Genomic DNA, 144,179 nt, shown 5'->3' with positions numbered 1-144,179 from the left:
TATTAAAAATTCTCTCTCTCACTCTCTCTTTAAAAAAAAAAGATGTTTGTGTAGCTCTTCCTTTTCTAATTTAACAAGCTGTTTTTAACCATTTAAGATAATTCAAAATCTGTTTTAACCCATTAGGTAGTATAGCATGATTTTTTTTATATTGCAGTAACATAAGTTACTGATATATATATAAAGGTATCAGTAACTTATGTTACTATTTTATATATATATATATATATATATATATATATATATATATATATATATATATATATATATATATATATATATCTCACAGATTTTATTTCTTAAGCTAGGGAGACTGGAAGACCAAGATCAGGGGCCAACTTCTGAGAACGTTCTTGTTGTGTCCTCCTGGGGAAGAAGGTAAACAGGGGAAAGGGCTGCTTTGAGAAGCCCCTTCCCAGGGAAGGAGAGTCCATGGCCTAAGCACATCTTCAAATTCCCACCTGGTAACACATCATATTGTAGAGACAAAATAGAATGATATCCCATGCTTCCCAGCACATCCAAACTTCTTGGGATAACTCAATTTCTGCAAGATTTCACAAGTCATGACTTTGGATAAGACAAGAGTTAAGCCTAAGACATGGAGAGAGGGCTCCCTTCTCTGCTCCTGCTTGCAGTGTTGGATGTGGCCTTACAAGCCATTATTGAGGTTCTGCACACCAGCTCCAACTGCCCACCTAACCACATCCCCAAGGGGCTAACTCACACTCAAGTCCTGAAGACTCTCAAGTCCAGAAATCAGAAATGTCACAGGAAATCCAAGGGAGATTAGTTCAAAGACCACCAAAAACATAACAGTCCACACATGCTAAAGTCTCTTACACAAAGGGCAGAGTATTTGCATCTAAACACTGCATATCTTCTTCCTATATTACTTCCATTATCTCTAGATGACTTCTGACTCATAATACAATGAAAGGGCAGTGTCATCCTCAGTAATGCTGTAAGATCTAGGAAACAATGATGAGAGAAGTATCTATCCATAGAGATATAACTTCTTTCCTTATGGTTTTGATTTCCAGCTGGTGGGGACCATGGATGAAGAAGAATGGGTGCAGGGCCAACTGCACTTTCTTGCTTATAGGAGCTGATATCCTCCAAGTCAACATCTGGACACGTCTGACCTTCAGACCAGAAGACTTTCTTGCAGGGGATCCAAGGACTTGCCTACTGTGGAAGGAATCCAAAATAATAACTTACTTCAAAGGGCGTCAAACAAGCACTGGTCTTTCAGGAGGGAAGGAGTCAATCCAATTGTCTAGACCACATTTAGAGGTCAGAGGATGGGTTCAAATGCAAAACACCGCAGTCCCATGGAGAATACTGCACAGTGTTGGTGATTCCAGAGAGTGTGTGAACCCAGGGGTCACTGGGTCCTCTCAGCCATCAGGAGGGAAACTGCCATGAAGGAATTAGGACAAGAGGTGCAAGGAAGCCTCAGTGGGGAGACAGCTCTATGTGGAACTTTTCAGGAAAAAAAAATGATCAAATCTCATGAAGCAACTCTTCTCTCTTCTAACCCATGGACAAAGCAAGGAATCTGCACAATACCAGAGGCTCAGTTCTTTCATGTCTTCTTGAAATGAATCATTAATGTTTTTTTCAAAGTGAAGCAGAGGCCTTCATTCCCAGCTGCACAGAAGTGTTTGACGGCACGGTCTCCCAAATGCAAAGATCTCTGAAGATTTGCAGTCTCCATACATGAATTCATCATCAAAAGCCTTGAGTCAACAGGTGCTTCACAAAATGGCTTCTTGGCAAACTTGATGACCTCCTCTTTGGGCAATGTTTCCACCTCAATGGGTCTTTCTTTTGAACCCACTTCCCTCTCCCCAGGTCACACTTTGCTCATCCATTGCCCTCCCACTCTCCAGGGGGCCTGTGGGTCAGGCCATCTCTTAGCTTCAGAAGTCCACGGCCGAGGTGACACTGATGAGGCCATCTCAACCGAAACAAGCTGTTTTTAACCATTTAAGATAATTCAAAATCTGTTTTAAACCATTAAGTAGTGTAACATGTTTTGTTTTATACTACAGTAACGTAAGTTACTGATACCTTTATATATATATATATATATATATATATATATATATATATATATATATATATATATATCACAGATGTTATTTCTCAAGCTAGGGAGATTGGAAGACCAAGATCAAGGCCAACTTCTGAGAACATTCTTGTTGTTTCTTCCTGGGGAAGAAGAAAAGGGCTGACTCATACTCAAGTCCTGAAGAACAGGACCCTTTTCCGCCACCTGGACCCTGCAAGACCAGACCGCCAGCTGGTACTTGCAGCTCTGCCACCAGGGCGCTACTTCCAGGCTCCTCTGCCTCAGACCTCCAAATGATACTTTATAATATTTGTGTATTCTTATCTTTTTGTTAATCATTAACAATGAAATTTTATATACTAATCTTTTCAATCAAGAAACTTTGAACTATCATTGAATCAATGATAATAAGAAATATAAGAAATGATAATAAAATAAAAATTTAATGTCAGAAAAGATATGGAGAAAGAATCAAGATTGTAGTCCTCACTATCCACAGTCCTGCTTTCTACAGTATTCGTTGCCCGTGGTCAACCATGGTCTGAAAATACAGGACAGTACAATAGGACATCTTGAGAGAAGAAGAGAGAGACCACATTCACATAACTTTTATGACAGTGTATCGTTGTAATTATTTTATTTTGTTATCATTTATTGTTACTCTCTTATTTTGCCTAATTTATATTTTATACTTCATCGTCAGTATGTATATAGAAAAAAGATTAGTATATCTAAGGTATGCTACTATCCTTGATTTCAGCATCCACTAGAAGACTTGGAACATATCGTCTGCAGATAGAGGGGCCTACTGTACTGGGCGTGTTGAGCTCTGCTTAGGATCTCAGAATGTTAGGATCTCAAATGTGGTCTAGGAAGCTCAAGGCAATGATTTGTACTTCTGCTTTCCTCCTCCTCAAATGCGCTATAACAATTATGGTTATCCCTCCCTTCCAATATAAACACTATGAATAATTGATATATCACAGACTTGGCTTTGTTCCAGTATATTTAGTAACTGGAAAAAACATATGTTGTGTCCAAGTCTCTGTAGAGAATGAGTGAATTTGAAGACTTATTACTTATTTGGATTAAGTGAAAACAGAAGGGATATGGATAAATACTAAAGGAATGAAGGTGCTCATGGGTAAATGGACATGTCAACTTCAAAGGAAGTGATAGAGAGATTTCTAGATTTGGAAGAAAGCTTCCAAAGCCTCATTCATTAAAGGAGGAAATGAAGAGACATAATCAAGGTCTCCCATGGCTTAGGAGAAGCCGTGTTGGACATAAATTAAAAATCTCTGATTTCCTGTTCATTAGATTTTCCTTCACAAAGGGAGAGATTTTGGCCTGTTGCCATAATGCTAGTGAAGTGAAACAGGATAGTGACAGTAATGGTCCCTTCTAAACCTAGACTCACCTGGATGCATTATTCTAGGTTGTACTATGTAGAGTTTTATGCAGAAGGGATCATGGCAGAATGTGAAACTAAACCTCAGTTATAAGTGAATTCTGAACTTGTTCTTACTCTCAGGCTTGTGGCAACTGTAGACTCGCGCATCTAGTCTGCACAAGAAACCACTGGAGCAGGCTCAGAATGAGACACTCTATGTACAGTCTTGGCAAATCTCAGTTCCAACAAAGTTGGTCTTCTCCATGACTATTATCTGTTTAAATCTCTCTCTATCATAAAAATGTCAATGGAAACTTAATTTATGTAAATATAAAATCATCACATCTGCATTTTTTCCTATGGAGCTAAGGAGAACTTCCCTCTTGTCATGGTATAAATAAAAATTCTCATTTGAATTCTCACCATTTTTATGCAACTATTGCATGTGCACTTGAAGGGTAAGTGAGGATAAAGTCCTGGTGTCATTTGGAACTCAACATGCTTCCCCAGCAGGTGGTATTCTCTGGGCCACATCACTCTGTTGAGCACAACAGAGGCAGACATGTTGGGACATTCTGCAACTGGGTGATGTGAAAGAAGGGTTTGCTGCAGGCTTAGGCATGATACGCTTTGAAACATTTCCCAGCTTTTTGGAAGCATGACTATATTTTCCATGTACAATGGAGCCATTATTTTTAAGCTGCTAAAACGTGATCTAAGGGAGAGACAATGTGAAAAGTTCCTATGCCTACAGGATTCTAGTTCTTATTTGTTTCTATGATTGATATGTATAAGTTAGGACCAGAGTTTGATTAGGAGAACAACTGACTTTAACATATTACATATCAATATTATGTATTACTGACATACTCGTCTTTATACAATATGGTGGGTCTACACATTTGGACAGCAAAAGCTGGACAGAGTACAAAACAGTCGCTAATAGTTTTGGTCTGAGTAATGTCACCTTAGTTGTTTAGTATGTCTAATGGGAATATCTATCCTTTAGGTTTGCTGCAGATATTAAATTACATAATACAAATGGATGACTACTCATTACTGACACAGATGAAGTCTTCTAAAAATGTTGCTGACAGCATTATATGATGTCAGTGCTTTGGATTTCTCCCTCACGTCCTGCATGGGTGAGGAAGTGGGTACCTGTTGGAAGGATGGGCTGGCTGCGAAATACAGGCTGTGAAAGTAACATATCAGAAAATAAAGACAAAAAGCAAGAATATTTTTAAAGCAGGGGCATGATCAGTTGAGCAGACCAGAAGAAGGGTCTGGCTTCTAACAACAACAACAACAAAACCCCTCCCCTTTATTTATAGAGGTACAGATCAAAGGGATCAGTAGGTACAGAGTTTGGGTGTGGGAGGAGTCTTGTCTCCATGCTTGCTTCTCATTGTGGCAAGTGTCTTGCAGTAAACAGATTAACTGGCCTTTGGCAGGCTATGCCCATCTCGGGGAGGCTGTTTCATCCTAAGGCTCAGAGCAAGATAGAGGCCAGCATGATCGGGGCATTCTCGAACAGGGGGATTCCACCCAGGAGTGCCTGAAAGAGTGGTTTCCCTGCCTTAATGGCTTGAATAAATCATTATATATATATATATATATATATATATATATATATATATGTATATATGTATATATATATATATCTGTATCATGTTTTGAAAGTGGAAACATGACAATAATCCAGATTTTATTTAAATGATTAAGGATAGAAAAATATTTTTTTAAATTTGACTGACTTTTAAAATTTGAGTTGCCTTCTCTAAACATTTTCTTTCACACATTGTGCTTTGCATATAACTTGGTACTGCAATATTTGTAAGATGATAAATGAACAATGCAATTCTCTTCATCATACATCATACATCTTTCAAATTTATGCAAACTGGGCATCTTGGAATCCCATAACTTAGAAGACTGAAGCTGAAGGATAACAAGTTAGAAGCCAGCCTAGGCAACTTAGTAAGACCTGCTCTCAAAAAGTAGAAAGGTCTGGGGATATAACTCAGAGCACTCCTGGCTTTAATCCCTAGTACTGTGAAAAAACAAAAAGGCTCAAAAATAAAAAAGACGTATATCTTTAGCTTCCGTTATCTCAAGCACATGTGAAATGTGAAAACTACAGTAATAAATATTCTTACTTTCTTGATCTTTATTTGTATGAATGGGGTCATTCTTAGTGACAGCTTTGTTAGTCCCAATGAGAATATCTTACTAATGTAGAGCACATCGCCATATTCAAAGCACTTTCACAGAAAATATTTTGTTTAGAAGAAGATGGGGATCATTGCCATTACTTAATTGAAAGAAAAGGAAAAATATTAAGTTGTTTTGTGATTTGTCTAAGGTCATAAAATTAGTAAATGAAAGAGAAAATGGATGGGTGGATGGATGGATTAATCAGCTGTACATACTCTAAATCTATTGCTTTTTCTACTGCATCAAGACAAAAAAAATTGCCAGGCATGGTGGAATATGCCTGGAATCCCAGCAGCTTGAAATGCTGAGGCAGGAGGATTGCAAGTTCAAAAACCAGCCTCAGCAACTTAGGGAGATCCTGTCTCAAAAAATTTTTTTTTAAAAAGGAGGGGGGCTGAGGGTATGGCTCAGTGGTTAAGCAATAGGGGTTAAATCCCTGGTACCCCTCCCCCCCTAAAAAATAGCTAAAGAGATTAAAGTATTGTTCCTTTCTTAGTGCTTACAACCATTTCTTATTTGTACACCTTTCCTGTATGTTTATGACAATATTTACCATGTTTGATTACAAAATTAAGCTATGTACAAATAATTATAGGTAACCTACAAGGTATTAGGCAGTGGTATAAAATGTAACTAAGAAAGAATTTCTTCAAACAGTTCTTATTATTCTCTTTGAAGATTGGCAGTATGGCCAAGAAAAACTATATCAGAAAAATTAGTATGATCTTTACAGTTATTGATAACTCATGGAGAAGATCAAATGCAATGTTATGATAAAAAATAGAATATAGGACCATAAAGGGAAGTTGATGATTTTGCAGGCATTACCAGGGAGAGTTTTCCAAGGAAACCACTGGAAAGAAAGCAATTGTGAAGATGTTAAGAGGGAGCCTTACTCGTTCTTTGTAAAAGCTTTAAGACATCTGTAAATGTCATCTAGTGGATTAGCCTGCCGTTAAACTTGGACCTTGGGAGGCAGAGTGTTATCAGTGTCACTTACCTTCAAAATGAAAGGCTATGAGTTTAGATGAAGGATTAAAAATATATATATCTCTGGGTTCATCATTAGAATAATGGCCACTCATGTTAACCAGGAGATGAATAAAAATGTGTTATTGTCATTAGTATCCAAAGAGTACTTTCCAAAGGAGCACCAGGCTGGAAATGGTGGTTCAGTAACACCTTCAGCTGGCTCTTCTACTTGCTCTTTGAAAGCTCCACTGCTCCACGTAGAAAATGACTGAAGGGAAATCTGGTATTCCTAAAAATCATGAAGATAGTGGTTCTATCCTTTATAGTAGGATGTTATGATTTTTACTTTATGATTACAAAACTGTTTAGCTATCTAATCAATTAATAGTTCAAACTCTAAGCCAATTGAATCCATTCTGAGTTATTTTAATCAATAAAACAAAATAATTTTTTAAGATAAGTAAATCTTGCCACCAAAAGACAACTGCTTTTCAAAAATGCACCAATTGTATTTTTAAATTTTGTTGTTTGTTCTTTTTAGTCATACATGACAGTAGAATGCATTTTGACATATCATACATACATGGAGTATAACTTTTCAATTCTTGTGGTTGGACATGATGTGGAGTTACACTGGTCATGTTTTTAATATAACCTATTAGGATTTTGTTTTCTTCCTCCCTGGAGGAAGATGTTTTTAGTCGAATGTAGTGACAGAATCTACAGCTTGGCTCTCCTGCCTCCAGGCATTCATATGTTCCACTGCCACTATTTTTAGCTTTATGCAGTTGTTTCAAGAACATACCTTTTCTCAGAAAGCAATATTTTCTCCACCTTCAAGGAGAAAGTTTGAGAAAAGCTCAGAAAATGCAGACTCCCTAAAAGTGGACTTGGCTTTCTTCTTCTAAGAACTAAAAACAAACAATAAACAACAACAACAACAACAACAACAACAACAACAACAAAAACTGACTTTCTTTAGTCTGGTCTAAATTTCAGACTCCTAAGAACAAAAGCAGCAGCAACACTCATGGCCGTAACCATTACAACTATCAAGCATAGACCATCAGCCACTTATATCCCTGTTAGGAAATAGCTGATCTCCATCTGTACTTGGTCCTCTGTTGTCAGCATCTCTTGCAGTCAGGATTTGGTTTGATAGTCTAGAAAACATTCACCCAAGAGGCTCAATTACACCTTTTGGGCTTTCTGTTTATGAAAACGGAGCTCACCAGTGGAACCCTAGCTGAGCAGTATCTCTACTAAGAGGGACCAGCATGCAATGAACTGGAGGGATTTGTGTAGTAGTAGTTGCATTTATGTCCTATTTATGAGGATGTGACATGAAGAGCTGTTGTGGTATAGATGTGAGGTCTCCTCCAAAAACTCATGTGTGAGACAATGCAAGAAAGTTCAGAGGTGAAATGCTGGTGTTAGGAAAACCTAATCCTAATCAGTGCCTGAATCCTCTGATAGGGATTAACTGGATGGTAGCTATAGGCAGGTAGGGTGTGACTGGAGGAGGGTGGTCCCTGGGGGGATGGCTTGGGGGGGGGTTGTGTTTTGTCTCTGGTGAATAGAATTGCTGTCTCTGCTTCCCATTGCCATGTCCTAAACTGCTTTCCTCCGTTGCATCCTTCCACCATGATGTTCTACTTCACTTTGGGCACAGAGCATGGAATTGACCATGTGTAGACTGAGACCTCTGAAACCATAAACACCAAATAAACTTTTCCTCTTTTGCTTTATTCTTGATGGGTCTTTTGGTTGCAGCAATTTAAGAAAGAAAGAAAAAAAAAAGCTGACTAAAATACCTCTGGAAGCTTCTGTGAATGCACGGATATTCTGAGGTGAAATGATTAGATGATAAGAGCTGTGACCTCATCTGTCCATCCTAGTTAGAATGACCTGACTGGTTGGTAACCAATTGTAGACAGGTGGAGTGTGATTGGAGGTAGATCACTACAGCGTGGGTGTGTGGGGTGCTCTGGGAGGGTTATTCTTCCTGTGGCCCCTTCTTCCTCGTTCTCTGTCTGTCTGTCTGTCTGTCTTTGTCTCCTCTCTCTTCTTCCTGACCCCACCATGAGCTGGGCCCTTTCCCCATGTTGTGCTGCCCGACCTCAGGCCCAGAGAAACAGAGTCAGCTGTCTGTGGACTGAGACTTCTGAAATTATGAGTCCTAAATTAACTTTTTCTCCTCCAAGTTGTTCTTTTAGGTGTTTTGGTAACAGGGATGAAAAAGCTGACTAAAACAGGAGCTTACAAAGGAATAAGGTCGAGTGATTCTAGTATTTTGGTACGCACGCTCAGCTGGGTGGTCTCCAACACACATGGTAAGGGTACAGAGAAAGTGGGAGAAAGGAATTGGAAACGGGAAGGGAAGAAAGGGAAGAGCTTACCAGAGTGAAAAAAAAATCAAAGGGTAAAAACTGTGGTATAGAAATATCACCAAAGAGTTGGGGGGTTTGTTTTGTTGTTTTGTTTTTATTTTTGGTGGGGTGTGTCCAGGCCAAATCAGGTACTCAGATGTGTAAGAGTCTCCAGTTTGACAGCAGTTGAATCAAGAGAATCTGATTCTTCCCCGTCTCCTCCTTGTTCCTCGGGTGCCACATACGCATCTGACTCACATCAAAACAGAGTACTGGTCTCCTCCTATAAAAATGTGCTGGCAGGCAATCCCCGTGACCTTTAAAAATCAATCTTGCAAATGGGCATTGGAGCAAGAGGAAATGATCTTCAGCTGGGCTGTTTCTCTCCTACAAATGCTGGCAAAGAGGCAGTTGTACAATTACAGGCAGCACAATTTTTGTTTTCAAACTGCCTGCCTGGACCTTCCAGTATTTTCCATAGCTCTACTGCAGAAAATAACACTAGCCTCAAGTTTAACAGGATGTGAAAACTCCCTCCATGTCTTGAGACGCTTCCTTTCCTGTGTGTCTGCTCAGCCCATTGGCCTCTTCTTATTCAACCCAGTGTGATTTACGTAAGTTGTCCTAACAGCCAGACGTTGAGAGCAAACATTGGCCTTTCTTCTTCCCATGTCCCTGAGTTATCTCTTTATCCAAGTGCACTTGGCAATGCACCAAAGTCCTGAATTACTGCCTGGATCGCATTTATTAGGTCAGTGTGGATAAACACAGCTGATCAGTAGTCACCAGCCTTCCATCCTTACTCAGCCCTTCCATTCCCATTCCAAGTTTGGAGCCCCACTGATTACCCTAATGGCTCATTTTGTAGAGTTGGGAGTCAGGCAGCAAATTCATCACCTGCTGAGATCTTTAAAATCAAATAGAAGATGTGTTTTGTAAAACAGTGTTACTCCTTTGGCACTTCTCAAAGTTCCTACATGAAAAATTTATCAATGTGTTTCTTCTGAATAATTAATGTAATTTGACAGCTCCTATTATTCTTCTAATGAACACAAACACCTACACATTCACACACACACACACACACACACACACACACACACACACACACCCCTTTCTACAGAAAACATGTTTTTTGTTTGTTTGTTTGTTTGTTTAGGGAATAGGAAGGAATAGGTGGGGAGAGGAAGTTGCTTTGTTTTATGGTATACATATATTGGTTTAAGGCCAAAAGAAATATGGTGTATTAACTTTCAAATATTATATTGTATAAAAATATTGGTTATAGTTTATTTTTTCCTGAAAGATTAAATGTCTAGTACAAATAAAAAAGGTCAGTCAGAAATGAAGTTAAGGTATTTTCTGCTGAATGTTACAACAGAATAATCAACTTTGGGTTGATGATAAGTAACTACTGATAATAAGTAACTATTTCCCTGAAGAAATTTAGACAATATTCAATAGTAAATATAAATTTGTAGATGAAATACCACTGATAAAAATATTTTTTCCATTTTGAATAAATCTGTAAACTACAATGCATATAATAGCCATTATATATCCCGCTCCCCCCAAAAAAAATTGTTTACGTAAATGCTTTTTTGAATAAAATTTGCAAAGTCTCACTTTCTAAACAATTGTATTGGTATTTTCTTTCTAAAACACCATACACAGGAAAAATTGTAAAATCTCCTACTCTCTGGCCTTTCTTGTTAATATTTGTTACGGTTTGTATGTAATTTAAATGGGTACCCCAAGGGCTCATCTGTTGGACGCTTGATCCTCAGTGCAGAGATGTCAGGAGGTGGTGGCTTCCTGCAAGGACAGTTATGCCATTGGTGTATGGAAGTGATTAATGCGGATCTCACAGTGTGAGTTGTTTGTCCTGAGAGTGGATTGTTATGAAAGAGCAAGACTGATGCCTCCCTGCTCTCTGGATTTCTGTCTCACCATATGATCTTTCCCTCTTGCCCACTTTCCCACTATGATTCTGTTCACCATGAGGTGACACAGTCCAGGAGCCTTTTTCCAGAGACCTAACCAAGGGGCCTCAAACTTGAACTTTCACCTCCAAAACCAGGAGCTAAATGCGTCTCTTTAGTTACTCTCAATGTCTTATACTTATGGCCTCTATCATGATCACTCCAGATAATGCAATGCCTAGTATAACAAACATGGCATTATGTGTGTGTTAGTCAGCTTTTTGTCACTGCTACAAAACCCTTGAGACAGTCAACTTATAAGGGGAAAGGTTCATTTTGGCTTACTATTTTAGAGCTAGTTCACAATAAGGAGTACCCATTGCTTTCAGTCCTATGACAAGCAGTACATGCTGCTGGCAAGAGCTGTGGTAGAGCAAAACCCCTCCCCTCATGACCAAGAAGGAAATAAAAAGAAGAAGAAGGAAGAGGTTAGGATCCCCCTATCCCCTTCAAGGACATGCCCCAATGACTTAAAGTCCTCCCAATAGGCCTCACCTCTTGAAGGTTGCACCACTTCCCAATAATTCCATTCCAAGAATCAAAACTTTAACATACCAGCTTTTGGAGAATTTCAAGACCTAATCCATATCATTCTGCCGCTGGCTCCAAAAGGGTCACACCCATCTAGCCATGCAAAATGCATTTAGCAAGTCCCCAAGAGTCTCTGAAGTCTAAACTGTTACAGCACTGCTTAAAAATCAAAGTCCAAAATCTCTCCCTAGACAAGGCAAACTCAACTGTGAATCCCTATAAAACACCAAAACAAGAGTTATATACTTCCAAGATACAATAGTGGGAAAGACAGGACAAACACTCTTATGCTAAAAGGTAGAAATAGGGAAATAGAAAAGAGGCATCAGTTCAAGGCAAGACTGAATCCTAGAAGGGCAAACATTAAATTCTAAATCTCCATGTCTGGTATCTGAGGCACACTGTGGAGGACTATGAACTCCTAAGGGCATGGACAGCCTGTCGTTACAGACATTGCATAACACGTGGTCTGTCTCAGGCAAGTTTTGCCCATTGCCTACAGGTTCCTTTGGAAGTCATTGCATATTGCTGGCATCTCTGCCTCTCTGGGGTCTCCATGGCAGCTTTGGCTTCACTCCTTCAGCTTCATACATCACTTGTATCAGGGACCACTTGCAGGTACCCTAATCCTACAACATACCAACTGGCCTTCCAGGCTTTCCTTTGAAATATTGGTGGGAGACTCTATAACACAATAATCATTGCATTTTGCATGCTTAAAAAAAAAAAAGCTTCTCATGAATGCTTATCTGTGTTAGAGTCTGTAAATAAGTCAAGATGGCGCCTGGCATTTTGCGAGAGGGAGTGGTTTGTGAAGTAACGTCAGCAAGCCATTAAGTGTGGAGATTCCTTATTGGTTGACTACTGTACCTAGTTTATGTTAATTAAGATAAGCTGTGTGGAATGTATATATACCCCTCCGGTCCTACATTAAACGGCTCCCACTCCTGCTGTATCAATGTACACAAGTTGCTCGTCACCCCCCCCCCCCCCCCCCGTTTATTTTGCTGCAGCCATACTCCGGCATATCTGGGCCATGTGAACCGTGGCTGCAGCATCTGTGGAGCCTTACCAGCTAGACACAAGAAAATTATTCTCTTTATGGTCTTGGCCAGCAGAGCACCTGGAAGCTCTTTTCCCAAATGATTAATCTCCAGAATATTTTAGAAACAAATTTTTGTTTCTACACCTTTAAAGTCTGTGATGAAATGTGGTGCCCCCGCAAATTCCTGACATGTGCTCCAGTTATCCTTCCTATTGTCCCAAAGGCACATAGCTTCTTTTTATGGCACTAGCAACTACACACTCCTTGACTACACCATTATAATCAAGTTTCCTCTCTTCCAGGTTACAAATTGTTCAAAATTTTCTACTCTGCTCTTCTTTGCTTCCTATTCTCATTTGTAAATTTGATTAAAAGCAAATGCTGCCACCTGGATGCTATGCTGCCTAGAAATTCCCTCCACTGAATAAACTGCTCTGTCACCTTTTAGTTAAGCCTCCTACAAAATCTCAGTGAATGAACAAAATCAGCCAAATTCTTTGCCATGGGGGCCTAACGTTCCCTTCCCAATAGAGTCTTCTTTCCATCTGAAGCTTCCTCAGCACAGTCTTTACTGTCCATATTCCTTTCAGCATTCTGATCTTCTGAGCCCCTTCAAGAATCACACATTAAGCTGCACAAACAAAATTATGGGTTTTTCTAGCCTGCTTCTCCAATCTTCCAATTTCTTCCATAAACTAATCCCAAAGTCTCCTTCACATTGTCAGATATATAGTTATAGTCAATAGCCACACTTTTTAATGCAAATTTCCTGTATTAGTCAGCTTTCCATCAGTATAAAAAAATGCCTGACACAATCAATTTATAAAGAGGAAAGGTGTATTTAGGCTCATGATTTTAGCAATTCCAGTGTTTTCTATGCTAGACTCATGACTTTTAGGATTGTGATGAGGCAACTGATCATGGCAGGGCTGTGCTGCAGAGAAAAACCACTCACCCGATGGCCAGGGAACAAAACGCAAAAGAAGAAAAGGCTGGATTCCCACTATGCCCTTCAAGAACACACGCCCAGTGGCCAAAATACTTCCTAAGTCTTGCCTCTTAAAGATTCCGCCACCTCTAAAATGGCACCTCCTTGGGGACCAAGATTTGGGGTTTGAGAGACATTAAACATCTGAACCACAGCAACATGATTATCTACTCTTCTTCTGAAGTTCTGAAAGTGAAGTTCTGGAGAGGAAAATGCTTTTGACCACAGCAGTTTTTGTCAGCCTCTTTCACATCCTTGCCCACAGGCTGTTTACTGGAAAGAAAGGGTGACCCTCTAAGACAAGTTTAGAGGTGCCCCAACCACTACACAGTCTCATTCAGTGGAGCCAAGCAGACAGGACACACCCCTCATATGGTGCCAGTCATGGCTGCTAGCTCCCCACAAACGTCCCCTGATCTGAGAGAGGTTCTAGGGCCACAGAAGACTGCAGATATATTCCTGTCAAGTACCCCAAGCTGCCTCCAAGCCCACAAAACCCATAAAATTTGGATCTAATCACCCACCATACCCCTCTAGTTCTCTATTTTTTCTGAAGTGACTTCCCACCTGCTCGAATCTGGTCCTGCTGCCCTCACCGCACCATTATTGGACTCTCTTCTATGACCCATGCAGACCTGAGGTCTTGCCTTCCCACTGATAACATGTGCCTGTGCCTTCTGATCTGCACTCTCCAGCCTTTAGGGTCTTCCTGAAACCCTTCAAAACAAGATTCTGTTTTCTAGAAAGCAGGAAGTTGGGTCAGCGCACCAAAGACGGGTGCCTAGTGGTGGACAATGTGGCAGGAAAGATAAGTGACACCCTGGGACCCCTATTCCTCAGTTGCTTCCTAGTATTACTCAAGTCCTTTGCCTATTTCAAGACCTTGTTGGTTCACCCTATAAAATATTGGACTGATTCCCAAGGAATAATTATATATTCTTTGCAAAACATTTAGTATTGAGCCATCAATATGCTTTTTTTCTATTTTACAGTGGCATTAATTAGAGTAAATTCTGAAGACACTAACCTCATGATTTGCTGTACAAACAGGGTCCCGCTTCAAGTATGCTTGGGAAATGCAATGAACTGAAGCTTACCTGGGTTGCATAGAGATTTATAATGTTCAGGGGCAGTTCTTCCTCCAGATAAGTTATTTAACTGCTCCATTTTCATCTTCTTATCCACAAAAATGGGACTAATGATAGTTTATCTCTCCAATTATTTTTGTGTGCACTAAATTTGGTGTCATATTTTAAACATTTAGCAAAATACCTGGTATATCATATGTACTAAATACTAAAAAGTAGTAGTATTGCAATTTCTACTAATACAAATATTTAACTGTGTTTAGAATTCCTGCAATTCAAAAACAAAACAAAACAAAAAAAGCCTTCCTAATGTTGCAGAATTTAATGTTGTTATATATTATTTGACCATGAAAATATAAAAAGCTGTAAATATTAGGGTTATCATGTGCTGATTCAATAAATGTGAAATGTTTAAATCAAGTTAAATGTTCTCTATTTCCATAAATACTTAGCATTTATTTATGGGTGAAACTACTTAAAATACTGTATTCTAGATGATATATTTTTTAAATGTACAGAACATTACTGTCATCTTTTTGCTCCTATTTAACTATAAATTACAATCTCAAAGTCTGGATTGCTTTCTTCGAGAAACGCACCACTCTTTGCAAAGTGAAAGATCTACCACAAGAGGGCACTGTGCTCCCAGTTCATTCAAAAAACCAAACATTTGCAGAAACAATAGCTCTGCCCGGGCTCATCCCGAAAAGTTTTGGTGTTGCAACCGGAACAATTGCACGTGTTCATTGATGTGGATAGAGATGGAACAGAGAAGCCATTGTGAGCTCAATAGTTCCAAAAGCAAGAGACCTAATGTGACAACTCTTGGTCAAATCTTAAAGTCATTTTCATTCATGCCGCACGACGGCGCGTCTTCCTCAGTTATAGTTGTTTTGCCAGCATGAGCCAATTGTCAATTTTTTTAGAACTTTGTGTTGCCAGAAAGTTTTCATTTTGAAAATGGGCTAAAAAATAGAGGCTTTATTAAGAAACATTGTAATTTTTAGTTTCCTTTTTCTCATCTACTTATAAACATTTGCTGCTAAATAAAGAGAGAGAGAGAGAGAGAGAGAGAGAGAGAGAGAGAGAGAGAGAGAGAGAGAGAGAGAGAGGGCTGTGAGGGGTATGTATGGATATTTTCCCGTTAGAGATAACCAAATGTTAGAACAAAGAAATAGAGAGCTATTTTCACTGTATTCTTGTCATTTCTCACCAGTCCCTGAGCAGAGGTTCTACTTAATGTACATGCTGCCCCAAACAAATATAAAAATAGACATTAGTTAAAAAATAAAAGGTTGAAAATTACCAACTTTTTATTTTTTTAACTAATACCACTAGCCAATATTAACTCAGTACATAAAAATATGTTTGCTACATAAAATGCCACCTGTACCTAATATGGCAGGATAGATGAGAGGAGAGCTTTATTATGTAAGTATGATCACCAATGTTCCAGATTTTAACTCCTACCTTGAATTTAAGCATCTTCCTAACACTATACTTTTTCACTGAGCACAGATCATGATTGAATTTTTTTTTTCCGCAGCAAATACATAGTGAATTGTTTTCATCACATCTTTTAGTACTTTTCACTCAGCTTGCCCCAATGATAACACCTTATATAATCATAGCACATTGTCAAAAAACCATGAATTGACATTAATGAAATACAATTAATAAACCACAGAAAATATTTTTGTTTCGTCAGAAGTCTCATGTATTTGGGGGAGTAATATGTAGTCCCATGCATTTTTTATTATATATGTGTATGTATGTGTATATATATATGTACATGTATGTACATATATAAGTATATACGCACATATATACACATAATATATATGCATGTGTGTATATATATATACATTCTCTTTATCACATACACACATGTACACACTTGCATACAAACAATTACACATGTATATATGTAGACATTCATGTAGTTAGCATCACAGTCAGCATACAGAAATCTTCTTCCACCACAAAGAAACTTCATCATTTTAAGTCTGACTTTAAAGTCAGACTTTAGCTCAACCCTACCTAATTCCTGGCAATCACTGATAATATTGTCCATCACTACATTCATGTAATTGTGATAATGTGGTAAAAATGGAATCATTTATGTAACTTTTTGAGACTGGAGTTGTGTTTCTGTCATTCATTCATTTCTATTGCTGAGTAATATTTTATTGGTTACACCTAATCCACTTTGTTCATCTGATGGAGGACATTTGAGCTATTGTAGTTTCTTAGCTTTTATTTAAGAAGCTATTGTGGGTATTAATGTAGGTTTTTTACATGAACATAAAGTTTCTTTTCTCCAGTACATATACCCAGATGTGTGATAACTGAGTTGTGTGCTAAATGTATGCTTAACTTTATAACTGGCTGGGCATGGTGGCACATACCTGTAATCCCAGTGGCTTCAAAGTCTGAGGCAGGAGGGTCACAAGTTTGAGACCAACCTCAGCAACTTAGCGATGCCCTAAGCATCCTAGAGAGGCCCTATCTCAAAATAAAAAGGGCTGGAGATGTGCTCAGTGGTAAAGTGCCCCTGGGCTCGACCCCCAGTAGAAAGAAACAAGGAAGGAAGGAAAGAAGGGAGGGAGGGAGGGAGAGAGAGATGAAGGAAGGAGATAGAAAGAAAAGGAAGGAAGGAAGGAAGGAAGGAAGGAAGGAAGGAAGGAAGGAAGGAAGGAAAGAAGGAAGGGGAGAGGGAGGGAGAAAGAAATTGCAAAACTTTTCTCAAAGTGATTACATTACTTTCTATTCTCACCAGCAATGTGTAAGAAATTTGTGCATCATTGCTTCACATTCTAATCACCAGGTGTTAAGTATTCTTTAAAAATGCCTAGCCATTTGAATATGTGTATAACGTTATTTGTGTGGTTATTGGTCAGCATATTTCTTTCCAGACCATCAGTTCCAGAAGTTCAGGCAGTGGGTCTTTTTTATGGCTTGGCAAAGTTAGGTGCCCAATCAATCTGTGTTATCTGCCTGAGAGTAGGCTAGAAAGAACCGATAAATTTAAAGGGAGAAATGGAGCACAGAGAGAGGGAGGGGAGAGGACAAAGAAGGGCGTCTGTGGGGCCACAGTTTGCTCAAGTCCAGGCCATAGTCCTGTTGGCAAGAGCAGACTGCTGGACTCTCCAGGAATGTGCCTGGCCCTCAGCTCTCACAGGGCCACTCATGTCGTGTTTTTTTTTGGTACTGAGGATTGAACTCAGGGGCACTTGACACTGAGCCAGATCCCTAGCCCTATTTTGTATTTTATTTAGAGACAGTTTTTCACTGAGTTGCTTATTGCTTCGCCATTGCTGAGGCTGGCTTTAAACTCACGATTCTTTTTTATTTAGAGACAGGATCTCACTGACTTGCTTAGGGCCTAACTAAGTTGCTGAGACTGGATTTGAAGGGCTCGTATGCCACCAAAGGGGAGGAAAAGCCCCTTGATCTCCTAGCCCATGATTTTGTTCTTGGTTAATTGAGTCCATTTCTAGTTGCAGAAGATTGAAAGAAAATTTCTGGTGTACACAGGGGCAAGGGCATTTTAAATTCTGAATTAGACTTTCCCTCTTGTTAAACCACAGGCTTCTGTTTTACCCTGGGGTGAATATTATGTTGCATTTGTGGGTGGCAACAGAGAATGCATGAAATAACAATTTTCTTGAAAAATATTGAGAGTGTAGTCCGTTCACATCTGTAGTGCTAACTAAGGAAACAGGAGGGAGGATCGTCTTAAGCTTCACTAGTGCCCATTACCTCCTCTGGGCACTCTTGTTCATTCTTCACCTGAATACACCATCTAGGGCTGGGGATGTGGCTCAGCGGTAGAGCGTTCACCTCGCAAGCGCAAAACCCTGGGTTCCATCCTCAGCACCACATAACAATAAATAAGTGAAATAAAGGTATTGTGCCCAACTAAAAAATAAATATATATTTTTAAAAAATACACCAACTAGTTCACCTCCTCCAGCCCTCTACCCTTACCACATTCCCATTCTATTTCTTCTTTCTCAGGAAGGAGTTACAATAAGATTTAAGGTATCACTTTTTTCCATTACCAAATAATGATATGCCACTTTTGTAATCAGGGGAGACAGCCACCAAGTGGTGTGTTTACCCTCCATCCCAGAGGCTTCTGAGTTCCTGAAAAATCATGGGAATGAGGGTCAGTTTTAACAAAGCAAGCCTTGCTTATAAGACATAGCCTTAAGCCAGGATTATAGTTCTATTTACTGAGCTTTTCTACCAACATTAAGATAGCCCATGAAAAAACTTTCCACAGACAATCTTGATCTATTTAGTCTGACAGTACATGCTCTATATCACATTGAGAGGAAACACTCTAAGTTCGAATTTTTAGGAGTTTTAAAAAGCATATTTATGCTGAGCCTGTTTATTCCATTGTGCTTTTGATGGCTTACTTTAGAAAACTTTAAAAGCATCATTGAAGATAATCTAAAATTCTAATTTCAGAGTGATACAACTAATATTTATTGCCAAATTACTATATAAATTCACTGTGCTAAACTTTATAGGGGTTTTGAAAAGCAGTGATTAAAAAAAAAACCTTTTCCTAAGTTACTCAAGACAGTCTAATAGACATGGATTTTTAAATAAATATTTAAATAAAATTTTAACGTTTTATTCTGGCTGGCTTCACTGTAGTCACAATGTACTGAAAGCTCGACCCTTGTCCCTTCTGAAGTCAGTCTAATTACAAGGTCAAAGTTTTGAGAAAAAGGAAAGAGAAGTTTTATTGCTTTGCTAGCAAAGAAGAATGTCCCAGAGGCTGTGGTACTAACTGCTGGGGGAGCAGAAGGCTTCAAAAAGGGGGATACAAGGCTGTTTGTCAAGTATCATCTAATTAGATCTAATTAGCATCATCTAGGTAGATCTAATTAATGTTTAGCCCATCCTTGAAAGAGCTGTGGATCCAGTTTCGGGTCTAGCATTTTCTTGCTCTTATGGACAGGGAGTGGAAGAGCAGATGACTTGGCAGAGGGCAGGAAGAATGTTCATCTGCTTCTGCACAGTTGGGAGGGGGACAGGGAGAAGATGAAAGAAAAAAATCATCAGCTTTAAAATAAGCTGCAAGCATCACAGAGTGTACCTACACAAACCAAGGTGGCTGGATATCACTAGGTGAGTTGCTTTTATAGGACCAACTTGGGGACCACTGTAGTTGGGCGATCACTGTTGTGCACTGTGGGACTAAACTTAGGTCAACTTTCAATCAATCTTCTGTTCTCTGTAATGAAGGCAGACAAAGATTCTATGCCAATTCTTTTCATCAAAATAGGTACTAAAATGTATCCTTCTTCAAAGAATAAGCATTTTGTGTGAGAGTTCCAAGTACATGTGTTTTCCTATAGATACACAAAATCAAAATCAGATCCAATACAGAACATGACTCATTTCTGCTGGGGTTCCACTCCCTCATCCTACCTCCCTGCCTCTTCACACCTGTTGGCAGGAGGCTCCAAAAAATAATTTATAAATTAGAGTCAAGTGGAACTAAGTCACATAAAATATTATTATTATTGGAGAGGCAGACATATCTAAAATGAAGATCTTTTACATTATTGAATTTAAATAAAGTCTCTCCTGTAGATAATATATAAAATATGATAGTTCCCAAAACACCAATGACATTGATGGTAAAAGCAACACTTAGTTGTACATATTTTTCATATGCCAAATATTATGACACAGAAAAATATATTCTATAGGTGGAAAGAAATTATGTACTATGGCCATCAGAATTAATGCTATATTTGCTAAGCAATGCAGACTCAAGAACAAGGTTCTTTTAAATAAAATACCTGCAATTTCATTTTCTCCAGTAGATTTTAGCTTCAGCTTTCATGTTCACCCATGTATTAAGTAAGCAGCAAAGTGGCTCAAAGGTGAATGACTGATGGACAGTTAAGGTTATATGAAGGCTGTTCTGGACTTCCCGCACTGGTTCAGAAGAGGACAGGCCACAGGAAAGCTCTGTTAGCATACAATGGAGGATTTTAAAAGATGGAAAAGGAAATTTTCTATAGCTAATTAGCAAAAATCACCCAAGTGATGGTTACTAAGCCATACTTGCTCTGTTCCTCATCTGCATTGATATAAAGGACTCCTGATTTGGAGAATGGAATTGTACTAGTTTACCCCAGGTCCTATGGCCTAATAATTTGTCAATTGTGGAGTTCTAAAGAACAAAGTCCTTCGAATAAGGACTAAATGATCTGTGGAAAGCATGGCTGTTCTTGAAAATCCTGTATGCCTTCTGACTGACTATGGTTATGAGCCCAGCAAGGACTAGCCAGGGACTTCAAGCAAGTTCACTGGAGAATTACAGTCTCCCATCTTGCTTGGGAATTCATTTACAGTCATAATTGACAAGAAAAAAAATGTGTCCACTTTTCCTTGTTTAAAAAGCATATTCTCACCAATGTTCAGAGTACTTCCTCCAACTTTCACTGAAGAAGCATATCTTCTTAAAATAGAGAACTAATGGATTAAATGATAAAGGGTCCGATTAAAAAGTGGTCAAGATGATTAGATCATAACTAGGACTGGAAATGAAAAAACAAAGCTGGGGGTGGTGGAATGTGTTTGTGATTCTAGCAACATGTGAGCTGAAGCAAAAGGATTGAAAGTTTGAGGCCAGCCTCAGCAACTTAGGGAGGCCTTAAGCAATTTAGTGAGACCCTGTCTCAAAAATTAAAAATAAATAAATAAAAAGGGCTGTTGATGCAGCTCAGTGGTAAAACCCCTGGGTTTAATCCCAAATACCTCCAAACAAAACAAAACAACAAAAAAATGAGACATAGGAAAACAAGAAGTTACAGATATAAATGTGCCCTCAATAGTACCAAGTAAAGTATAAAATGTAAGCTATGGTGAAAAAATTATTTGGAAATTTTAAAAAGAGGCTTAGAATCATTGCACAAGAAGTCTAAAAGACTTAAGGTTGGTCTTGGAACTAAACCTTCAAAAAGAAAGCTTAATCCTTAGGTAATTTAAATTAGAATTTAGCAAAAATAAAGGTAAGAGGTAAAAGGAGGTAGGCAGAGTCAGAACTGTAAATAGTCAGAGCAGGTCTCGAGCAGCCCCAAAACTCCAGGCACTGCTCCAGCATTGATTGGCAGGGTTTGTACCAGACACACAAGTGCCCTCTAGTGACCATAGGAGAGAAACGCCTTCCCTCCCCTCCTTTGTTTTCCAGGTCTTTCCTTATTTTAGTTGATAGAATATCATTTTGTTCAGAAGGATTATTTGGAAAAGTGTGTTTTTCTAAACATAGCCTATTAAGGCAGCTTACAGAGTAGTCAAGGTGAGGTGAAAAGACATTAATCAAAAAAAAAAGAAAGTCTCATGAAGCAATAAAAACTGCAGCAGAAATTTAAAGCTATCCTTAGAAAAAATTTATCGTATTAAAGACAAAAGGCACATTGATTCAATTTAACTCTGAAGTTTTATTAATTTTAACAAGAGCAGACTATTTCCAAGAGGAAAAAGAAGGGCAAAATGTATTTATTTTTCCAGAAACAAGAGACCTAAAAAGTACTCAGCGAGTCATCAATGAATTCTTTTTTATTTTTATTTTTTGAGAGTGATTGCCAAATTTGCTCAGACCTAGTATTCATTTGATTAGGTGTCATTCACGCAGCAATTTCAATCTGGTATATATATATATATATATATATATATATATATATATAGTTTGATTGGAACTTAGGTCTCCCATGATTATTACAGTACAATAAGCCACGTATTTAGCTTTTTAAATGTAATCATTCAGTTGCAAAAGAAGTGTTAAGCATTAAATGAGAAATATTGTGAACTCACTTTGCAAATTCCAAAGCACCATATATAACAATATTTTGTCTGACAATATTTAATAGGTTATTAGGGAAATTGGTTCAATCCAGGCTTCCATCCTACATTTGTAGATTATACTCCCCACTATTCAATATTTTTCCACATGGCATCAATTCTGTTTCAAGTATTAAAGAAACTGGGAAACAAATGTCTTCACTAAACAAACCTTAAATTGGGGCCTCAAAGTCCTCATGCTTTCATTAGTCAGAGGACAATGAATGGAACTCTAACAAAATGATGCTCAGGAATAAATGTCATTTAGTCTAAGGGCTCCTTTGTGGGAAATGATTGAGTCTCATAATGATGACAAAAATCATAGAAATATTTTCTTCTTAGTGGTAGAAAATGGAAGGTGAAAGTTGGACTGGTGAGTCACTTGGACATAGCTCAGGAATTTTATTTCTTATTCTTTTTTTTTCCCCTCCTATTGTTAGGAAATAAGGCATGATTTTAAAATTGTCTTTTCTTGTGGACTAAAATTATTGAATAAACATAAGCCATACTATAGGACAGAAACTTCCCAAAGATATTTAGTCTTATTGTTAACAGTTCTGAAATACCTTATTCATGTCATATAATTCATTTTCACACATCTTCTTAGGAAGGGTAAATTCTTTTTTCCCCCTCTCCCTATTTGTTGTATTATCTAGATTAATAAAATAGGCTGCTTATTTGTTGGCAAATTAGAATAGTAAGTAATGAACCAATGAGCCCAAGTGGAAGGCTTGTCTGTTGGGTTGTGATATGGTAGTTACCCGTGAACATGTTGTTTGGAAGCTTCAGAATACTTGTTACACAAATGTAGATATGTTCTGCTGAGTTGTGTGCCTGGAGTTATTTCCTGGTGCAGTGTTGATGAATCTGGGGAATATTTTACAGTATGCAATTTCTCTTGGACTTTCAAAAGCACACTCTCATGTTAGTGATTCTCAGAAATCCAACTGAAGTCAGCCTGCTTAACTTTGTAACAATTTTCTAGGACTCTTCATGTTTTCCATGGAACACAGCTCTCACCAGTGCACTGCTGCTACTATGAGTTTAGTTAATTGACCCTTTCTCATAAAATGCCAGTTTGATAGTTAGATTTGGAGACAATTGCCAATTGAGGTCTCATAGGGCTAATATTATAAAAAAATATTAAGTAGGTTTATGGTCCAATCATCTGGAAAAATGAGGGTCCTGGATGATGAGTAAGCATCTTGTATAAGTAACCTTTTCATAAAACTGTATTTATTCAATTGAAAGGGCTGACATTTGTTCTGAATCCTTCCATTTTAAAAAAAGATGTAATCTTAGAGATAGCTTTTGCTTTACTCAGTTGATCTTCATCATGAGACTCTGTAGTCTCCATCATGGCAGGAACAATCCAATTTGCTCACAATTGTAAGCCCAACATTGTAGTTTGGAGGCGGGATCTAAAATTCATTAACTAACTAAATAGTAATTATTTCATTTGTGTCTTACTTTGCAAAATACATAGTTGACATAGTGTCATAATTATTTCTAAAATTCAAATCCAGGAATCATTGAACTAAAAGAAAATCAAATTTTGCTAAAAGTATATATATGACCACGGACATGGCTTCCCTTCTGTGGTGCCCAGAGATAACATTTCCAGCCCCTCTTGTATTCTAGTTGGGCCATGTGACCAATTTTAACCCTCTTTCTTTTGTTTTTGTGGATTCTTCAAGCCCTTTGTTTCACACCTCAAAACTGGTAACACGTGTATCTTAGTGAAAGTGGAAGTGATATATTTATGTCACTTCTTAATCCAATCTTTCTTCATTAGCAGGAATGAATACAGAGTATCCTTAATTTCTGAGAATGATGGAACCACAGATGTCTTGGTCCTTGACTCACCAGAAAAAAGAAAGGCAATCGCAAATCACCAAATGAATCACACATATTGATCTATTTATCAAATACAAAATGAACTTTTTGCAATTCAACCACTGTTATATTGAAATTTGTTTCAGAAGGTGGTGTTACCCAACATCTCTATCCACCTCTCTATATAGATATACACAAAACTATACCTTCATAGACATATACTAGAAGCACTTGCACCAGAAAGTCAATAGTGGTATCTTCCAGGTAATAGGATTGCTAGATTTAATACTTTTCCAAATTACCATATTTTCTAACTTTTCTTAAGTGAACAGTGATTACTATACGTTATTACCATACATTAGGATTATAATCAAGAGGAAAACAAAATAAATATTATATATGTATATGTATTCACACACACATATATATTTAATGATTCACAGCTATAAGCCCTCTTTCTTTTGTTTTTTGGATTCTTCAAGCCCTTTGTTTCACACCTCAAAACTGGTAACACATGTATCTTAGTCACAACATGGAAACTGCCAGTCATCCCTCCCTACTCCCAAGGGCATCTAAGGAGTAATTACCCACAAATGGAGGGGTAATGTTTTTTTAAAAAGACTCACCTCTGTCACTTTACTGTAGCAGGATCCTTTCTTATGTGGTCTGCATGTGCAACTTTTAAATTTTGAAATAATTTCAAATTTAAAAAAAAATTGCAAGAATGGTACAATGAACTCCTATAGTCTTCTTCCAAAATTCCCAATTATCATTTTACTATATTTAAATAAAGTATCATTCTCTGTGTAGATAAAATATAGATTAATGGATGATAGATTTTTTCCCCCTACTTGAACCACTTGAGGGCAAAATGAGGACAACTAGCAATATACATCCGAATTCTTGAAAATATGAATGATTATTTCTGTAATTACGATTATAGTGACTTAGTTGCAAGGAAATACTTGGAGATACCAGAACATTTTTATTATAAGAATGTTAGCAATACTTATCATTTTGAAAAATTGTAAAAGGTCTTCATGTCCAATAAGAATTTGGTTGAGTAAATTGTCCAGTGAAATTACACACTGCGTTCAAATGTTCATTAGGATAAATGTCAAAGCTCTTAACGTGTCTGCCTCTGTTGACTGAGTCACTCCTGTAGCTGCTAGGATTCCTTTGAAATTGCTTCAATCGCCTTTATAAAAGTGATCACCCAAGGCATCCTCAACCTTTGATGGATGCTGACTTCAAAAATGTCTCCCTTGCCTTCCTGCATCTCAGGATCAAACCAGGTACCAGGATACGTGGAGAGTCCATTCAGGCACTCCTGACGGATACTCTTAGGAAGCAAGTGATCTGACTGAATCCAAGACAGCAACACAAAGTCTCTATAAGAAGCCTGAGATGGTCAGGAAGGTCTGCTCAGTGTAAGAGCCAACAGCTAGGCATATAATGGAAGCTCCACAGAATTCCAACAAATGACCTATCCTCATTTCAAATAATGAGTCAGTTGCTCAAAACCATAGATATTCATGAGTATCCCCAGGAAAAAAAAAAAAGAGCCAACTTTCTTCTTAGTTACATCAGTGGAAAACAGACTTTGCTCCACAAATGCAAACTTCCAAAGCTCTTTACCCTTTTATTGTTGGAATATTCACCTTCTGTACCAAGAACAATGAAAACAAACACAATATTATTTAATTCCCAATGAAAATCCTTTGACTTTGGTACCAGAAATTCAGAAATTCTGAAATAAACATAAAATTTCAAGTACAGGGCATCTGGGATGGTCATATTTCTCATACAACTATTTGAATGGAAAACCCAAATGATACAATTTTATACAATAAAAAAGTAAAGGTAACTACAAAATATATCTCATAAACATATTTCAAGCATTTCATCAAATGCACAAAGTTTAAGAATCAAGAAGAAAACACACCAAAACATATTTATTGAAAATACAATACCATTTATGTTGACATTTTATGTGGGTCAGAAAGGGATGAAGAGTAGGGTGGAAAAATGCAAGATTCTCCATTGAATTAAGCGACAACATCAGATGGAGTCACCTGCTTCTCTCTAGGAGTGCATGAGGTACTATACAAAAATTGAATTTCTTTTATATTATTAATAGGACCCAAACATATTTAGCTTAAGAAATAAGAATGGGACATAAAATCAGATATGGCTGAACCAAGAAAATGACAAGATTTTCAACTGGTGGCAACTAAAAGTTAGTTTATCAACTGCAATAAAAATAAATCTGCAAGAGCAACCATGACTCACACGGAGCCAGTGTTCAGCACGGGTGAGGTGCCCAGGGCCTGGTGAGGAGCTACGCAGTCCTCCCACCTCCTGGTGGAGCTCTACCTTGATGTGGGACTTCATGAAGTACCCCTCATGGCTCATGGGGATTGCAGCCATTTCTCTGCCTCAGTCACCTACTACCATTTTTATAGTTCTTATAACATCCTTCTTTAGAAGTGACAGAGCTTAAGGACACCCTTAACTGGCCACTTCTGAGCAGAGAAGAGGTAAAAGTACTTTGAGATGGTGTGGGATGGTTTGGAGGTACCAGCAGATAAGTGGGGAGACCAGAGCATGCATCATCAAAAAGCTTCTTTTCATACTGTTATGATGAAAGCATTAAAAAAAAAAACAAAAGAAAAGAAACATGAATGTCAAGTGAAACAATGAACATTTAAATAAAATGGAGGTGGAAGGAATTTAAAAATTTTTCATTTCTTTCCATTTGACTGTCCAATCTTTTTAAATGGTCATGCTCAGTCAGGCCAGTTTTATTTTATTGGCCATCTGTACAGAACACCTCTGAGGAAAAGCAGAGACCTCCATTGACATCTTCAGGTAGACTGGGAAGAACATGGGAGGGAATGAAGGGCGTATATGAAACCAAAGTCTCCATAGTTTTCATGCCCAGGTAAGTGGACACAGTCTTTAACCTTATGTTTAATGACAGGTTCAAATCACAGAATATTTTCTGGTCACTGGGTCATCAAGTATATCGGCGCCATGATCACAAGCACTCGGTGCCCAGCATGCTGCTGAGTAACGTAAAACACACGAGCAACTTCAGAGAGAAATTTCTGTGCAGAAAAGAGGTGGAAGACCTTTCACACACCAGAGGTTCTGCTTTGTATGGTCTGACTATATCCGGAGGTAAGGCGGTCATTCCTTGAATCTGGAAAGCAAAGAGCAGACAACACGGAAGACATGTGATTTAAGAGCAGGACTGGGCCACACTGGCTGGCCACCTACATTTCTGCAGGGGATGAGGGGCAGGTGATGGTGGCAGAACCAAACACCAGGGAGTCAGAAACCCAGAGCTTAGGAGGGAGACTGAACAGAGGGCCAGATGCTCCTCTGAAAGAACTACAGGGCAGGCTCCAATGCTTTCTGAAGCTCTCGTCTAGCCTGTTCCCACTTTAAAACAACTTCAATTTTAGAATGAATTTCCCTCTTCAAGGGGAGCTTTCGTTTTCAGTCAACCCAACTAATCATAGAATAAAAATATTATCAGACACCTCAAAGGACAAGTGGATTTATAAATGTGGTATCTGATCCTGAGATTCTCCTGTTGTGGATCCAGGCAAAACATGCCACCTGGGCTCTCACAAGTTAGATGAGTTTGGGCTCACCGACCACTCGGCGTTGTCTGTCTTAGAACATCTCACGTTCACTGGCAGCCCAAGGACAAGCTTGTTGAAGGAGAGGCCTTCCTTCTTAGTCCATTTAAACTTATTCATGGCATCCATGAAAGAAAGGTTTTTATACTGCTTGGGGCTTTTGATAATGAAAGGCCATGTCCTGAAATTACATCAAATAACCACAATTACATTCAGAACCAAAGCACTGCATATTTCTTTTCACTTTTCAACATCCTAACATAGATGTCATTTTTGCTCATTTTTACACATATGGATATCTCAATGTCAAATATTTATAAACTCATTAGTGGTTATTAGAAGAAATATATACCAAGTGATAAGTCTTTTTAAAGAACTATATTTCTTCTTTGAGTAGCAGATAGGTATTGCATTTATCTATCTATCTATCTATCTATCTATCTATCTATCTATCTATCTATTTATCTATCCACCTATCTCTCTATCTAATCTATCTTTGGGATTGAACCCAAGGTGCTTAATTGGTGAAACATGTCCCCCGACCTTTTTATTTTGAGACAGGACCTCAAAATAAAGATCTTACAAGGGCCTCACTAAGTTTCTTAGCCTGGCTTTCAACTAGCAATCCTCTTGCCTCAGTCTCCCAAGCCACTGGGATTACAGGCATATGCCACGATGCTGCAGGTATTACTTTTGGACAAAATAATATGGCCTTAGAAAACTTCCCCAGAGTCTCACAATTTTTCATAACAAAATAACCCATAAGTATTCATTTCTGAAGAATATGACACTCATAATGTAACAAAGGAACATGGAGATTCTCTCAAAAGATACTGTTTACAGATGTAAAATTCAAATCCACACAGTGGAGAAGCCTGACCCCTGCTGAGTGTCCTGTTTCTGCTCACCTAAGATTTAAATTTTTTTTTATCTACATTATTTTAATGTGTATTCAGTTATGAACATGGTTGAATGTGTTTCCATATGTTGGTTGGTCTTTTACATCATTTTTAAAAAATTGCCTATTCATATCCTTTGCTTGTTTTGCATTCATGATTTTTATATTGAATTTTAAAAAGCATATCATATGTTAGGGACATTTGCCTTTTTCTGATATATGACATGCAAACATTGCTTCCAGGAAACTGTACTTATATTTTTGTCCAGTGATGCGAAGAATAGAAAGAGGAATCAGAGAGGCCTAAGAGGATAAAAGTTTACTTTGTTAGATGCAAATAAGCTCACAATTTATCCTAAAATGTATTCTGCTATGATCATTTTTTTTAAAAAAATTATGCCATTAACACAGTGAAGAAAATGGATTAATATTTTTATAATCTTGGAGCCTTTCTAAGGATGTCATAAAATCAAAATGCTGCAAAACCTAAGATTTGAATTTTAACCAGTGGTTTAAAAATATTAGTGAGACTGCAGAATGAAATTGACCCAATTATCCTATGTATGTATATGAATATACCTCAGTGAATTCCACCTTTATATATTTATGAAAGCACTAATTGAAAAACAATAAATAAATAGAAGGAAGACTAGTTGAAGAAGGGGAACTAGGAGAGGGAGGAGGAGGGGGAAAGAGAAAATACTGAGGACTGAAATAGAGCAAATCATAGTCTACGCATGTTAGGTTATGTCAAAATGAACCCCACTGTTATGTACAACTATAATGCACCAATAAAAACATTTTAAAATTTTACTGAGAATGAATATTCAATAATCAATATACTTGGCTTTCACTTGTTGCTTTAAAAAAATGCTAACTGTCCAAGAAAGAAAGAAGACATCACAGAAATATGACCTAAAAAGCTAGAAATGATACTTTTCAGGTGCAATCTTTCATTAAATATTTTATGCTATTGATTTCTGGAGAGAGAACAAGTGTAATTGTTAGCACATCAAAAAAATGTACATTAATCCATGGATACTACAGAAGATTATTATGGGTGACCAGTAGGTATTTGACTACATAACACCACAAGAAGATGGTCCAGTGATTTCCAGTAATTACCAAATAATTAGCCATCCACTGAGGAAGCCACATTTTAAATATTTGATTGTCTCAATCTCTTCATTTCTGTCATCACTTTCTCTTACATGCATAGCTGAGTAGGTGCACTAAAATTATCTTGTTAAGTAAATTAGACAATCTTTATTAATTTCTTGAAATTATGAAGGTAAATTTTAATGTCAAATTTGAAAATTATTCCTCCTATTCTCTAACAAATGGAGACATAAAAATGGTAACATATAAAGATATTTATATTCTTCAGTCCCTAATCTCCTTTTTACTTTAATTAAGAGTCAGCATGTTTGTTGAATTTTAAATGCATTATTTCACCTGGAGATCTTAAAGTTAAGTACCATAAATTAAAAGCAATCACACCACCTGAAACATCTAGCAGTGACCCCAATCTAGAGCATTTCCTAATTGTGGTGACATATAATCTGAAGTTAATATAAAAACAAAAACTTGAAAGAAACTTGTTAACTTTCAGACATTGTTGCTTCAAATCCACTAAAAGCTACAGATAGGTTTTATTAAATATAACAGTTTAAAATCAAATATTAGAATAAAATTTACTTCTCACAAAGACAGGTTACTGGGCACAGAGGAACACACCTATAATCCCAGCTTCTTGGGAGGCTAAGGGAAGAGGATTGTGAGTTTGAGGTCAGCCTAGGGAATTTAATGAGACCCTGTCTCAAAATAAAATAGTTGTTAAAGGAGCCTAGGGAAGTACTTCAATAGTAGAGTGTCCCTGGGAAAAATACCACATACTTCCAAGAAATGAAAATTAATTTTAAAAAGGTGCTTATTTTGAGAAGAGAAAAGCAACTTTTATACCCAGAGAAATGCTGGAGGAGAAGGGGGGAAATTATCAGTCTGCAACCACATAGAACACCACAAGAGGGCACTTGTACTTGAATTTTTACTATGGTTGCTTAGGTGGAATAAATCTGAATTTTTTGCAGCCTTGCTGGTTAGACTAATCACTGTAAGCGTTGTGTATAGATAAAATCTAAAAACTCTGCTGCTGTAATAAATCATTAAACTATTATTTATTGATATTGCATAGCATAAAGTGACAGAAGAGATGTAATCACATTTGTTAACTTATAGTACAGACGGGACAGGGCAAACTCAATGGCTCATATATGAAGACAATGCCCTAGGCTGGAGGACCTGGAATGTGGCCACTGACCTCTCTGAGATATATCTGCTACTCATATTTTTATATCTTTGATTCCTACTAACTCAATTGCAGTCCATTCTATGATAACATTGTATCAATAAATTCTTTGTCCTCTCTAACCTACCCAGCTGCTCTAAAACCACATTTCCAGAGCAACATCTGGAAATTAGAGAAGGTGAAGACAGAAAAATGAGGAATCTACAAATATCCTAAATATTTTTCTCAAAAAGACTAAGCTTTAAACCTAAAGGAGGTAGCCTTAAAGTAACAAGTATTACTGCTATTACTGGGACTAAGGGCTAGCTAGAAATATTAAGAATACTACAGAAATGAAAATAGCTACATTATTGCACATCTGAGCATTGTGTAAGTGTCTACTCAGATATACAAGCAAAGAAAAGAATACTATTTATATTTTACTGTAGTTGATAGAAACAAATTGTGTTAATATTGCAACTTAATATTCATATCTGATCTAAATTCTGAGATGTTTTTCTTAAAACATAGAAAAATTTACTGCAATACATCATAGTGCAAAGTATTTTTCATTTTCCAGCAGAGAATCAATTTATATCCATAAATTTATACCAATTAATGAAAAATTTAAAGTTTAATGATTTTTATACTTGGCCTCCTATTCTGTATAAATTGGAAAGCAGAGAGGGAAAGGTTATTTTGTAGCTACATTTCATATCTGAGGCTCCCTGGAAATCCCACCCTTGTTTTAAAAGTGTTACTGCTGTCGTTTTTCTCAAGAATGATGGGGGAAGAGAAATGTGGATGGAAGATCCTACCAAGGAGCAATGCCCAGGTATATACAGCTGAATGAATAACATCCCAGACTCTCCCTTCATCAAGCAAGTAACATATGATTAAAAAACTAGTAAACAAACAAAAATTCATTAACAGACTTTCACTTCTGGCCATGCTGCAGTAAACGGTACCAATTTACCATTAAAAAAAAAACAAACAAACAAAAAAAACCACCACCACCGCCACCACCAATAACAAAACCCCCCTCAAAACTGGAAAAACTACATGAAATAGATGACTTTAGACACTGGAAAACAAACAGCAGAAAACTATGGTTCCCAAAAAGAAAGGGAAAAAAAATGAAAGGATTAAACATTATGTTCATCCCAGCTTTCTTCCTAAAAGCACTTTCTGAGCCAAGATGCAGAATGGGGCATTTTCAAAGGGGAAAGAAAAAGACAATTTCAATAAGGAGATAAAAATCAGAGTCCAGAGAGTCTGAATCACTTGAATATCCAAAGTAAAGTACTACAGAGGAAAAAATCTCCTTAGATAAGTCTCTAAAAAATCTGTGCAAGGATCCCCTAAATATATGTGACTGAATAATGAGCCAACTATATTTAGGATAAAATTTCACAAGGCTGAGAAAGAAAAACCAAGAGATCATAAGTCAAACATTTCCCAGAGTTCACAGGGAGCTGGAAGACAATCAAGCTCCAGAAAAGAGTATCTTTTCTGACTACACTGGCATTCAGGAGAGACCTGAGAATGGGTCAGGCCACAGCAGTTAGGAAGCTGATACAGCAGGATCACAAGTTCAAAGTCAGCCTCAGCAACTTGGTGAGGCCCTAAACAACCTATTGAGTCCCTGTCTCAAAATACAAAATAAAAAGGGATGGGGGAGGTTGCTCAATGATTAAGCACTGCTGATGTCAAAAAAAGAGAAGAATCAACATTTGATCAAATGCTTTTTCAACAAGTATTCCAAAGCAATACAATAGTTAAAAAAGTATATTAAATGGCTCTTGAACAACTTCATATACATACAACAAAAAACCCCCATCTTGAAAATAGAAAACAAGCCCTACTCAGAGACTAAATCTGTTGGCATCTCAATTTTGAATTTCCCAACCTCCACTATGGTAATAAATTTGTTCATAAATTACACAAACTAAGTTAATTTGTTGTAGCATTGCAGAAGGACTTAGATGTTCTCTTAGTAACAGGATGTCTTTCAATGCTTTAGCTCAGAAAAACACAGTACATAAAAATTTATTCAAAATGAATCATCAACATAAATGTAAAAGCTGGGGGTAGAACAGAAGAAAACCTTGGATAAGCAAATATTTCTTAGAAAGGATGTCAAAATCACAAAACAAACAAAAAATGATAAAATGAACTTTAAAATATAATTTAAAAATGAAAATCAAGTTACAGACTTATAACTATTTATAAACATATGTCTGACAAAAGGGTAATAACCAAAATATAGAGAACTCTTTACAAAGAATTATTTCAATTCAACAATAAGAAAACAAATAATCCAATTAAATAATATAGAAAAATTGAATTAAAAAGTAAAAGGACACACAAATACATCTATATATCTGCAGAAAAATTCTCCAGGTAGTCTTGAGTCAACTGAGGTCTCCCCTCTTTCTTGCTGTAGTTTTAAAGAATAACTGTAGAATATGATGGGGATGCTATATCCTGAAATAGGAAGAGACTAGCTGAAAAAGTATAAGCTTTGTCCAAGTAACCTTCTGCTATGGTCTGAAAGTTTATGCCTCTCTAAAATTCATGCTGCAATCTAATCCCCACTGTGGTGGTATTAATAGGTGGGGCCTTTAGAAGCTGCTCAGGTCATGAGGGCTCCACCCTCATAAATGGGATTAGTTCCTTTATAAAAGATGCATGAGGCAAACTTGCATCCCTTTCAAAAGAGGAAAACATAGCAAGAGGGTGCCATCTTGAAAATAGAAAACAAGCCCTCCTCAAAGACTAAATCTGCTGGCACCTTGATTTTGAACTTTCCAACCTCCACTATGATAATAAATTTGTTCACAAATTACTCAAACTAAGATAATTTGTTGTAGTATTGTAGAGGGACATATATGCTCTCTTAGTAATGGGATTTCCTTCAATGCTTTAGCTCAGCAAATCACAACATCCCTGGGTATAAAACCCAGGATTGGCTGCATTTCAGGGACTCAACCACAGCTTGAGTAAAGCATATACAATCACACTGCATCCATCAAGAACAGCTTTCAGTTCTGGTGTGTGATGAATTTTAGACTTCTGTTAACCTTGCTCTTTATCTGTAGAAAATTTGTTTCATGTAATTTGTTGTATATGAGTTTGTTGTGTCTTAACAGTTAATAACTAGTACCCAGTAAGCCTGCTTCATAACAACTGGTAAGCAAGCATAAAGAAGCTCTAAACCATTAGTCATAAGGGAAATGAAAATAAAACTATAATAAGATGCAGTGACAACACTTTAAAGTGGGTAAACTTTAAAAGACTGAATTTGACTTGACTTTCCTATGTACATATATAAATACACCACAGTGAATCTCACATCATGTACAACCACAAGACTGGGATCCTAAGTAGAATAAGATGTACACCAGGGTCTGGGGTTGTGGCTCAGTGGTAGAGCACCTGCCTAGCATGTGGGTTCAATTCTCAGCACCACATATAAATAAATAAATAAATAAATAAATAAATAAATAAAGCAAAGCTATTTAAAAAAAAAAAGATGTACACCATGTTTGTATAAATATATCAAAGTATGCTCTACTGTCATGTGTAACTAAAAGGAACAAATAAAAAAAGCAATAAAACCCCATAGAATTGGAACTTAAATTAAAAAAGAAACTAATATATCAACAAAAATAGTAATTCTGAATTTAAAAAGTTACAAAAATTTTGGAGGACACTTTTGAGAGTCTTATGATGTAAACATAATCTTACTACACAATCTGATAAGTCCATGCTAAATAGTAACATCAAACTGAAAACATGTGTCCAAAGACTAAAATAATAATGTTCATAGCAGCTTTCTTCATTATATCCAGAAACTAGAAACAATCCAAATGTCTTTCAACTGGAGAATCAATAAATTAATTGTGGTATATCCACACAAGGAAATATTACCCAGAAATAAAAAATAATGGATTGTTAATATACGGTACAAACATACATAAATCTCATAAACATTCTGAGTAAAAAGAGCCAGACACAAAAGAATGCATATGATAAAATCCTATTTATATAAAATTTATAAAAGAACAAATTAATATATAGTGACATAAAACAGATTTGCAGGAGCTGGGATTATGGCTCAGCTGTAGAGTGCTTGCCTCGCATGTGCAAGGCCCTGGGTTCGAGCCTCAGCACCACATATAAATAAATAAATAAATAAATAAATAAATAAATAAAAGTTATTGTGTACAACTACAAAAAATAAATATTTTAAAAAATAAAACAGATTTGCAGCTTCCTGGAGCTTCGTGTAGAAGGTGGGATTGTCTCTACATGGGAATGAGAGTCCTTTGACAGTACTGAAAATGCTGTCTTACTTGTGATGTGGTCATACAGTTGTTCCACATATGACAAAAAAACTTTCTAACAGTTTATTTAAAATAGGTAGACTTCATTGTATGTAAGTTATACCTCATGCAATATGGCTATGAAAGATAAATACAAAACAGATAAAAACATATCATCAGTAAGCAGACAAGAAGGAGGAGGAGGAGGAGACACAATACAATGCATGAACTTTACAATCTCTGGTAAAGAAGGGAACAGGGAGATCTGACTCAACAAGGTGCAATTCCCAATCCTCCTCACACCCTCTGTATAGATGACTGTTGGACAAACAGAGCAATGAGTCTTCCTAGGAGAGGGAAGGGCTGAGCTGAGGGCTGCAGCCGACTTGACAACCATTCCCCAATGGAAGGTGGTTCAGTGCCAACCAGATTACAAGCTTCTTTAAATATATTTTTAATAAAATCTGAGAGAGACAACTCATACATTCTAATATGGAGTCCCACCCATACACACAACCTTTATTCTCAAAATATAAAAATATGTGTACATAAATAAATCACCCGAACCTCAAACTATGGTATGGAAAGCAAGATAACTAAGCAGATATTTTTAGAAGTAGTTTTGGACAGAAGTGCCTCAGCACAATTTAAAAAAGAGACAACCATGGGGGAAAAAAGAACAAAAAGAAAATATAAAGAAAGTTAGTCTAGAATAAAATACAAATTTTATTCCACTGAATTTTACTAGAGAGAACTATGACAAGTATTTCATGATTTAAATTTATCTCATAAAATTAATACATTAAATTAAAAGCTCAAATACAAGATGACAAAATAACAGTGAAATCAAAAGAAAGACTGCAAAGCAAATGAAATAAATTTAAGACAAAATAAATTTTACATCAGATAAATTAGAAAAAATAAGAAGCAGAAGAGGATTCTGGAATTTTAAAAAAGAAAATGCTTGAGAAAAATCTCAAATAGGCTAGAAAAAATATATGTAGATATAATACAAGGCAAATTCTCTGAAATGAAAAAACAAGTGAATATACACTAGTGCAAGAGCACTTTGTGTCTCAGGAAAATCTGATTCAGATGCGTAGCACTTAAGCTTATTCAAATTAACTTATGAGTCCTAGCGGTAAAAGAAGAATTCTCCCCTTCATCAGGGTGATTTCCCCAGAGATACAAAATATGTCCTCCAAATACTATATCCAGACAAAATGATGTTCACATAAAAGTGCAGAAATTCTCAAACATGAAAAGACTTGGGTTTCAAAGCATCCAAAACTCTTTCCGATTACAGAACCAGAAGATTAAAGCTTGAGGACTCAAAGAACTCAGAACATAGAAATAATACAGAGTTCAGGGGTTCTCATGGACTCTGTCTAAATATTTACATATTAAATTAAATATTGTAGGAATTATTGCCTCAGAATTAAATGTAAAAACTAAAAATCTTGAAAATATAAAATTTATAAATAATAAGTATTTGGTGGTATAAACAGAGAGGTGGGAGAAAATGTGAAGGTATTAATGTCCTCAACTTTCATGACCTAAAACTGAAACTTGTATTTCAAAAACGGGAAGTCCAATATCTCTTAATGTCTCTTATGATCTATTTCCTCAATATCTGAGACCACCATTATAAAACATTATCTCTTATGCTTAAAACAATAAGAGCAACAACTTTTATTTCAAATTCAACAAATGTTCAGTTTTACTTTAGTTTCTCTTTCTGAGGGTACATAAGACAAAATTAAAAATTCAATATTTCGTTTATAACAATGCACAAACATAACCTTGGTAATATTTAATTTATACATTGTTATATCAATATAAAGTTTCTGCAATAACATTCAATTTAATGTTAGCAATGTTTATTTCTAATGGAATTTGAGGCGATGGCCTTTGCCTTCTTTTAAAAGACTTCCTCTGTATTACTTGAGCTCTTTATAATAAGCCAGTGTGATTTTTAAACTGTAAAAATGCAAAGTAATTCTCCTGCAAATACAAAGAAAAAGGTCTTTCAATTATCTTTTAGAACTAGAACCAATAACACTTTCCATCACATAAACCTCACTGGAGCTTCATACTCTGTTAATATTTGGTATAACAGAGAACACAAATTTACTTGAATTCATTACTTGTTCTTTTATTTGATCTGTGATTTTTTTTTCCTTATGCCTTGCCAGGTCTGTTAGGAGACAGAGAAAAATTGGATTCCCAGAATAGACAATAAAAATAAGACAAGATGTTATTCTTTAGTTTTTATCAATCCGCCCTCTAAATTCTAAGATTGCTATAAAGTGTTGAAAAGAAAATGCAGTACCTAATTAGTTAGTTGTGATAATGAAAGCAATTAATTAGTTGTGATATTTAAAGCACTAACAGTAGATTTAGAGTCTTGTGTTACATGACATTCCTTTTTAACACTGTATCCTGAAGGCCCAGTAATATTAATTTTCAGTAATATTACTCTCAGCAAAATAGAAAAAAAACACCTAACTTATTTCTCTCTTTTGGTCATTTAGCCAGTACCAGGTTGGCTTGGCCTTCATGATCATTTATGTCACTATGATGATGAACTATATTTGAAAGTCTCATTCAAACACATTGGTGATGTTGATAGTTGATGCAATTATGAGTGTCAGGGTTGGGGTTTATTGGAACTCCATGATTTATGAATTCTGCTGTCAACCTAAAATTGCTCCATAAAATAAAATTCATTACTTAAAAATCTAAACATGCTATTTAAAATAGAGGTTCTTTTTTGATTCATATTTTCAAAGAATAAATTTAACCACAAAGTTAAATGTTTTTTCTCGGCAATGACAGTTTCAAAACTGGCCGTGTTTTGTGGTACAATCCTCCCTGTCTTTCCAATTGATGGAAACCCAACTTCAGCCTTTCCTGGAGATGATCAAAGTCATGGACACTGGCAATGCTCTTCAGGAAATGGGAGCCAAGTATTTTTAGAGGCTTCACACAAGTCCAACATAAAAAATGGGCCACAGAGTGCATTTCATTCATCTTGTAAACACATAGCTTTGCAGATCCAATCCTTTTCAACTTTCTCTCCAATAAACCCATGATTAGGAAAAGCTCCTATTTAATATGCAAAAAAAAGCATTCTGAACAAAGAAAATTCTTGGGGCTGGGATTGTGGCTTAATGGTATAGAGTGCTTGCCTAGCATGTGTGAGGCCCTGGGTTCGATTCTCAGCACTGCATATAAATAAAGAAAATAAAGGTCCATTGACAATTAAAAAAAATTTAAAAAAGAATGAAAATCCTTTAAGTAAAGGACAATATGATATCAACATTTGGGGCCTGAGGTTGTGATTTACCACTGGATAAATCATTTTCCTACCATACTCTAGCCCTGGATTTGATCCCTGGCACCATAAAACAAACAAAAACCCAAATATTTTAAAAACAAGATTATAACCTATTATTTTTAGAATTGCACTCCATGTGCTACTTAGATCTGTATTAATATTTAAGTTATTATGTGTATGATTTTGACTAAATACATTATTCTCATTTTGAAATGTCCTGATTACAAAAATTATCATATATATGGATATAGATATGAAGAAGTGACCAGAGTATGAACTTTAACTTTCCCATTTCTTACAGTATTACATGATGTTGAACAGTTCCACACTCTGTTAGTTTTTATTTCTTCCTCTATAAAACTCAGATTGCATGCCCTTTCTACCTACTAGAATTGTGTAAAAATAAATTAAATGAAACAATGCATGTGAAAACACTTAGAAAAATACAAAGCAATTTACTTAAGTATGTACTTATAATGTAGACAAACTCTTCTGTTCTGGTGGTCATGGGGTTGTTTGGATAGAAACAGTAAAACATGTATATGAATGATTAATTTTAAAAAAAGAATGCCTTCAATTGATAATTTATATCCCTGTAACACTTTGGGGAAAATGATACCAAATTTATATTTCCCTTAACCATCTGCATTTTACCATATCCTCATTTTACATGTTTTTTATTGATCTTAAATACACTCTCTGAAAATCTTTGTATATACTTTTGTCTAATTAGATCAGTTCCTTTTATTTTGAAAAGTCCTAATTATTAGAAAATTCTTTCTTATATAAAAACATAACATGCCAAAATTTCCACTACTATTACAATTCTTCTTACTGATATTCCAAGAACAGACAGAATGCTTTTTTAGTATATCCTAAGCAGCATTCTCCATATCTGCCTCCCCTAAAAACATTCATTGAGCTTCTCTCCTTTCTTCCTTTCACTATTTCTCTACATTTTTGCAATTCTACTGGAGAATCCTCTTGGAAGTTTCCATCTGGTTTGCTCTGAACTCTGCCCCATGTACCCACCATTTTGTTCATTTTTCTTTGTATCCTTCCACTGTAATGAACACTGTCCATGAGTACAACTATATGCTGAGTCCTTTAGGTCCTCCTAGAAAGTCACTGAACCTGAGGATGGTTCAGGGAATCCTTGATGCAGCAATCAAGAAGTTGATATGATCTCCCCACTTACAAGAAATCAAATAGAACAGTACATGAAATAATTCATTTCCATAATAGGTAATGATTGCAATGTAAGAATAAAGACCACCCTTCTCTGAAGTACATGACCCACATGACATCCATCTACCACTTACGTGACTGGTCTGTAGATCTCCTTAACACCGATGAACTGAAGTTGTTCCATGATGTCTGGAATACTTGCACATCGGGTAAGATTAATTCTTGGGTAATAAAGAAGGTATGAGAGACACATTTCACTCCTAGTGCTCAGACCTCCCTGAAATGGAGATATTTTAATTAGCAAAATATACATTCCACCAAGTTTGAGACACATAACACAAAAGACTCCAATATCATGCAAAAGTATCTTCCAATTCCAAAACATATTATGTTTCTACATCTTTTCATTACACATAATATTCAATTTATTAAAGTGTGTATCCCCACACAATCTATGGTTCAATGTTGTATGTTCTTGAACTTTACATACATTTCACATTACATGTATCCTGTGCAAACCTGCTCTTTCAATCAATACTGTGTTCTTCAGATAGATTCATGTTAACATGTGTAGTTTTATTTAATTGATTTTCATAACAATATGCTATTTTGTTATATGGAATATGTAATAATGTATTTATTTATTCTGCTTTTGATGGGTATTTGAGATGTTCCTCTTTTTTTGTACCTGTGTTATTAAATGTTACTATGAATATTGTACATATTTCTTTCTTGGAATACATTCTGCCAATGTTACCCCAAGGGTAAATCTGCATAGAAACAGAACTAGGCAGAGCATATGTAAAACTCCAACTTTACTAGGTTATATATTTTTTTATGTTATGTTTCTCTTCAGTTATTTTACAAACTTACACTCCCATTAACTGTGAATGAGTATTGCAGTTTTGACACACTAGAAATACAACTTAAAATGTTGCCAATATGGTGGGTTTAAAATACCCCATTCCTGTTTACATAGGCATAACCCTATGTTCAAAGAAAATTTAACATATTTTCCTATGTGAATTATTTACTCATGTTTTAATTTCTGTGAATTTTTTGTCTTTCTCTCTGTTCTATTATATGCTTGTCTTCTGTTAGTGATTTATGGAATTTCTTTTATATGCTATATATTAATACTTTGTTAAATCTATGTATTAAAATATTTATTTTCAAAATAAAAATTGTCTTTTCATTTTCCTAAGAGTATCTTTTGGTAACAAAATGCTTCAAGGCAGCTAAATTCATCAGTTTTTTATTTATGGTTTATGTTTTTAGTTTCATTGTTTAAGAAATTCTTTACTACTCAAAGGTAATTTAGATATATTCAAACATGTTTCTTTCAATTTTTGTTGGTTGGTTTGTTGGTTGCTACTGGCAATTGTACTCAGGAGCACTTTACTGCTGAGCTATCACCAGTCTTTTTACATTTTTATGTTGAGACAGGGTCTTGCCAAGTTTCTTCTTTTTTATTTTTAAGAGAGAGAGAGAATTTTTTAAATATTTATTTATTTTTTTTTAGTTTTCGGCAGACACAACATCTTTGTTTTATGTGGTGCTGATGATCGAACCCGGGCTGCACACATGCCAGGCGAGCGCGCTATCGCCTGAGCCACATCCCCAGCCCTTGCCAAGTTTCTTGAGGCCTTGCTAAGTTGCTGAAGCTGCCCTTGAACTTGTGATCCTCCTACCTCAGCCTCCTGGGTTGCTGAGATTACAGGCATGCACCACTGTGTTCAGCCTTCCAATGGTTTAAAATTTTGCTCTCTGCATTTAAATATTTAATCTATCTGGAATTGATTTTTTTATTTTTTGAAATGAAGACTCAATTTTATTTTCGTCATATGGATACTCAATAGTGCCAGCATCCTTTAATGAAAATTCCACCCTTTCCCATTGATCTGAATGCTCTGTCTGTGGGTCTATTTTGGGAAACCCAATTATTTTCCACTGTTAACTCTGAATCTAAACCACATTGTACTAATTACTACAGCTTTAAAATAACCTTCATAACTAGTTAGTTTATTTCTCATCTTGTTCTTTTTATCGGTCTTGCTTATTGCAAATCCTTTGCTCTTTTAAGTAGATTTTAGAATCAACTATTTCCATATACAAGCTAAAAATGAAAACAGTTTTTAAAAATTAAAAAAAAAATAGGAAAAGATGAAGAAGAAGGTGGCTAGGTGAAGATTTTTTAATTAGGATACCAAAAGCTGTAAACCATGAAAACATTCTAAATTATTTTTTTACTGGAATTATATCAAATCTAATTTCATAAAATGAGCTGGTGGGAGGCATTCTGTCTTTTTGTGTTTTGTGGATGAGACTGAGCAAGGCATGAATTATCTCTTTTTGAAGGCTTAGCAGAACTACTCACTAACTCCGTTGGGACTCGATCTCTCTTTGGGTCAGGCTCTAGGATCATGTGGTTCCTTCTTCTCTTTGAAGTCTAGATTTATCTAAGCCCAACTGGAGTCATCAGTTAATGACCCATGTCTTATCATATTTGGTGAGGAAAAGCTAAAAGACTAAGGACAGCTTTTCATGAGAGTCCATAAATTATACTGCAGTTATTACCATAATATCAGTAATTATTTAGTAACTAAATCACCTCTGATTTCACCTTTAGGATGTTTCATGCTCAAGACTTTCCAGACTTTTCTTTTCAAATAAAAATGGTTTCTGAATTTGTTCTTTAAAGACCAAAGGTTATTCTTCAGCTTCATAAGTGAACTTTAATTATCATAAAAACCTTCTTACCCAAGTCATCCCGACTCTATCCCTGGTGTTGTATCGACATTCAGTAATTAGGTTATCTCCCTAAAACATAAAAGGAAAAGCTTTCAGGCTGAAGCTTTATGCTGTTTCATTTGTAGACCAACAATCAATACATGCTGTATGAATGGATGCTTCTAGAAGTTTGATTCAAGAGAAGATCAGGCAGGTCAGAATCCACAGTATTCTAGCTGGATAATTTATATGACAAATGAAGAGTTATTTTGCACAGCTACTGAGAAACTATTAAGTGATATATACATGTTTAGTCCTTAGTAGAGATTAAATATTTAATGAAATGTTAGTCATAGATCCTAAGTATTGTGATTACTTATTCATTTACATTATTTTATGTAGTCATGTCTTTATCATACAACAGAACTTGTAATGATTTATTGTTTTCATGATTTCCAACCTTGAACTTACAACACCCATGCAGAATGTATTTATGGCTCCTCATTCAGGAAAGTGGACAGAACTAGGAACAACCATTCATTGAAGCAGAGGCTGCCATCTATGGGCAGTGGCCCCTAGATTTGCTTTACCTGCCCTGCTACTCAGAGGACTGAGAGGTCAATATCCTATTCATGCAACCATTAAGGAAGGTCTGAGATACCACCATAAAACTGATTGGATGTAAGGAATAATCCATAAAATAGTGAGGTCCCTCTTCCTCTTCGTAGTTTTTCTGCTCTTCACCTTTTTTCCTACACAACCTCTTGTGCTGTGACTTCCCCTGGCAGTTCACCCCATCTAAAAACCCTGTATCCAGCATTATGTAGAGAAGATGTTAATGTTACAATCACTTAATAAAAATTGTATAAGAATCTGACTTTTAAGAATGCATCAAGGGTAGAAAATTGTGCAGCTACTGAGCTTGAGGGCCATGGAATAATACATTTGAGAAAATGAAGCATCATAAAATTAAAGGAATAAAAAGGTGTCACGGTTGTAAGATGTGAGATTTTCTTCTATCCTTCTACCATAACCTCATTTGTTGTTGCAAGCAGGGGTGCACAGCAGAGTGTAATTAACCATCTGAATACCTTTGTAAAAGGAAAGAAATACCTTATATTTTTAATTTTTTTTACTGAAATGAAACTTCAAAAAAAAATCCTATTCTTCAAGGTAGTATAAAGAAACATCCAATTTCATCATTATGAGAATTGCAACCCAAAGAATCACTAACTAGGGAATCAAGAAAAAAAGGATTCATGCTTAGTAATCAGATTTTGCTGATTGTTGAGGGTCTGTTGTTGTTGTTATTATTATTTGATTGTTATTTTCTGTTTTTCTTTATTTTTAAATCAAGAACTTGAATTTCCCATGAGAATAGTAATAAAAATGAGTTGCGATTTTGGAAAGCAGATCAAACACATTCCCTTTGAGTTATGCAATATCCACAGTGGGTGGCTTTCAGGCTATGGGTATGGTGAGCAATTCATTTCACTGGTAGAAACTTTGCTATATCTCAGCTGATAAATGTTCTCATGACTTTTAAAGAGTCAGTGAAAAAGAACAAAAACATGCATACTGGTAAGATTGTTTGTTCTTCCTTTAGATACTGAAACTCCTGGAAATTGAAGTCAAAGTCATCATCATAAGCGAGTAATTTCATTTCCTTCCCTTTGCGAAAATGACGCAGCCTGATGCCTCTGCCAGCCAGGTGAGCATGGAGAAGAACAGCAAACACGTGGATTCCACTTGGCTTTTCAGCTTCCAGAGCCTGCAGGGGACAGCGAGGAAGAACTGATGAGCCCAAACAAGTGCATGTTCAGACAGTACACCTGAAACATAGTTGGAGGTTACAACTGAGAAGAAAAGCTAAGGCAATTCAAATGAATGGTTGAGCTGCCAAGCATTGTGAATCTGGATTGTTCAATGTTCTCTTTGTAAAGCAAATTTGCCAGGAGACAAGAAAGGGAACCTACCATACCACACCTAAAAGTATCCTTCCTTTACCTACTTTTAGGAAGCAAAGAGGCAGTCAACACTCCTGGCAAAAAGATTCCAGCAAGTCAGTAACCTGAAAATGGGAACTCTAGAAAAGAGGATTCTATGCCCGCTGACTTTACCAGATAAGACCAGCATGGTCAGTGCAATGAATGATATTTCCTTGGTTCTACAGCTAGTAAATGTTGCCATGGCAGTTCAAGTCTTTTGATCAAGATATCAAGATATCTACATATCTAGATATCTTGGTCTAGATAGCTCAGAAGAGCATAATTTCTTCACTTCACCAATTTCCCATACTACCCACAACTGCAGTATCTTAGAGTTCACAATGACTATGATCCATATTCAAACACTTCAAGAAAAAGAATTATAAGTAAAAATAGTCATTATTATATTCACGTTTTTTTTCTTATACAATATGTATTTCTATAATAGTTATTCTTGCTCTTTGGTGAAAGAGGGAAGGAAACTGGAAAGCAGAAAAAATGAAAATGAATTATGGAAAATTAAGTGTGAACAAAAGGCAGAGAAAGGAAAAAGAGACTTTGAAAACAAAGGTAGAAATTGTGACAATGACATAGTGTCTGACATGAAACAAAGAGGTCAGAGTAGGAAGGAAAGCACCATGCAGTTATTATTGCTCCTGAATTCTCCTCCTGTAGCCTTCAAGATTTAAAAAGGCAGTTGAAAGTCATGCTGAAATGACAATCATGGCTTTACAAGGTGCAAACAAGAAAAGGATCCATAATAAACAAGCAAGGAATTCTTCACACCATAGTTGCTAAGAGCATTGTTTAATATGTAGACAGTAGCTCACAGACATGGACACTTCGTACCTCCTGTAGGCATTCCAGAGTACAGTGACCCTCGGACCGGAACTCAGGCATCCCTGGAGGGATGGTATGGAAAAGGCTCACCCAGAGGCCAGCTTCGATCACCCCAGCATCATATTTCCTTATATCCATCGTATGAAATAACCTTAGCCCAGAACTATCTATTAAGCCTGGAACAAAAGCACATAATTAAAAGTGAGTTGGGATTCTTAAAAAGAAAGTTTCTATATTCAGTTGAAATGGATTCACTCGTTTTCTGTAAAATCTCACAAGGTTAAGGAATACAAGAAGAGATTAATGGACCCCAGCAATCAGCTTCATCAACAGAAATTAAAGCATGGGTAGCCATATTGTTTGCAACCTTGATAAACTCACAGGCAAACTAGGGAGAGATGTTTGAGTTACTGAGCTGATTTATTTCACTGTTATCTAATGTAGAGAGTAGAAACTCTACAGCCATTCATTAGAACATAGAATAACCCTCCAAAAGTTTTATTTCATATTATTTAGAGATAAAGTCCAATATCATTTACTTAGGGGTGCAAATCCCTCAGGCTAGAATCCATCTGCTAATAAACTACTAAAGATTAACTTTCTTTATAGTTTGCCCCCATTCTCTTATGTTTTTAAGTCATTCAATCAACACACTGGTATTACATCTATTACATTTACTCATTAGGCAGTGTGAAGATTAAAAAATAAATAAGGCACACTCCTTGGTTATTATGAGTAGGGAGAATGTATAAATCTGTTCCACTAACTTTGAAATTAATTGACTTCCTTCACAATACTGAGTTTGTACCTACAGCCTTAAGAAGTTTCTTATTCCAGGAAGACTTTGTAGACCACCCACCACATACTCCTGGCTAGATCAGGCCATCAAGTTAAATCTCTCGGAGTGCCAGGTACCACCACCCTTTTGGATCAAATGACATATGTTTAATTTTACATTAATTTCTATGAGTTTCTGATTATTGCTCTTTCCAACTGAACTCTAATTTCTATGTGGGTGGGGACACTGAGTTTTTCACTCATATGATATCCTTCAACTCAAATTCATAGCATATTGGTACTCAGTATTTGGAATAATGGCATAAATCAAAGTAAAATAATTACTAGAGGTTGTTTCTGTTGACAAATTTCACATTGAACTTATCATTTTTTTAGTTTTGGAATATGACATAAGTAAATCAGAAATCAAATGCATGTCTTTACACTTATCTCTCTATCACATGACACAGTTGCATTACGTAGTTCTTGAATATATTTGACTTGCTTGCCACATAACAAAATGCTTAATATTTTTAATGTGATGGATGGTAGCTTTTCCATATGGATAGTTAAACAGAAAATGTTTTATGAGCCTCATATATTTGGAACTAATTTATCACAGAGGGAAAAAAAAGGCTATTACTGAACTTCCTAATAGGTATCGGAAACCTATTGGAATGACCACACATACCCATTTGCCTGGTTTGTGCTGGTTAATGACTATTGTCCCAGGGTAATTATGGATAGTACCCTCTTTCACTCCAAATATGATCCTAGTTTGGATGAAAAACATTTAGGTTCACTCTTTCTAATATTGGTTGCTATTTTGCTTCACTTCTGTTAAAGACAAGTTATAAAACTTTCTTAAACTCATAGGTAAAATATATGAAGAATGAACTCACCTTTCTTATGTGTCGGGTTATCATAATGGACTTCTAGAAGCACATAGTGAGGATCTAATGGAGTGCCAAGGGATAATCCAACATGAGGTGGATAGGAAAAACCCTAAACATGGAAAACTCTATGAGTCAATGTCCTTTGAAAGTCCCTGAGAGCTATTCTCCATTCATAAACTAAACATTCTCAAAGATATTTCAACCTTTTGGAACAAGATTTAAGGAAAGAATCCTTTCCTTTGAAAATAAAAATACTCCACTCTTGTATCAAAAAAAATAGTATGTAAAGCTTTACTTATAACTATTATCACTCTATTATGTGAGAGGGAAACATGATGATTGTGTTACAACTCAGTAATTATCAGCCCCACCTCTCCACCAATGGCCCAGGCAAAAATCACAGTCTCGCAGGTGAGGAAGGCGTCGGGCATGTTGGGGTGATAGCACTCATGGCCATAGTCCAGGACACTGTCATTGAAGCTGCTGCTGCACTGATAGAGCAGGATGTGGTGGACCAGGTTCTCATGGCCCCGCTGTATCACTGGCTCCACCTACACAAACACAAAGGAGATGGGGATACGATCAATGAAAACACCCTGCGATATCCCACCACAAGCACAAAACTAGCATGGATGACTATCTGTTCTTCAAAGGGATATTCTCAAGTTAGGTGAAGATTATGTGGTTCAAGTATAATCTCTTCTGGAGATGATGATGATGATGGTGATAATCGTGAATCACGATAACAGCAACAACAAAGATTAGTTACCATTCACTCTGAGAATGACAGGAATTTGCTAATCTGCTCTCTTTGTTTTAAATTCACTTTTGTTTCCATTTACCCATTCTGCAGAGCTGCTGTTTCAAAAACTTGCTCACTCTTTCTTCTAGGCTTCACTGAACATTGCTCCTCCTCCCTCTTCCCCCCCTTTTCCCCCCGCAAATAGAAGGGGAAAAAAAAAGAAGAAGACGTTATTAAAAAAATAAAAAATAAAAAAAGAAGAAGTAAACATATCGTACTCTCCTCCGCCTCAAAAAGTTATTTTACCCATCCCTACTAGAGATTACAGATAGTGTCTCATTCATCTTTATAAATACATGGGACTGGGCACAAAGTAGGGCTCAATAATGGATATTTTTATTTTAATGATAAATAAAACATTCTAATAACAATTTTATTATTAGATGTTTGGAGAGGAAAAAAAAAACAAACCTCAAAACCATGTTGTTAACGATGTGCTCCTAGGACAATGCATGACTTGAGAGGGGGAAACTGGAAACGGTTAAAATAAAATGGGCAAGGAAGTTGGCTTGATTCTTTGCCTTGCCAGGCTGGAGGTGTGGCCATTAGCTATAGGGTTCTGTCAATCAAGAAACCCTGGTGTGCTCCTAGATTTCCAACAGTTTGGCTGTCTTAAAGCTCATCAACATTTGTGTGATTTGCTCTAATCAGTCAAGTGCAGACATTGAATTTTCAAACCTTTGCCTGATCTCTATTTTAGACTTGCATATTTAGATGAAGTGTTTTTAACCATTTTCTCTGAGAGTTTTGCATTTTTAAAAATTGTTTTCCATAGCTTTTCTCTTTTCTGTAAGAAAATCTGAGCAGCCAAAAGGGAAATGGTTTATAGTGGGTAGAGGTCTGAAACGAGCAGCAAAAAATTCAGGTTTCTAAATTCTGTTTTGTTTTGTGTGACATGATGAATCACCCATAAACTTACCCATACTTTTTTTTTTTTACATCATATTCGTGGAAATAACATTTCACATGGTTTTGTTTGTACTTGTCTTGTTTGTAAAAGATCATGAGCCCTGAAGCCAGAAATGATTTTCTATTTTGCTTGAAAATGACAGTTATTGTGCAAGCACAGTTGCAAAATAAACAATGATTGCACAGAAGTGTAACCCAGAATTTCTATTAGAATTCCATATCTAGATTAAATTGTTTTGTGAGACTGGACTTATTTGGGTACCTCAGTACTCCAAAGGAGACAGGGCACTGATAATACATCAACAGCAAAATATTCAGACATGTAAGATTTTTGCTAAAGGCCTTATAAGTTTAGGAGAACTTGAAGGTTGTACTGATCTCTACAAGGCAGGTCCTGCAAAGGAGCCAATCAGGTACTAGAGAGTTTGCTGCTGTCAAGTCAGCCTCAGGGAACTAGAAGCCTTTGTTGAGGCATGGTGACAGGAGCTAAGAGTGTGGGTGATGATGCTGGCGGGTATGAAACTTCAAATAAACTGTTAAAAAATATTTTAAGAGAAAGTGTTTTTGTTGTTGCTGTTGTTATAAGAACAATTGAAACTAACACCAAGTTCCCAGGCTACCAATACATTCTTTTATTTCATACCTACTATTTCGCCAGATACCACAGTAATTCTTCCACATATTTCACTTAATATTCATAACATATCTATAAGCTAAAATGTTATTAGCTTTCTTTTCTTACTGATGTGAACACTGAGACTCAGAGAGATCAGGCAACAAACCATAGTACCACACAGATTGTGATTTGAAACTAGGCTGCTCTGATAGCACAATCTCTTCTAATGCAATGCATAATTGCAGAAGATGTGTTGGAGGGGCTCTAAGGACCCCAGAAATTGGTGCCAGTGGGAGGGAGGATGAACTCCTTCAATAAAGCAGGCTAGCAGGCAACATCTATCATCAGTGGAAGTGATGCTACTACTAGTTAAGGCCAAGAGGTTCCCCTTCAAACCACTAGCAAGAATCACCACACAACCCTTCCATCAAAGAACCATCACCAGTGTAATAGCAGTATGCTGAGCGTCTGCTGGTCTCTCTGCCACCCCTTCCCATAGCCTGTCATTGTGCTCTTCCCTAAAGAGGGCAGACACCAAGGCCTCTGTTTGAAACCTGGTGAGATCTTCAAGGAAAATTCAAGTCTAATCTGACTTCTGGATGACAAACTGAGGGTACCACCTTAAAAAAATGAGGATTTCTTGAGAAAAGAACTACTTATGAAAAAACAAGAAAACTTTCTGTGAACCTGAGTGCTGATTGTAGAAGAAGATAAAAAAGCTTGGAAGAAACAAGTCCTTGGCAACATTGAGAGGGTTTGAGAGCTGAGACAAAGAAAAAGAAAGGCTGTCTTGACAGGCAAGGATGGCCTGACTCCTCTGGGTGATCTGTTAGCCGAGGTGCATGGCAGAAGAACAGCCTTGGAACCACAACACAGAGGAGAAAGAGAAGGGAGGACTTCAACCTGAAGGACTTTTTAAAAGACTTTGTCAATTCAGCACAGAGCTTTGGGATACACTTGTGAGGTCTTAGCAATAAAATAGAAAAGAAAGAAACAATGCCATAAAGCTGCCAAAACAGGGAAAGATCAAGGAGGAAATGAACACTGACCATAAAACTGAACTTAGAGAGTCAAGAGCTCCTATTTATACTGATTTTCCTGACCCCATTATCTCTTACCATCTCTATGCAGGTCGAATAGGCACAAGACAGCCCCTGCAGCACAGGGCATATGTAGTAACTATTCACTGAACTGAACATGAAGCCAGCATCAGTGAGGTAGGGTCCCTAAGTTTCCTTTCAGTTTCCTGATTATCTCAACTCCAGTACTTTCCTGGCATCTCATGTGAGCGACTAAATCTAACCCTCACACCCTTGAACTGGCCATGTTTTCCCTCCCCTTAAATTCTTTCCAATCCTCGTTCCTGATCTTTCAGCTTGTTCACATCTTTCCAGTCACTCAACCCACCATCTTCTCCCGGGGGGCCACCTGTGTGCCTCACCCATGGATCTCTTACATCTCATCGGCACACTCCCAGCTGTGGCTCAATCCTGCAATCTGACCTTCTGAGTCTCTACTTAGAACTCTGAGGATACACTTTCTTTTCTTTTCTTTCTTTCTTTCTTTTTTTTTTTTTGCATCAAACAAAAAACCTTTTAATTTTAATTAATTGGATAATTATGTCTATGATCCTCTTTACTAAGTGAGTGTGTATGTATGTATGTGTGTGTGTGTATATACACACACACACTTAGTAAAAATATACACACTTAGTTCATATATATGAACATATAGATATATGTTCAACCAGGGAACAGCATTTTAAAAATACTTTGGCTGCCTGATTAACCAGAGTCAATAAATGCTTTGTTCTCAATACTTATTCAAAAGGTTTTCCTCTGTGAATTACAATAATAGGCTTCGTTGTGATATATTTATACCATAGCATAATTTGGTCTAGTTCATTTCCCTATGTCTCCTTTTTCCTTTCTCTTCCTCTCTCCTGCTAGTCCCCACTCTCTATTATTACTGGTCTCCCCTCTATTTTCATGAGAAAATTTCTCCACTTTTCCTGTCTGTCTTCCATGTATGAGAGAAAACATGAGCATTTACATTCTTCCTACGTGTCCATCAGCAGATGAGTGGATAAAGAAAATGTGGTGTATATATACACCATGATGTTTTACTCTGTCATGAAAAATGGCATCATGTCATTTACAGGAAATTAAATGGAACCAGAGAACATTACGCTGAAGAAATAAGCCAGACTCAGAAAGTCAAAAGGTGAAGATACACTTTTATAACCATTCTTATGAGACCTCAAATTTTATAACTCATACTTTTGCCTTGGTACATCAATCTTAATTTGTTCTGAATTCTGTCCTTTCCCCTGAAGTGGCTATTCTGAATGTTTCCCAACCTATACACACTTCCTACTCTGCACTTCGTAAATTAATTAATTATTTGGATGAGACAGAGGGAATTTCTTCCCATTCTGTAGCTATGTAGTTGCATGAGGGCAGATGTGGATGCAACTTGGTACCAAGGACACAATATAATTGCAAAATCTTAAGTGCAGCAATCCATTCTAGAATGTGTGTGTGTGTGTGTGTGTGTGTGTGCGCGCATTGGAGATTGAACTCAAGGTGTTGTAAGTGGTAGGCATGCATGCCAATGAGCATCCCATCAACCCATTCTATATATTCATCTTTAAATAAATGAAGGAACAAAATGATTCAAAGAATCTGTACTTGGTGGAGCCTCACAGAGTGGGTTGAGACATGGAAAAACAAGAATCAAATGATTGAGAAGTAGGTTAAGACAAAAAAAATTTAAGTGTTGCAAAATTCCCTAGTACTTAAAGCCAACAAACCATTTCAGAACAGGAGGTAGGAAAATCTTAGGGGAAACATCATCCTTCTCTCTTTGAAGGAAGGGTGTCCTTGACAAAACTGTGCCTCTTTGCTTGTCCACTACCACCAGCACTGATGGAGAAAACAGATTTGGTTCTGAAAGAACTTATTTTTGAAAGTAGCTGAGAATCAACAAACTTACAAATCCATATGCAGTCCTCCAACAGCCACTTACCTAAACATTAGCACCTGCTGAAAGAAACACATTTTTTTTTACCTAATTCTACTTATTGATGAACAGCATCTCCTCAAAATTTGTGTTCACTTGGTCAAAAAATTTAACACCAAAAAACCAAATAACCCAAAAAATAAATGGATAAAGGATATGAACAGACACTTCACAGAAGAAGAAATATGATCAGTTGACAAATGTATGAAAAAATGTTCAAAACCTCTAGCAATTAGAGAAATGAAAATTAAAACTACTCTGAGATTTCATTTCACTCCAATCATAATGGCAATCAAGAATACATGTAACAATAAATGTTGGCAAGGATGTGGGAAAAAGTCTACACTCATACATTTCTGGTAGGATTGTAAATTGGTGCAACCACTCTGGAAAGCAGAATGGAGATTTCTCAGAAAACTTAGAATGAAACCACCATTTGACCCAGTTATCCCATTCCTCAGCATTAAAACAAAGGACATAAAATCAGCATAAGCTACAGTGAGGCAGCCACATCAATGTTTATAGGAGCTCAATTTACAATAGCTGAGCTATGGAACCAACCTAGGTGCCTTCCAACAGATGAATGGATAAAGAAAAGGTGGTATATATGCACAATAAATATTGCTCAACCATAAAGAAGAATAAAATTATGCCATTTTCTGGTAAATAGATGGAACTGGAGACTATCTTGCTAAGTGAAATAACCAGTCCCCCCAAATCAAAGGCCAATTGTTCTCTCTGATATGTGGATGTTAACACACAATAAGCAGGGGAGGGAGGTCAGAACAGAATTTCATTGGATTAGACAAAGGGAAATGAAGAAAAGGGAGGGGTAATGGGAACAGGAAAGATAGTAGAATGAACTGGACACAACTTTCCTATGTTCATATATAGACAGACAACCAGTGTAACTTCACATCATATACAACCACAACAATGGGAAGTTGAACTCTGTGTATGTATAATATGTCCAAATAGATTCTATTGTCATGTATAATTAAAAAGGACAAATAATTTTTTTTAAAAAAAATTATGTTCACTTGGAACCTGAGAATATGATCTTATTTGGAGATAGGGTCTCTGCGGATGTAATTGATTCAGATGAGGTCATACTGGATAAGGATGGACTCTACGCCCAAGGACTCATGTCTTTACAAGGGAAAGGAAAGGGAGATCTGACACACACAGAGAGAAGATGGCGAAAGGCCAATGAAGGAAAAGTTCTCCTCACAGTTGTGGAAGGGATACTTGCTCTGCCCATCCCTTGATTTCAGACCTCCATTAAGAGGATCAAGTTCTGTTGTTTGAAGCTGCCCATTCATCACGGCTGTCTTAGGAAACTGATCTGGCCCCCATCCCCAATTTTAAATCATGAAGTAAGGACTTGCAGATTTGTACATTTAGACCTAGCTTAGGATTGTTCCTGTGATTATTGTGTCACATATTGTCACAGATATACGTTTCCCTTCATGATTGAGGTTAAATAATGTCTTTCTCTGTAGTTAAACATATGTATGTCCTGCTTCAGTTTTTAATTTGGGAGTAAAAAGAGAGAGAAATGCCTTCCTTGTCCTGTCCAAGAACACTGAGCTCTATTAGAGAGACACAGGGAGGTAACTGCGGCTCTTTTGAGCAATTTTCCTAACTGAGCTCATTCTTCCAAGTCTATCAATGTAAGATGTGGTTTCTTGCTTGTTGAAACATGCATGGAAAAATGAAACAGTTCTGCAAAGACAACTTTCAGCTGAGCTCAATAAATTACAAATTAAAACAAAGGGAAGAGGTAATGGGTGGAATCTGTAATGAGCTGGAAATTCTGTAAGTCCCTATCACTTTTCTTCTTGCCTGTTCTTGTTCGTGGCACTCTGCTTTACATACCCACCTGAGGCCCAGGTTGCTGTCCACATAAAAGCCCATAAATTATCTCGGACAAAGGGCATCCAAAGGTTAGCTGGCTCATGAAGTGGCTCTGCCTATGATAACATTCTAGCCAGAGCTAGCAGCATAGGCAGATCCCCTTGTGGCTGTGGTAATGCATGCCTTACCCTCATGCCCACTGAGTGGGGGCTCTTCAATCTAACAATACTTCTCAGTAATGAAAGGTAACTAAACTGAACAAGGGGATGGTATCTTCACCCAAAGATACTCCACTCTGAGAAAAATCAAGGATCAAAGCAAAGCCCAATATGCTGATGTGGTGTCAAGGTGTCTCAGAAATTCATTCTCTCACAGCTCTGGAGCATGAATGGACTGGCAGCTAAATCCCAGGAGGTGATTGAAAGAAGAGGTCATGTCAGATACAGATGAAGGAAATGGATGAAGAAAGAGGAAGAACTGAGGAAGAGGGAACTCTGGGAATAGTTCACCGCTTACTGCAATCGGAATTCTCAGGGGAACTGCCATCTTCATACCTGACCTTGCCGCCAGGCACAGTTGACCAGTTTAGGGATAGATATCAACCTCCTAGTCTAGCCTTGGGAATTTTTCAGACTATAAAAAGAAATATTTTTATTTCTCAAACTATAAAAAGGAATCTTCAAGAAGCTGGATATTGTGAGGTTCAGCAAGTCTCAAGTTCCAGCAAGTCCAAAGTCCCTGATGTTCCAAGCACATGGAAGCATGCAGGGAGATGAGAGAGAGTCAGCACACAGAGACGTACTAGAGGCAGTCAGGACAGGCTTAGCCAAAGTTTGAACACCTACTTTAAGTTGGTTTTGGAACCAGCTATATCTCTGTTGTTCGTGGTTTACTTATTCAACCTTCCTGTTAATTACTAAATCAATTCTTTTTCTTAAGGTACTTCAACTTGGGTTTCTGTTACTTGTTGCCAAAAAGTCCTAATGAACAAACTCAAATATATATCATAAATTAATTGACACATATATGCACCATTCACAGGTTACCTGAAATTGTCTTTTCTCTTCTCTTAGGCTCACTGTCATATAAAATGTTTGCATTTTACTCCTCCTTTTTATTTACCATTCTTAACTGGATATGGATAAGTTAACAACAACAATATTTTAGTAAATTCCCTGGAAGAGCTAGGTGAGAGAAAAAAATCACCCCCTCTTTTATACACAGATGTCTTTCTCTTCTACTTACTAATTCTTGAATTTCCATACAGGCTCTCGGCATTAAAGCTGTTTTACATGATGAATATGGAAATTTCCTTGAGAAAGGTGAAATATTACCATTTACAGTCATCTATATCTGAATGTGAACAAATTAGGTTCTTTGGCCAAACACCTCAGGAATATAACAAACAAAATAGAAAATGACTTTAAAGAAACTTTCTAACTATATATATATATATATATATATATATATATATATATATATATATATATTTGAATTTTAACAGGTTACTCATGAACTATGAAGGACCTTTTGGCTCTATATTAACACGGAAATTAATTTTCAGTCAATTAGATATTCAATAAACCAGAGATCACTATATCTAAGAAATTAAATGAACACACAAGTAGTTCAAGAAACAAGTAGTAATAACCTATCAATCAGGAGGCTGTGCCACCAACCAGCTGTGTGACATGATTGTGTGCAGGTAACAGCACACAGCTCTTATGTTCCATCTAGCCCTAGACTATACACACTTCTATACACAGAGTCTATAGATATTCATTTTAATCCTCCAAACAAACCTTATGGAATTACTCCACATTTCACAGAAATGAAAAACAAAGTGCATATAAGTTCAGGGACTTGCCCAATGGAAAAACCCAGATTTGACTCTGGGGATCTGGATTGGATCAGGCTCCGAATCTCCATGCTGATATACTGGCCTTTAATGGCAGGGCAGTAGAAAAGACAGTGCCAGTGCTTCACCAAATCACATTAGGTGCCTTCACCTTTCCTGTGCATCCGCCACCCACATTAGTTCTGTAGACCTTATTTTTAATTAGTTTCATCAGAGATCTGCTCTTGGGGCTCACTTTGCAGACAGCAAGGTAGTTACACAACATACACAGGCCTCTGGGGCAGGTGAAAGGCACAGGGCACGATGCCCAGAAGTCTTGCCTCAGATGGGACAACTTGGAACATGATCTGTGTTCTCCCTGGGATGAAGTTAAGGTTGGAACTACAACTGGATCTTGCCATTGTTCTGGGTCTTGCTTGTTCCCTGGTCTAACTCTCCTCCATGCAAGTGTGTTCTTCTGGAACTTCCTTAATAAATCATTTGCACATTAATCCATGTCTCAAGAGACTGCCTCTAGGAACTGAACCTAAGTAACATAATGGAAAATAAATTTTGGACCACATTTTCTTGAGTTTGAGTCTTTATTACTCTTGACCTCTGCTTCTAGCTGCTTAAATTCCACTCATCTCCTTAACCATGAGTCAGTGATAACAGGACTTATTCATGAGATTACTTGAGGATTTGATGGCTGGTACATGAAGAGCAGTAGGCACCTTGTAGTTGCTTCAACAGTAACACTAGTATCATTATCACAAATTCTATGCTGATATTTAAATAAACTTTAAACATTGTGCCCTCATAGACAAGTAAATCTACATAAGTAAACCAATTAACAAGTTCCAGTATTTCAAGATCTAATTTTAAGGCTCGTATGTCACTAGCGTTTAGACAAAAACATATTGCCTTAGTCAAATGCATTGTTGTATCATATACAATCATCAGATTAATATGTGTGTGTGTGCCATTTCAATTTGTTAAGGATTTAAACTTCTAATTCACATGTATAAAACAGAGCTATATTTCTCTGCAGATCTTTTTCTTAAATATGGCCTCTTTTTCCCAAAAGAAACTTTCCAAGTGAGTTTATAAAGTTTTAAGTATAAATTCTTCTTGTCCCTCTGATATAAAAGTATTTTCTCTGAAGAGCTGTCTCTCTTTCCTCATTCATTCATGCATGCACTCAACTGACAAATATTGTTACTTGGCCCCTCCCCTAATTCTCTCCCCATATCTATCTGCCATGTGTTTTTTATTAGATTCTGAGGGTAGAAACAATGATGCAGAAACATGAATCTGCCAGTCCTATGGTCCATATTCTAAAACAGTGGAGAAGATGAGGTCAGAGAATGATGCCTTCGGCTTCCCGCCAGCATCAATTCCTCCATGAGACCTTTACCAGGTTCGTGAATTTCTTAAGCACACCATTTGTCTAAGAAAGATCCCCATCTCTCTTGAGCAGCCTAAACCCATTTGTGCGATCCCATCCTCAACATAAATTGAAATTTATAGGGAATTACAGGACTTTGCATTATGGTGTCTGATAGCTATCCTCTCCTTTCTCTTGGATGGGAAAGAGGAAATGTGCCACCTCAGGAGTTCGTGCCACTACTTCTCTACCACATGGGAAAGGAACACAAGCTCAAAGTGAAGCTAAGTAGCTCTTAAAATATCAGAATCCCTAAACTAAGGGATTCCTTTCAAGCAAATCCAAGCAACACTCATTTGAAATAAAAATGGTCTCAAGGTTGGTGTAGTTGCAGTGTTTCAGATAGCCTTTTCACTGCTGTGACTAAAAACCCAATCAGAACAATTGCAGAGGAGGAAAGGTTTATTGGAGGATTCATAGTTTCAGAGGTCTTAGACCATACAAGGCAGGCTCCATTCGTTGGGGATTGAAGTGAGCCACAGCATCCTGGAGGAAGAATGTGGCAGAGGGACGCACCTCATATGATGATCAGAAAACAGAGAGAAACTGTAGTGGCCCAATACAAATACGTACCCCATAGCCACAGCCCCAATGAACCACTTCCTCCAGCCATACCCCACCTGCCTCCAGTTATCACTCAGTTAATGCCATCAGGGATTAATTCACCAATTAGGTTAAGTCTGTAGCCCTATCATTTCTCCTCCAAACCTTCTTGGGTTGTCTCACATGTGAACTTTTGGGGGACACCTCATATCCCAACCATAACAGTCAATGACAGTTATTTTTCCAATCACCCTTTATGTGTTGCTTCCCCTTTCTAGACAAGCAATGGAAACTGAGGTGACTACCCAGGTCTGAATTAAGTTGAAAATTTGTTCATTCATACTTGTGGGGGAAAAGTACAAAAGAGGCTTCCCACAATTACTAATGGCTGAGCCTGGTTCTACAGTATGTTTGAAAAACCAGTAGAACATTGAATATTCGGAACATACTAGAAGAACATGACTCATTCTAACTCCTACTGCTCATCTTCAAGCTTCCTTCAAGTTAATTTCTAGTCACAACAATCATACCTGCCCATACCTCTTATCCATCCTATCTGAATTAAACCAATTGCCACATACTTACCTTCTTGGATGTTGCTGTGGTCTGAATGTGTCCCCTGGAACTCATATGTTCAAACTTAATTGCCAACGTGATAGTATTAAAGAGTGGGGCCTTTGAAGAGTGTTAAACCCTAAGGACAAAGTCCTCATGGGTAGAATTGCAGCCCTCACACAAGGCTTGAGGGAGTGGGTTCATTCTCTTTCCCTTCTCTCTTCTCCCTTCTGCCATAAGAACACGGAAATAAGTGTCCATCATTGTTTTCTTAAGCTGGGAGTTGTACACAGAGATGCTCTCCCATTGAGTTCCATCCCTTTGTATTTATTATTTTTTTTAATTTTAAGATATAGTCTCACTTTGTTGCCCAGGCTGGCCTTGAACTTGTCATGCTTCTGTTTCAGCCTCTGAGTAGCTGGGACTATAAGCAGGCACCACTTCACCCAGCTAAGGATCCATATTACCTTGAAAACAGACAGCAGCCTTTACCAGTCACCAGTGCTGATGCCTTTTTATATTTTAATAAAGTTGCAAGTTGGTGCAGCCAATATGGAAAGCAGTACGGAGATTTCTTGGAAAATTGAGAATGGAACTACCATTTGACCCAGTTACCCCTCTCCTCAGTCTATACCCAAAGGACTTAAAAACAGCACACTACAGGGACGTAGCCACCTCAATGTTTCTAGCAGCACAATTTACAATAGCTAAACAGTGGAACCAACCTAGATGCTCTTCAATAGATTAATGGATAAAAAGAAATGTGGCATATATACACAATAGAATATTACTCAGCAATAAAAGAGAATAAAATCATGGCATTTGCAGGTAAGTGGATAGAGTTAGAGAAGATAATGGTGAGTGAGGTTAGTCAAATATCCAAATGCCAAAAGTTTTCTCTGATATAAGGAGGCTGATTCATAGTGGGGTAAGGAAGGGTAGCATGGGAGGAATAGACGAACTCTAGATAGGGCAGAGGGGTGGGAAGGGAAGGGAGGACACATGGGGTTAGAAACAATGGTGGAATGTGATGGACATATTATCCAAAGTAAATGTATGAGGACACAAATTAGTGTAAATATACTTCACATACAACCAGAGATATGAAAAAATGTGCTCTATATGTGTAATAAGAATTGTAATGCATTCTGCTGTCATATATAAATAAAAATATTAAAAATTTGATTTTTAATTGTATTATTATATATTAATCATACGTACTATGAGATTCAGTGTGATATTTCAACACATATGGATAGCAAGACCTCATCAAATCAGAGAAGTTAGCCTTTCCCTCTCCTTATCATTCCTTTATGTTTGAAGGCTTTGAGCTCCAATCTTCCATATCCTCATAATGCCAGTGACTTCACCTTGGGCTTCCCTTACATGAAATAAACTTCTGTTCTTTATAAATTACCTAGGATAAAGTTGTGTGTGAGTGTGTGTGTGTGTGTGTGTGTGTGTGTGTGTGTGTGTGTTTTATGGCAGCACAAATGGACTAAGACAGGTGTTCAGGAGCTACTTGCCTTCTGGAGAGCAGGATCCCAGCTGGATCTTGTTCCTAAATCTGCACTTTTCACCTTGTTTGTTAATCTGACTATATTATTCAGAGGCTCCACACCAGCCCTCATGTGGATGATCAAGTCCACTCCTTCTGACACTCAGGGCCCACTCTCACTGGCTGTGCTTTGCCCCATAGTCCTTCCCTTTCTACCTGTGTCCGTTTTTACCACCGTGATTTCACTCTTCCTGTCTTCCCCATCCTGTAAGACATCCTTGTTCAGCTTCACTTATTTAAATCCTATCCATTTTTGAAATCCCAGATTTTTCTTTCCCTGGATGCATTCTCTGATTCCTCTGGCTCACCTGGGTCTTGTTATCTCTGAGTTTCTTTCAGGAGGCAGCACTATGTGGTACCCTGACATCAAAGACTTGGTTTAGAATCCAAAGTCTGTCACTTAATAGCTGTGACCCAAGGCAAATTATGTAACCTTACTGAAACCCAGTTTTCTTATTTATAATATGGAAATACAAGTCAGCTTTTAATCTGTTATAAAAATTATAGGAAAAAAATAGCATAGAGTTTTTAGTGATCATTAGTTGAAAACTGTTCTGAGTTCTGGACAACTCAGCACATCTATAATATGTTTTTATTGAATACAATTATTCCATACATGAAATTTTTTCCATAGAAAATCAACTCGTTGTTTTACCATTTGATACCAACCCATTATATGGAAAACACTTTTTCAAGGCTTTTATTATTTATTTGTGTGTGTACAAATTAATATGATATGAAGACAAGATCTTGCTAGTTATTCTTTGACCTGCTGTTTACATCTTTATAAATGTGTGAGGGGTTTTGAAATAATACACTGAATTGGTTTTTAGATTAGCCTGAATTTAATTCTGGTAATTCACAGAGTCAAATGTGCATATAGTTCATATATAATGACATAATTTTGCTGCTTCATACTGCAGAATGATTCTGAAAGCTTTTCTAACAATGTTGTCTTTTGTTTTTATTATTTTGGTTAATACACTCTCTTCAATACAGCAATATGTCAAAGGTACATTGGATTTTTGTCAGTCCTACATAGGACATATACACATGTACCAACATGTGTTATGGAGGATGAGGACTGCCAAAATGAGGAACATCAACTCCATCACAGAATGACAGGGACAGAACTATGCAATGAAACGTATGTGCATGCCAATTTTTATGTGACTCATCCTCCTACACTGGAGAAACGAACTAAAGGTAACAGAAGAAAGATCAGAAATAGCACTCAGCTAAGCAAAGGTAAACCACCATTGCATTGCGAAACAATGGAGAAGTATTTGCAACGTTTATGTCAAATGCAGGGCCCATTCCCTTAATATAAAAAAATTACAAATCAAAAAATACATTAGTCAAAATGAGCAAACTACATGAACAAAAAGTTCACAAAAGAGAGGAAACTCACCTGTCAGGTAGGCAACATTTTAAGTCTGTTAGTAAGCAATGCTGGCCAGGGAGAGGAAACTCACCTGTCAGGTAGGCAACATTTTAAGTCTGTTAGTAAGCAATGCTGGCCAGGGAGAATGTAATGGCAGACAGCTGGAAATGATTTAATGTTGTTGATAAAATTATATTAAATTCAAATAGTGGGCTCCTACACAGTCATAGAAATAAAATACCTCTACACATACTGAGGTGGGATATTTTTCAACAGGCACTGTTAACTTTAAAATGTGTCAAAATATCTAGTATCTATATATCTGACAGGGTCTAAAAATGAAAACAAAAGTTTATACATATATGTATATATATATATATATTTTCTAACAATGTTTTCTTTTGTTTTTATTATTATTATATATACATACATTTTTGTTTTTAATATATATATATATATATATATATTTACACATACACACACACATATATATACTGAGCAAGAAGTCTAAATCAAATCAGACCTAAAGGAATGTGATGTCACAGATAGAGAAAATCTCATTAAGAAAACATTAATAGTGTTTTATTAGAAGTCAAATTTGAGTGGGAGAAGTTGGGGCATTTTGCTTTCCACTTTACAACCTTCTGCATTTGAATATTTTACAGTAAAAATAATAATTATACATTATATTTTTTAAAATTCTGGTGCCATCACTTACTAAATGAAGTGTAGTCTTAACCGTATGGGTCTTCATTCCCTACCTCACAGGTGATATGAGAATTGTCTCAGATACTGGAATATCCCATCCAGGGTGTAAACAAAGCATTCACAAAATGTTCATTTTATTATTTCCTATTTATATCTTTTTTGTTAGTTGAAAATTACATTTGTATTACATTTATCGTAGGCAATAACATATGTAATTACATTCAAGTCTTCAAATACCTTTATTCCCATTGATCAACCTCTTCCCATACTAAGTTATAGTCAGATAGCAGCAAGAAGTTCTGGTGTGCTATTGCATAGTAAAGTGACCACAGACAATGATAATGTTCTGCATATTTCAAAAAGCTAGAAGAAAGGATTTGGAATGTTCCCACTACAAAAGAAACATAAATTTTTTAGGAGATAGGTCTAACTGGTTTACATGTTTTGAATCATCACATATATAATGTTTACATTTTTATAAATCAGTTAAAAATTGAAAATTTTAAACTCCCCTAATATTGAGTCAATGAAACAAAACTTCTCTTATAATTTTCTAAATTATAATAAGTATTTAGAGTATTAATTAATTATGATGGATTTGAAGTTAGGTTTCTGGAACATATATTTTCTCTGAAACCCAAGTATAATCGCTGTGGTTTTAGGTTCTTAAAATAACTAAGAGTTTTCTTGCCCAAGTCCACTGTCAAGGCTTCCCAGCCCAAATGATAGAGGCCAGCTCCTGTGGCTTCCCCCTGACCAGTCACAGCTCTTGATGGGAGGATCCCAGCAGGCACCAAGATCTTGCTTTGGTTCTGCATCAAACATTTTCCAATTCCCTGGATTGCTTCCTGCTTTCTGGTCTCCTTTGAAGTTATAGTTACTGGGATGTTTCTTGTTGTGTTGTTGTTGTTGGGGGGAGGGTATATTTATTTTATTTTATTTTTATGACTTCAAGGCCTAATAATTCTATCCATGAAAGGATAGAACTTAATTACCAACAGATGATTTTAAGGATAAAATACCACAGCCCCAAATTAGGAAAAAAAAGAAAAGCAAAAAACTTAGTTTTTCATTTAGCCCAATAAGCCTACTATTTTTTAAAAAAAATTTAAAACATGACAATTTAATTCTGCATGTTTTATAAATAGCTTTCTTTACAAAAACTGTTTTCACATCCTGAAACTCCTAGTACCTGTGTTTATATATAATTTATCATAATAATTTTGGCAGTTTAAAATAAAGTATATCATTTTAGCACATATTCATCATAATTTAAGGGTTTTATTTCCTGGAGAAATTTAATAAATAAGGCATCTTTTTTTTTCTTCTAGGAGGAGGGAAATAACAGCAAAGACTTTTTTTATTCCTTCAGGCATTGCCTAAAGATTAGATCTACTGGTAGACAACACAAATTAATAATATTGCCTCATGAAGAATTTTATGTTGGCTTTTATCCAAAGGCCCAGAATTTATTGCTCTTTTAAATGCCTGCAAAATAAATTTTACTTTATTCAGTAATGAAAGTAGGAGAAACTGATGCTAAGTGTTTTCCTCTAAGATATTAAGTAAAGTTGCTTTAAAACTGGTAGTTATCCAGGTCTTTGAATTATAATTTGCTTCATTGAATTTTGGCCTCTTTTATGGTATGTCTGTAAGTAGCATAGCAGAATTGCTCTGTTCAGCCCTTAAGTTAATTAGGTATATAATACAGTGTCACTCATTTGAAGTTCATTTATCCTAGGGATAAAATAGATCTTTTGAACATTGTTACAACTCACCATCCTGATTCAAGTCTAAATTTAAGTCATTTATTTGACAAACATTTACTACGAACTCTCAGAAACTATGCCAGGGGTTGAAGATCCAAAGATGGGCATGGTGCAATAGTCCAGGGACTTAAGTTCTAGAGTTCGGTAAAACTATGACCCTCCCCAAAATATAGGTGCTATGATATCAATAATAGCTGTTGTCTGGATCTACAGGTACCAAGGACATTAAAAATTTAACACATCATCACATTTAATTTCACTTAATCCTCACACACGTCTGAGACGGGTATTAATATTATAAACAAAAAAAAAATTGAGGCACAGTTAAGCAGGTAGCAGGCTTGAGTTTGCACCCAGAGTTCACTGGCCTAATCCCAGTCTCAGAGTGTCTTTTCTTTTCCTACCTTTCTTATTTATATAGGCTACAGTGGAGATGCAGGGGAAGGAGCTGTGGTCAGAAGAGGGATTAGAATAGGGCTTAAAATAATTTAACATTAAAATACTTTAGTTTTATAGTACAGTTGCAAGAAATCACTTGGTTTATTTTATGGAGTATAACTCTCTGATTGCAAAAGGAATAATTTTAAGAACAGAAAGAAAAGAGAAAAGGGGAGGGGGAGAAAATGGAGGAGGAGGAAAGAAAGCAGGAAGAGACTGTTTGACCTGTTTTATAAATTTGTGCTTTACCATTACTGCCACTAAGAAATATACTTCAAAAAAGTTAGGCAAATAAATGTATAGCAATGGATGATTTTTTTGTTGTTGTGGCTCTTTTGTTTTCTCTTATTCTTTGTGTTTAAACATGAGGACTCCTTTAAAGAAAAAAAGCTACTCATATATAGGATGATTCCATAAAAATGAGAAAGTAACAAAAGAAATGTGTCTCAAACCATAGCTGAGTTCAACACCAGTCTTCAAATCTGTGGGTGAGTCTCCACTGATGGTGGCTGACTCCCACTCTATCAGATCTTTGTTTTTCTTAGAAAACAGGTCCACAGTTTACCTTTTGAAAGCCCTTAAGGCTCCAATGCCTTCCAGCTATTTCAATAAATAAAGCTTCTCCCATGCATATAGGTTTCTTGAATGCAAGACAAATGTCTTATTAATCTTTGGGGTTGTTTGTTTGCATTTGATGTGATGAATTCATACATAGAGAAAATAATACAACATTCTTCATGTAAGCACCACCCAGAATTAAATAATATTTTGTCATGTTTACTTTGCAATTTGTCTTTGTCCCTATTTGATCCGGACATTTCTGTGTTTCTGCCAGGTCCTCAAATGGTAAAGTCAATCACAAAACTCAGGGATCAAGGTGAGTCTCAAGGACAAACTCAAGTTTTTGTTTTGTTTTGTTTTTAGTCCTAAACATGTCAACCATCTCCTTAAAATTAAGTCTAAAATAACTTGCAATATTTTTTGTCAGAGTTTGAATATTCTGAGGTCTGTAGCCACAGAAATGATATTAAAAATGGCTGCACTCAGGAAGGAAGCATAAAAGCATAAGTGATTTATTCTATATTGTTTTCCAATCAGATGAAAGTCACACTCAGTCTATCTTCATAATTCCCAATCTGCAAAGGGAAAGTTTCCAGTTTCAGAAATGTGGCCAAACTCTTTTCTTGGCAGATGAAAGAAGAGATCTAAACAAGATCTGATAAACCAATTTATGATCATAGTTCCAAACAAGGAAACCATCATCTCCTTCCCTGTGGGAACCATCACTTCCTTAGGGTTTTTATTAAAGACTTAACCTCCAACATCAAATGAGTTGAGAAGTCTTTCAATTTCTACCTCCACAACAACCCCTGCCATCTACTCTCACTTACCCTATCCTGATATGTGAGACTGAAATCCAGGCTCTGCTTACCTGTCACTAACATCTCTACAACACACCACTCCACCCTCCAGCCAAACTCAATAATTCCACTTTGCCTTATTAGTTCAAGAAGCATTCACTTCTTGGCCCACCACTCATGTTCTCTGGGATCCTTCACAAGACCTCAAGCATCACCTGGATCATCTTTTCTCTGTACCTTAGGTCATGGCATGTCAGCCTTCTAAATCCTGAATCTGGCAAAATAAAGTTGCACCTGTCAAAACTTGAGTCCCTAGTGGAAGGATAACTAGATTGTTCTGGACAATCCTGGCTTGGAAAACACCTGCATGTCTGAATGCCAACAACAAACAGGCCTTAAAACACATTGCCAAACTTATCAAGAAATTAAGAGAGATTTCCCAAAGGTAAAAGAAAGAACATTATAAAACTTAAATCAAAATGATGAACAAAACCAGAAGCAAAGACTCCAGAGAGCACTTTTATTAATGTATAACTGACATGCACTAAACAGCACCTATTTAAATTCAAGTGCAAAATTTGATAAATTCTGATGTGCAACCCTTGTAAACCATCATCACAATCAAGATAACAAATACACTCATTATCCCGAAAAGTTTCCTCAAGCCCCTGGACAGTCCCTCTTTGTCTTCCCTACCTGTTCCATCCTCAACTCCAGGAAACTGCTGAATGGCTTCTTGTCACTATAGATAACAGACATTTTCTAGAATTTCATTTATTAAAAAAAAAGAAAACTGGAAATCAAGCCCCATACAATGGTGCATGACTGTAATCCCGACTCCTCCAAGAGCTGAAACAGAAGGATTACTTGGGCCCTGAGTTCCAGACAAGCCTTGGAAACAGTCGTATCCCACCTCAATAAGAGAGCTGGATGAAAAAAGTCTTACATGAGCTCTGCTTTGTTTTACTTCATTCAGCATACTGATTTGCAGAATAATCCATATTGGCTGTGTATTAATAGTGTTTTAATTTGCCAAGAAATATTCCATTATATTATTATTCCAAGTGAAGCTGATATTCCAACTTCATTTACATAGTCATGGAGATTTGGATTGTTTCCACTTCTTGACTATCATAAATAAATCTGTTATAAAAAGTCAGGTAGAAGTCTTTGTGTGGACGTATGCTTCATTACTCTTGGGAAAAAAAAAAATCCAGGAGTAGAATAGCTGGAATATATGGTAGGTATATTTTAAATTTTTTACCAAAGTTCCAAGTAGTTTCTCAAAGTGATTGTACCATTTTGTAATTCCACCAGCAATGTATTAGAATCTTATTACTTCACTTTTTAACCAATGGCTGAATTTTAGTTATTCTTATAGGTTGTAGTAGTATTCCAGTGTGCTTTAATTTGGACTTCTTCAATGAGTTATGATATTGATCAGTGTCTCAAGACAATGGATACCAGGGAAAGAAGGAGAGTGAGTTATGAGAAATGAGAAACAAACAAGGTCAGTCCTGCTCTTTCTTCAGTTTATTGCTGGAGTTTACAGGCTTGCACAAGAGGGAGAAATCCAAGCAGAATCTGCATTTTCCCTGAGTCAGGCACACAGAGTTGGGAGTCCAGGGGGGCCTCATAGTTTACAGTTCACACAGTAAGAGATGGGAGAAGAGAGTAATGCCCAGGGAGAGAACTCCAGGCATCTTCAGAAGGTCCTCCTCAAGTCCTCTACAGAGTACTGAGCCTCCCATGCATACATTTAAAAGACCGAGATTATCCAGTGCTTAAAAGAGAATGAGAAAATATTCGCACCTTATCAGTGTATGAATTCTAGAATGCAAGTCTGACAAATATATTAATATTCAAAATACACATAAGTTGACTCAATGCATTTATCAATGCATCCTAAAGAAAGGTAACTTCTGATACGTGAAGATATGCATAAAAGAACATTTATTGAAGTATTATTCATGATAGAAAAAACTTAAGTCACCTTAAATGTACACCAATAGTAGATGGCTGCAAAATTATGGTTTATACTTCATGGAAGATTAAGTTACGTTAATATTAAAATAAATGTGTTTTTATATTTTGACTTGCAATGGTAAGCACGGTAATTAGAAAAAATAAATTAATATATGTATAGTAATTACAAGCTTGGTTTTTTTTTAAAGGGAGATTAACCTAATATAAACATATTAATGTTACAAATATTTTCTGAATTATCAAGTTATAGAAAGATACAAATGAATCTGTTCCCATTGGTTACCTCAGGGAAGTAGAATTTGGAAGAAGGGGAACATCACTAGTTTTTCTTTATATGTTGTTCACTTTTTTACTTGTTTTAAGGAGTGTTTGTTGTGCTCGAAATAAAGCTAGTCCACACAGGAAGCATTCTCTTGTTAAAATAAAGTGTTCTCTTGAGAAACAGAGTATAGGACAAACTCTTCCAGACAATGATGAATAAAAATGCAACAGTTGTGTCTCTTTTCAAGACTGTTAAGGGTCAGTCAAGGAACATAACCTTTTGCTTATGAATTCTATATGATTATTAATTTAAAGTGAAGAAAAAATAAATTATTCCATAAAATAACCCTTACTACTTTGAATAAATATAGTTTGAAATAATGTGAATTAACCAATAATCCCGGTAGGAATTTTTAAGAGCTATAAGAGTGGAAAATATTACTCACAGTACTGACATTTCCTGTTTTTCACTAAAAAAAGAACTTAGTTCTCTTACCTTGTAAATTTAATTTGTGAATTTTACAAACCCTTATAATGAGAGTTTGACTTACATACAAATAAATGCATTTGGCAGCCTGTTTTGTAAAAAAAACTAGGCTTTATCCTAAAAGTGAATATAGAATAAAAAGCAAAGATAGTAGTAGTAATAAATTTCAAGTTGTAAAAGGACTTATGTATCATATTAAATTCAGTTCAATATAAATAAATACATCTCAATTTTCTCCCTCTTAAATGTCTCAGGTAACTCAATGGAATCAAAGTGAAATTCCAACTGTTCTAAATTATTGGATAATTACATCCAAGTAATTTAGAGCTCTTTCAAGAGCTCTAAAACTTCTTTAATTATAGATTATTAAAAGATGATACAGTAGAAAGGGATGTAAATTTTAGGTACATTATTTTACCTTGAAGTTGTTCTATATTTCATATGTTAAAAGAGAGAGACAGATAATAGCAATTTAAGACCTAAATTTGAAAACCAGTTTCAATTAAACTGGATGAGAAAAGCAGTGTTCTTCACTGGACTTCATTTTCTGCCACCATGAAGTACAATGTTGAAAAAAGCAAACAGATGGTTCAGACTGTTCAAGGGAATAAAGGTTACGGTAAAATGATGGTATATTATTTCTTTTATGCCTCAGGTTTCCAAATAATTTTGACAGTAATATGATTCATAGATAGTATTTGTTTTGCCAATGAGGAAACTATAAGATTCAGAGAAGTTCTGCAAGTTACTTAAGGTCATATAAGTGATAAATGGCACAACAAGTATTTGAAATCAAGCCTATGTAACCAGAAAGATAAAGCCCTTCAAACATAAGCATATATAAATTCAGTCAATGGTTCAGGTTCATAGTACTGCTAACACATGTATGTGTAGCAAAAATTAAGGGCTCAGACATTAGAGTCTGGTAAGGCTGGGTTCCCTACCCAACATTTGCCATTCTCTAGCTCTTTAACATTAGAGAAGACATCAAATTTTTCTAAGCCTCAGTTTCCTCATCTGAAAAATGACATAAATAGTGAGTAAAGCATAATGTCTGGTATATAATGAACAGTCAGTATATATTTGTTTTCTAAAATTCAACTGGTTATTTTTGTTGTTGTTGTATTTTTGGTACCAGAAATTGAACCCAGGGGCATTTAACCACCGAGCTGACATACCCAACCCTTCTTATACATTTTATTTTGAGACAGGGTCACACTAAGTTGCTTAGGGTATCACTAAGTTAAAAGTTCAACATATGTTTTTAAATTTTTTGGTACCAGGGATTGAACTCAGGGGTTCTCAACCACTGAGCCACATCTGCAGCCCCATTTTTTATTTTATTTTGAAACAGGGTCTCACTGAGTTACTTAGCTCCTTGCCATTGCTGAGGCTGTCTTTGAACTTTCAATCCTCCTGCCTCAGCCTCCCAAGTCACTGGGATTACAGGAATGCACCACCACACTCAGCTTTGAAAGTTCAACATTTTTCAAAGCATCTTCAGGATGATATTAAGATAGGAGTTATTTCATTTTTCACATGAGTATCTATTGATACCAAGATCATCATAAAAGCTAAGGGAAATGAAAGGCAGCAGATTTACTAACAGACCAAGATATTGATTGAGAAACATACAGTCAGTTTTCATCCAAAAGGATTAATTTTACCTCGAGGTCATGTTAAAATCAACTCTGATGAATAAAATATTTGATCTCATTAATTAGAATGATTTTGGAAAACCTATGAATGATTTTAATAATTAAGAGAAACATACATTTAGCGGGGATAGCTTTAAGGTAGTGCTTTTTCAAATGTTGGGCAATGATTCTCAAGAACATTTTAGGTTAATGAGTCAAGAAAATGACAAGCTATAACCTCTCCTAAAAGGAAGCCAGATACATAGCATAATTAAACTCTAAAAAACTTGACGGACATCAAGAATGAGAAAGGACACCTTTTCAACAATCTTCACTTAAGTCACCCGAGCTAAGGATGATCCCTTGTTTCCAACGGAAGTGAAAGCCCATCCCCTCTTTTTAGAAACTGCCTGCAGCCTGACTTTAAAGACTTTAAATGTTTCCATGCATATGCATGCAATTAAGAGGTAGCCTTGAGTTCTATTTGAGAGAGTATGATGCAATTTGCGAGTTTTAACACTAAGCAAAACTTGTTAAAGCCACACAATGGTATCATTCAAGATAAAGTCAGTGACCCCATTTAGGTATTAAAGGCCACCGTCTGAAGTCCCTTTCAATATTTCACACTAGGGGCTTTGGGATGGTTAAGGCGTCTCTGATTAAAAAAAATGCAGTTGCCCTGACAACAAGGAACTGCAAGATTCTGCATTCTAACTCGACGTATTAGACTACGGGTTGAAAGTGGAGCCAACAGCTGCTCGTTGGCTCTAGTACAAGCAGATGTTGGTTATAGCATCAACTATTCTCTGCCACATGCGGAACCAAATGGAGCTTCCGCCCAGATCAATATGTAAAACTTCAGAATGTTAATGATGAAGCAAGAGTCCTACTTTTAGCCAATGATGGCTCTCTTCCACAGATCTGAAAGTCACGTTCTGAGTCCAAACATCAAAAGTGCTAATACATGTGCATTTTTAAGAATATACCGTCATCCTCAGGGAAAAGAATACCAAAAGAGGATTGTCCGTAACAGACAAGTTGCTTAACCTCTCTGGGCCTCAGTTTCCCCATTTGTAAAACAAGGATAGCAATGTTGCCTTCTTCAGAGGCTTTTATTTTATGAGGATAGATGAACTACAAAATGGACAGTGCTCTCTATCAGTGTTGGTTCTGACCATTTAATTTTATTTTGGTGCCTCAAGTACGTAAACAGAGAGGTTGCCTGCTACTCATCCCACCACTTACTCTACTTACTCCAAAACCTAATTTCTTTGTACTTTCCCCAAATTATTGTTTCCAAATGGCTTGGGACTGTGCCCCAAATCTTATTGGTCTCTCATTTTTTCTTGCCTTCATTGCCTTTGTCGTGCAATTTGACAGTGTTTATCTTCTAGCTTTGGGGATTCTCTATTATTTGAATGTATCTTTTCTCCTTTTCTACTCTGTGAGTCCTATTTTTTTAAATTGTCATAAAGGCTTTTTTCATTTTATCCTTTATTTGACAAAACACATTACACTGACTGCTGTCTGAAGCAGACACTCAGCAGACCTTCTGTGAGTCTTCTTTGCAATTCAAAGGCATAGGGTGAAAGGATGTTTCTAGCTTTTTAACATGTATAATGGGCATATTGAGTACATATCTGATTCTAAATCACTCCACAGACCAAAGTGCCAGTTCTATACTTTCAGGACTTTCTCAGGCCAGCCTAAAGGCTGAGAGGCTATAGTTAGTATAGATACACATATTAGCAGTTATTTACATGGTCCTTTCTTTCCTTAATATTAAAATTCCAGATTTAGCCGTTCAGTGAGATTCTGGTGATAAAAAAAGATTTCTCTTTACTGATAATGAAATGCATGTTAAAGTAAGCAAGGTAACTTCCAGAATACCGTTTCTAAAATGCATCCATTACAGTAGAATCATGTGTAGAGTTAACTTGAATTCATTTACTTCATTAAAACATAAATCTTTTTTTTTCCTTCATTGAAGAAAGTATCCCTTAGGGCTGGGGATGTGGCTCAAGCAGTAGTGCGCTCGCCTGGCATGCGTGCGGCCCGGGTTCGATCCTCAGCACCACATACCAACAAAGATGTTGTGTCCACCGAGAACTAGAAAATAAATATTAAAAAAAAAATTCTCTCTCTCTCTCCCTCTCCTCTCTCACTCTCTCTTAAAAAAAAAAAAAAAAAAAAAAAAAAAGAAAGAAAGTATCCCTTATATCTGAATTAGTTCAATTTTGTAATGAAAGCCAGCTGTGGTTTCAGGAAACAGCTGGTGTTTTTGCGTCTCCACTTCCACAAAGAAATGTACAATGTGCCAAGGAATAAACTATGTCAGAGCCATAAACTGTTTAATTCTTCTTCATGTGCGGGCAACTAAAATAGTGCATTGTGATAGTAGATGTGCAATGTATGTTCATGCTTCCTTGCATTTGTTGACTAAAACAGTTTAAGGCTACAAAATACGGTAATTAATGCTACTTCATATGAAGGGCATTTTACTGGGTGCTAAAAAGTATAGTTCAACAAAGGCAGTTTCCAGAAAATTCTAATAAATAGAAAATAGTGTTCTCAAACAGGGGACTTGGTTCAAGGCCACTTGGAGGATGTCTCCAAACAATAGCAACAACCAGATCCATCACAAAGGCCTGAACGTCACTGCCAAAGATCTGATTGGGGTCATTCTATGCACACCCTACAATATAAATCAATAACAACTCAATGAAGCAAGACTCAACCGTAACATTTTTGATATGTTAGTGTAATTTTTTAAATAAAATATATGTTGTATTAAATGTCTTATCTATAACCTGAATTTTTGATATAGAAATATCTTCAAAGTAAATATATCAAGAGAACCTTGATATTTTAAATACCACTGTGCAGCCTTTTATAACTTGACCAAAAGTGTGAAAAACTATACTCTGGATTTATGAGCTTTATAAATTTGAATTTCAAATATTTTATTTATTTAAAATGAGTTCCTATTACATATGTAATTTTTTATTCTAATTACTAAAGCTCTATCCATAAAAAAAACTATTAAAAAATCATGGTGCATCAAAAGGGTTATGAATGCCATCTAATTTTGATAGGTACCCAAATTTTTACATTGAAAAGAGACAGTGAAGGGCTGGAGTTGTGGCTCATTGGTAGAGCACTTGCCTAGCACATGCAATGCACTGGGTTTGAGGTTTTAAAAAAAAGAAAAGAGACATTGAAATAAAATTGGCATATTATGTCCTATGGGAACACACAAAAATTATTTGCATTCTTTTTTTAAGATGACCTTGGCCTCTTACTAAATCATATTTTATAGAAGTGTCAATGTCGTAAATAAGTAAATATTTATACACTGGTTTTATCAATTTCCAGCTTTGTCAATTCCATTATTTAGTGAAAAAAGTCACAGAAGTTTAAGGGTTAACAGTCACTTAGAAAGACCTCTCAGTTACACAGATTTACAATCTTTAAGTCATGTTATTAACATAAATTCAATCCCTTGAGAGGCACCATGGTACAATCACATTAATCAATGGTTGGTGACCAATGGCTAAAGTCAGCTTGGAACCTAGATACCCATTGTCCTGTTTTTAGGACGCTCTAAGATGTCAACACTTCAGCTTTCTCCCCAAAAGCATGAGTCTTCTTGTTTCGGGGTACTTTAAGCATTTTGTAATAAATGTAAGCACCAAATAAAATTGTGAGCATTTCCTCTCATGTCTACTCACTTTTTACAGACTGTTACTGGGAAGGGGACTAAAACAGCCCATGACCATTATTTTCATTTCCATGGAGGATTTTGACTCAGCTCACACAGAAGCTGTTGGCTTATGTCCAACCATCCTTATGCGACAGCATGTGTTCAACAAGATTAACAGGCTCATTACCTTCAATCCACTGAAATTACTGTCAACCAACACCTTTCTCTTTAACATCATCTCTAACATTCTGCTCCTTTTTGTACCCATAAGCATAATCTTTAGCATAATCATCTTATTATAATGACTAATCTTATTATAATGACTTCCTAAATCACAAATGAAATTTTAATGCATTTTCTGTTATTACTGACCAGTTTTCAACCCCTCAAGGTAAAAACACCAAACCCATGTGTACTCATCTGCTAGTTAACCAGATCTTTGAACTGATGTCTCTGGACTGGTTCTAGCAGGATCTGTTCATATAGCTCTGGGAAAATACACAGATCCTATAAGACTCAAAAGTAGCCCAATACTATATGGTATTAGGCACTTTAAATTTAAGAGGGTGGATCTCATGTTGTGTTCACAAGGAAAAAAACCCCACAAATGTGTACAGGGAAACTTGGGAAGTGATAAATAGGACTATTACCTTGGTTTTGGTGATGGCATCATGGATGCTTGCATGTGTCCAAATTCATTAAACTGTATACATTAAATACATGCAGTTCTCTGGATACAATTAGATCTCAATAAAGCTGTCAAAAAAAAAATTAAAAGTAGCCTGGGACCTGAGAAGCTTATGGAGAAATCTCAGGCTGGATATAAACTATCAAAGAAGATTATTTTTCATTGTAACATATACATATTTAAAAGATCTTAAGGCCTAGCTGGTAAACTGTACAAAGTTGCACTAGTTTTCCTAGGAAACTCCTGTGTTCACATGTTGACTCTGCTTCATGTAATTTATACTGTGTTGAATAAGTTACTTAAACTTTCTCTGCTTCAGTGTGTTTATCTGCAAAGTGGTGGGAAATCACCAGCTGATAGTCTGTGGACATTTAATAAGACGATTATTTCAAGTTGCAGTAAGAGGCAAATATTTACCTATATACTTCTCTTATGTAAAAGCCATTCATATCTTATTGTTACCTCTTCATTCTTTTGTACTATGAAGATCTAGAATTCAACATAAACATCAGTATTCTATCAATAAAAGTGCTGTTAATTAAATTATGTAGCCACTTTCATAGCTAATAAGTAGTATTAATGAGGAAGTGCTTTTCAATTCTGTCATCAACCTTTTGGACTACTTGAAAAAGATATATGGGTTTGGTGGTAGAGTTGGGTGGTAGAAAAAGGACGAAGGAAAATAAATATATTTTTATGTCAGTTGAAAATGGCATTATCGTAAGGCCACAGAATGGAAGGCTAATGGGTGACCCAAGAATGGGAAAGAATATTTCCCAGAGGATAGTCGCCAGTTGGTGTTTATCCTTACTTAGACAAGAACAGGAGGAAATTAGCTTAAATTTCATTTGGTTTAGAGTAATGGAAGGAAGCTATGAAATTTAATTCCCAAGGAATCTTTTCTTCAGAATAAAACGGAGACTTACTGCCTGTCTTGGTTTCAGAGCAGCCCCGACTAAGTATGAGAAAACACGAGATGAAGTTTTAGTCATCCATCTCTATAATCCCCTTCAAGGGAAGAAAACAAGCAATTATGAGCCTATTGTGCAACAGGTGTTTTCACTTGTATTCATTTAATCTTCACTGAAAATTATTTTTCCTATTTTGTAAGTGAAGATACAAGCTCTGGGAGATCTGTTTGCCCCAGGGCATGAAGCTAATGAAAAGCAGCATTAAAACACATCATCATGCACTTTACCTATTTCAATAAAGCCTTCCTACCCCCGTGGCACTCTTCATTTTTATCCTGATTTTTAAAGATTTAACAGATTGGAAAACAAAGTACATTGGTAATATAGCTATTATTTATTGAGATATCTAGAATATGTCCAACATAAGCACTCTGCAATGTCTCCCTGGACAATGACCACTCACTAACATTTGAGATAAGTACAACTACTGGCCCCTTTCACAGATGGAAACCTAAAACTCTGGGTAGTTACACTGCTTGCCCTGGATCACACTGGTAGGTTGTGAAGCCAAGATTTGAAATACATTGTCTGACCCCATAAGTTATGCCACAGCCGCTGGATAATAGGGAAACTGTCAAGATTTGTGGTTTCATAATTGGATTTGATTTGAATTCTTAAAATTTTGTTACCTTTACATTTTAGAAGCAGCTACTATAGAAACGTAATAGTCATTAAATATCAGTAATAAGCTCAGTTAAGTACATGGGTAAAGATTAAAAAGTGAATAGTGCCGGGCATGGTGGTACATACCTGTAATTACAGTGACTTGGGAGGCTGAGGCAGGAGGATCATGAGTTCAAAGCCAACCTCAGCAACTTAGCGAGTCCCTAAACAACTCAGGAAGACCCTATCTCTAAATAAATACAAAAAAAGGGCTGGAGATTTGACTCTGTGGTTAATCACCCCTGGATGGGTTTAATCACAGGTATCAAAATATATATATAGGGCTGGGGATGTGGCTCAAGCGGTAGCGCGCTCGCCTGGCATGCGTACGGCCCGGGTTCGATCCTCAGCACCACATACCAACAAAGATGTTGTGTCCGCCGAGAACTAAAAAATAAATATTTAAAAAAAATTCTCTCTCTCTCTCTCTCTCTCTCTCTCTCTCTCTCTCTCTCTCTCTCTCTCTCTCCTCTCTCACTCTCTCTTTAAAATATATATATATATATATATAGTGAATGGTTTCTAGCCCAGACATAAGTCTCTGAGCCTCTTTCTAAATACCTGGTATTTCTGTCAGTGGACCAAGCAGCCGTCAATGTCTTGAGACATTTAATTCTCTTGGGGTTCTGGGACATTTATCATGCTCCAGAAAGGTTTGGGATGTGTCAAAATAAATGCTAAGAAACCCATGCCTGAGGAGCTGAAGATGGCCTTTTAGCTCCAAAGGAGGCACTTCACCCTGATCTGCCAAGGGACTGTGAGAACCAAGCACACCAAACCATGGAGCATCCAAACCCAGCACAGACTTCATTTTTTGTTTTCATCAACTCACACGTATTTAGAAATAAAAAGAGCCAATTGAGATCAACTGCTTCAATCCCTTTGTCTTACAGGGAAGGAATCTGAAGACCAGGCAAGGTTAAGTACTTTCTCTAGGGTCAGAAAGCTAATTAGTGCCAGAGTTAGCAATAAGTCACTTCTACGAACAGACTTGCTTTCAAAGTGCATTCAATTACCTCGTACTCCTAAGTGACTGTTAAGAACACCCACGTAGCCAGGCAATCTCTGGTGTTTCTGTGAAGTCAATGCAAGCCAAGAGGATCTAGAATGAACTTTTCAACACTGAGCATCCTAAGTCAGCAATCTTTAAATTATACACTTTGAGTTAAATTATTTCCATTTGGTGTTCCTTCCAAACGTTTTCTATCCAAAGTTATAGTTTTGGCCACAGGAAATGTCCAAGTATTTTCATCTATTATTTAATGGATAAAAGATATATAAAACTTCAGATATACGTGCATATAAAGAATAAAATTATTTGACATTTCCAAACTTTGTAACAAATTTCTGAATCACGATTGTTTTGATTTCATAAATCCTTTTCTAGAATCTAGGTCAAGAATCATCCATTTTTCAATTGGTGAGAAAATTCAAAGGATATAATGTAATCCACTGGCATTAAGAATTTAACACACAGTGTTGCAAAGTATTTAAAAGTATTTTCACAAATAACCCAATCCCCCAAAACCAAAGGCTGACTGTTCTATGTGGACGCTAACACATAACTGGGTGTCAGGAGTGGATAGAAGTTTAATGGATTAAACAAAGGGAAGGAAGGGAATATGGGAATAGGAAAGACAGTAGAATGAATTGGACATAAACTTTACTATGTTCCTATATAAATACACGAGCAGTGAAACTCCACATCACGTACAACCACAATAATGGGTCCTAATTAGAGTAAGTTTTACTCCATGTATATATAATGTGAAAATACACTTTACTGTCATGTGCATCTAAAAAGAACAAATAAAAAATAAAAAAGCAATATATTTCCTAGCTGTAGGTGAAGGCTAAATAAAAGGCAAGTGTTTATTTTTTTTTTAAAGTATTTTCACATGAAGCCTATGGTAAAAGTCAATTTGTTTCAACTTGCTAAATAGATCCATCTAAAGATCCAGATATTTGCCTTTGGGAAAGAGGGTTAAATTAGCAAAAGATAAAAGGCAAACATAAGTGAGCAAAACAACTTCTACAAGGTTGGAATGGAATTGAGGTAAAAACAGCCAATCATTCAGTCAACAGATAACAGCAAACACCTACTAGTCTCCCACATGATAAAATAAAACAGAAATGAGCACATTAAAAAAAAAGCAAGAACTAATGGCTGGGGTTATAGCTCAGTAGTAGAGCACTTGCCTCTCACACGTGAGGCACTGAGTTCAATCCTCAGCACCACATAAAAATAAATAAGATAAATAAAGTAAAGATGTTGTGTCCATCTTTTAAAAAAAGATGATAACAAAAGTTACAGAATTTGTGGAAATGCATCCTGAGAACAAACCAAAACACTATTTCCATCAGGTAAAAAAAAACCCTATACCAATTAACATATATTTTTGAAATACCATTTCAGAGGGGGGAAAAGAAAAAGATACACTGTCGGAGAAGAGCTAATTCTGAGAGTTGTAAAATTATGTAGTTTGACACTGAGAATGCTCAAATTCTCACAACTTAAAATTAACTCAGAAAGCTCACACATTTTCAAAAATAGAAACTCTCTACCACACTTGACATTTCTGAAATGCATAAATGATGAAAATCGCCAATTGACAGTGTCCTTTATTCTTAAAACGGAGTCAACACAACAGGGAAATGGCAGCAGAATCCATTTAGTGTAGTACATAAAGCCAAATGTTCATGTTACATGCCTAGTATAGGAAATCAATTTTGAGTAACTATTTCACGGCTATACAATACTCGGGCTTCAAGAACATTCCATGGCTACTTACTGTTAATTATTCTTAGATTTTCTTGTCCTAGGAAACATTCCCTGAAGTGAATCATTGAGATTTATGAATGCCACCAACAGAAGAGAATGGCAGTGTGTCTAATTTCATGTCATGAAAGATATTCTATTCAGTAGCAAGTTAGAAAGTATAGCATTTCCCTTTCTGCATCTCTTGATGGTGAAAAGAGTTAGGACAGTGTTTTGTTTTCATCAATTTTATATTCTCCGTAGGAGGATGTTTCCAAGGTGACCTCCCTATATAAAATTATTGACAATCTAGTCTTTGTTTGTTTCTTAACTCTGTCTAGAAAGGACTGATTGGAGATCCCTTGGCAACCCAGAAACTTACCAAGATAATCAACAGATTAGCAATTGTGTATCGTAAATGATCTGCATAATTTTCTTTAATAGATGCTATGTGCCAACCTCTGTTCTAAATGCTTCACAAATATTAAAATCATTTGATCTACTTAGCAATCATTAAAAACCCTATTAGGTATAAACCATTATTACCCAAATTCCATATGAGGAAACTGAAACAGAGATAAATAATTTGTCAGAGACCATATAACTAGTAAAAATATAACTAGTAAAAGTAATCCTATCTTAGAACTCAGCAATGGTCAACCTTTCTCCTTAAAGGACTCAGAAATGGTGATTTTGCCAGACTGTTTTTCTCTTTAACATAGTAGGCTGTCAACCAGTACTTACTAAATTGAAAAAGACACATGATTTTTAAGTAGATAAATCAGATTTGTGGTTTTTCCATGAGGAGAATCCCCTGTCAATAAAAGTCCCTAAAAGAAAAGGTTTTAAACCAAATACCCGCACCTTCTAGCTGAGCATATCCAAGCATTATTGTTAGTCTTAATACTAACATTACTGAGAATCACCTTCCATTAAAACTTTAGATTCAGGGTCAGGTCACTGTCTGTGAAAGGTAGAGTCCTGCTGCCACAGGGAGAGATGGGCTGAGCAGTAAGTCTCAAGCATGACACAGAGATTGTCTCAGATGAGAAGAGTGGTTTTAATATAAATTACCAAAAAAATTCTTTTCTACAATTTCCATATCCACTTGCAAGTGTGACATGCTGTCGTCTAACAATACACACATCTTCAAGTCATAATTTTAAAGATTACTTTCAAGAATCAAAAATACAGTCAGGCACAGTGGCACACACTTGTAAACCCAGCAACTTGGGAGGTTAAGGCAGGAGGATTCCAATTTCCTGGCTAGCCTGGTCAACTTAGCAAGATCCTGTCTAAAAATGAAAATTAATAAAGGATAGGGATGTTGTTCAGTGGTAGAGTGTCCTATTTCCAATTTCTAGGACTACACATACACACACAAAAATCCACAATAAATAAATAAAAATACAAAATAATAAACCAGAATCACAAATGAATTGGAAACACCATTTTACTATAACCCATTTTTCCCACAAATAATTTTTTAAATAAACTTCAGTAATGTTTGACTTGAGGAAGTACTGAGGAATGAAATTGACCAAATTATTTTATACACATGTATAATAAATTCCACTATTATGTACAATCATGATCTACCAATAAAAAATGACCTAAAAACCAAAATTTTGATCTTATTATTTCATAATTTTAGCAGTAAATAATTTTTACATTTTAAATTTAAAAATGTAAATGATGTTTTTAGATTTAGTAATTCCCATTAAACACATTCATAACTGAATTACTTATATATTTTATCTATTCAGTTCTATAGTTATAACAGCAACAAAATGTATAGTATCAACACTGAAGCTGCAAATATGAACTATTTCTTCTTTTGAATTAGAGTCCAGACAGTGAAACTGATTTCTCACAATATTACTTTAATCAATATTCTTAAAGCTCACTGCAAATGACATACCAAGAAAACAATACAAAAGCAATGTTCTGTAAAAGTACTTTTTGAATCAGAGATGGACTGAGGCTTTTTGATATAGTGATTTGTGGAGCATTAAATAAGGAATAAGGAGAAGTACCACCCTGGATGGCTTTTAAAAATGTACAAGTCTTTGATTCTACGAAATAATATACTTTTGCTAAATTATTACAAATCATCTCTACTAGGAAAAAAAGAATGGGTATTAAATGATGTCTTAAGGGAAGATCTGGACCTATGAATTTCACTTCAAATTTTTATTGAAATTTAATTGTAACCTGGCATAAACTATAAATTAAAATGGTTTTGGAAAAGCTGTTTCACAGCAACCTATATAACCTAAATATTTTAAATTTATTTTCCCAGTAGAACTTCTTTTTGTATGTCATCTTATTTAAATACATTTTTGAGGAAAATATTTCAAAATACTCAATGAACCTTAAGGTATTTTAGAGCTTAACAATAAAATCAGAAATTTATCCTGTAAGTGATATTCCTAAGTAATTCCAAAATTTTAAATTCTGGCCACAAAAGCTCTGGCCCCTGTAATGACAGAAGTTGGCAAGCATGCTCCTCTCCAACCTGCTGTCCCTCCCTCAATGCCCTCTTGCTAAATGAAAAGCCTTTTTGGTATTTGGTTGACTTCCAAACATTGCCAAAAAATGCTCCAATATCTTTCATGCCACTAAAATCTCTCTTGATACAAATGCAATATGGTTTCAAGAATATTTAATTTTAGGCCCATAGTATTTTGATATGCTTGTGATAGAAACTCTAGCTCAGAATTCCTAGATGAAGAACCAAGCAAATATCTGACATAAGAGGGTAGAAACAGATTGGTGTTTCTTAACTATAGAGTCTTTTTTTTTTTTAATTCTACTCAAGTGTTTATATTAATAGTGGTAAGAACAACAAGAAGTGGTTAAGGTCTTTACATCCCCTCAATTACTGTTTGCTTATTAATAAATAAATTATCTATTTTGTACAACACTGGGTTTTACTTCTGAACCTACAATTTTATATTTGTCCCTTAAGCCAAGTAACAAATTTACTAACACACAATGTGTGTGTATATATATACACTTTCATAGAAAGACATTTCACTTGTATAAGGGAAGGACTGAGGCACCATAAATACAAAAGATTAGAATTTGCATTCACTTTGATCATGCATGAAATACAAAATAATTTTTTGCACAGAGGTAAATGATTAACCTAGAGTCACACTGTTGGCAAGTCTTCCTTTGGCAAAATTATCCTACAAGAATTTAGGACTACCTATCAACTTGAACTTTCCTTCAACTCACCCCTTTTACCTCTCTGTGAAGTATTAAATCTTCTTGGGAACAAAAGGCAGATCTGTCCAATGAATGAATACAGTAGATATTAACAAATTCAAGTCACTTTGTAGAATGTGCTCAATATTTCCAATGTTTTCATCTCTGCTAAAATGGTTTGAGGTTGGAAGGGATAATATTATGACTGCCTGCTTTTTACAGATATTAAAAGCAACTCTACAGAATAATTTACCTGAGAGCACATAGTTTAATAAAAAAGTGGACCAGCAATTCAAATTCATGTGTTCCCCTCAAAATTCCAGAATGTAAACATTTGCTCACTTCTTGCAGCCATAGCGCTTTGTAAAATGGTCTGGGGCTGCCAGAAAAGCAGTAATGTCTGACTTTCTGCAAATTTACAATACCCTGTGTGCCTTGCCTAATTCTATCTCATTCTTTTTTTTGTGTTTTGGCCATATTTTCTACAATCTCCTGATAAGTTCTTTGAGAGAATAGATCATAATCTTCAGCCTCTGTGGAACTGCCAACAACTACTAGTACAGAGCCAAGGATCTGTAAATTTCTTTTAAACACTTGTTCATTCACTAACTAGAGGCAAAAGTTGTGGGAGGCCCAGTACAAGGCTGGGAGGAAATGTCACAGCACAGGAAAATTGAGCTTATGTATTATCCAATTCTGTATTTTTATAATTACATAGAAGTTCACAGATTTTATTTCTTTCCTATTTTCAAAAAAAAATATTGCAACTTTTTTTTTTAATGATACCATCTAGTATTTTCAGTGAAACAGAGTCTCAAACTGCATTGATGGGGAAAATAACCTTCCTGGATTTGATTTATCTGTGTGTAAATATATTATTTTAAATTGCAATTCCAGCAATTTTACTTATAGGAGTATTTCCTAAAGAAATAACTCAAGTGCATCCCCCAACTTTCAGTTTTGACACATAATATTAGTAGATAACCAAAACACTAGTTACAATACAAGTTTGCAGACTCTAGAAACAGTGTGTGGGTTAGCCAAGTCAGTTCTTTGTTTTCTAAATAACTTTCATATAATTGAAAATTGCTTCTATATGTTTTACTGTTTCTATTTTAGGGTCAGCAATTTCTCCATCTGTGCCAATTAAATTTAGTTTGAAGTAGCCACATACCTTAATCACATGATGCTTTTCTTGGAACACAGGAATCTTAAACATTTGGCACCAATACGTTGTACCTTTGTTTGGGATGGGGACCTGTCTTAATAAAAAGGGAGGGGGACACAGAGTCATATTCTGTTTGTCATGTTATTTTAAATACAGTGATGTAAGCAAAAACTCTCACATACCCTTTAAGTAAGACCATTCTATGGTCATAAAACCTAAAGAAACTTACGTCCTGATTCACTAGGTCAAAGTATGGTAAGGCTGTAGGCAGCACGCTGGTTTTTTCAGGATTCAATAATCGCAGACTCTTGGTGCCTCGATTGGAATCATGGTACTTGGGGCCGGCTTCTCCCACATCTTCCTGGTGGTAGGCCCAGATCACTCTCACCGTGCTATCCTGATGATCAGACATGGCATGTTACCTTGCAGAAAAGCACTTTCCTCACCTGATTTGAGTTTAAAGAGTTCCATTTAGAGCCAAATGTAAAAACAAAGAGAAAAATGACAGCTGCAGTTGTCAACCTGGTCTTTAACATTGATTTCATAAATTTGATTAAGTCATTAAGGATCCAGATAGGTGAATTACTTTTGGGAAAGAATTATCATTCTCAGCACACAAGATATGTGTCCCCAAACAGATTATACTTTTCATGAATCAATGTCAAGCCAAAATTCTAAATCAGCAGCTAGTAGTTAGAAAGCAAGTGTTCTTACTGTGTAGCAGGAACTTTGGAAAGTTAAAACCTGCCCTAATGTGATGGAACATTTGGAGGGGTGGGGGGTAGAATTCAAATTGAATGAAAATTAAAATGACCAGAAGATTTTTCCTTTCACAATAGGTTTTTTTCCAGTTCATACATATGTATTTATAGAAAGGGCAAATGCAGAAGGCATTTCTGATTCTGGACTTGTTTTTTTATAATAGAGGCAATCCATAGTCACTTTATGACTCTTGGGAATTTCCAAGGGACTGGAGTACCAAATTAGGGAAAATGCTATCAGGTGCAACTGGTTTCTGAACCACCAAGAGAGATTGCCCAGGGGGGATGTGGGATGGGAAAGGTTTGATCAGGTACAGAGAAACTGTTCAGTCCTTCCTCCCACAGAAAAAGGTGCTTTTGCCAAACCTTAATAAAACTTTGAAAACAGACAATAAAGCAAAAGCTATTCATTTTAAGTGTTCTCTTTGCTATAGTCTTTCTTAATAAGTCAAATGACTATAATTATTTTTCCAATTAAAGTATAATTGCACTGTATATTACACAAAAGTGATCCACATCTTTACATGTGTGCTTTCTTCCTCTTTTACTCCTCTGCTGAAAGTTAATCAGAATAACTTCAGATTTTTTATATTCCCATTTTTTAAAGTCCTAATTTAGTGAATAAAAAAAGAAAATTTTATTGTTCTATGCAAAATGAAATTAATGCAAGGAGTTCATGGAAATTTCCAAAGCGCCACATGAATTACACGTCCTCCAAATATTTAATTTGTGTATGCATAAAGATATTAATTTTGCATGAAAGCTGAAAATAAGAAATCTCATATAATATGCCAGCAGGTGATTATAATTAGCTGACTATTCATCTTGATTTTAGAAATTTACAAAGATGAATCAGTTACAAATCAGATGAATTATATTCTAGAACTGGGACTCATAATTCTTTCTTGAGTAATACATTTTTTTCAAAACTTTATTGACAATTTTTACATTTTACAGAGAAGTTGAATGTATAAGTAAGCTTATACAAATTTTAAAGGGCTCTTCAAAATGTTAAAATCACGCAAAGCTACCTTTACTGAAAACTGTAGTATTGGAGGGGTTTTTTAGCTTTTGAAGAATTTTCAAAAATAGTCCCAAAACCCATGTGACTTTGTTGTCAATTCTTCAGTACTTATTTATTTTATTCTTTAAAGTGTCTCACAAGTATAAATATACAATTTATTCAAACATGCATTCACTCATACTGTCCTTACCGTTATGCTCTTGTCATTTAGGTCACATGTATGCAGTTCTCTGGTAAATTCAATTATTGTGTGTGTACTGTTTTCCATGGCATACTCCAGGTGGTAATCTTGCTGAGTATCTTTTTTCAACTCTTTATTTGCATTTGTAAAATAATCCTGTGGAAAATATTTTTTTTTTTAAAAAAAGAGAATAGTCTAAGTATAGAGTGTAAAGAATTTCAGAGAATTTACAGAACCTGAAAATCACAATTCAGGGTTTTCTTAGTACAAAGTCTTTTACCTAGACCCATTTTATAAGTCCTGGAAATTTCCTCCAGAAAAAGGCAGTATAGATTTATAATATCATAAAATATTTTAAAAAAATAAAGAATGAGTGGGGCACAGTGACACATGCCTGTGATCCCATAGTCTCTGGAGGCTGAGGCAGGAGGTTTTCAAGTTCAAAGCCAGCCTCAGCAAGTTAGTGAGGCTTTGAGCAACCTAGTGAAACTCTGTCTCAAATGAAATAAATAAATAAATAAATAAGGCTGGGGGTGTGGTTCAGTGATTAAGTGCCCCTTGGTTCAATCCCTGGTACCAAAATATATAAATAGATAAAAAAAAATTTAAAAAAAGAACGAACACTCTAGGTCACTGAGGTTTTTCCCTTCCTTGTACAAATGAAAAAGGGGACTAATGTCTTACCCCAAAGCGAAAAGAGCTAGCATCAAAGCCAGAAGCAGCCCTAAGGTCTACACTTTTTCCAATATCACACCTGGTGAAGCATCCCTTCACCTTCCATAAAAACCAAGAGACCCATGGGAAGGATTCAGAATGAGCTTTAATGGTGCAAGCTTATTATAATGAAAAATAATGAGAAAATATGCAAAAAAATGAAAGTAGTTAAATTACAAGATATTGGGAAATCTAGGGAAGTTTTGTTTTTGTGGATCAGCCTTAGTTTCCTTACTAAACTTGCTCAAGTAGTGTACATACCACTTCTTCAGAGGCAGATAGGGCAATGGTCAGAACATGGTCTTTGAGATCCAATGACTAGGATCTGACCCCTTAATGTCTCCATACAACCTTGCATATTATTGAAATCAAACGTTGAGAGCTTTGGTTTTAACATTAGTAAAATGGGGATGGGGTGTGTGTGGGATGTGTGATAGATATTTGTTTCTAGATTTTGGACTATAAAACAATGAAATATAGTAGGGATGCCTACCATGGTTAATTCCGATTCCACACTAATTTTCTTTCTTCTTTGGCAACATAGTTTATTTTTTCCCAAAAAATATTTCCCTATGCTCTTTGCCACTGGCTTACTATGCTGAGAGCAATCCTGCTATTAACGGTCACCAATATAACACATAAAACTTGCCTTAATTATACTTCTTAGTACCCCAAATATCTTGTTTTTGAAAAAAAAAAACAATGAAAATGTTCTAGAATGTACATGCTGAATATAAGTAGTTTTATTAAATTTTATTAAAATTTACTTTAAGTCTTGATTAATGTTCTTGACTGAGAAAATACTTTATTCAAAAAAACTTAAAGTTCATTCATTAAAATCTTAAAAAATTAGTAAACTTTTTTACTCTAAAATTTTTTTTAAATGTCTATGAAAGTCACTCACAAATGGATGGCATTTGGCTCTTTTATTCCTAGAACCTTTTTATGATAATTATCAAGTGTAGATAAATTTAACATCTGAGGTCTACAAATTCTTTAATATGGTCAACCCCAAACTACTTTACCCTGGTAACATTAACTACAACTTATGTTCTACATACCTGGCCCTGTTTAAGCAAACTACATGTATTAACTCATTTAACTTCCATATGGAATCTACAAGATGAAACTATTTTCCCATTTTGCAGAAGGACCCAGAGGCAACATATCCAACATTCTACAGCTGAGACAATGAAAAGGCAGTATTCAAATGCTAGCAGTCTGACCAGAGGTTGTACCCTTCTTCACTACACTGTAGCCAACACTGTTGGGATAGAATAGTGCTTTATTCCTGTTTATTTTTTCTGTCTAGAGAAAAGAGCTACATTAGAGTTTTTTGTTTTGTTTTTGCTTCATTCATTTTTTATTACAGAAAATGTTACCTTTATGTAGCTAAAGTTGGGGTTTGACAAAAATTTTACTCTTGAGAACCAAGCTGCAACTGTTAAAGCAATTTAAATGAAGTACTAGTATGCTACTGAGATGGGCCCATTTTTATCTCATACATTGTCAACGGGAAATGAAATGACAAAGCTTACGAACAAAGATTTAGATCAACTGTGCTTTACACTAAACTCAGATTTCATTACATTATTCATGCAATCACAGCTTTTGCAAACAAAGAGAATCCAACAGAAATTGTAATCAGTTGAAAGAGTAGAATAATTATCGTAGTCTGTTTCCAAAACCAATAATTCCACAAAATTTCTAGCTTGCTTGCCAATTTTCCATTCATTCTATTTCCACTCAACACCATAAATTCCTTCCAGCTATTCTACCTTTGTATGGCTTTTCAGATAATTTAGCTATGGGGAAATGGGAGAAGCTTCACTCAGCTTTGCTGTGATCCCTTGAGCTCATCTATCCTGTGCAAACCAAACAGCACCTGATATTGAAAGACAGTTGTCAACTATTTCAAAGTTCTAGACCCTGAGGAAAATGTGGTTGTCTAAAAGGAGTAATATCTTCAAATTTAGTGAGGGAAATATGGTTGGATCTTATTGAAACTAAAAATGTGAATTAACCTAACTTATTCACAGGTTTACTTCAGCTTGGGCCCTCATTAATAGTTGAAAATCCACAGGCTAATCTTGTTTTCTCAAGAGACTTCCCAACACGAATAGTCTAAACCTTCTCCATACAAGATAACCAACATTTGTGCACCCTGAGCTTACATCTCACATCTCATGGCTTCTTTCTATCCTAGAAATATCCTTAATGTAATCATAAAACCTACTCAATCTAAAAGAAAGCAGGAAAACATATGAAATGAAAACAAACAAATAAATAAAACATATGAAATGAAAACAAATCAAAATGAAATGAAGGAGAAACATCACAACAGATTTTAAGACATTCAAAGGTCAATTATATCTATAACTTGATGCCAAAAAACTAAATGGATAATCCAGATGGGAAATAAATGCCTTGAAAGCCACAAGCCAGTAAACTCTCAAAAAACACAGATACTGTGCATAGCCCTACAACTTACTAATAGGTAAAGACCTTACTACAAGAAAGTTGTAGGCCAAGATGCATTCACCTGGAATTTTACCAAATATTTGAGCAACAGAAAATACCAATCCCTCACAAACTTTTCCAGAAAATAAAAGAAGAGGGAGTACGTCCCAAGTCATTATTTTTACTCCAGCATTATCCTAACACCAAAGCCAAAGATGTTACAAAAAAGAAATTATAGATTGATAGCTCTCATTGGACCTAGATGCAGATTTTCTTAAAAACAGCAATAAAGATCTCTTAGCAGACAGAATCCAACAACATTAAAAAGGGGAAATATATCATGAGTGCAGAGTTATTTAAACATTAGAAAATCAATCACACAAATTCATCATATCAAAAGTCTAAAAAAGAAAAATCATATGATAATCTCCATAAAAGCAGAGAAAAAAAAACATTTGAAAACATTGACATGTGGCACAAATCTCTCAGTAATATAGCAATAGGTTTGTCCTCTATCTTATAAAAAGTACCTATAAAAGGCCTATAAATAGCATCATACTTAATAATGAAACACTAAATTCTTCCTAAACTTAGGAAGAAGCCCTGGGATCAAGGTATCCTGCTTTCTACTTAGAGAAAACCCCACTGTTGGTTATATGCCTCTGACAGTTCATTTGTTCTCAGTTCCATTTTCTCCTCCCAATCCCTAAAAAAATTTTTGGCTTGCCATTGTCATTTTATGTATTCATATTTTACCCTTTGGTAACCTCATCTAATCCAAGTTTTAAATAATCACTTTTAACTCAGTATCATATGTCCAAAAGTTGGTTTCACTTGTAAGTCTTACTATTGTTTCAAATGCAATAAGTCCAAAATTGTACTTAATCCTTTACCTGTAAGATTTGTTTTCCAGATTTTTTTTTTAAATTTTACTGCCACCCTCTCAACTATCCAAATTCAAAACTGCAGTTTTCTTTAACTTCTTTGCTACTACTGGCACCTCCACAGAAAGGCTCCTATGAAGAATTCCTTTGAAATAATAACCCACTTTATACTTCTATCTCATTTTAATTTCCATCTTAGTTCAGACTCTACCATTTATATACTTCTGTCAAGATCTTCCTTGTAAAATCATTCTCAATGCATCACTGCAATTTTGTCACTAGTATATATTATAGCATCCTAAAGTCTAGTTTCCCAGTTCCCTAAAATTCAGCCTGACCTGGACTTTCAGGTTATCTACTGTTTGATTTTGTCATATAACACCTATTTTCTATTTATGATTCCCTTCAATGCTAGACCATTTTCTAGCTTTTTGCTTTTGTTCACATTCTTCCTCTCTGTCTCTCCTACTCTTTTTAAAATTATTTTTTAGCTGTAGATGGACAAAATGCCTTTATTTAATTTATTTATTTTTACGTGGTGCTGAGGATCAAACCCAGTGCCTCATGTGTGCTAGGTAAGGGTGCTCTACCTCTGAGCCACAACCCAGCCCTTCCTTTTTAATGCCACCAAGGCACCTCTCCATGAACTCCATCTATTGAATCCCTTTCCTTTAAGGCTAAGGATTCCATTTCCTCTGTGAAGTGTTCCTTGATCCTTCCCATGGGAAGCAATTATTTCTTTTCTGAATTCTTATTCCTCTACTTACTTCTTCATGTAGTATGCATGTGATATATTGTAGACATTGGATTATCTTCTCAACCATGTGGCAATTGACTAGAAACCGCTAAATCTCATTAGTCCAGTTATAAACATGCACCATTAGAACAGTTGTTCACACTGTAAAATGGAACCCCCCCAAAGCAAGTTGATAGATTATTTCCATACTTGCTCTCAAATATATTTACATATGGTTAAGACCTGGTGTGAAATGTGTTTAGCCAGATGCTAGAATGAGTTTGGGGCCACATGATTTGCCATGGACACACATCTGGCACTGAGATCCGGAAATGCAGTATGACCTTTTAGCCCCTATGTGGACATGAATCTTAGGAGACTGACATTAGTATTTAGAGAAAAAAGGATTTATGCATGCAACAATTCTGAAATCCTTTTATACAGGGAGAGCACTGCCTAACTATTTTAAATAATAAAAAAGTCTGAGAGAAACCATGTTTAAGAATGTGTTCTAATTTAAATCCCCAGACTGACGTGCATATTGAAGATGCTCTTTGAATATGCGTACTTTTAAAAGGAGCATCTACCTTTCTTTAATGAAGAGATTATTTTGAAAATAAAAGAATGCAAGAACTGTCATGTGACATTCTTGTCTTTAAGGTGGAAGAACAGTTCAACTTGATGAGACACAAATATTCCTCAGGGATACCTTTTGTCTTCCTTTGGTACTAAGAAAATACCTGGACATCAATCAAACACAACTTTAATGGTGCCAAAATTATACAGCAAAATTACATATTGGCAAATATTAAAGCAAGTTACTTGAGGTAAAAAGGGGAAAAAGGCCAAGAAACAATTCTGGGCTCCAAAATTCATGCCATTCAACTATTTTTCCTGGGAGAAAGAAAAGGAAGGAAAAATGACAGCAAACCACTCAAAGCATGCTCTGTCTTGAAATGAGATGTTGAGATGCAGATTGGGTAAGTCTAAAAATAAGTTGGATGAGTTGAGGAGTTTCCAGACAGTTTGACAAAGGGATAATGTTATTCAATTGGAATAATCATTGGACTTGTTATTGTGTTATTACTGTCTTCTAGAAAAGAAAACAAAATAAAACTGAAGAATGAAATTAACATAGTACAACATTGACCAAATAAGTGTTCAAATACAGATAAAGTCACCTACACGTGGATATTTACAAAACAATAATATATAGTGCTTTTCCAGTACATTCTTAGTATATCTGATCTCCACCTTTAAAATCACCCCACTCTCTATTTCACTCTGTAAATGGATATCCATATATACCCACTGTGAACTCCATGCCTCAGCCATCTTCCTACAGAATATTCTAGGAATTTTCAAATAAAAGTAGAAACGTGGATCACAGTACACATTCACTGTAATGGCCTAATGTCATGATCACTATAAAAATGTGATTATATCCTATATATTAAATATATCATATAAATACATACAGATTCTATATTGTAAATATATATTATATAGATCATATATGTTTATATAACATAAAATACTGATAAATAGAAGTTCCCACAAGAATCATTAAGAAGCCAGGCGTGGTGGCACATGCCTGTAATCCCAGTGGCTCTGGAGGCTGAAGCAGGAGGATCGTGAGTTCAAAGCCAGTCTCAGCAAAAGCAAGGCACTAAGCAACTCAGTGAGACTTTATCTCTAAATAAAATACAAAATAGGGCTGGAGATGTGGCTCAGTGGTTGAGTGCCCCTGAGTTTAATTGCTGGTACCCCCCGCCCCCCCAAAAAAATCATTAAGAAAATGGACTTCATGGAGATAAGAGATTGGGGAGGATTCAAAGAATCATGATTCTATGCAAAAGAGTTTAACAATAAAAATATGCAGTTTTTTTTGCTTTTTGTTTTAGGTTTTTTTTGTTGTTGTTGTTGTTGTTGTTATTGTTGTTTGTACTGAGAATTTACCTCAAGGGTGCTTAAACAGTGAGCCACATCCCCAGGTCTTTTTATTTTATTTTATTTTATTTTTAATTTTTGAGACAGGATCTCATTAAGTTCCTTGGGACCTCACTAAGTTGCAGAAGCTGGCTTTGAACTTGCCATATGCAGATATGTTATTTGTATAAACCACTTTAATACCTTGAAAAGTGACAGTAATTCTTGCTGTGAATTGTTTAAATGATAAATTTATCACTTCCAGCCAACTTCTGCTGTTGGTGACTTATTTTGCTTACAGTTGCCGATCACAGGGTATATTTTGAACCTCGGATTATATATTGAATTGCTTTATGTGCATTTCAATCACATTCAGCTGAAGTACTTAGCTCAGCTTCAATATGGATTGTCCTTGGGGTATTATTTTTTGCTTCATTGTGGAATAAATATTGATCATGTATTTCTCTAGATAAAATACTACCTGGTGCCCTTGAAAATTTGAGTATCTAAACCCTAATGATAGAGTTAATCTTCTGCTGTGTCACAAAAACATTTCTCCTGAAACATGCTCTCACAAAATCCTTTTTTTCATTGGAATCTTTTATGCTTTGAAAAAATTATGAAATATATAATCGAGGTTTCAAAATACTGTGTGGCAACTGTAAAATAAGTCACCAACAGCAGAAGTTGGCAGGAAGTTGAAATTTATCATTTAACATCACAGCAAGAATTACTGTCACTTTCAAACTAAGATAACATACCAAAAAAGCCAGCTTTGATAATCAGCAAGATTGCTGTGACCCCTTGTTCAAAAACATGATTACACAGATGTTAAATTGGTTCTCATTGTCAGTCTTTTTTTTTTTTCCTGTCTCTCTTAAATAAAATCTTTGCTACAGAATAGAGCTTTGACTGGCACTGTGTTAAACAGGATGAATTGAAAACTCTTACGGGTGTAATAAAACATATGAATAGACTTTGGTTCAGCTTGAAGAACTGAATGTAAGCACAGCTGTGGGACAATCCTTGAGAAAAATGTTACCATCTGTCATCATTTTCTTCAACAGGTGCCTGCAGTTTTTCTTCTGTTTCTAAATCTCAAAAGCCTTGTTAATTCAAACATTTGTTTGTACTATCTATTTCTATAATAAGTGTTATGGTGGTTTAATAATATTGATAGTATAATAATAAATATTTTCATGGTAAAGAGAATCTTTGAGCAGAAAAATATCATGAGGCTGTATAAACAACCTTTATAAACACAGTCCTCAGGTTTCAATAACTTTAAAAAGTCATTTCTTTGTTAATCTTAGAAATCTAAATGAAATGTCAAAGTAGAAGAGGACTGCACTTTAGAAGCCACTTCAGATAAAACAGAAACTCTCCAGGTCTAATCACGGATCTTTCAAATGCCTATCAAAATGCTAAAATATGAACCCACAGCCTATGTTCCTAAAAGAAAGATGCCCATTTGAGCACTCTGGGTGTTTGGCAAAGGCCACCTTCTGAATACATCCTGGATTTTCTGCCACAGCCAAACATCTCATTTTAGTTTTTATGTTGATTAGTTTAAAACTTTTCACTAAATTATAGAATTAGCAGAGATACATAATAAAATCAAAAGGTTCATTGTTTGTCTCTAATAATATAATTCAACAGAAAAAAAAAACAAATTCAGTTTTCACCATTCAAAGAATATTCTTTTTCTTTGCCCTATTCCATCATCTAAATTTAAACTTCTCCAAACTATCCATAACCATTTTATGCAAGGAATAAAGTTCAATTCTTCTGCCTGCCTGCCTGCCTTGCTCATTCCCTCCATCTCTCTCTCTGTGTGTGTGTGTGTGTGTGTGTGTGTGTGTGTGTGTGTGTGTGTGGTGTACTACTGTGGCTATCTGTGAGGAATGAAGAGGAGGAATAATACAAATGGTGGCCTTGAGATACCTGGGAGTGCTGTGGTGGTCTAAAAGTCTTGAGTTTGAGAAGTAGTGGTAAAACTGGAGAGAAGTGGGCATATCTTAGATTTGTGTAGGAGGGAAAGTCAATAGAACCTGAAGATGGGTTTTTCTTTTGTTTTTAATTTCTTATTTGTTCTTTTTAGTTATAGATGACATAGAATGTATTTTGACATATCATACATACATGGAGTATAGCTTCCTATTTTTGTGGTTGAACATGATGTGGAGTTACACTGGTTGTGTGCTCACATATGAACATAGGAATGTTATATGTAGGATTAATTCTACTGTCTTTCCTATTCCCATCTCCCTCTTTTCCTCCCACTTCCACCTGTCCCATCTCAGTGAACTTCCATTCCTCTTCCCTCCCAACTTCCATTCCTCTTCCCTCCCTTCCTTCTCCATTGTGAATCAGCATCTGCATATCAGAGAGAACATTTGGCCTCTGGTTGTTTGGGATTGGCCTATTTCAATTAGCATGATAGTCTCCAGTTCCATTCATTTACTGGAAAATATCATAATTGCATTCTTCTTAATGGCTGAGTAATATTCCATTGTGTATGTGTACCATATCTTTTTTTATCTGTTCATGAAGATGGGTTTTTAGATAAAGGGTGAAAGAAGGAGAAGAAAACCGATCCCTCATTTTTTGACTGGAGCTAACAAGAAGTGCCATTTACTGAGATAGGGAAGGCTGAGAAGAAACCATGTTGAAAGAAAATCACATGAAGTTTGAGAAGTCTACCTAAATACTGGGGTGGGCAGGTCAGGAGGTGAGACTGTGCTCCTAAAGGAGGCAAAGTAATGCACCCATGGGCGGCATAAGAGGGGTATAGAAACTCACCAAGTTTACATTTGCCTTTGCTCTTGAGGCCCTCCAAATTCTTGCTTTCAAGTATATGTAGTTGGTAAAATATTCTTTTCTTCTTTATTATTCTTCAGATTTCAAGATGAATACATAGCGATTGTAAGTAATTTAAATATACTAAAGTTTACAACAGGGAAGGAGACTAAATACTCTTGTGACGTTGGAACAGTTCATTGCACACAAAGACTAGTTGTATTTCTTGAGATAAGTTTAAAAAGCAGTACAGACAGTTTTGTGATGGCTAATTATCTTCCTTTCTGTCTACTTTTTGAATAACCTGAAAGTATGAATGTGGAGTGAAGTTATTTACAGCATCACACTCAAGTGAACCTGAAAAATGCCTAACTCTGGCTCTGACCAAGGAAGATTTCTCTCAAAAATAGTTTTTCAAAGAAACGATCACAAAGCATTTACACTTAGAGTGATAAAGCTCCTAGCCTCACCAGGCATCCCATTCAATTTCAATACCTCTGGTTGTCAGGAACGAATTTCTTATACTAAGTTAAAATCTTCCAATATTAATTAGGATCTACTAATTGCACCCCTCCCCCTTTCTGGAAAATAATACATAGTATCTATTCATTATTTTTTGAAGAAGACTGTTTACTACTTCAAAGACAATCATCATTTCTTTTCTAATTATTGTTTCTCCAGGCAAAACACTGCCAGCTAAGTCTCATCCTAATGCTCAGATTTCCAGCAGTTTCAACCTCCTTATTGCCAGTATTTAGTAATCAGAGTATTTTTACATTCTCTCTATCTTATACGCCCTCTCTTTTCCTCTCCTATCCTCCCTTCCCTCCCCTCTTCTCTCTTCTCTCTCTCTCTCTCTCTCTCTCTCTCTCTCTCTCTCTCTCTCTCTCTCTCTCTTTCAAAGGGTCTTGTCAAGCTGCTTAGGTTCTCACTAAAATGCTGAGGCTGGTGGCCTAGAACTTGTGATCCTCCTGTCTCAACCCTACCACCAGGGTTTCTAGGATTACAAATGAGCCCAACTCACAATGAATTTTTAACTTTTATTTTCCATTTGTTATGTTGGTATAGCACTGGATTTTAACTTCATTTTGTAACCTAATGTAGCCAGTCTACTAATAGATTTGGGGTTTGGGTGTTATATTTTTATAAATATAATTTCATTAAGGCATCATTAACAAGATTATCATGCAAAACTATGAAAAATCCCTTACTATCACTCCAATGCAATATTTCATACCTCAATCTACAGATGCAGCAAATCAAATGCAAAAGGAAATGCAGTTTTGCTCTAAGCTATGTCTATTGAAACCATGCTGGCCTCTATTCATTAATGACTGCCAAGTCATTCACAAATCAATTACTTAAAGCTTGGTCTGGAATTGTCTCAGACGCTATCTATCTCCACCCTACCCCCATACAGTTAATGTACACTTTTTTCTCAAGTTGAAAAGGGGCAATTTTTGTCTTCAATTACCAATGATAATATCTCCTATTTATGGAGTGCTTTTGACATGTCACATACTCTGGAAGAGCTTTTACGTGACTCCTTCATTCAATCCTCACAAAACCCATGATGATGAGCTCCCTTCTGCACAACAGGAAACTCCTAGGAGAGGTTTAAGGAGTTTGCCAAGGGGCACACAAGGAATAAACTGCAAGCAGTGCTGGGACTCATACCCAGTCTAGAAGATTTCCTGGTCTTAACCGCTTAGCAGTTATTCAGCAGGTATTTCTTGTGCATCTGCCAAACACAGGGAATTGTTCTTGGTACCTCAGGAAGGTTTGGCAGCAAGGACATAGTCATCAGATTGCAAATGTTCCATCCAGGCCCTAATAAGATACTAATTATCCACCACTCCTATTGCTCCTCTTCTTCTTTCTGCTGCCACTATAGCTTGAGGGCATTTCACTGCTTATTAGCAATCTTGGAGAACGGGAAGGAAAAGGAAAGAATATTTATGTAATGAATGACATATGATAATTTTTCCAAATACTAAGGGAGTCCATTTTGTTATTGTTAATTCTAATCAAAGGTCTTAGATCTGAACACTTCTGGACTAAATAAAAGAACTACCTGGTACTCTCATTTATTAATGAAATGAAATTATGTTACTTTGCTACCCTCTGATCATGCATAACTGATAAATTCAGACTCTATGTGGGTACCCACTCATTTGCTTAGAAATACAGCAGCTGGTGCCAACTGGCAAAAGGTGTATAGGAATGGCAGAGGGTTATGGGGAGGAGAGATTCCTAATTCAGTACATTTTGAAATATACTTCTACTCTCAGATTAAAAATTGCTGCTCTTGGGGCTGGGGATGTGGCTCAAGCGGTAGCGCGCTCGCCTGGCATGCGTGCGGCCCGGGTTCGATCCTCAGAACCACATACCAACAAAGATGTTGTGTCTGCCGAGAACTAAAAAATAAATATTAAAAATTCTCTCTCTCTCTCTCTCTCTCTCTCTCTCTCTCTCTCTCTCTCTCTCTCTCTCTCTCTCTCTCACTAAAAAAAAAAAAATTGCTGCTCTTGTCTCAGCATGTAAATTTGAGAAAATACTTAAATGAAAATACTTTCATTTTCATTAAACTGATCTCAGAAGGGTTCCATGCCAAAAAAAAAACCCACTTTATTTTTAAAAACTGATGTTAAATCTGCAAGCATATGGTAGCCCTAGCTCCAAACATCAACTGGTCAGTATGAATGATTCTTTACAGAATCCTGCTTTGTATCCCGCATCCTAGGTCTGCAATCTTTCAAGCTTCTGCAGGTTGAGTTACAGGATCCCTATCAGAGAGTCTGACCACATAAAGTCAGCAATTACCAAACCTGTCTCTGCATTCAAATCTCCTTAGAAACTTGAAATATATCAATGATTTTGTCCAATTAAGTGAGATTGCTCTTTCATTGGTTTGGGGGTTGTGGAGGTAGAAAGAACTAAGAACTAGAGATTTCAAAATTTTCTTTCAAAAATTGCATGAAAGGTGGAAATCTTCCTCCAAATGTGTTGTTGTGTTGATGCTGCTGCCTCAAAGACCTTCAGCTCTCCATTATTATTAAAGATGAGAAAGGATATAGAGAAAAACCTTTATACCTAGTATTAAAAAATAAACTTCTAGGGAGCTGGGGTTATGGCTCAGAGGTAGAGTACTTGACTAGCACATGTGAGGCACTGGGTTCCCTCCTCAGCACCCCATAAAAGTAAATCAATAAAAATAAAGGTATTGTGTCCATCTACAACTAAAAAGGAATATTTAAAAAAATAAAAACTAAACTTCTACAAAATCACCAGCTTTGGAGCTTGAAAAACTCTGGTTGAGCTTACTAAATATCATTGTAACAATGCACACAAGTAGAAAAGAGCTCATGAAGTTTGGACACATTTGAAAAACCATTAGTTATATTTTCTCCAGCTAGACAGTTTCCTATATTGAAGGTCTTCTGGGTCCTTTGATGCCTATGCCAGATTATCTTCGTCACTGTATGTAATATTTTGAATTGTAAGCCCATGGTTAACTTTCAAAGACAACCTTCACTATGTAGGGCATGTGTTTTCCTTTGTATTTTGATTATTAACACACTAATCTGAAATAGCCACAGAGTCGCTCCTTGGCAACACTCTAGTGTAATTCTTTGCACAGCACTTAATAATCCCTGGGTTCTTGTTTATTTATTTGCTTACAGCTACCAGTACCAAAGTACCTGCATTCAATAAATAATGGCTGAATAAATGAATGAACATTCCATTATCTGTCTGTAGGTGCTACCCAAACACAGCCATGTGAAAACCACAAGTGATTTCTGTGCTGTATGACCTGGAGCTGAGGGTCTGTACACCTTCAAAAGGAGAGAAACAAGATAGTGACTTCAAAGAGGTATTTCGAGAGTTATACAAGATAGCACCCTTTAAGGACTTACTACAATATGAGATGTAAATGAAGAACTCAGTGAATGAAACAGCATAAAAATCATATCCTATAAGTGTATTTCTATGACATTTACAGTGGAAAAAAGGTAGTAAGAGAAATACTCAGAAACACGTGTTTTTTTTTTCATTATTTAGAAGTTAGAATATGTTTCTATGGAAGCTTCTTATAGAAAAAAGTGCATCAAGCCAGGGTTCAGAGGAAATAAATCCAGACTGCAGTGTGAGGCCTCCAACAAGGCTTTGAGAGTTATCTAAGGCTTAGTTTCCTCACCTGTAAAATTGGGTAGAAGGTTTGAGGGGAAGCTGCCAAATTTGGAGCTTTTAAGAGGCAGCAAGGAAATCACAACACATCAACACTTAACCTATAAAAGCAAGAATGGTACAAAGATTATGATTTTGGCTACATTTGATGAATAAGAATGATGAATAAAAATTTACCAAATATATTAAATTATATTTGGTCTGTACATTATTTGTATAGCACTCAGATGCATGATCCTAATTCTACAGTTAATAAAAATTATCCATTTATTATCCATTTTTTTGCAGAAATATTTGCTTATATGCCATATGTTCTCTTTATATGAAAATTTTGTTGTTTAGTTTATTCTAGAACTAAAGAAGTTTAAAAGGTATAGATTTGGAAGAAGCTTTCCAAGGAATTTTTTTTTTTTTTTTTTGCTGAAAAGTTCTTTATTATTTGCTTTAACTTACAATAAAAAGTATTGTGAGGCATTCATGTACACTGGGGTTTTTTTTCTTATTACATGTGGATCAAACATTTCCAGAAATACCATGATGTGTAATGAATTCATCCCTTTTGCCAGCAACTTTATTTTAATAGGGCCCCATTACAGACGATGAATCACTAAACTACGGTTCAGTTTCTTTGAAGTGGACTCTTGCTTCTCCTTCCAAGACCCCAGAAATATGCTGTCTGCGATCTGAAACTTTCAACTCCATTTGTCAATTCAGGTGCATTGTTGTCTTGGCTGTTAGGTCCACTTGTTTCCTCAGGCTAATTACGAAATCCTCTGCTCTGCCAGGGGGGAGCATACAGCTGAAGAGCATCAGCGTGCATTTGAACACTGAAGCATGTGTCCCCATTACTAATGCACCAAGCATGAAGCCTGGAAAGGTCCCTTCTTCATCTGGAAATTGGGGGGCATCATCCCAAGACTTATAAATATCTCTTAACAAAGCTGCAGCTGAGCTGTGTCAGGGTTGCACACTTTCTTCATCTTTCCCTTACAGCTTTCAATTTGCTTTCCAAACATTTCTTTGTTGCCGTTGGCTGGGGTGTGCTTAAAAGAAGCACATCGTTAACCACAAAGAATGCTCACTGTTTTCTGTGATTTCAAATCAGTTCCCAGCACTTCCTCCGAGAGTAGCCCCGGCAGCAATTACTCTGCTGCTGAAGACACTTCTCTGCAGAGAAAGGGTTCCGGTTTTGAGACAGCCAACAAGCAAGGCTATAACAAATGATGACATATGTTTCAGCCTCCATTCATGAGTGCTTTATACCCCCATAGGAAGGGTGAATCCATTTTTGTGCAAATTCAACAGGCACATCCCACAATGCTGCTCTCTTCTCTCCCTCACACAGGCTGGGCATTCATAGCCCAGATTACTTGCCTCAAATGGGCACTCACAGTTGCTTAATGGTTCGGGTGGGGGTGGAGTTGCTCTGTCAAAAAGGGGCAAAGAACAAGGAAAGGACACGGATCCATCAGGAAAATGAGTGGAGCTGATTCACTGTGACAAAAGAGTGAGGTTCTGGAAAACCGAGGCAAAAAAGACAGACTGCTTCCCGCATCCAGGCCCCCGTCCAGGTAGACCTTCGCAGCATCCTAGAGGGGAAGTTTCCATGCTGTTCCAGAACAATGTATTGGGTAGATTACACCAAGACAGGCTTCACACCTGAATCTTTCTCTTTCTCTCTCTTTTCTCTGCCTTTTGATGTCACCTAGTCACCCACCCTTAGAGGTACTATCCTCAGGCAGGGTCAGAGAGGTTATAAAATGGGCAGAGTGAATTTTCATAATTATGCCAGGCTTCTAGTTTCAGGCTTCTAGGCCAAGTTTGCTGCCTTGATGCAAGGAAATTCAAAATCTGACTTTTTACCTCCATAAGCCTGGACTGGGCTACGGCTAGGCTCTGAGTTCAATCCCCAGTACTACAAAAACTTTTTAAAAAATAAACTTGTTAACTCCTTAAGCTTACAGGTAAATGTAACACTGCCCTCTACAGGTAGTCTCATTGGACCTGACCCTTAACTAGTGATTGGCCACCACTGAAAACTATGGGGCTGCCAAAGTTCAGAACTCTTACTGGAGGGAGGGCGGCATGAGGGGAGGAGGCCAAGGGAGTAGGGAATAGGGCAGTGGAAAAATTACCAACTGTTCACCAACTCTTTTATTTAATATATATTTTTATTTGTTCTAATTAGTTATGCATGTATTCACTAACTCTTGAGAGTGGGGGGTTTATATGTGGGGGGAGGGGGAACCAGTGAATAAGTAAATATTGCCTCTCCATTTAAGCAGAATAGAAAGAGAATGGATACATGTACACAAGCACTAGAAATTGGTGGTGTGAAGGAGACTCTGGCAAGTGGTAAGGATGGGTGTGATAGAAGGTATTTTCCAAGGACAGTCACACTAACATATTCCATTCCCATGATGTTAAGGTGGTGTTTGTGCTCCTTGAATTGATGAGCCTGTGGCAGGAGCAGAAGACACACAGTATGACTCATGGGCTAAGTCATCAATTGCTATTCAGCTTCTGCCAGGAATTTTTTGGAATGTTCACTCTTGGGACCAGTCACTGTGCTTTTGAGGATGTTAAAGAGTCACATAGAGAGGCCACAATCCCACCCAAATCTGGGTGAGCACCCACCAATAGCAAACATCAACTGCCAGTCAGACATTCAGGTGAGCAGCCTTCAGGTACTTTCAACCACTGCTTTTGGAGTCAATACAGACTGGAGAAAAGAAGAGCTGTCCTCACTGAGCCATGCTCACATTTCAGACCCCTGAGCAAAATAAGGGTCACTATATTAAAAATACTATGTTTTGGGTGTGGTTCATTATACAAGAATTGATAGCCAAAATAATGGGCAAGAGTCTCTGACACTGGACTTGTTTCCTGACACAGAATAAACCTGGTCCAAAAAGAAATAGGATTTTCCTGTCTGTCTTTCATGGGTTTTCATAATTTGCGTTGATTCTTTATTAATCTTAACTTTTTTCATCTTGGCCCCCAAATAGATTGTCTATGGGATATATCGCAACTGAAATTGTATGTGTGTGTTCACACTTTGTACAAACTGGAATTATTGCCAGTATTTAGTAATCAGAGTATTTTTACATTCTCTCTATCTTATACGCCCTCTCTTTTCCTCTCCTATCCTCCCTTCCCTCCCCTCTTCTCTCTTCTCTCTCTCTCTCTCTCTCTCTCTCTCTCTCTCTCTCTCTCTCTCTCTCTCTCTCTCACACACACACACACACACACAAACACACACACATAATATGAATTTCTGTCTTTTCTCAAAAATAAAACAAACGATCTGGCAATATTGAGTTTGCATTCCCCCATAACAATAACTCACTTGCAAAAACTTTCCCTCAAAGCTGTCTACTATCTGTTGCAGTCTGCCTGATCCACTCAATCCCATGCCACCCATTTCTCTGCTAACCTCTATAAGCATTTAAGCTATTTAGTCAACCATTCCCTACCTGATCAATTAGAATGTACTCTTAAATACAGTTTTCAAGTTTAGTGCATCTCATTAGAAAAAGAAAAAGAACAATTTAAAAGATCTGAAATTGAAGTTTAAAATTATGTAAAAATGGATGAAAGAAAATATATGTGGAAAAGGCACAAATGGCATGACTGAGATGTCAACTTGGGTCACATCATATAGTTTGATGCCATTGTCCTTCTGTGGCTGCTGCACTTACATTGATGCCCCAGGAACTAAGGCTTTTTCATTGTTCCACAAAAAGTCTGTTTTCACTAGGAGAAAAATTATACAAAATCCAAAGTCATCTAATGAAATCACATAGGTTGTACTTAAGAATCCTATTTGGTTTTGGTATAGTTGCTAAAGATGATCTTATCACATATTGTGTGAAGAATCTCAAATAGTATCTAAGGAGAAAACTCAATTTCAAGCATTGAAATGGAATCACATAGCCTGCATGATCCTGCTAGAATTGATATATTTCTTGTATTTTACATTATTTAGTATTTTTCATGTAACCAGAGTTTTTAAGTATTTTAAGCAAACCCTTCAATTAACTGATTAGCATAATTTAATATTTTTTAAATCACTAGAATATTTAAGGAAATGGAAAGGTAAAGGATGTTGGTCAAGTGAGAAAAATCGTTTCTATATGAAAATAAGAATTTTATATCATGTGGAATAAAAAATAAAGAAGAAAATTCATTTTTTTCTTTGCTCATTAAGTATATTGAGAAAATGCCCAGCTCTTGATTATATCACGGTGGTATATTATCACAATTTATATATATTCACAATTTATTTCAAAAAAGTTTCATGTCTCAACATCAATCTCAAAAGCACTTAATTAAGTCTTATGCAATCTTTATAAAGAACCATCATCAATGTGAAAATATTCTGCAGTTTGTAAAGTCTGTTTGTGGTGGTTCCATTAAGGCAAACTGAGTCAGGATCTTACTCTTAATTGTTTGATATCAAATTGGGTAGACTTTCTAGAAATGCTACTCTTTGACAAAAATAATAGCAAGTTAACTTTTAAACTATGCCTTTTTGTATAATATTACCAAAATAAGATTTCTCATGCCCTCTTCTAGGAACATAAAAGGGTAGTTGCTGGGCCTTATACTCCTCACCCTACAATAGGCTGAAATGGGTATTTAAGTATTGTCTATATCACAGAAGAGTGAGTCTTTCAGCCCATAAGGACCATGTTTGGGGATCAAATCCTTGGTTCACAAATTTCATGCCTGAGATAGTGCAGAAGAAGAAAATTTATACATTAGTGACTTTAGCAGAGTGCAGTCCTCATAAAACTTTCTTTTATTGGAGTCGTCATATAATAGCTCCTTGGGGAGGAAACAGTGAATTTATGAAAAAAAAAATAGATAATAGGATGGTTTTGAGCTTTTATTGCTGTCACTTTATTTTTAGCCAAAGTCAAGATCAGGGGTTCAAATGTGATGGCACCTCAGCACAGAGTGGAAATTGAACTTAGAAGCTGGGATAAATTTACTGAGAAATATATTCAGAAATCCATCAGGAATATTGGTTTTCATACTATCAAAGCCTTAAGACAGTGTCAGAACAATTGAAATTTTCATATGGACTTTCTGCAAAGGGTAGAGTTTTGAGATCCTTTGTGTAACAAAGAGTGTACATTCACCCAATCCAAAGGTGGTCAGGCTCAAACAATGATGTCCAGGAAACCTAACCAGTCAGTCATTCTAATGGTTCTGATCTGTCTTTCCCCTGTGCTTAGTGACTCCTACGAATAGGCAGCCTGGCTTCTGCACGACCCCCCCACCCCCCAAGCAAATCTACAGCAAAGCAAATCAATTCAGTTTGCTACTTCTTAGAATAAACGAAATTGTGTACCACTTAATAGGGGACTTTGTCTGAGGATCTTAGATAATGAAGGTGTCTACAGTTTCCTAAACAACACTTGGAATAACAAACTTCCTTAAGCGATTCTTAAGGACCTTTCTTTTACTAATCTCTCCAGATAAAGTAGCTAGCAACAGCCCCGCGCCTGGAGGCTCCAACATAGCCAGCAATAGGGACGTTCTGAGATTCCCAACCCTAGACAGCAAGACCGCAAAATACCAAGCTTTCTCCCCAGATCCCCGCCCAGAGCCGTCCCTTAGGACTGGGGGTCCCGTCCTTTCCCATCCGGAATAAATGGGGATGCTGCGTGGCAGGTGTGTACGTGGGAGATTTATTAAGTGGGCGCTGGGGCAGGAAAGTGTTCAGAGCAGGAAAACTGCCTGAGCTCACAGTGCTCAGCTTCCCGGGGCAAAAACTCCAAACGCAGAGCGCGCCAGGGAGGCGCGAGCACCATCAGCTCGGCTGGTGCAGAACCTGACCGAGAAGGTGAGAGTGCGCGGGGCTTTAGGGACCCAGGGTTTCCAAGCTCGCCCTAGGCGAGACCCGGTGGCCTCAGGGTAGCCTGCACCCGCGCTCTCCTCGGGATAGGGACTGGACCAACCTGGCGGCGCGGGAGCCAGAGGGAACTCTCTTACCTGGAGGTAGGGTCGCCCGTGGGTCACACCGCCCACGACAATGTCGGCCGCGGCCATGGTCCCGGTGGGCGAGAAGCCGAAGCCCACATACCCGGCGGTGCGCACCTCGAGGCGGAAGGCAAGCCGGCTGCCCTGCTGGCCCCAGCCCAACCAGTACTTGCCCTCCGAGTCGAGGACTGTGCGGTGCGGGTAGGACCGGATCGAGCCCACCGCGCCTGTCCAGGGGAGCAGCCCCCACAGCAAGAACAGCGGCCAGCAGCGCATCCTCCGGTGCTTCCTGCCCGCGGGCACCTGGGCTCCAGCCACTGGGCAGCAGGAGCAGGCACGAGGAGCAGGCACGAGGAGCAGCAGCGAGCGGGAGGACTGGGACCGCCCCTGGGGCCGGCTGTGCGCGCCAGCCCGGGAGGGCAGGACCTGCTCTCCCCGCCCCGGGTGGCGGGCCCCTGCGCGCCGGGTCCCCTCCAGTACTATCTACCCACCCTGGTGCTGTCTGGCCTTTCCCTGGATCCACCTGCCGCCCCCTACCCCGACTTGGTCCCCGTTGGGTTGTAAGGAAAGTGAGGGGCTTCCTGAAACAGGAGAGGAAGAGGCAAAAGCTGAGACCAGGGGCCAGGAGCAGAGGGAAAAAGAGGGAGGAGAGAGTCCTACTTGGGGAAGAGCCTGGGCACTTGGTGAAGGGGGTTGGAGGTAGGGATTCCTGGGGAAAGAATGGGAAATTGGGATTGAAAAGCACATTTAACAGAGGAAGAAGGAGTTGAATAAGCAAAGAGGTTGCCCTGGAGTGTGGTGGAGAGAAAGTTGAGAGAAAGCCCTCTTCCTGTATCCTTGAGGTGGATTTTTCCAGAACCATTGTATTCCGAAGTGCCCAAGTCCTCAGGGATGAAGCTGTGTACCTCCCCTAGTGCATTTTTTTCAGGCTTTAGCCCTTGGGGTCCCAAATCTTGTTCTTCACATCAAGTCATCAGAATGTTTGCCTTCTGCCTGGATTTGTTTTGCTTTGATTTGGTTCAGTTTGGTTGTGATGGCACAAATTTTATCTACTTTGTCATGCACAGAGTAGGTCATGGTTGATTTTCATTTGAAATCCTCTTTTTCTGATATTTCAAATTCTGGCCCTAGGCATGTTTATCAAAATGTTGCTCTGTTTTTTGCTTCCACCTTTGAACACAACACTCATGTCTTCAGAATGCTGAATACTCCATATGGCAGATATAAATGATCTTCTTTATTCATTTATGTATACTCTGCCATCTTTCAAAAAAATAGTTATAAGGTAGCTTACAACAAAATACAAAAAACAAGTGAGAGGAATCAAAATAAAAACATGGATAAGAGGAATACTACAACTACCTACTATTTACTTCAGATTTTGAGGCTCCGCACAAGCCACTATACTTCTTATTCTCCGTCCTCAAGTTATCATATTCCAGCCTGTTTTTTCTGACTCCTGATTTATCTTCCAATTTCTTTCCCCATAATTTTTCCAAAAGTGTCAGCAGGCATCTAAACTGTTAATCTTAGAATTTAAGCACATGTGACCATGTCTAAAAGGCAACCTTTACATGAATCTGCTCACCTGGGGCTTCAGGAATTTGTCTAGAAAAGGAGAGAAGGGATCAAGGTCCACAGGTTTATCCAGTGACAGTACCAATACCAGAGAAGAGTGATCCGGAAACTTTAGGATAAGGGGAGCTGTTGGTGCTGTTGCTCCAACAGGACCCACTGGGAACAGGGGCAGTAACATCTGCCAGCAACCCAAGGGTGGCAGCCCTGGAACTTGGTTTCCATAGACACTAGGAACTCCACTGCTGCCACTGGCTTCAGCCTTGACACAAAGGAAGGACGTGGAGAGAAAGAAATAAAATGGGGGACACTGAGGTCAAGAGGTGTGGGTTGAGGTTCCAGAGGAGGCACATTCATATTGAGCAGCCATTCACTATAGTAGGCAGGGATTTCAGGGCATTTATGATACTACAAGGTGATCTTGGCAAACCACCTATTTTGTGGGCTTTCCTTATTCCTAGCATGAAGGAGCCTGGAACCAAAAAATGACTATTATCTGCTTCTTGGGGTTCCTTATGTAAACCTCAAATTCACATCCACCAGGATATTTTCTGTCTCCTTATAAAAACAAAATGATATCAGGCTTTCTAGAATTTGATTCCCAATTACTTTTCTGGCTTTCCCTTCTATTACTCTCCTCATCCATTGGCCTCTGGACATATGAAAATCACCTTTAGGATCTTAGTGGAGAGCCACACTGTTTCACATCTCAGTGCCTTTTCAGATTTCTGCTCTGCCATGTTTTTACTTTCTCCCCTCCATCCTCTTCCACACTCCACAGTTGTGTGATGGTGTCAGGAATGTTCTGTCCCAGAGACATATGGCATGCAGACACTTACTGTACTTCTTGTCTATATGCTTGTTTTCCTCCAGTAGCCTCCTGGTCGGGGACCACATCTGGTTCCTTGTTTTAACCCCAGAATACAGACAGGCACACAAGAAGTACTCAATAAATATTTGTAGGAGGAGTGAATAGATGCATGTGCTGATCCTTCTGGAAGTCTCAACAAAATTGGATCATGGAGGGATAGCATAGGCCCCAGATATGATTAATTGTTCTGCATTGGTATTGAGGCCAAAATAGATTGGACTGCCCATGACTAACCCAAAGAGAAAGGTGTAAATAGTTTTAATTATTTTATCAAGTAAGATCACTGAGTGTGGATTGTCTTTTGTTGTAACTGACATTGCTTCTAGCTTTTGAGTATTTGAGATATAAGACTAGAGTATTCATCTTGAGATTATATCAATAAATATTGTTACCATAATTAATGCTCTAAAGACCCACTCTTTATTGATTTGGCTTAACCCAGTAACTTAAGATAAAATTGAAAATTTTGTCTGTTTTGTAGGCTGAGCTCCTTGGATCAAAACCAACTCTACATCCTAGTTGCATGTGGGATTCAGTTGCCCCATTTAGAAAACAATTACAGTATTACTGCTTGTCTTAAATTTGCCTGAGAAGCAGGAAGGGAACTTGTAATATGGCTCAGTGGTAGAGCATCTTCTTAGTACTTTTGAGGCATTGAATAGATCCCAGCACTGTCAATTAAAGAGAAACAGGGGAAAGCAGAGAGAGAAGAAATCAGGTCTATAGTGCATGCCTGCAAGCCCAGACACTTGGAAGGAGAAAGCAGGATTACAACCTGGGCAATTTAGCAAGATCCTGTCTCAAAATAAAGTAGAAAGGATTGGACATGTAGCTCAGTGGTAGAGTTTAGTCAGAGAATGAAATCAATATTAAGGGGTTTCAAAATTAATTTTGAAAAACTATTGTTTTTTATAAAAATGAAACTTGCTAAAATTTAAAGGAACACAGGAAATGCAAAAAAGTATGAATAAAAAAAGTAAACTAAAAAAAAATCACCTGAAATTCCACTCTCCAAAAATAACCCTTGTATGCATTCCCAGAACATCATTCCAGACAGAACCTAGTTCCATTAAAGCGTTGGAGGAATAGCCTGTTGAGCAAGAATTTACAAAGAAACTAGTGAATTAATTTTGTAAGACTCCACTTGAAGTAAACAGAGTGACTCTAAACATTCTAGCTTCTTTTCTCCCCTCATATCCTTGGGACAAATGAATAGATAAAACAAACAAAGCAAACAAAACTAGAGATTCAGTGGGAATTTAAGTTCAGGACATTCAACCCAATTACTCATGCTTAAAATGAATCATTTTCTCACACTCTTCAATCAGAGATTTGAAATGTAATATTTATTTTTATTCCACATCCATTCTGATACACAGCTTGTGATCACCCAGTGTGACTGTACCCAAGCTGAGCTTCCTCATCTCCAAATGCTCTGTTGCTAAGGTTTATTTATATTTCTACATTAGTCAACTGCAAGGGGCAGGGAGGGGTGAAGAAAAAAGAAAACCTAGCAGACAGATGGGAAGGAGCCAATGTAGTCTCTCAGTATAAACCTGGATGGTCTGAAATAGTTTATTTCTTCTTGGAAGTATCATAATTTTCCTGTCTACATGTGCCTAAGGTACAACAATAATACTAAATATTTATAAAGTTCCTGTCTTCTAGGGAGCTCAAAGAAAAATATTTATATAAGTGATCTTAGCAATTCTCTAACACTGAAATGGAGAAGCTGAAGCATTTTCTCACTTTAGTCTATAAACTAAGCCATTTGTGTGAATATGTGACTGACCCAAGTTCGTACTATGAGTCAGTAGCAGAAAAAGCAAAAACAGAACTTTGGTCCTCCCCCCTTCTCTCTTCTACATACTTTCTCTTGTTTTACCTCATTTCTGATAACAAATAACAAATTTTAAAGCCACCAGGTGAACGCCATGAAGCATTCTTTCAGCAGAGCTGATACTTTTCACATGAATGAGATGCTGTGATCTATTGTTAGGGGATGTTATAATCCCCTCACTTTAATAATGGTTGTTATTGCTGATAACAGTGGTGTGAATGAAGAAGGTGAGCATATAGTGCATTTGCTTTTATTATCAGGAAACTGCAACATGCTTAGCTGAGTTCTTGAGGTTACTTTGAAATCTAGTGCCAGTTGGCACAGAAAATTAGACTATTCCTTTAGAAAATCACAGCAAACAAACCACTTTGCACAAAACCAACACTTTAGTATTATTATATTCTGAAATAACTAAAAAAGCCTGGAAAAAAAGCAAGCCTCATTCTATCATTAGTGACATTTACCAGAATTCCCTTTACAGGGAAGCATGATGTATACAATAATATGATAGGGAAGACATGGATTAATACTAAGACTGTGTTACTGTAAAGCCATCCTTAAAAAGTTGTCTGGAACTTGAGGAGAGCAGGATGCCTTAGAATTGTGCTGATTATCAGAGTGATCTTTAGTATAAGAAAAACATTCATTTCCTCAAATTTTGGCAAAGCTCACTTCTCAGGGACCAAGCAATTAAAGCTGTCAGTGACTACAGGAGGGCAAAAAGGGGTGATGAACTGTGCTGACTTAAAAGAATTTGTCAGCCTTGCAGAAAACCGTAGAAACTTTTCCATATTCTTATCTTCTTGATAAGGAAGGGAATCATAGAGAAGTGGATTGTTCCAGGGTGCAATTTTTTGTTGTTGTTGTTAAAAGAATGTAGGAGGGAAGGTTGGTTGCCGGACACAATTACCAACAGTTCCCAATGCCTCCCTTAAAGGAAATCCTTTCATGTGGCCCAAGTCTACCATCAGTATTTTATCAAATTTTGAGTAGACATGTTAGGAGAAGCAAAGGGCATCATGAAAATAGTGCTTTTCTCCCCAAGCCTGGGAGCCCTGCCTCATTATCACCCTTTTCATTATTCAGTAGGGTTGGCACTTACATACTGTGGTACATTCATCCTTCCCATGGCCATGAATTCAAAGAAATATCTAGGCCTAACCAAATGAGCAACTAGCACCAATTCAAAGCTGAATACATAAGTAAGTCCACATTGAGAATGGCAAGGGGATTCAGTACAATTTGATGGACTCCAAACTCACATGTGGTTTTGGAAAACTTGAAGAAATTTGTACTATAATGAAGGAATGTAAAGATTAGAAAATTAAAAATTTAATAATCCAAAACTTAATTGAAGTCATTACAATCATTATTAGGAATAATAGACATCAAGTAGAATTTCCCTCAAAGGAAAGAAGGAAACAATTGACATTCTAAGTGATTATTTTCATATGGAAAGTGACAAATATAAGGAATGGGTGTTATGGCTTTGAAGATTTCTAAAATGTGCATGCTTATTTCCTCTGCTACAAGACTTTATTTTTTTTTTCTCATTTCTAAATCTAAACTCTATTCTCAATTCTTTGGAAATTTTCACACTTATAGATCCAAATTCGATAATTAGCTCCACATACATACAATTTGGTTTTTAAAAAGAATCTTTCCCATTACTTAGATAACTAAACACTTTAAATTTTAAACCAAATCACCAGATTGAATATTACTATGATAATGGACCAGATAATTGTTTTCATTCACTTAAAGCAGTGTTTGCCCAGACAGGGTCTACCCAAACTCCAGACAAGATCAGCCTTAGGATAAACCCATCAATGATGAGGATAACATCGGGGCATGACCTACAAGGCCAGGGCTAAGATTCCTAGGCTTGGGAGAAAATCACTGTATTCACAAGGCCCTTTCTCTCTCTCCTCTTTCTCCTCCTAACCCATTTATAAAATTTCATACTTGATAAACACCAATCCAACAGTGAACTTGAAATACTAAAAGAGTAAAGAATAAGTTTTAAGAGGAAGATGTGAAAAGAATTGTCAGCATTAGGTATAAAACCATAATAATAATAATAATGCTGTGTGCTGTGAGTGTGTTACACAGCAACTTCCTAAGGTCAGTGTTCTTCTTTCATTTGAAGGAAATTGGAGAAGAAAATTGTTTTTTAAGTTCTGTAAGAGCAAACACTACAGGATCACCCTTCAATTGTGAAGAAATTTGTAATAACTAATACTTATCAATACTGTAAATGACTACACGTTTTAGAAAGTTTCTATATATTTTACTGAATAATTCTATGGGTGGATTTTGGTTGACTACAAATAAAGAACAGAGAGACAATTTGCTACAGATGTTTGAAGTTTTTCCTGACACAAGTCTCTAAGACTTTATATGGTTACTGAATTTTCTATACACTGAAGTTACTATACACTGAAATTGGTTTAACGGCAACGGAGCATGTAAAATTTTAACATAACAGAGGCCATGAGGGGATGTATGATGTCCAAGGGGAAATGAGGTTGAGCTAAATTTAAGAAAGCTAGTCATTTCTCTTTTCCTCACCTCCTCTCTCCACACTCCCAAAACACACCCCAGTGCACGCACGCATGTGTGTACACACACACACATTAAAGTAGTAAGTGGTTCAGTTATTCATGTTTCAGGGAAATGGTAATTACTGAATCCAATTTTTTCCTCCTATTTTCAGATGTTAGGAAAAAGAAAACTAGACATGTTGAAAATTTAAACTTTGTGCAGTATAAGAGAGGATAACTTGTAAGGAAAAACTTCAAAAAAAATAAGTAAGCCAGCTTTTTTATTTCAAGTATATAATCAGTGCTTAGAATTCACAGCAGCAAAAAGTTATGGAGAAATTGCTACGTTCACGTTTTTTAAACTTATGGGTTAGTCTGACAGCATTAACCTGCCAGTGGATATGAAACATTTTCAAATCCTAATAAAAAGAAGAACTTGTGCTCTTTGAAAACTGATAAAATAATGTTTTATTATTAATATGAATATTGTAGGACTATTAAGTCAGAAAAGTCAAACTTAAAGCTGTCAAAAAATATCATCATTTGGAACACAAACCAGAGAAATCCAAACATTATTTCTATACCACCAATAGGATAAAAAGCTTTTTTGAGTAGTAGAACTAATGTTTTGATTTTAAAAATGTCTTATGAAGTAGGTTTACCCATGTAAAGAATATTTTGGAGACTAAATATTCAAGGAAAGGGGCAAAGGCCTGACCTGGGAGAATTGCTTTGATCTGCCCCCTCACAAAGAGGAAGCAAATGACCAGGCAAACAGACCATCTCTGGCTCCATTCCTGCTTCCTCTTTAAAAGTGAGAACTTGCTGCAATGAAGCAAATTAAATTCCATGCATATATGATCATGTCTAAATGAATCCCACTATTATGTATAACTATTTTACACCTATAAAAGTATTTCAAGAAAAAGTGAGGTCTTAATTCCATCTTGCCGAAATTCCTGGATAAATCCAGTTCCTAAGGAAATAATAAGGAACTTAGAACAAAGAACATTAGCATGAATTCTTTAATTCATGATGAAGAAGAGTAAATGACATGTGATAAACTCATTAATCTTATGATGATCATTCTTAATGCATATTTACTGTCAATTCTACTTAATGGAGAAAATGACCCCTTTAATATGAAGAAATTACCTGAAACAAATAACGGAAATAGTTCTGTATGTTTCTTTGGTGGCTGACAGGAAAAGAGAGAACTAGATAAAGCAACAGATTGAACACTCTGAAAACCTACGCTATTGGCTAGTTTGTGGCATTTCATCACAGAGCTGTGCACAGGGAGAGGAGGGACTTCGGTTGATCCAACAGAAAATAGAACTTGCCCTAAGTAGGTAAGGCAAGATACCTCTGCAAAACTAACAGACGCAGAGGAGCAGGAAAACAAGATGTTACAAAGATGATAGTAGGAGAGGAGTTATCTAAATAGCCAACCTGAAAAGGAATGTTGAAGATTGAAATAAAAATTAAATATATGTCTTATATACTAAAGTAATTATTATTAATACATATTCATCACATATGAAAAAGAGTTCTCAGTTTTGTTGGGAGTCTTCTCTATGGTTTTGATTCCAAGAAAAGATTTTCATCTAGAGGATACAGGTTGGGGAAAATCTGAATCTTAAAATTAGAAAGGCTAAGGAGTCATGATTTTTGAGGAAAGGAAATTTAAGAACACTACTCAAATATTTAAGTAATATTATATATAAGAAATACATAAGAAAACAGTCACAATATTCATTCTATAATTAAGAAGGAGGTCTTTTTTAAAACACACACACACACACAATACACCCTTTTGCGAATAGTTAATAGCATTTACAAGTCTCCATATTTCTGAGCAGCTGATTTTCATAGAACTAGAAAACTTCTGAACAAGCAAACATAAAGAAGTAAGTATATACTAACGCAAAATCTTTCTTAAAAATCTGATGCTTTCACAGTTCTTTACAAGAACACTTTCTTAATTCATGGGATTAATCCTTTTATATTTTGTTTGTTTGTTTGAAATTCATGAATTTTTCCTTTAGATTGCATTCCAGGATGTTACTTTATTCATCTTTTCAGAAATACTTTTGAGAACCTGGCTTGTACCTGTGGGTTTCTAGTGCTGAGCAAAAGTAGTTTTTCTCCCCTGGTGGATCCTGCATTGTAAGAGACTCAGTTAAGCATTAGAGGAAGAGGCAAAATATAGGTGGTCACAAAGCTATCAGGGTTTTCTTCCCCTTTTGAACTGGATATGGAACACATTTTTCTTTAATATGAAATCATTTTTGAAATATTACCCATTTTCTCATTTTGAGTTCCATCAAAAGAAAATACAAAATGAAGGCCTCATTCTTTCAAATAAATAAAGTGTTGACGTGTTTTCTCCATGTGGTAAGAATTATTGGTACATGGTAACTAAAACAAAGCAAAAATTGAGGGGAAGAGTATTTATATAAGAAAGAACTGAATCAAGTCACCTTCATGGATCCAAGACAAAAAGTTTAAACCAGCGTAAAGAAATCATGCATTCGAGTACTTAAGAAACAAGGGGAGATGTGTCCTTCTGAACAGGACTGGAAGTCAGGCTTCACCATGGACTGAAGTGCCAGTGTATTTTGTTATGTGGTACCCAAAGCACAGATGCTTAAACTTCTCAAATTAATTTATTAGGAAGCAAATTCAGTCAATCAAATAAATGGTTGAGTATGTCTGGGACACTTTGAATTGCCAGCCATTATGTGTGTATTCTCAGACTCCTCTCTTGCATTTACTTAACTGGAGGTACATCTGCAGTCATTCTTTGAGCCTCACTGTTCCAGCTTCACTTCTCAGCATGATTTCTTGCACAGGTTGACCGCACTCTGGAAACCATGGACCAACTCCCATACACGAAGTTAAAGACACATCTCCATGTTTTATAATGTAATTCAAAACCACACGTTCCAGGATAGCTGTATTTGCCTGGGAAACACATGTGCACATAGAGCATCCCACTAAAGTCTTTAATCCATTTTGCAAAGATTAAAGATGATATCTATTTAACCCACTTAGTCTCTGAGTCTGCATGTTAGAACAGAAGGCGACTTTAGGAACATAGCAGAAACTGGGGCGTTTTGTCTAACATGCGTAGTTTTCCATGGTAAGTTATGAAGAAGTTTGCAAATATCTCTTAAAATACGATGAAATGAGCTCTTTATTCTCTTATGATCATAGTCCACTCCACAAATTAAAATGTTTGATTTGAAGCTGATTCAGATTTTAATGAGTCGTTTCACTGCTTTCAAGCACAGGCACACTTTCCTCTGTAGCAGCTAACCTCAGAAGCACTTTCAAATGGAATAGAATTTAAATGTATGCTGTTGAAATAAACTCAGCTAGTGATGATGGTGATGAAAAGTGACTGACTATTGTCATCTATGATCTTTCCTCCTCCTCCCCCTCCTTTTCCTCCTCCTCCTCCTTCTTCTTCTTTCTCTCTGTTTCTCCCCCCTCCCACTTCGGTCCCTCTCTCCTTCTCCTATTCCCTCTTTCTCTCATTCCTTCTTCATTTCCCTGTCTGTTCCTTCCCTAATTAGTTTCTATAAGCCGAAAGATAACAAGATACGGCTTCAATATCTTTTATTTTATTTTATTTTTTTTTAGGAAAGAACATCAACTTTGTAATATTGGTCTTCCTAGAATCTTATCCCTGCAACTTGCCAGCTCTACAACCTTGGAAAAGTTGGTTAACTTCTCTGTGCCTCATTTTTTTATCATTTATAAAATATGGATAAAATTAATAAATGTTTCATGAAATTATTAGGATTAAGTGAAATCATAATTTGCAAGGTCCTTAGAGCCAAGCACTAAAAAGTATCCATATAAGGGTGCAATAAATAAAATAAATGGTGTAAAGGCAAAACTCTTCTTCACTCCTAGAAATAATTTACTTCTCCAAGGGAAATAAAATGCAAAATTATCAAAGGGACCTAGTTTCCTGCTTACCCCCCACATGATTTCTGTTCTTATATAACAAGTATATTCTATCTCAATGAGTTGAAATTATTCCTTTGTGTCCATCTAATTCACATTCTAGAAGATGCTTCTTGTTTCCATTCATGCATAGGCCAGTAACAAGAGGCAGGATTTCTTCTAATATTCTACGACAGTGGAGAAGTAGGGTGGACAGAGAGACAACTATAAGCGAGAGGCAGGGAAGCAAAAGGAAACCTTTGCAAACCCAAAGATGAAAAGCATTTGAAGAGTCCTTTCACCTCGACTGACTCCTGGAACAGGAGAAATGTCTGCTCCTTCGTGTCATTAGCCATAAATACAGAGGTGAAGAGTTCCAGGGCAAATAACATCAAAGGCAAAGGGAAAGTGTGACCGGGCCAAGGCGTCCCACCCAGTCCCCCTGCATGAGCTGGGTTTAACCTGATTTTCCAGCACACCAACCAAACCAGGAGTTTCAGCACTAAGTGTGAATATTTCTCCAAAACTACCACATGAGCCTCCAAGTGGCATTATAAGCGGTCACTCCTGAGGACCAAGGAGCCTGCTAAAAATAGAACCAGACTTTTTAGTCCCTTCTTTTCTCAGTGGTGATTGCATGGGACCCTTGAATTTGACTTGGATGAATAAAGCCCCTCAGAGTCGCAGATTCCCCCTAAGGGTTTTGACATCACCCGCAAAGCACTCGCCTGCTAAGGGCTGCACCATGTTGACCTCTGACCAAATGGAAAGATCTAGTTCCTGAGAGAGTTCTGAGATAGCTATTCATCTGTAAGGAAGTTAAAACACAAGTCTGTGGGACTAAGGAATCATTTGGAACTAGTCATTCATTCTGGGAATTTAAAATGTGAAAATTGTTATTTTTATTGCTCTAAAATTGATAAATTTGGCAAATCATTATTCAATATGTAAATTTAAAAAAAAAGAGTAACCAAATGTGAAAATGCAGAGCAAGAGAAAAAACAAAGAAGTATTTTTATTTACATTTTCCAGGAAAAGGATAATAATTTCCTCTGAGATGAGGAGAAAATGTAATTTCTCTGGGGTACAGGAAGTGGTTCCATGTGGTGATGTTGACAATACAGTGTCACTCTTGAAATATGTAAATCCCCATCCGAACAAACTACCTCTGGCCTTTCCTTGAATGTAGGTCCATAGATTTGCCAATGAATTAATTTAAATAATAAAACTTTTTTGACACATAGAAAGAAATAAGAACTAGTATCACATACTTCTGAATAAAGGTAGTTGGTTGAGCCACCTTTGGATTTGATTTGCCTCACCTCCCTCCCAAACCCCATGAACCCCTATTTCCAGAACCTTAAATCTACAAAGAGAAGGCCAGAAAGAGCAGCAAACTTTAGGGAACCATAATGCAAATGGACCAATGGCAACTAGCTTGCCAAACTTGAAACAAACAAACAAATACCAACCTGGAAATACAGAAAGTCCAGGAGAAAGATGATTTAAATCACAGAATTGCCAAATGATGCAGCATTACCAGGGATCCCAGGCACCCCTGCAAGAGAAGGTGATATGGTGGAGAGGACATTGAACATAGGAAGTGTTTGAAAACGTAGAAAGCAGTTAGGTAACCAAATCCCCCCTCAATCCACTCAGCTGCTCCGAATAGGCTCTTCTACTCCCACCCTAAACTGAGAGGTTATTCTGCAGAAAAGTAACACAGCAACTCTAATTGGGAGAAAAGGTACCAGGCAAGACCAAGGGCAGGAGTCCTATAATAGAAGAGGGGAGAAGAGTGAAGAGCTGTCAAATTACAGTTCCTTCTCTTTTTTTATTTTTATTTTTTTAGCATTTTAAAATTACTTTTAACATGACAGTAGGGTATATTTTGAAAGATTATACATACATAGAATAAGTATAATTTGTTCCAGTTAGTCTCTTGTTATTGTGGTTGTACATGATATGGAGTTATATTGGTATGTACTTATATATGAGGATAGGAAAGATATGTCTGATTCATTCTACTGTCTTTCCTGTTACATTCCCTGCTCCCTTCCCTTCATTGTCTAGTTCAATGAACTTCTAACTTTCCCCTCCCTTGTAGTGGGTTAGCATCCCACAACAGAGAGAACATTCTGCCTTTGGACTTTTGGGATAGTCTTATTTCATTTAGCATGATATTCTCCAGTTTCATCCATTTACAAGCAAATACCATAATTTCATTCTTCTTAATGGCCAAGTAATAATATTCCAATATGTATATATACCATATTTTCTTCATGCATTTATCTGTTGTAGGGCATTTATGTTGGTTCCATGGCTTAACTATTGTGAATTGAGCTGCTATAAACACTGAAATTGCTGCATCACTGTTGTATGTTGTCCTTTGAGTATAAACTGAGGAGTGGGATAATGGTCAAATAAACTATTCCATTCACAATAGCCTCTATGGCAGTATGTAAAAATGTGGATGTGTAACCGAGGTGATTCTGCAATCTGTATTTGGGGTAAAAATGGGAGTTCATAACCCACTTGATTCTAATGTATGAAATATGATATGCCAAGAGCTTTTTAATGTTGTGAACAACCAATAATAAAAAAGGAGAATCAATTTAACAAAACAAGTGAAAGACCTCTGCAATGAAAACTACAGAAAAGAAAAAAAATTAAAGAAGAGAAATTTTTTAAAAAAAAGAAATTAAAAAAATTAGAAGATGGAAAGATCACCCATGTTCTAGGATAGGCAGGATTAATATTGTCAAAATGGCCAAAAAAGCAGTGTACAGATTTAATGCAATTCCTATTAAAATTGCAATGACGTTCTTCATAGGAAAAGAAAAAGAAGTCATGAATTCCTCTGGAAAAATAAGAGGCCCATAATGGTGAAGGCAATACTTAGCAAGAAGAGTGATGCAGGAGGCATTACAAGACTAGACCTTAAATTATATTTCAGAACTATCGTAATCAAAATGGAATGGTAATGGCACAAAAACAGTTCCTTCTTCTTAGCTTCTACAATGCTGAGAGCTGAATGAAACCCTCCAGACAGGAGGTAGAAGATTATTCACAGGAGATTCTATTCACCCTAATATAATGGTGTTGGGGGCTCTTCAATAAAAGCACTAAGCCAGATCTCTCCAGCATGAAGACCACAGTGTACAAGTCTCACTATGCTGAAGAGTTTCCCATGTCACTCCCTAGCTTTCCATATGAGTGAACTGCAAAAGATCACAATGTGTTTGAGGAAATCCTTCTCTATTCTAAAATGAAAGTCAGAGACTAAAACAACAACAACAAACAAACAAAGGAAAACAAATTATCCAAAACAATAACCAAACAAAAAACCCCCACAACTTGAAGAACTAGAAACTATCTGGAAAAACAAAATACAACAAAATTCTATAATTAATGTGCTCAGAGAGCTCAGAAAGAATAAAGTACCTGTGATGTGGGAGCAGGAATATTTAAGAAAAATGGTCTAATAATAAAGGAGTCCAGGAGATTTTTAAAAAATGGAATATTATTAGTGCAAAACTCAAAAGAAGCCTAGGAAGACATTAATGGAAAAAAAATACAAGAAAATAAAACAAAAATCAGACATGCAAATAAAATGCAAAATGACTATTTTTAATAATACCAAAGCAGTCAAGTAGTGCCTGACTAAATAAAAGAAGTTCTAGAAAGAGAAAGAGAAGTAATTTGACTGAGAAGAGGGAAGAGTTATCAAATAACTATCAAATATCAAATGACTTTCTAAGGAATCAAATGACTAAGAATGTAACCCAAAACTATAGAATAGAGTCCACGGGGCCCAAGATTAAAATAAAACTACACTAGGTAGTATTATCATAAAATCACTGCACATGGTTGAAAATAATGTGAAAATTTGCCAGAATAGAGAAATAGTTACATTAAAAAGTGAGATTCAGATTGATTTGAACTTTGTAATAGCCCCCAGGAAGTCTGAAGTCATTTGGAATAAGTCATTACATTTCTTAAAAAAAAATTACTTCCAGCCTAAAAATTATACCCAGCTAAATTACCAATTAAGGATGGAGGTAAAATAATTTTCAGACCTACAAAATCTCAAAAACTTATATCCTGTGCATCCATTCTCAGGAATATGCTGGAGCAATAAACAGAGTAGTTATAGAGTCATAATTCCTGGGCTCATACAGGAGAAAGATGAAGGTAGAGGCCCCAAGAATTTTATGGAGGGAGGTCCAAAGATGAGAGCTCAGTAAGAGAAAGAAGCCAATCCATATTGGCATAGCAAAAAACTTCAGAACATCCTCCCAAATGCTAGAACTGACTGTGTTTGCAAAACTGATAGTGTTTGCAATACTTTACACATCTGGGAAGGTTTAAGGGTAGGTATATATGCCAAGTACATAGAAAATGAAGGAAATGCAGAGCAAAGATTAAGATTTTAAGCACTTACATTTATAGTTCTATGGCAAATCTGAACTTGTGTGTGGTATGACTTCAGGGTCTAAATTCCTCTTTCTTTCCATGGAGACATCATTTGTCCAAGAATTATGTTTTTGCAAGGACTATTTTTTTTTCCAAGGGATTTCCTTGGTACTTTTGATTTAAATTAATTGATCATTAATGTAAGGGCCTATTTTAGAAATTTAAATTTTCTTTCATTCATCTATAAGCCTATTCTCATTACAATACTACACTGTCTTGATTACTGTAGTTTTATATTTCTTTTTGAATTCAGGATTTCCAAATTTCTCAACTTTTTTCTTTTGTTTCTCTCTCTCTCTCTCTCTCTCTCTCTCTCTCTCTCTCTCTCTCTCTCTCACACACACACACACACACACACACACACACATACACACACACACACACATACACACACACATATTGGGAAATGAACTCAGGATTTTTCTTATTTTTCTCTTCTTAGTATTTCTATATATATCTTCGGGTCAGTTTTTCAATTTCTGCAATTTTTCTGCTAGGGAGAATTTGAAGAGAACTGCAATCTTAATAGTCTTCCAATCCATGAACATGAGCTGTCTCTCCAGTTTAATTATATATTCTATAAGCAATGTTTTTTTTCCAGTATACTTACTATGAACTTTTGTTAATTCTTCTCCTATTTAATTATTTCTAATGCTATTATGAACCGAAGTATTTTTTTAATTTGTTTATCAGATTTTTTTCAAACATACTAGAAATAAAATTGACTTTTATTTATTGATTTTGTGAGCAAGTTTTTCAAATTTGTTTATTACTTTTAAGAATTTTCTTTGTAGACCCTTGGGGTTAGTTGTTATTTGGTGGCAATGCTAGGGATTGTACCCAAGGACATGTACATGCTAGGCAAATACTAACTGAGCTCCTTCCCCTGCCTGATCCTTGGAGATTTCTAAATACAGGATCCTGTCATCTGTGAATAAACATGACTGTACTTTTTCCTTTCTAATCTGTATGCCTTTTATTTTTTCCTAGAACCTCCCTTACAGTGTTGTAGAGAAATAATGAAACTGGGTATCCTTGTTTTGCTCTTGATCTTAGGGAAGAAACATTTAGTCTTTTACTCTTAAGTATGATGTTAGCTACAGATTTTCCTTTTATAGATGCTCTCTATCAAATCAAAGAAGACTCTTTCTATTTCTAATTTATTGAGATACTTTTATCATATGTGGGTGCTGGTTTTGTCAAATGTTTTTTTCTACACTTACTGAAATGATGAGCTGTTGTCTTTCCCAGCTTCCTAAGGAAGGTATTTGTTTATTTCATCACTCTTACATGTCACATATGACATCCCAGTGAGACTGTGGTTTTGATGACATTATTGATCTTTAGTTTTGGGTTCTTAATATTATTTTTCCTTTTATATCTTCCTGATATTTGTTTATGTGTTTATTTTATCTTCATTTCTTTTACTATTTTACAAATGTTACCTTGTATCCTTATTTTAAATTCCTTTAAAATTATAATTATTAACACATATTAATTGTACAAATAAATGGGATTCACAGTGGTATTGCCACCCATGCATATGTCATTCATTGATCATGTCTACCCAACCACCCTTCTTCTAGCGTCCCATCTCTCTCTCTCATCCTTGTCCCTTTCCCCGTCCCTAACAGTACTTATTAATTTATTAAAAATAAATAGTATTTATTTTAAAATAAAAAAGTTCATTTGAAACTTAAAATAGTTTTTTAAGTTTCCACAAATGAAAATAATATATTTACACACCATACCTGTCTTTCTGTATCTAGCTTATTTTGCTTAACACAATATCCTACAGTTCTGTCCAATTTCCTGAAAATGACAGCATTTTATTTTTATTTATGGCTGAATGGAGCCCATGTTTTCCTTTTGCACACTCCTCTGTTGATAGGCACCTAAACTGATTTCATATCTTGGCTCTTGTGAATAGTCCCACTTTTGCTTCTATGTTCATCGGGGATTTTGGTCTACAGTTTTCTTCTTCTGTTGTGTCCTTGCCAGTTTTGGTGTCAAGATAATGCCGACTTCACTAATGAATTTGGAAAGATTACCTCAGTTGCAGTTTCCTAGAACAGTTTGAACATTAATAATTCTTCTTTAAAATAGTTTCACAAAATTCAGAAATGAAGCCAAGGAGGCATTTTATTATTAAGTCAATCTCATTAATTGTTAATTGGCCTATTTAGATTTCTTTATAGCCTCTTGGTTCATTTTTGACAGGTAACATGTGTCCAGAAATTTGTCCATGTTTCCTTTGGATTTTCCACTTCTTAACATACAGTTTTTTAAAATGTCCCTAATGATTCTTTGAGTTTCTGTGAAATCAGTTGTCTTCTTTTTCATCTCCATTTAATAATTCATTTTTGGTGGGGATGGTACTGGGGATTGAACTCAGGGGTACTTGTCAACTGGGCCACATCCCCAACCCTATTTTGTATTTTATTTAGAGACAGGGTCTCAATGAGTGGCTTAGTGCCTCACTTTTGCTGAGATTGACTTTGAACTCATGATCATCCTCCTCCCTCAGCCTCCCAAGCTGCTGGGATTACCCATGTGTGCCACCATGCCCTGCTCTGTTTAATAATTCTTTAATTCAGAATTTTGAGTGTTTAGTTCTGGTGCTTGTTGTTCCGTTTGACTTGTTTCCTTGTGTGCTCTATGATTTTGTCAGGTATTCCCATGTTTGCTAAGTATCTACTACATAGGAATCATGAAAGCCATGACTTGAAGATCTCTTCTTTCAAAGACGACTTATCAGTGATTTTTCCAGGTATCCCATACTCAGGATCCCATTTTGTGAATTTTTTAGTGGGGGTTCTTGGATCCTAAAGAAAGCATATATCTAAACCTGAAGCCAAATGAGGGTCTGACTACAGCTACAAAATCTTAGGGGATATTTCTCCCACCAGAACTCAGGGAAATATAGATGGATGGCACTTCTTACCATTCTCCTTTCTTGTGCACATTTTTCTAATTCTCCTTTGCTATGAATTTTCAGCACTTTCAAGCATCCCATTATATTGTTATGTCTTTATTCCAAATTCCTATCTTTCTGGGTTTAAACCTCAGTTACTATGTGTCGTTCCTGATACACTGAATGATGGCTGACCCACGTGACTATTTGGATAGTGTGGAAATGGCGGAGTTTGCCTTCTAGAGTTAGGTCATCTTAAAGCTTCTATCTTGGTATCTCTCATGGATCTCTTGCTTTGAGAAAAGCCAGCCTCGTGCTTTATGCACATTCAAGCAAGCTGTGGAGCAGACATGTGCAGATAAATTGAGGCTTCCACCCATAGCTAGCACCAACTGTCTGATCATGAGGAAGCCACCTTGGAAGTCGATCCTAGCTATGCTGCTTCTGAATTCCTGATCCACCAGTATTTTGAGAGAATGTGAATGTTTATTGTTATATTAAGCTTGCAGAAATTTGTTATACAATAATAGAAATCCAATACAGGGTGGCATTTATTATACTGCATCCAATATTTAAAGATTTTTCTCAAGGAAGCGTTCACAAGTTTTTGCTCCACCATATTATCAGAAACAGAAATGTAGGGCATGAAATCAACCTCAGATCCTTCTGCCTCAGGGCTTTTCATTTACACAACCCTTTCCCTGTTTACCCGACTAAAAGTTCAGTATTCTCTCACATTTCCTAGTCTCCCTCCCTGCTTTTTTCCCTCAGGATAGTACTTATTACTATTGAATATACTAAAGTTTTTAAAAATTATATATAGAACATCAAGATATACATCTTATAAGGGCAAGTATTTTGGTTTAATTAGTTCACTGCTATGTCCTGTGACACAGGAACAGCCAAATAAATATGTATAGAATGAGTAAAGGAAAGGTGAAATTTTGGCATGAGTTTCACCTGGATTATCATGATAAAGTCCTCTCCTATGATACTCTGCTTTACTTGCAAAACTTTCACTCAAGTATGAGGCCCAGGCTCCAAATTGGGGAAGGGAGTATATTCTGCTCTGTCCCTCATTGATATCTACTCTTATTAATGTCTATAGCTGTCATTTGGCTCATAATCCTTGAAAAAATTTAACTGTTCAAATTCACCAAATGTCTCATTTTTCAACACAGGATTTGCTTTGGCTCTAGTTCAATATCTCCTCTCTACTTTTCCCCCCTATTTGTTGCAATTTCTTTTTTTCTTATTTTTTAAATTTGTTCTTAAAAGTTATACATGACAGTAGAATGCAATTTGACACATCATACATAAGGGAGTATAATTTCTCATTCTTCTGGTTATACAGGATGTAGAATCATACAGATCGTGTATTCATAAGAATGCCTGATTTGTTCTACTATCATTCCTTTCCCCATTTCCCCTCCCCTCCCTCTTCTCCCTTCTTCCTAATCTAAAGCAACTCTATTCTTCCCTAAATTTTATTTAGATACAACAGTTCATATTGAAACTAAACCCTTTCAGATCTTTGAAATTGCACCCAGTTGTCTGGACATTTAGCATTTCTTCCATCACCTTACTAAATTTTTAAAATTAGACAATATGAACTTTGTTCTTCATAATACTCCACTTTAAAAACAAGGTATCTATATAAAGTAACATTAAAAAAACTTCAAGAAGGAAAATAAAATGAAGGGTCTTAAGAATTTCATTCTTCCCTGCATACTAGCCAAAATGATGTTTCATGTTAGTTTAAACACCACAATAAAGAGTATGTTTATTTGGTTGTTCTTCAGAAAAAAAAAATGTGTTTGTTATTATAAATATTGGAGTGGAGAAGAATGATACTTTCCAAATAATAAGAATGCGACCTAATGAAACCTATTTCTTGTTCTCTTAGAGATTTATTGTTGCACCAGAAGAACACTGATCAAAGCATGGACATTTTTTATATTAAAAGGAATACAAAGAAATAGTTGTTTTCAATTAAGCAATATTGTTCTTAGAAATACTACTAGGAAATATTTACTTGTGCAGAGGATGGAAGGGAAGGTTATTTCTGGTTCCTAGAGCGTACAGATGTTTTAAATATGCCACAAGACTGTCATTTAGTGACACGTGACAAATGAATCAAGTCAATTACTCAGAAAGTGTTCATTGTTTTGAGCTTAATTCAGCTGTTGGGTGTTGGAGTGCTGCAACAGAGAACTAAAAAAAAAAAAAAGAAAAGAAAAAGAAAAACTTAACACTGTCACCAAAATTTTTAGTTCTCAAGGGGATTTATCAAGATCATATGAAAATTTGAGAAGAAAATAAGGAATGATTTCCCCTAGTGTATATTTTACTTACCTTTTTCATTGCTGTGACCAAAATACCTGACATGAACAACTTAGAGGAGGAAAGTGGGTTTCATGGTTTTGGAGGTCTCAGCCCTTAGATGGCCAAGTCCATTGTTCTGGTCTCAGGATGAGTCAGTGTATCATGACCAAAGGCCCCAGTGGAAAAAAGCAATTAAGCTCATGGTGGGTCCAGAAACAGAGAAAGGGAGAAGAAAGGGCCTGCTGGGAAGATGCACCTTTCCAGGGCACATTCACAGTGACCCACCTCCTCCAGCCATACACCCCCTGCCTATAGTTACCATCCAGTTAGTCCATTCAAAATAGGACCAACTGATTAGGTCATGCCTCTCATAATCTATTCATTTCACCTATTAATAGTCTCACATTAACAGATGCTTTTGGGAAACATCTCATATCCAAATAATAGCAGTGTATTATGAGGATGTGGTTACTATTATCATTATTTTCAAATTAAATAAAAGAGCTAATACATTTTTAGGATTCATAATTACACATAAAACAGTTCCAATTCTTCTTTCTTTAAGATAGCCATAATATTGTTTTATTGAGGCCTATTCAGAAATGTGTTTAGACTGCTACCAATTCACTAAGGAGAAAGGTTTCCTAAGCATGCTCTGGGGCAGGCATGTGGACACAGAGATAGGAAAAGATAGGCAAATACAGATGATGACGACACTTTTCCTTTGTCACTCTTCCTGAGGATCAAGCTGTTAAGCTCCTATCTTTTTTTAGCACACGAAATAGCTTTTGCTGAGTTTCTATAAAAATCTGTATATGTGTAATTTTCCTGGAGAAAATTTCCCAGTGCACCTGTGCCTGTATACCAGTGGGTATTCAGGCTTTTGTCTTCTGGAAAACCTGAGCTAGATTAATTTAATATGAAACAGTCAAAGAATTTATATAGAAGCCAGGCATGGTGGTGCATGCCTATAATCCCAACAACTCAGAAGGCTGAGTCAGGAGGATTTCAAGTTTGAGGCCAGACTGGGCATCTTAGCAACACCTTCTGCAAATTGGTAAGATCCTGTCTCAAAATAAAATATAAAAAGGGATGGAGCTGTAGTTCAGTGGCCAGGTGTACCTGGATTTGATCCCTAGTACTCCCCCTTCCTCCACAAAAATAATCTACATAGAGATACTATGGTAATCAGGGATAATTTGGGGGTCACTGGTTGGCAGCCACTGAAAAGACAAAGAGACTCACATCTAGGAGGAGAGTGAGGAGGGGAAAGACTGTGTTAACCATCATTACAGAATCCCTACACCTGAATAAGGAAGAGGAAGATGAACTTGGATTTTCTCTCTGTCTCTGCCCCCTGCCCCCTCCTCTCTCTCTCTGTCTCTCTCATATATCATTATGAGAGAGCAAAATTTTGAAAGTGTTCTGCAATTAAAAGGAGAAAGTCTGTTTAAGACAGGAGCAGAGACAAAAATGGAACCCCAAGCCCATACACAGAAATACACAAGAATTGGGGTCTCTATTCTCCTGCTTCTGCTCAACATAATCCTGTGAAGAGATTGGGTATTTTTTCTTAGGAAATCTTTTGAAGTACAGGATGAAAGAACTGATTTCTTAATCCAAAGGGTAGGGATCTTTTTTGCCTACTCATATTTACAAATATTACAAGGATTTGCTCCTAGCTTTCTTCTCTTTGAAATTGGGAATCCTAGAACATGATGACTATCCAAGACACTTCTTCACTAATTATACTTAATCAACTGCTCTCTCAAAAAACTGAAAATAATAAATATTTATCAAGTGACTACATATTACTCACCCAACAAGTATATTTTGGGGGTGAGGAGTAAAGGATAAAGGGTAAAAATATAAAACTGAAACAATCTCTAACTGAACAAAATCATTCTGTTTTAATTTTCTAGAATTCCAAGATCAGGCTATTAAAACATCTAGATCCATACTGTAGTCTAGTGTACACAAGATATAATATCATATTTTATATTAGAAATTCAACAGTTTATCTGAGTAAAATATTTTTATATGTTCTCTTTATTTGAATATTCTGGATATAAATTCAGAATCTGTTATGCAATTTATACATAACTTCTTCCCAAATTATGGACCTACCAACTATCCACCTTTTTTTTTAAGCTTTTTAAACCATTTTTAAGTGGTAAAATGTTTTGAACTTAAGTATAATGTAAATGGGAGCTATGATCATTACTTGCTCTGGACAGATGGCTTCATTTATAGTGTTTACAGTTATTGAACTTTAGGAAAATAATATAATTAAAGGGAAGTAATATGAACAAAGAATAGAGTTTACTGGGTGTTTGTAAATATGTTTAAATTCATTAAAAACCACCTATAGTGAATTCTCTTAAATGTAAACAGTCTTGATTTTCAAATGTCAAAAGTTGCTCACTCAAGCATATTCCTTCTTCAAACACAGCCAAAGGGTATGATACTCACCATTGTACAGAATTAGAATGTGAGGCTGCAAACAGAAAATGTCTCATTTCTACACTTCTTTTTTTTTCATGTATAACAATACTGCTTTAATAAGACACTTTAAAAACATATTGACAAAAATACTGAGTAATCCAATCAAAAGAATAGATGTGCTAGACACACACTTCTCAAAAGAAGTACAAATCATCAATAAGTATGTGAAAAAATCTCAAAAGTGTTAGCCATCAATCAAATGCAAATTCAAACTACATTGTGATTTTATGTCACCCTAGTCAGAATGGTTATATGACAGACAGTAGAATAAATCAGACATAACTTTCCTATGTTCATATATGAATACTTTACCAGTTACACTCCACATCACATAAAAGCCACAATAATGGGATCCTATTAGAATGTTATACTCCATGTATGTATAATACGTCAAAATACACTTGATAGTCATGTATATCCTAGAACAACAACAACAAAAAACAAATAATAACAAATGCTAGCAAAAATGTAGAGAACAAGAAATTCTCATACATTTTTAGTGAGAATGTAAATCAGTACAAAAACTGTGGAAAACTGTAGAGTAAGTTGTTTCTCAGAAAATTAAAAATAGATCTACTATATGATACAGCTATGCAACTCCTCAGTATACACCTAAAGGAAAGTCACTATGCAAAAGAGGTACTTGTGTATCCATTTCCTGTGGCCATTTCACAATTATGAAATCAGGATATATGCTCTATCAAAGACGAATAAGAAAATATGATAGACACGTGCACAAACAGGAATGTTATTCACCAATAAGTGAAATCATGCTATTTGCAGAAAACACTTCTTTTAAACTTAAATGTTAGGAAGTTTAGAAAGGAAACATAATATGTTCTAATATTTTATCTTTTGTTATATTCTAGATATTTAATATTCCTTTACTCTATCGGGTATTGTTTTAAAATATGTTTTTCAATAAATAGATATCATTTTTACTTGATTAATCTTGATTTCCCCCTCCACTCATGGAATCTCTTTTTCTTTATTTCAACTGAAACAGAATGGCTATCAAGTAATGTGAACTACACAAATATTAAAAATATTTAATGAAGTTTTAAAAAGTAAGATTAAACAAGCATGTCATTCAACATTTCAAGCTCTGCCTTAGAGAACAATCATAGTATTATATTTGAAACTAAAATGTGTGTTAATTCCGGGCCAGGTTTACTCTATCCTGCATGAACTTGATTCTTTAAACATAAATGTGCTTAGGAACTATAATACCACACAAATATCCTCAAAACTATAAGCCAGATAAAATAAGTTTTCTGAGGTAAAAATGCTAAGATTATAAATGAATTTCTATAAGCATGACTAAAAGTACCCACAGCCAAGTACAGCCATAGGATCTGAAGAGTGTACCTCCAAGGCATGGAACAAAGGTCGGCCATCATGATACGCAGGGTTTTCAACTCACATCATTAGAAAGGTCTTCAGAATGGAGAAGTCATTACTCATTGAACTTTTCCGTCACCTGGTAACCTGTTTAATCCCTAGGAGACCCTCTGCTGAGGCTCATAGTCAAAGGCAATCTTCTTCTTTGCCAAACACACTGGGGCCTTCTCTCAAGTAAAAGAGTTTGTTCCACAGAAGAAATTCTTGTTTTGAAGTAAAGGGAACCTGAGTGTTCCATTCCAGGTAAGGTGTTTGATGTGTGTGTGTGTGTGTGTGTGTGTGTGTGTGTGTGTGTGTGTGTGTGTGTGTGTGTGTGTTTAAAGCTGATTCATTATCATTATCAGGGAAATGATGAACTTACGCAATCCCATGAGACTTAAACACAAACACCAATAAATAAGGAGGGTGTCATAAGATATTACATGTCCACATTTGAATATTTACAGAATGTTTAGATGAGAGAGCCCAAATCATAAAACCCAAGGCGAATCCCTTCCTTCTTAGGGCAGGGGAGGAAGAGGAACAGTTAAATCTCAGGCACAAGAGACCATGAAACGATGCCCAGGCATTTGTTTTGGGTAAAAGAAAATTCTCAATTCATCTCATGTTCAGCCATCAAGTTTAAAAACTTTTCTAAATATATTAATAGATGGAAATAAATAAATCCAATCTGTGGTTATTTAGTTTATTGAATCAAAAGCTAATTTTTGGTGGAAGTCAATTTCTATATCTTTTGAGAAGTAAGTGGGTCTGTGTACTACAGCAATTTGGAAGTTGACACCATGGGCACTTGATTCTTCATTATTTGAGATAATGACCCGTGGATCAGGAACTCAAGACATTGTAGCAAGGCAGGAATAAGACTAGGAGTCAGGGCACAATCTTCTCAGGAAGGCTGTTCCTCCTTCCAGGACATAAACTACAGAATATACATTGTTATGGGAAGAAGGTCCACAATATCATCCCATGTCCTATATTTTACTTATATCATGTCATCATCATCATTCCATATTTCTATAAAGTCTTTATATTTTACATAATGCACAAACAAGGAGACATTCAATAATTTCAACACCATGTTGGACATAGAACTTCTAAGCTTTATTACACAGCATTTAACATATTAGGTGATATCTTGTCATATTTCCTGGAATAAATTCCCACAAATCCCAAGATACAAGTTGGGATACTTGTCAAATGGCATGTATGTTTTTTGTTTTACTGCTGAGCTGTGATATTTTTTAAAAAAAAGTACATCATAACCATTTTTTTTTCAAGAACATGTTTCCATTTGTAGTTAAAAAGAAAGTCATAAAATCCTCTTTGGAAAACAGTGGTTCGTAAATTAAAAAAAAAATCATCATTTTCAAAGCATCTGTGACATTATGCCAGACCTCTCAAGAAATTTTTTCAGCATCTGGGACAGGGTAGAGGAAAGCCAGTATCATTCCATCTGGACACACACATTTTATGAATTTACTTAAAGTTAGATGTTTGTTCTATGCCCTTTGGAAGAAATGGGGAAAAAAAACAGATGAATTTGGTCAGATCAGCTGCAGACAGCTATCATATTTGATTATCCATCTTGCTGAAATGTTATGTGTATTTTGTAAAGACAAGTATCTTGTGAAAAAGCACTAAGGTATCCATATTCATGTTCAGGGACTACACTCAGGCAGCTCCTTGCTCACGAACAGTTCTACCAGAGGTGCCTCAAATATCAAAGATAAAGTCTCCCATGTTATACTTTGGATCTGAAATGTCTGTCAAAGGCTCATGTACTGAATGAAGGCTTGATCCCTAATGCAGCAATGTTCAGAGGTGGGACTTTGGGGAAGTGATTGAATTATGAAGGCCCTGCTCTCGTGAATGGATTAACCCCCTGATGGATTAATAATTTTGAGGACATTTAGTGGAAAGTGGAGAAAATTTCAGGATTTGGGGCCTTGTTAGAGGAGGTAGGTCACAGGGGGTGTGCCCTTGGAAGGGTTTTTCTTGACCTTGACTTCTCTCCCTGCTGCCTACCAGATCCTATGAAGCTAGCCAACAATGCACATACAATTTTGAAACCATGGTCACAATAAATCTTTTCTCTTTTTAACTTTTTGGTTTTGGGTACTTTGTCCCAGTGATATAAAACTAAGTAACACATGGTATTTCTGTGACTTCTGGAATTTTTCTTTGCTTTGTGGAGACTATGATTTCCAGAATTCTCCAACAGTTGAAAGAGAAGTTTTTAGCCCAATAAAAATTACTAAAAGAGACATTTAAGAAAAAAAAAAACAGGGTTGAAAAGTTTAACTTAGCTATTGGTTTATCTTAATGACAAATATTCAAGGAAAATTAAGGTAATCAGACTCATTAAGATTATTAAGGCTGCAAAAAGTGGGAGCTGGTTTGGAGGGATATTTTAAGAATAAGACAAAAGAAACATTTTTGAAACATGGATGACTTTGGGTTGTATAATAAAATAACAGAGACTGAGTAATTTATAACAAACAGAAATTTATTTTGAATGGTTCTAATAGTTCTGGAGATTATGAAGTCCAAGATCAAGTTGCCAGCAGACTTGGTGTTGGGACAGATGCCTTCCAAGATGGCATCTGGCTGCTGCAGTCTCCAGAAAGAGGGAACCCTGTGTCCACACACAGCAGAAGGGACAGAGGACAAGAGAGCACTCCTTGCAACATGAACAAGTTCATAAGGGTGCTAATTCCATTCATAAGGCCTCTACCTCCCAAAGGCCACCTCTCAAAGGCCACACTTCATAATGCTCTTACACAAGGGATTAAGTTTCAACATGAATTTTGGAGGAGAAACCATCATCCAAACCATAGCAATGGGATGTAATTAAGAGTTAAGAATGTAGCTACCAGACAGGAAGTGATCCGATGGGACTGGTTTTTGTGAACCTCATTAATAATCACTTGGATCAGCAGCATTTATGATAATCATGAAGGCAAGGGGCAGAATAACATAGTGGGAATATGGAACTTCAGGTTGTTTGGGTTTAAAATGTCTCTACCCTTTAGTTAGCTGAATGAGCATGGATAAGTTAGCTGTTCTTAGCCTTAGTTTCCTATCTGCAAAGTAACAGTTATAATAATATCTAATTCCTGAGGTTGTTGTGAAGATCTAATAAGGCATGTGTGAAAAATTCTTAGCACAATTTTTGGCCTCTACCAAGCATATTATGAATGTAGCCATTAAAGATGATATGTATCACAATAGTGAGTATGATAATTTCTCAGGATCATAAAAAACAAACAAGCAGAAGTTAAATATGAAGCATAATACCTGCAAGAGTTAATTCTTTCATCTTCTCTCAAAATCCCAAACCTTCAGTAAATTTCCTTTTTACTTAATAGCACCTAAGAAGTCACTATAAAAAAAAAGAAGAGGTGTTATCTAGATGTTAGAAAAACTAGCACGTCAGCATGATAAGGAGGAGGCAAGACAAACCAATAAGCAAATAAACTTGAGACAGAATCCAAAGCAATAGGTAATCAACAACCACTGTTAGCATCCTCCTTAGAATTGTTGAAACAACTGGAGAAAATGCTAGATTCTCAAAACCACTTAGGATGGGACTCAAGATATTTTATTTATAGACTAATATAAAAGGTGACCCCAATATCCTGGGGAACCTGGGATTCTAGGAGTTACACTTTTTAGATGTGTATATGTATGCCTATATAGATAAAAAAATTTCTGGAAGGATATAACCCAAACTCTCAAACAATGTTTATTGGGGAGTGGAATAACTAGAAACCTTTTTTATTTTCTGTTTCAAAATTGTTTAAAATAAGCAGGACAGTCTTTATAAATATAAAATCAAGATATTTTCAAGGTCATCATTTTTACAAACAGGTATTAAATGTTATCCCAGTGATAATTTAGCCAATGGTAGTGTTTAGAAAAGGATGAACTTTGTCCTTCTCACTGCCTCTGCTGGTTGGTCTGTCAGCAAGGAAGCATCCTCATGCCTGCTACACGTTCTAGGAGGCTCTGGTGAGGAAAATAAAATATCACCTCCTCATGACCACAAGAAATTGTTGTTGGCAGGATGATGGGGGCATTTCTTGGAATGAAGGGAACTGGGTGACTCACAGTGGAAGTGGCTCTTACCTGGAATTCAGATCATGTCATCTGATGTTACCCTAAGTCCTACAAACAGCAGAGGCTTGTGTATTTTCAACCCTAAATTTGATGGATTAATAGCTTCAGTTTGTCAAGTGACAAAGTTTTAGAACTGTCCTTCTTGTGTCTGTCTGGAGTCCCCCAGGCAGCAGGATGGGTTGAGTCAGTGAGTCAGTTTAGGGGTCCCTTCATAACAGCAGGTTCCTTGCCCCAGAAGTTCCTTTGCACTAGGATTCCCAGAGCCTTAAACCCACATCACAGGCATCAGGAGACTCATGGGTGATAGGAGCTTCAGCGTGATCTTTGGAGTGTCCACTTTCTCCCCTCAGCCACCTCTAGGTCCCTGGACTTACAAGGTACCGATTGACTCAGCAAAGGGGCACTCACTGTCATGCTGATGGAAAACTTCTGGACATCTCTCATGCTCTGTTGCTCTGGTTTGTCCAAGATCTTGTCTGCAATGTGTTTTGTGCTAATCTCACGTGTTGACTGCTCTCGCTACCAGCTGGAAAGTATCGTCCTTTCCCTGTGTTCAGTCTTTCAAAAGAAATTCTCACAGCAAATAAGTAGCTCTAGTGGCAGTTCAGTCTGCTCTCCTCTTTACTTATACAGTCTGTTCTTTGGCAGGTCTCCCTTGGCCAAATCCAAATTCTGAACTGATTTCAAGGTCTTTTGTAGGGATGTCATGCTAATGAGAACATGTGGATAATTGCCTTTTAACGTTTCATGACAGAGGATTATTTGGTAATGTATACAAGTCACCCTCCAGACGGGTGTCGGCTGTGGTCAGAGGTGGATTAATGGATTTATCAGGTTGCTAATGAGGCTTAATCTCTAAGGCCTTCCATTTGCACTAGCTATTCTAAGACTGTGTGTTTTCTGGATAACCATGGAAGAAGCCCTGGTCCCAGGGGTGTGCAGAGGCATAAAATACTGTCATCAGAACAAGGATCCTTGATGTCGCAAAAAGGAGTTTGAGGATGAGTCAGAGTGAGCACAGATTGAATTTATTGAATAAAAGAAAGAAATGAACATTTACAGAGAAAGTGTGGAGCGTTGGAGAGGAACACACTAGCTACATCTTAGGTAGTCATATTTACACATGCAATATCAGTAATACACGGACATGCTTAAAGAAGGCATTTTTTTAAAAAAACTATTTATTTATTCTAATTTGTTATATATGACAGCAGAATGCATTTCAACTTATAATACATATATAGAGCGCAATTTTTCATGTTTCTGGTTATACACAAAGTAGAGTCACACCATTCGTGTCTTCATACATGTACTTGGGGTAATGGTGTCCATTTCATTCTGCCGTCTTTACTACCCCCTGCCCTCTCTCTTCCTCTCCTTCCTCTTTGCCCTTTCTAAAATTCCTCCATTCCTCCCATGCCCCCCCATCCCCATTATGGATCAGCATTCTCATATCAGAGGAAACAGTTGGCATTTGGTATTTTAGGATTGGCTTATTTCACTTAGCATAAAATTCTCCAACTTCATCCATTTACCTGCAAATGCCATGATTTATTCTATTTTAATGCTAAGTAATATTCCATTGTGTATATATACCATACCACAGTTTCTTTATCCATTCATCTACTGAAGGGCACAAACAGGGCATTTTAGTTCTTTTTTGTGTTGTTAACTGGGTATGTTACTGGGATGGGGGAGTGTCATTTACTGATATGTTGAACATTATCTGGATGGGCCCCAAGTCATTTTATTCTTGTTGTTGGTGCATTTTGCTTTGCAAACACAGGACTACATTGGTGTACCTGAGGATAAGGTCTAAAAGTTGACTAAATAGTGCTATTTGTGATCAAGGTATGTGAAAGTTACTTTAAAATTTGGACTTTAAATGCACGTAAAAGTGGACCTGAAATCTGGCCACTCTTGTCCCTTACATCTCCTTTCTACCTGTTCTCATGTCTTCTACCTCAGCACTACTCACTACTGCCCAGTCTTGGGAATCAGTCTCTATTCTTGGGATGGTATTGGGGCTGTAGTGGGATATGCAGCCTCTCAGCAGCAACATCATCAGCTGGATCCTCTAGACGTGATCCGTTTCTGGATCCAGTCTTTGACCCTAGGGGAAGGACCAAGGAAATGTCTTCTTGCTTTTGAGTCACTGTGACCCAGGATTCAAGAAAAAATTTCTGTTCTTCACACACTCTTCTCAGGTACTACCCAGTGGTTAACAGGAGGTGGCAAAGATCTAACAAAAGTGATCCATCTGCTGCGGAGGCATCCATTTTAACCCAAACCAGTGATACCAGGGGGCTGAAGTTTTCTCATGACTTTTGAGTTCTTGCATAAGCAGGAAACTCAGATGCAGCAGGACTGATAATGAATGGTGAAGCTCCAGGAAAGTTTTCTGAACTTTCCAAGTCTATCAGTCATGCTTAAAGGGATATGAAGCATACATAGCCCCAAAATATAGGGGAAAAAGTTGTTATAAAAGTGAGACAACTAATACTGCTATTTTTTTGTGGAATTTGTAATGTTTGTGCTATTTTTCTGCTTTTTTTTTAAAAAAGCGTAGTTTTTGTAATGTATTGCCTCATTCTAAATACTCACTTTCGTAGCTAAGTGTGAATTCTCTTTTTAAAAAGAGGGCCTGTTATAGAAGAAAAAATTGTCTCTGGAGGAGGGTCTAAGAAGTTGGGAACTTGACTCATGACCAGTGAGGTCCTTTGCTTAAAAGACAGAAAATAATTTTAGCACGCACCAGTCAGAGGCATATATAGATTTGTTTGATAAAGTAGGTACATGTTCAAGGAAGAATGAGGGCAATCTCCAGAGAGAAATGCCTCTGGTTGTAAAGAAAGGAAGATATTCAGGGAAAATGCAGGCCATCTCGAGAGTGAGGGACATGTTTTGGGAATTTCCAGCTCTTCTTAGGAAATCTGGTGAGCAGTGGGTATGGGAAGTGTCAGAATGATATCAGTCTGGTGATCTCAAGATGATTTGATGGGGTCAAATGCAGAATCCCTAGGCTGATATGTTCTTCATTATTAGTATATAGCACTGGAAAGTCCCCTAAATTATAGATTTCTCAAAATACTGTATCTTTATTTACTGAATCTATTTATTGAGGTGGGGTGGGGGTCAACAACAATGCTCAGGTAGGTTTATAGATTTCATAGGAATTTGGGAGAAACAGGCTTGGGAAAGAGACTGGTTTAGGGACTGATGGACTTGGAAAAGCATGTGGATCTTTAAAATTTTATTTCCTGTCTTTCCTTTATGTTTCCTTTCTACCTATTTCTAATTCCTTCTGTTTCAACCCAGGCCCAACGTACCTGGCTCTAACACAAGCTGATACCTAGTTTTAACTTGGGTTATCATTTACTTAAATCTAACCCTGCAACGACAGATGCAGAAGACACAAAATTTTTAGTTTTTAATAAATCCAGAGTAACTAAATCAACTGGCCAGAAATATATCTGGAATTTCAAGTCTCTTTCTTTGATCTATATTCCTACTCCTGTACCAATACCATACTGTCTTGATTACTCTGGTTTTATTAAATTCAGCCAATGCTGGTTTTGGAAATTGTTTTGGCCATTTTATGGCTTTTGGATTTCCACATAAATTTTAGAATCGGTTTGTCAATTTTTACAAAAATTTATATGGGGATTATGATAGAGTTTGCATTTAACTTATAGATTCATAAGGTAATATTTGCCATATTGACTATGTTGAGCCTTCAATCAAATAAAAATACATATTCATTTATTAGCTATCTTTAAGTTGCTCTCAGTAATATTTTATAGTTTTTCAGTGTCTAAGATTTATACTTCCTTTGTTAAATTTATTCCTAAGTATACTCTTTAATGCTATTGAGAATTAAATTATTTTCTTAATTTCACTTGTAGAATGTTCATTGCTAATATAAAGAAAATGCAATTGATTTTTGGATGCCAATTTTATACTCTACAATGCAAAAATCATTTTTTAATTCTTATATCTTTGGTAGTTTCCATCTGATTTTCTTCATAAAGTTATATTATCTGCAAATAACAACAATTATTTGCAGTTACTTCTTCTTTCACTATCTGGATGCTTTTTTTCCCCTTTTGCCTTTTGCAATGGTTAAAATCCTCAATGTGATGTTACATAGAAGTGGTGAGAGTGAACATCCTTATCTCATTATCATTCTCAAACTAGGAGGCAGAAAATTTAGTCTCCCACTCTTATGAATGGTGTTTTGAGTTTTTTGAAGATGCCTTTATCAGGATAAATAAATTTCCTTTTCTTCCTATTTTATGGGAAGTTTTATCATGAATGAATATTGAATTTGGCAAATGCATTTCAGGATCATGGGAGGTTTTGCTTGTTCTACTAAAATGATACATTATATTAATACATTATATTAATTTAGATATTAAATAAAGCTTGCATTCTAATAATACATTTTTAAGGGCTATACTTAGTCTTTCATTATTTTTTTTTCTATTAGAATTCCTCTTTATGGGGCTGGGGATGTTGCTCAAGCGATAGCGTGCTCACCTGGCATGTGCAGGGCGCTGGGTTCAATCCTCAGCAACACATAAAAATAAAATAAAGATTTTGTGTCCATCGAAAACTAAAAAATAAATATTAAAAAATTCTCTCTCTCTCTCTCTCTCTCTTTTAAAAAAAAGAATTCCTCTTTATGAGCAAGTATAGAGCTTGATTAACTGGGGTTCTTCCAAAATTGAGACAAAGAAGCATATGCTATTGTATTTGTAGGTATACCCCAGAGTTCAGCTAGGTCATAGTGAAAAGAGCATACTTCTCAAGATGATGTGACAACAGCAAATCTATTATGTGCACATTCTCTAGAAGTATTTGGCAATGATTCTGCTGCTGCTCTGAATATTCATCCATGAAGTGGAAGCTCTGGTCATAAAATGTATTGTCTCTGCCCGTGGGCAAGCTATCTAGGTTCAAATTCTGGTTGTAGCACTTACTTGATGTGTGACTTTGGGTAAGTTATTTAAACCCATCGAATCTTAGATTTCTCATCTGTAATGTCCCTCTGTAGAATGGGGCAAAACTACAACTTTTTTGAAAAGTTGTTGGGAAGACACACACACACACACACACACACACACACACACACACACAGAAACACACAAAGAGTTGTTGGGAGGATTGCCAATAAATGTAAGATCAATGCCAGTATCTGACTTCTAGAGCTCAACAAACAGTAGCAATCACTAAGAGAGCGCTGACATTCATCCCAGATTGACTAAACTTTAAACAGCCTCTTATTGACTAACCGTCCCTTTTTTAGATCATTTGCTTTAGAAAACTTGCAATTATAAATTATTTCTCTACCCATCTGAAAGGTAAATCTTCTACAATCCAAAAATGTCTTTCTTAAGGATCTGGGAGCCATCCCTTTGAAATATAATCATCAAGAAAAATAGCAGGCTCGGTGGGAAGGGAGAAGCCTAACTCCAGTGAGCTCCAATTAGCAAATGAAGATGGCTTCATCACATTCATGTCCTCCCTGCCAGTGTCCTCCTGGCCTTTTCTACCAGCTCACCACAATGTTCATAAACACTCGGCCTTTTGTTGTGTGACCTTTTGTTCAAGCTCAGTTGGGTTCAATCTCTCCCTTATTGACATAGTCTAGAATAAAGACTTCCTGATCTATGTAACTTGTCCAATGCATTTTTTTCTTCTGTTATGATGGTTGTTTTCAGAAGCATGAGCTCCACCTCTGCTTGTTTCAGCCTAGGAATCCAAGTTTCCTTTTGGAAACTATCATATCACTGGATAAAAGGAAAGAGTAGAGAAGGGTAGGAATGTGGATGCCCATCAAGAGGTATTGTGGTTGCAAATGTGGTCTTCTCATTCATTCTTAACTCCTCTAGTTAGTATGATAATTTAAATAGAGACAATTTGTTCCTCAAAAAGACTGCTTTTGAAAAACTATTTGTCCTTTTCCTCTTAACAGCTTTTCCAGCAAATAGTCATCAATAGTTTTAAAGAAATTACAAGGGCAAAGAAGCTAATAATTGTAGAGAATTTAATATAACTCATGATCCAAAGAAAGACAGCAAATATTAAAAATGGCTGGAATGCAATTCAATTTGGAAAGTGAAGCCACCATGCCTGTGGATGTGCTTGTGTGTCTGCCTGTGCCTTCATCTCTCAATGGCAAATTATGTTCCAATGAGAAACAATAATGCTTTACAAATATTATCATTACAGAAAAGACAACTAAACTACTAAGTTTAGATATCTGGAAACAGTCTTAAGAAGAGAAACAAAATTAGATAAAAAGCACTGAAATATAAAATAAGGAAAATTAGTTTTTTGTTCCCTCAGTTAGGGAATATTTACATTTGTTTTAAGATTTAATTTTTTTTGTAGTTCTAGATGGACAGCATGCCTTTATTTTATTTGTTTATTGTTATGTGGTGTTGAGGATTGAACCCAGTGTCTCATACATGCTAGGCAAGTGCTCTGCCACTGAGCTACAGCCCCAGCCATTGTTTTAAGATCTTGATATGACAAAAGTTTTTCTAGTTAACTATTCATCCAAAACGATCAGGAAACATAAAGGAAAAATTCAATTTCTTCTTGCTTTGTTTCAGAGAATTTAAGGTTTTGAGATTCTAAAAACATAAATAATAGTAATAATGAAATATCATATGCAATCATTAAGCAGCAGCTGTCAAGTCTTTTAATTTGTTCTCTATACCATGGAATAAACAAATCAATCAATCAATAAATTAATTTTAAAAGAACAAACAAAAAATCTTTTAAAACATAAACAGCTTTGAAGAAGAGGAAAGAGTAGATTTTCAAGCATTCTTCAGCTTTGAAGAAGAGGAGACAGTAGATTTTCATGCATTCTTCTTTATTTAGTCAAAAATGACTGGCTCGGGCTGGGGTAGAGGTTCAGCGGGAGAGCACTTGCCTAGCATGTATGAGGCACTGGGTTTGATTCTCAGCACCACATAAAAATAAATAAAATAAAAGTCAATTGACAACTAAAAAATATTTAAAAAAATGACTGGCTCAATCTCACCTTCTTCTGAGGCACACTTCAACCAAGTCTTAGAAATTAAAACCTTAGTAAAGCCAGAGGCTGGCCTGCCTTTGGAACCAAAGTGAATCACAGTGATCCTTACCCATCTAAGTGTCTACTCCAATCAGGTTTAGTCTAAACAAAACACTCTACAGTGTGAAGATTTGGACTTGCACTGTTTTTTCTAAAACTCATATTACTTTGTCATTGTTTAAGAAAAGGACACATTTAGGATTTAAGTATGCTCCTAATAAGCTCAGAGGAACCTAAATCAAAGCACATTCTTTGCCATAAGTGATCAAATTCCTCTCTAAATAAATTTTTCCTTTCCATCTTTATTTTGGAAAATTACAGAAAGACCGGTAGATACTTGTAATGCAATCAATGCTGAATTAGGCTAAGCAAGCATTGAGGGCAGCCACAAAACAGAGGAATCAGAAATGACTAAGAAAACTAAACAGATGAATTTATTCAGCACTTTGAAATAAGGAAATACAGAGAAAAAAGCCATTTTAATTTTAGTATTCATGTGAGTTTTGCAACATTTTGGAAAAATAAATTTTCTTTTGAGTTACAGAAGGGTTGCCATCACAATCTTTCCAGTGTTCACAATTTCTAAAATACTCAATCTAGCCTGGACACAAAAACTCTAAATACAGAGGTTTAAGGCATCAAAGATGAAAGCTAGTACCCTTACGACTATTTATATTGCAAAAGCTTTGCCCTTCTGCAAGAACATGCAGTTTCCCAAACACTAACCTCTCTTTACAAGGTTATGCTTATTAGCTGGGATTTGTAGCTCAATAGCAACACTGTTCATCCTTGGTTCAATTCAGATTGTAATTTCTTTTTAAACTACCTGACCCTTATAATCATATGGTGAGTAGGTCTGATCATTCATCTTCTGGAGGCCAAGTACTTGGTCTGAACACAGAGCCATTTGTGTTCCTGAGGCCTCTCAGCACCATGATGATGAGGGTGAAAAAACCATGGGCTGAAAAAAAGTTTGAAAGAGAACTTTTATACAATGTTTTCATTGTTTTATTCTTCTGGATCTAAAATTCCTGATTGGGAAAACAAAAGTCTTCCTAAATACAAGGATGAGATATCTGTTTCTCATTAAGTGTGGAAACTATCTTATTGTAACCAGTGTCAGATTTTGATGAATACAATTTTTGCTTTTTCTCAGGGCCCAGTATTTGTGAAGCACTCAGCAAATGCTTATTGAATGAATAAATGAATGACTCTACCCACCCTCATGTCTTTGCCCTGCTGTATCTTTTCTCATCATTATTACAATATTTCATTAGTATCTGGCTTCACTCCCAGAGTACTACCTTCTACATGTTGCCCTAACCGGATCATAGGTGGGAGGAAAGTCACAAGGTGATTGCTTTCTGCCCATGTCTGAACCAATCATGGAGGTAAAGGAATATGAGTCGGCTGATTGATTTGTGTAAAGTAATGCCTATCACCTTTGGAGTTAGGATGGAGTCAATCCATGCAGACAAAATGTCTACTAACCAAGAGAGGAGAGCAACTATTCCAAAAGGAAACTGAGGGCCATGAAGAACTGACAAAGGTGTTATGGATGTTGGGTAGACAACCAAGAAGTACTAACAAGTAGTGACAATGGCTATAACTTGGGCATTAGAAACAATTCCATATTTTAATGTTAAAGAAAATCTCCTTTACATTGGTAAGAAAAAAACACTGAAAGCTTTTTTGTGATATTTGACACCATGCCCTTGCTCTTGCACAAGAGACCCTCAGATGGATGGTACCCATTGTGCGATGGAAAGAGTTTTAGAATAGTAGACACTAATTAGCTGACTGGCCTCTTCCGTGCTTCTTCATCAACAAACACTATTTCTAGAAGAGTTTTAAATAAAAAGTGCCTGATTTTATGTAGATGGTTAATATTTCGTGTATTTTCTAAGAACTCTTTCTTTAATTAGAGATCATAAAACATTCTTCCACCATTTTCCTTCTAAATCACAGGCCTGCTTGAGGAACATGTATGTTCTCTAAATTTTAAAAGAAATGATCTTAAGTGAATCAGCTTGGTTATTCCCCACTTAAGTATTTCCTGGCTTATATGACATTTTGCTGATATTGTATTATCTATCTATCTATCTATCTATCTATCTATCTATCTATCTATCTGGTTTAAAGGAAATCAGCTTTTGTCTAAGTTAGTCCTCTCCACCATAGCAAAATTCAGCATTTTCTGTAAAGGGTCAGAAATTTTGGAACTGAAAACTACAACAACCAAAGTAAAATACTGGATTGAAGGATTTAATAAAAGAATAAAAGATACTGGGGGAAAAAAATCAATAGACTTGAAGATAAAACATTAGAAATTATCCAGTCTAAACAACAGGCAAAATAATTATAAAAGACTTTTCAAGGAGTTTTGGGACTATAAAAAAAGACCTAATGTTTGTAGCATCAGATTTGCAAAGGAAAGAAGGTGGTTAGGCTGAAAAAATACTTGGAAAAATAATGGCTGAAAAATCTCTAAGTTTGGCAAAAGTCATAAACACACAAATTCAAGAAGATGATCAATCTTAAAATATGATAAGTTAAAAATAATCTACCCTGCAACACACCATGAAAATAAAAACAAAGAGAGAAAGAAAAAAAGAAGACAAATGATACCTTACCTATGGTGGAGGCATTTGAAAAACTGGATTTCTCATGAGGAATCATGGAAGCCAGAAAAAAGTAACATAATGCTTTTCAAGTGATGAAATAAAAGAACTATCAATCTAGAATTTTATGTCCTTGGAAAACATCCTGTGGAAATGTAGAACTATCCAGACATTTTTCAGATTAAGAAAAACTAAAGAGAATTTGTTGTCAAAATAGTGACAACAATAATAGTGATAATGATAATAATAGTCTAAAGGAAGTTCTTTAAGCATGAAAAAAATGATAAATGGATGAGCTTGGAATTGCAGGAAGAAATAAATCCAGTGAGCAAAACTCTGGGTAAATACAATATAGACTTACCTTCTCCTTTCAAGACATCTAAGTTGTTAAATGGTTGAAGCAAAAATTATGATATTAATGAGGTTCTAAAATTACTTAGAGGAAATACCTGAAATAGTTATAAACAGGGGAGTGTTAAGAGACATAAAAGAAGGAAAGATTTTTCTACTTGGCTAGAACAGATGAAGTGATGATGCAACAGGTGTCTTAAGGTGTATATGATCAATGTATATGTATGATGTTAATACCTACAGACACCTACAGCAACCACTCAAATGGCTACATAGAAGACATCAAGAT

At 36.4% G+C, this 144,179-nt stretch overlaps 1 protein-coding gene across 1 annotated transcript; it reads right to left on the bottom strand.

Annotated features, from left to right (window-relative positions):
• Positions 1 to 25,335: 25,335 nt before the first annotated feature.
• On the bottom strand, positions 25,336 to 106,035 carry Moxd1 (monooxygenase DBH like 1). Its single transcript, XM_005329761.5, has 12 exons — positions 105,315 to 106,035; positions 85,611 to 85,757; positions 83,865 to 84,032; positions 83,642 to 83,725; positions 47,667 to 47,846; positions 47,302 to 47,404; positions 45,632 to 45,798; positions 44,374 to 44,565; positions 42,825 to 42,884; positions 40,199 to 40,341; positions 28,036 to 28,204; positions 25,336 to 27,578 (listed from the first exon to the last, which is right to left on the bottom strand). The coding sequence occupies exons 1-12, from the start codon at positions 105,576 to 105,578 to the stop codon at positions 27,414 to 27,416; spliced, it is 1,842 nt and encodes a 613-aa protein (XP_005329818.1). The 5' UTR covers positions 105,579 to 106,035; the 3' UTR covers positions 25,336 to 27,413.
• Positions 106,036 to 144,179: the final 38,144 nt, after the last annotated feature.

This window comes from Ictidomys tridecemlineatus, chromosome 8 (assembly GCF_052094955.1).
Source record: "Ictidomys tridecemlineatus isolate mIctTri1 chromosome 8, mIctTri1.hap1, whole genome shotgun sequence".
In the NCBI taxonomy this organism is placed as follows: Eukaryota; Metazoa; Chordata; class Mammalia; order Rodentia; family Sciuridae; genus Ictidomys; species Ictidomys tridecemlineatus.
The sequence above is the reverse complement of the archived record's forward strand: the minus strand, read 5'-3'. Positions and strand labels throughout refer to the sequence as shown.

Excerpts from the sequence above, each read along its gene's own strand:
- Moxd1 (XM_005329761.5), bottom strand. The coding sequence starts at position 105,578 with ATGCGCTGCTGGCCGCTGTTCTTGCTGTGGGGGCTGCTCCCCTGGACA. Across the intron at positions 47,405-47,666 it reads CCTGGGCCATTGGTGGAGAG|GGTTTTTCCTATCCACCTCA; the intron begins GTGGGGCTGATA and ends TTCCATGTTTAG. Across the intron at positions 40,342-42,824 it reads ATAGAGTCGGGATGACTTGG|GGAGGTCTGAGCACTAGGAG; the intron begins GTAAGAAGGTTT and ends TCTCCATTTCAG.